At 34.1% G+C, this 144,179-nt stretch overlaps 1 long non-coding RNA gene across 1 annotated transcript; it reads left to right on the forward strand.

Annotated features, from left to right (window-relative positions):
* Window positions 1-132,446: 132,446 nt before the first annotated feature.
* Window positions 132,447-133,382, forward strand: LOC142238956 (uncharacterized). Its single transcript, XR_012722875.1, has 4 exons — window positions 132,447-132,512; window positions 132,920-132,985; window positions 133,115-133,190; window positions 133,285-133,382. It is a non-coding gene; the product is annotated as an uncharacterized LOC142238956 (long non-coding RNA).
* The last annotated feature ends 10,797 nt before the right edge of the window (window positions 133,383-144,179 follow it).

A 144,179-nucleotide genomic window follows, 5' to 3' on the forward strand; every position in this document is an offset into this window, starting at 1 on the left:
GGAGAAATTCTAAGACGATATAACGATGTCCGTCTGTCTGTCTGTCTGTTGTAATAACGCCACAGTCTTCAATAATGAAGCAATCGTGCTGAAATTTTGCACCAACTCGTCTTTTGTCTGCAGGCAGGTCAAGTTCGAAGATGGGCTATATCGGTCCAGGTTTTGATATAGTCCCCATATAAACTGACCTCCCGATTTGGGGTCTTGGACTTATAGAAATCGTAATTTTTATCCAATTTGCCTGAAATTTGAAGTCTAGATGTATTTTATGACCATAAAGAGGTGTGCCAAAAATGGTGAGTATCGGTCCATGTTTTGGTATAGCCCCCATATAGATCGATCTCCCGATTTTATTTCTTGGTCTTATAGAAACTGCAGTTTTTATTCAATTTACCTGAAATTGGAAATCTAGAGGTATTGTAGGACCTCAAATACTTGTGCCAAAAATTGTGAGTATCGGTCCATGTTTTGGTATGGTCCCCATATAAAACGGCCTCCCGATTTGGGGTCTTGGGCTTATAGAAACCGTAGTTTTTATCCAATTTGTCTGCAATTGGAAATCTAGAGGCATTTTAGGACCATAAAGAGGTGTGCCGAAAATGGTGAGTATCGGTCCATATTTTGGTATAGCCCTCATATAGACCGATTTCCCGATTTTACTTCTTGGACTTCTAGCATCCGAAGTTTTTATCCTATTTGCCTGAAATTGGAAATCTAGAGGTATTTTCGGGTCAAAAAGAGGTGTGCCGAAAACGGTGAGTATCGGTCCATATTTTAGTATAGCCCCCATAAGAACGATCTCCCGATTTAACTCCTTGGGTTTCTAGAAACCGTAGTTTTTATCTGATTTGCGTGAAATTGTAAATATTCTGGTATTTTAGGCTCACAAAAACGTGTATCGGATTAAGTTTTTATCGGTCCATTTGGTAATGCCTCCATATAGACCGACTTCACTTCTTGAGGGTGTAGAAGGCGCACTGATCATGAAAATTGCTTGAAACTCAATGTAAAATTTCCAGATTTTATTTCTACACAGAAAAAAATATCACCAAAATATTTCCAATTAAAAAGTTAATTGAAGTTGAACATTTTTTCAATTAATAAATTAATTGATACAATTAACTTTTTAATCATGATAGAAACATTGAGTTAATTAAGTCAATGATTGCAATTTTTAAAATGTTTAATTAAAAAATTAATTGATACAATTAACTTTTTAATCAAATTCGGAAGACTAATTCAGTTAAAAAAAGTGCTGATTTTTTTACTTTTTTAATTAAAAATGTATTTCAAACAATCATTTGTTAATCCAAATAAAAACTCTAAGCCAATCTAACTAAGTAATTAAAAATAGTTACCTTTTTTAATTAATAAATTAATTGCGTTTTGCAATGAACATCAATTAAATTTTTAATTGAATCAATTAAAAAATTAATTGAATTTTGCTGAAAAAATCAATTAATTTTTTAATCAAGAATTTTTTCTATGCCCAATTAAAACTGTGATTGATACTATCATTTTCGCGATTGAAGACATTTCAATTAAAAAATTAATTGGATCAATTAATTTGGTGATTGAATCAGAGAAAAAATTTTTTGTGTATACAGATTAAGATTTCAAATCAAGACGTTATTTTATAATTTTCTTGCACACTTACAAGAGATGTTAATGATTCCTCTAAAATTCAAACAAAAATGGTTCTTATAAATCCAGTCCTTATAGTCCTCATAGGTGAAATCTTTAAATTTATATTCGGGAAGTGTCCTCTAGACCTCAAGCCCTCCTCAAATTTCAAAAGAAACCCTAATATTTGGTTCATGGTGGTGGATATTTAAGATTCGGCCCGGTCGAACTTAGTGCTGTATATACTTGTTATAAATAAAACAGTATTAAATCAGTATATTTGTATATTATGTTTGAATATTATTCATTGGTTTATACAAAATTCATTGGTTTATACAAAACTGAGATCAAATCAACACGGGGGCTATATTTAACCATAGGCCGATACGGACCAATTTTGTCGTGGTTGTTAGCGTCGATACACTAACATAACGTAATAAATTGCTCCTCCTTCACTTCACCTGCGAATCGGAAGAAATTCGCTCCTCTAAGAGACTCCGAAAGCCAAATCTGCGAACGGTTTATATGGCAATACCATATGACCTACATTAATAACAACTACTTGTACCCAGTTTCAAGTCGATAGCTTGTTTCGTTCGGAAGTTACCGTGATGTCAACAGACGGACATCGTAACATGGACTCAAAATTTCACCACGACCCAGAATATATATATATTTTATGGGGTCTTAGACCAATATTTCAATGTGTTACAAACTAAATGACAAAGTTAATATACCGCCCATCCTATGGGAAAGCTTATTAATATAAAATCATAGTTTCGGTCGATCGAATTTAACTCCGTTAATATGTTAACTTTGGCCGAAATTTATTTCCGTTGTAATCCATCCATCATATTTCAAAATACAAGAAAATATTTAAACTAACTGTGTTAAAAGTCTCCATTCATAAATATTAGCTGCAAAATGTATCAAGTTTCCACTAAGATTCCCATGATGATGATGCTGATGTGGGGTGACATGGGGAATCGCTACGTAGCAGCTATTCCTTACCGCTACTCTATTCCGCTGATTTTTTACTATAATGTTATTATAAGATTGCTGTATATGAAGACATTTTGTTTATAATACAATGTTTAAAATAAAAATCAAAAGAAAACAAAATCTAACAATAACCAGTAAACGCTTAACTTCACCTAGACAACCACTTCATCAGGCGAATATGATATTCGAACAAAACAGTGGTTCGCATATTTGCCATGAATCTATATTTCCACGCGGCCAAATATATATTATCATAAATTCGTAAGAAACAAAACGTTCCCAAATAAGGTGTGGAAACGTTCATTTGTATCTGGATGTGGTGCAAAATTGGCGCAGAAGCGATGAATTTAACATGTGACGGATGTTCACCATTTCATAGGACGGATTTCTACGGATTTCCACCATTTCAACAGCAGTTGCACTAAATTTGCATCACTTTTTAAGTTGTGTTCCGAATTCAGTGTTTTTGATTTGTGATAAAAATAACTTTTATTATACCCACCACCATAGGATGGGGGTGTAATAACTTTGTCATTCCGTTTGTAACACATCGAAATATTGCTCTAAGACCCCATAAAGTATATATTCTGGGTCGTGGTGAAATTCTGAGTCGATCTAAGCATGTCCGTCCGTCCGTCCGTCAGTTGAAATCACGCTAACTACCGAACGAAACAAGCTATCGACTTGAAACTTGGTACAAGTAGTTGTTATTGATGTAGGTCAGATTGCAAATGGGCCATATCGGTCCACTTTTACGTATAGCCCCCATATAAACGGACCCCCAAATTTTGCTTGCGGAACCTCTAAGAGTAGCATATTTCATCCGATCTGGCTGGTGTAATTATATGGTTTCTAGCAACCACGCAAAAATTGGTCCATATCGATCCATAATTATATATAGCCCCCATATAAACCGATCCCCAGATTTGTCCTCCGGAGGCTCTTGGAGGAGCAAAATTCATCCGATCCGGTTGAAATTTGGAACGTGGCGTTAGTATGTGGTCTCTAACAAACACGCAAGAATTGGTCCATATAGGTCCATAATTATATAGCCCCCATACAAACCGATCCCCAGATTTGGTTTGCAGATCCTCTAAAAGAAGCAAATTTCGTCCGATCCGGCTGAAATTTGTACATGGTATTAGTATATGGTCTCTAACAACCATGCAAAAATTGGTCCATATCGGTCCATAATTATATATAGCGCCCATATAAACCGATCCCCAGATTTGTCCTCCGGAGCCTCTTGGAGAAGCAAAATTCATCCGATCATGTTGAAATTTGGAACGTGGTGTTAATATATGGCCGCTAATAACCATGCCAAAATTGGTCCATAACGGTCTCTAGTTACATCCCCAATCACACAAAAATTGGTCCATATCGGTTCATAATCATGGTTGCTACTCGCGCCAAAAATAAGCTACCAAATTTTTTTTTCTATAGAAAATTTTGTCAAAATTTTATTTCTATAGAAAATTTTGTCAAAATTTTATTTCTATAGAAAATTTTGGCACAATTTTATTTCTATAGAACATGTTAACAAAATTTTAATTCTATAGAGAATGTTGTCAAAATTTCAATTCTATTGAAAAATTTGTCAAAATTTTATTTCTGAAGAAATATTTGTCAAAATTTTATTTCTATAGAAAATTTTGTCAAAAATTTATTTCTATTGAAAATTTTGTCAAAAGTTTATTTCTATTGAAAATGTTTTCAAAATTGTATTTCTATAGCAAATTTTGTCAAGATTCTATTTCTACAGAAAATTTTGTCAAAATTTTATTTCTATAGAAAATTTTGTGAAAATTTTATTCCTATAGAAAATTTTGTCAACATTTTATTTCTATAGAAATTTTTGTCAAAATTTTATTTCTGCAGAAAATTTTGTCAAGGTTTTATTTCTATAGAAAATTTTGTCAAAATTTTATTTCTATAGAAATTTTTTTCAAAATTTTACTTCTATAGAAAATGTCAAAATTTTATTTTGTAAAAATTTTGTAGAAAATTTTGTCAAACGTAATTGTATATGTATTTAATCGGCCTTTTTATACCCACCACCATAGAATGGTGACGGGGGTATAATAAGTTTGTCATTCCGTTTGTAACACATCGAAATATCGATTTCCGACTATATAAAGTATATATATTCTTGATCAGGGAGAAATTCTAAGACGATATAACGATGTCCGTCTGTCCGTCTGTCTGTCTGTCTGTCTGTTGTAATCACGCTACAACCTTCAATAATGAAGCAATCGTGCTGCAATTTTGCACATACTCGTCTTTTGTCTGCAGGCAGGTCAAGTTCGAAGATGGGCTATATCGGTCCAGGTTTTGATATAGTCCCCATATAAACCGATCTCCCGATTTGGGGTCTTGGACTTATAGAAATCGTAGTTTTTATCAAATTTGCCTGAAATTTTAATTCTAGAGGTATTTTATGACCACAAATACGTGTGCCAAAAATGGTGAGTATCGGTCCATGTTTTGCTACAGCCCCCATATAGACCGATCTCCCGATTTTACTTCTTGGTCTTATAGAAACCGCAGTTTTTATTCAATTTACCTGAAAGTGGAAATCTAGAGGTATTGTAGGACCACAAATACGTGTGCCAAAAATTGTGAGTATCGGTCCATGTTTTGGTATGGTCCCCATATAAAACGACCTCCCGATTTGGGGTCTTGGGCTTATAGAAACCGAAGTTTTTATCCAATTTGTCTGAAATTGGAAATCTAGAGGTATTTTAGGACCATAAAGAGGTCTTCTGAAAATGGTGAGTATCGGTCCATATTTTGGTATAGCCCCATATAGATCCATTTCCCGATTTTACTTCTTGGGCTTCTATAATCCGAAGTTTTTATCCTATTTGTCTGAAATTGGAAATCTAGAGGTATTTTCGGGTCATAAAGAGGTGTGCCGAAAACGGTGATGGTAAGAACGATCTCCCGATTTAACTCCTTGGGTTTCTAGAAACCGAGTTTTTATCTGATTTGTCTGAAATTGTAAATATTCTGGTATTTTAGGCTCACAAAAACGTGTATCGGATTAAGTTTTTATCGGTCCATTTGGTAATGCCTCCATATAGACCGACTTCACTTCTTGAGGGTGTAGAAGGCGCACTGATCATGAAAATTGTTTGAAACTCAATGTAACATTTCCAGATTTTACTTCTACAGATTTAAGATTTCAAATCAAGACGTTATTTTATAATTTTCTTGCACACCTACAAGAGATGTTATTGATTCCTCTAAAACTCAAACAAAAATGGTTCTTATAAATATAGAATCTGATATAGTCCTCATAGGTGAAATCGTTAAATTTATCTTCGGGAAGTGTCCTCAAGCCCTCCTGAAATTTCAAAGGAAACCCTAATATTTGGTTCATGGTGGTGGGTATTTAAGAGTCGGCCCGGCCGAACTTAGTGCTGTATATACTTGTTTAGTTTAATATATACCACGTATGGACCTTGCAATTTAGAAGACCGTACTAGAAAGATACCTTGCCACCGGCAAGTGTTACCGCAACCCAAGTAACTTGATTTTGGATGACAGTGTTCAGTAGAAGATTCTACGCAATGCATGGTGGAGGGTACATAAGCTTCGGCCTGGCCGAACTTACGGCCGTATATACTTGTTATTTATATGATTTTTAATCAATTCTTACGCTTTCCTGAAACGTTTGACCTCAAATATTTGCAAAAATTCGGAATAGATTTGCCATTTTTCTTTGTGCTAACGAATTACTTGGGTTGTCTTAACCCATATGGAGGCAGATTATTATCTACATAAAACAATTAAGTTCCTGATCGGTTTATATAGCGGGAAAAAAATGACCTCTGTAACATATACTGCCAAACATATTCTGCTTCAAGCATATATATTTTCAGAATTTGTTCAAATAAACCCCGGTTTTCGTGGATAACCGAGAATGCAAGTTTTGTTTTCACTATTAGGTTTTGGTTTATGTAATTGAATTCGGTTAACTTTCGTCCGTATTTACTTGTTAACTAGTCTGACCGTATTATTAGTTCATGATTTTACAAATTTTGATGTTTCTTTTAAAGCATAACTTAACAAAAATATTATCCGGTGAATTTTTTCCAGACAAACAAATCACTGTGTCATGACGTTAGACACTAAGATAGTATTTCTTGGACATTGCTGATTATAAAATAAAATCCATAAGTCAGTCACATATTGTACAGATGCATATACACCAATCAAATGAATTAATGGAAGTATTACTATTACTACTCAAACGTTGACAAACAAATATGCCTCCAAAAATGGTTTGAAGTGTGTGAATGTAGGAAATTGTATCACAAATATTCATAAAAAACTCGGTGCATGTAGTGCGCTGGCACAGTAGGAACTTGAGTAAATAAACAAAAAATGACCGATTTAGTTGAAGACACACCATTGTTATACTTCGTGATATGATTTGTGTTCGAATTAGATCGCATGCGCAACAAATTCATATATGGGGGTATCAATGACCAACCGTAGATAAGTTGTTGTGATGGTAGGTGGGTCTTTGATTGTCAGTGTAGAGGTAAATGGAATACAATTTGAAACTTAACACCTTCTTTCACAAGCCCAGACAGGCTATTTTGTTTGAAGTTGTCGGAGAGTCTTTTGTTGCTGCTGCTGCTGCTGTTGAGTTTGGTAGTGTTGTATATTCCACATTGAAGACATAACAGCGCCTTGTGGATGTAGAGTCATGCACTTATGTTTCATTAAATATTTCATTCATACATATGAGCTAGTGTGACTTTTGTTCTGTTGTCTACACACATGATAGTCGGAGTTGTGATTTTTATACTTATTCGTGGGGTTTCTTTAAAAACTCTGAGAAAAGAAAAATAAACTCATTTTCCAACAGTTATGATATATTGAGCTTACAATTTAAATTCTCGAAATCATCAATTCTACACTCAGAGAAAAATGATCTCCACCTACATATCTCAATAGCATAATGTTATTTTTGGACGGGGAACATGTAACATGTTTGTAGCAACTATGTTATTTTCGAGAAAATCATGTTTATGTTTGGTGAGAAAAAAAGATGTTTGGTGCTGAAGGCATATACGGGACAGGAATCCTATTTTCAATTATAAGAAGGGTTACTCTCAAAAAGGAAAGTGATATAAGCCCCACTGAAATAAATTCACACATCTAAAATTTGTGATATATATGTGAAAAATAGAGATAATTTATTATTATTATACACAATTTCAATATTATCGAGCACGTTTGGCACGTGTCATCTATTTTGGAAGCATGGATCAATATAAATCCTCAAAAATCGTGTGTCTACAATACCAAAGAGGCTAGAAGCTGTAATATCTGCTAAATGATATGATACCTTTATTTTGGTGTATCATTTTACCCATAAATCTATATTTTTCACAGAGATTTGATAAAATTAAACCTAACGTTGATAGCGTCCGGTTAGACATGTGAGTCTCTGTATGTCTCTAAATTGATCTACCGAGAACTATAACTACGAGTGTTTGAGAGCTTTTTTCTTATTTAGGGAATTACTCTATTCTTTAATTATTAAGTAACTTTTCAATTCATCATAATCGGTTTACTAAGTACGCTTCTCGAAGCTATATTCAAAGTTTCCACATATAGAGACTACAACAGATTTGGGATTTATAAGAACTATATTTGTTTGAGTTTTAGAAGAGTCTTATAATTCTTGTCTAAGCGCGCAAGAAAAATCTAAATTCCATTGATTTTTACCCGCATTAGTCGAATGTGTATGACAGCTGTGAAAAATAATTTCGATTTGTAGAAGCTCAAGAAGTCAAATCCGAAGATCGGTCTATAAGGGGATAATAAGAAAATATGAACCGATAAACAACCTATTTCACAAATCTACAAAGCTATCCACGTAGAAACAAATGGCGCATTACTCGAATGTGTATGACAGCTGTGAAAAATAATTTCGATTTGTAGAAGCTCAAGAAGTCAAATCCGAAGATAGGTCTATAAGGGGATAATAAGAAAATATGAACCGATACACAACCTATTTGACAAATCTATTTGTATTTATTGCATTCTATTTACGCGGTACAAAGCTATCCACGGAGAAAGAAATGCCGGTATAAAAATTCAAATAATAACGGATATTTCAATGTAAACAAGTATATGCGGCCGTAAGTTCGGCCAGGCCGAAGCTTATGTACCCTCCATCATGGATTGCGTAGAAACTTCATCTAAACACTGCCATCCACAATCGAATTACTTAAGGTGTGGTAACGCTTGCCGATGGCAAGATAGTCCATACGTGGTATATATTAAATCAAAAAAGATCGATCCAATACGTATATAATTCAGTTTGACAAAGTAGACATACAATTTTGACAAAATTTTCTACAGAAATAAAATTTTAACAAAATTTTCTATAGAAATAAAATTTTCACAAAATTTTCCATAGAAATAAAAATTTTGACAAAATTTTCTATAGAAAGAACATTTTGACAAAAATTTCTACAGAAATATAATTTTAACAAAATTTTCTATAGAAATAAACTTTTGACAAAATTTTCTATAGAAATAAAATCTTGGTAGATTATTTTTGCTCGAGTGGCAACCATGGATTTGAACCGAATAAAATTTGAACAAAATTTTCTTTAGAAATAAAATTTTGACAAAATTTTCTATAGAAATAAAATTTTGACAATGATGAAAATTTTATTATGAACCGAATAAAATTTTAACAAAATTTTCTCTAGAAATAAAATTTTGACAAAATTTTCTATAGAAATAAAATTTTGACAAAATTTTCTATAGAAATAAAATTTTGGTAGATTATTTTTGGCTCTAGTGGCAACCATGATTATGAACCGATATGGACCAATTTTTGTGTGATTGGACCAATTTTGGTATGGTTGTTAGCGACCATATACTAACACCACGTTCCTAATTTGAACAGGATCGGATGAATTTTGCTCCTCTTTTAGGCTTCGCAAGCCAAATCTGGAGATCGGTTTATATGGGGTCTATATATAATTATGGACCGATGTGGACCAATTCTTGCATGGTTGTTAGAGACCATATACCAACATCATGTACCAAATTTCAGCCGAATCGGATGAAATTTGCTTCTCTTTGAGGCTCCGCAAGCCAAACCTGGGGATCGGTTTATATGGGGGCTATATATAATTATGGACCGATGTGGACCAATTTGTGCGTGATTGTTAGAGACCATATACCAACACCATGTACCAAATTTCAGCCGGATCGGATGAAATATGCTTCTCTTAGAGGCTCCACAAGCCAAATCTGGGGATCGGTTTATATAGGGGCTATATATAAATATGGACCGATATGGACCAATTCTTGCATGGTTGTTAGAGACCATATACCAACATCATGTACCAAATTTCAGACGGATCGGATGCAATTTTCTTCTCTTTGAGGCTCCGCAAGCCAAATCTGGGGATCGGTTTATATAGGGGCTATATATAATTATGGACCGATGTGAACCAATTTTTGCATGGTTGTTAGAGACCATTTACCAACATCATGTACCAAATTTCAGCCGGATCGGATGCAATTTGCTTCTCTTTGAGGCTTCGCAAGCCAAATCTGGGGATCGGTTTATATGGGGACTATATATAATTATGGACCGATGTGGACCAATTTTCGCATGATTGTTAGAGATCATATATCAACACCATGTACCAAATTTCAGCCGGATCGGATGAAATGTGCTTCTCTTTTAGGCTCCGCAAGCCAAATCTGGGGATCGGTTTATATGGGGGCTATATATAATTAAGGACCGATGTGAACCAATTTTTGCATGGTTGTTAGAGACCATATACCAACACCATGTACCAAATTTCAGCCGGATCGGATGAAATATGCTTCCGTTAGAGGCTCCACAAACCAAATCTGAGGGTCCCTTTATATGGGGGCTATACGTAAAAGTGGACCGATATGGCCCATTTGCAATACCATCCGACCTACATCAATAACAACTTCTTGTGCCAAGTTTCAAGTCGATAGCTTGTTTCGTTCGGAAGTTAGCGTGATTTCAACAGACGGACGGACGGACGGACGGACATGCTTAGATCGACTCAGAATTTCACCACGACCCAGAATATATATACTTGATGGGGTCTTAGAGCAATATTTCGATGTGTTACAAACGGAATGACAAAGTTAATATACCCCCATCCTATGATGGAGGGTATAAAAATGTTTCCTTAATACAAAAAAAACTGTAAACCAAATATGCTAAATCCTCAAAATAAATCTTAGCCTATATTTGAAGTGTTTTATCTTAAATTTAAAGATCCAATATTTCAGTGAATTTAAAGACGATTTCTTTAGCGGGGGACGCAAATTTCCAAAAATGGTGTCTTAAATTTAATAAAAAAAATTTTAAAGCAAAAATGATAAACTTCAGCTTAATAAAAATTTAATTATTTTAAAGATATTTGTCCTTAATATTTTGTAAAGTGCGCATCCTAAAGTGTATTTATTGACTAACTTCAATTTGGAAGTCAATGCACAATTCATGGTGGAGGGTACATTAGATTTGACCTGGCCGAACTTTCGGTCGTATTTATTTGTTTCTGTAATAATATCAGAATAGCTGACATGTGGCCCATTTGTAATCAGAACTCTTGAACACTACACTCAAAAAAAGTTAACTCTCTATTTCACTAAAGCCAATTTAACTTTATTTTAGTTCATGGAATTATTATGTATGGAGAAAGTTTCCTTCACTCTAATAATTTTTTGCGTACATTAGTTATTTTAACTAAAAAAGGGGGAAAATTATAGACAAATTAGACATAAAGATTTACTAAATTCGTATTTCTCACAAAATAGTTTATTATTTCTTTAAATTTGTAACTTTTACCACAAATGCATCCATCATGAACTTTCTATCTCACTAAAGACATTCTTGCAATTTTGAACTCCAATTCTTTCTTTCAAACTACAAAATTTTCTTTAACAAGTGAAAAAAAATAATTATGTCTAATAAATTTTCTTGAATTTGTCGAAAAATATTTACATATTTTTGTGATATCGGCATGATGCCAGCGTTTGTAATACTGTTTAGTTAAAATTTTCTAAAAATGTTCAAAATTTTCTAAAATTAACCAAAAGTTTTCTTCCTGATGGGTTCACTGTTTTTTCAGTGTAGATAAATTAAACACAATACTTTCAATAATAAATTAAATTAATAGCTATATTTCTTTGAGTGTTAACCATCATACAACCAGAAAAATCCTAATGCAGCTCTATGTTGGTTAATATTGCCGCATTTACACTCTTTGTGTGTGTGTGGTGTATTTATGTATAATGAAGAATTTGTAATTCATTTCATGCCAATCACTCAATCAAAACGTCACTCTTTCACAAACACTCGCACACTGCTATTCCATATCACACTGTAAGACTCTCGTGTAAATGCTCTTTGCTGTAAGCTGAAATGTAATCAACGACTTGTTGTGAGGCTTTTCTTTGTTGGCACTCATGCGCCTGCGTGTAAGCAGCGAACAGAAGACAGGTGGTGGAAATTGAAATAGAAACATCAGAATTTCTGCTCTAATTATAAAGTGGTATGCCACAAGTAGTCCGTCTGTCCATCTATATTTCTGTATTACTTGTATTTGCTGGTAATATTAAATGAGTTTTTTGCTCTTTCGCATTTTTTCTTTCCTCATCCAGTGTAGACATAGACATCATAGTTTATTTTCTTTTGTTAAATATTGTAATAAAAACCATGTGTTTTCACAGTTATTGTTGTGCTGTTATCATATTCGTATTTATTATTTAGTTACATGTTTTATGTTTAAAGAATAGTTTAGTATTGCATTTTGATGATCTTTTCACGGTAGGGAAATACACCATTTGAAATGCAAGGAAATATTGGTATATAAATTGATTATCGCTGTGATATTCAGAATTAAAATAACGAATCCCAGAGCGTGAAGCCTATTACGAAATTATAAAAAATTTGTTCATCGGGGAGCTATTGTGAGCTTCACTCACGCAGTAATTCCATTGGATACAAAAAGAAAAACTAAATTAGTAGTTTTGAATAAATTGTCAAAAATATTATATGAAAGGAAAAAACATTAATTAGTTGTAATTGTCAGAGATATTATATAAAATAATTGGATTGCAAAACAAATTTGGTACATACAAGAACAACAATTTTATTAATAAACGATGACAAAAAGAAATATTTCGATATACAAATCATTGTAAATTTATCAGGATTTTGTGGTTTTTCCATTTGGACACTATGCTTTTGGGAGGTAACGTTATTAAGTCTTCTTCCTCCCAAAGAAAGATTATTACATTTCGATAATTACTGGAAAAATAGAAGAAAATTCTTCATTAAATCAATTGTTATCAAGTTTAAACTCAATCATACTCACTGTTAAGAAGTTTTAAAAGAAGTAAAAAAAATCGGTTCACGGTTATTTTTATGCCCTCCACCATAGGATGGGGGTATATTAACTTTGTCATTCCGTTTGTAACACATCGAAATATTGCTCTAAGACCCCATAAAGTATATATATTGTGGGTCGTGGTGAAATTCTGAGTCGATCTGAGCATGTCCGTCCATCCGTCTGTTGAAATCACGCTAACATCCGAACGAAACAAGCTATTGACTTGAAACTTGGCACAAGTAGTTGTTACTGATGTACATAAGTCGGATGATATTGCAAATGGGCCATATCGGTCCACTTTTACGTATAGCCCCCATATAAACGGACCCCCAAATTTGGCTTGCGATTGCTCTAAGAGAAGCAACTTTCATCCGATCCGGCTGAAAGTTGGTACATGGTGTTAGTATATGATCTCCAAGAATCATGCAAAAATTGGTTCACATCGGTCCATAATTATATATAGCCACCATATAAACCGATCCCCCGATTTGGCTTGCTGAGCCCCTAAGAGAAGCAAATTTCATCCGATCCGGCTGAAATTTGGTACATAGTGTTAGCATATGGTTTCTAACAACCATGCAAAAATTGGTTCACATCGGTCCATAATTATATATAGCCACCATATAAACCGATCCCCCGATTTGGCTTGCTGAGCCCCTAAGAGAAGCAAATTTCATCCGATCCGGCTGAAATTTGGTACATGGTATTGGTATATGTTCTCTAATGACCATGCAAAAATTGGTCCACATCGGTCCATAATTATATATAGCCCCCATATAAACCGATCCCCCGATTTGGCTTGCGGAGCCTCTTAGAAACGAAAATTTCATCCGATCCGGCTGAAATTTGGTACATGGTGTTGGTATATGTTCTCTAATAACCATGCAAGAATTGGTCCATATCGGTCCATAATTATATATAGCCCCCATATAAACCGTTCCCCAGATTTGATCTACGGAGCCTCTTGGAGGAGCAAAATTCATCCGATCCCATTGAAATTGCAACGTGGTGTTAGTATAGCGCCGCTAATAACCATGCCAAAATTGTCTATATCGGTCTATAGTTATATATAGCCGATCCCCAATCACACAAAAATTGGTCCATATCGGTTCATAATCATGGTTGCCACTCGAGCCAAAAATAATCTACCAAAATTTTATTTTTATAGAAAAGATTGTCAAAATATTATTTCTATAGAAAATTTTGTCAAAATGTTATTTCTATAGAATATTTTGTCAAAATTTTATTTCTATAGAAAATTTTGTCAACATTTTATTTCTATAGAAATTTTTTTTCAAAATTTTATTTCTATAGAACATTTTTTCCAAATTTTATTTCTATAGAATTTTTTTCCAAATTTTATTTCTATAGAAAATTTTTTCCAAATTTTACTTCTATAGAAAATGTTGTCAAAATTTTATTTTGCCAAAATTTTATTTCTATAGAAACTTTAATTATATACGTATTTAATCGGCCTTTTCTAGTTTAATATATACCACGTATGGACTATGTGGTTATATTACGGTGTTAGGAAGTTTTAAGATACCTTGCCATCGACAAGTGTTACCGCAACCCAAGTAATTCCCAAGTAATTACGGCCGTATATACTTGTTTTTATTATTTTCACATTATTTTATAACAACGTCATTTCACTTAGATTTTTTTGTATCGAGTTCCATTGATACAAATCATTATCGTAATAAAATGTAAATGATACTTTGAATTTAAAGATGTTCTAAATTATATATTTACAATTCCATGAAAACTTAGATTGAAGTTAGCGCAAAAACAGTGGGGTAATCAATTTTTTCACACAACTTAGGCTAGGGGAGTAAAGAAAGAAAGGAGAAATAACAATACCTCGTCGATATGCAAATTCTTCGAATAGTTTTTCTTTAAGAACTTCGTTTATTTTATTTCTTCCTATCTCCTTGTTTCCATTCATTTCCTCTTTCTGTTTCATTTATTGTTTTCTAAAGTCAGTATTTAGGGTTATTTCTATCTAATTTTGTTACAGGTAATGCGCTCTAATCCATCTCTGAAATTTTGCACAAACTCGTGTTTTGTCTGTAAGCAGGTCAATTTTGAAGATGGATTATATCGATCTATCGGTTCTCCATACAAACCGAACCCCAATTTGACAGCTTTCAAAGGAAACAATAATATTATTTGATTCATGGTGGTGTGTATTTAAGATTTGGCCAGGCTGAGCTTAAGTCCGTTTTGTTTTAAATTAATACATGTTTGCATATTTTGGAAAATCTAATTTCCCAAATATTATATGTTCTAACATATTATTATATGTGCCCCAAACATGTTATATTAGTTTATGAACACTATATACTTTCACTTAAAAATAAAGTGCTAAAAATTTGAAACACGAAAAAACGACACATTTCGTCCGTGTACTTTCTTTCAGCGTGATGCAAATTCCAAATGATGGTTCCTTGTCTAATATTTCATTTGGAAGGAAAGAAATATTTTTTTGTCTGTGTATACGAGCTTCATATGAGCCAAAACAAACTTATTATACACCAATTGGAATGGTGGAGATTATAAAACTCTGATAATATCCAAAAATTGCAATTAACTTGAATGAAATTACCCCCAAAAGTACAATCATGTGCGAGAATAAGCTCCCTGATTTTGATTACATGTGAATTCATTTCTTCTCCAACTGTGCATGTAATGATGCTAGGAAAATTACTAGAATAAAAAGAATAGAGATTGCGCAATAACAAAGGAGAAGCAAAATTGATTATGGCAATTACAACAGAGAATCACAATAGCACGTGTGTCTATTTGTGCCATTTGATTTTAATGAATTCTCATTTTGTTTAGCCATAGTTTAATTTAATACGAATTCACTTAGAGTTCATTCGATTAGCTTTTCATTAGCTTTTAGTTTTTGTTGACTGTCTTAAATTCCCTCAACCTGTGAACGAACAATTGAACAGCACCGTCCTTCTTTCCCTTCGTGTACTCATTCTCGCATTCAATGGTGGTTCTATAATTAATTCAAAAATAGATAATAGCGTGTTTATGTAACTTAAATGCAATTAATTAATTTCTTATGTTTTAGCCATTTTTGTAATAATGCAGCAGCAGCTGCCGGCTATGATTTCTGGCTGTTGTTGCGGCGCCGCTACTAAAGAATGGCGAATATTAATAACAAATCCGATTACATGCAGTTTATCGGAACATGCAATGCTCGAGTATATGCAAATCGTTGCACACATTATCCTCAATGGGTGTGACCCATTATATTGAGTTTAGGTACGAATGCCCATTAGAACTCAAAAGAATATTTGTTGGTAAATATTCATGCAATTATATTCACATGGCATTTAATATTCACGTGAGATTCTTATTTTGATGTTTAGTCTATTGTATATATTTGTTGTTTTCAAAATGAATAACACACACACACATATACACCGGCATCAGCACTTGGCTTCGTGATATTGCTTAGTGGTCGCAGCACTTATCTTTTCCTACGACAACATGGACCATTTGTGCAGAATGTACCCACATATTTTCTGAGAACAATTTGTATTTACATCAAACAAACAAGCAGTACTTATACCTAATTTGGTTATGCTGTTTTTTTGTTTTTAATAAATGAAATACCATACTCGGATATTTAAGCAAATGTATTCCACTGCATATAGATAACTGTTAATCCAGAAGTTTAAGATAATGTAACGGTCAAATCTCATATATATTTCAGATGCTTGCTGAAATAATACCTTGCCATCGGCAACTGCTACCACAATCCAAATAAATCGATTGTTGATGACAGTCTTTAGGAGAATGTATGTTACATTGACTTGTCCGGATCCAAAGATTTCGTCTTTACACTAATGGCTTTGGTATTTAATGGGACTAAAACAAATATGTCGTGCGTGATCGTGCGTGAGAAATAAACTCGGTTCGTGAATGTGCGTGAATAAAATATCTGCCAAATCACGCTCACAAAAAAAACTAAGATTTAATTCTTACTCGTATGTTAACTGAAATAAATTTATCTGTCGAACTATACTCAAAAAAAAGTGAACTCTCTATTTCACTAAAGCCAATTTAACTTTATCTTAGTTCATGGAATTATTATGTTTGGAGAAAGTTTCCTTTACTCTAATAATTTTTTGCGTACAATAATTAAATTAACTAAAACCGAGGAAGAAAATATACACAAAGGAAGTATAAAGATTATCTAAATTCGTGTCTTCCACAACATAGTTTATTATTTCTTTAAATTTGTAAATTTTACCACAAATGCGTTCATCATGAACTTCGTATATCACTAAAGACATTCTTGCAATTTTGAACTCCAATATTTTCCTTCAAACTACAAAATTTTCTTTAGCAAGTGAAAAAATTAATTATGTCCAATAAATTTTCTTGAATTTGTCGAAAAATATTTACTTATTTTTATGATATCGGCGTTATGGCAAAGTTTGTTATACTGTTTAGTTAAATTTTTCAAAAACTATTCAAAATTTTATAAAATTAACTGAAAGATTTATTCCTGTTTTTTCAGTTTCTATTCTGTGTATGAAATTTGTTACCTTTGTTCATTCCCTGTTGGAAAATGTCGTGAGTCTCGTGAATTTATCGTGAGTCACGTAAATTTTCGTAAATCGTGCGTGAGCGTGAGTCTTTAAAAGTACACTGAAAAAATAGTGAATCCACCAGGAAGAAAAAATTTGGTTAATTTTAGAAAATTTCAATTATTTGGAGAAAATTTTAAGTAAACAGTATTACAAACTCTGACAACACGCCGATATCACAAAAATAAGTAACTATTTTTCGACAAATTCTAGAAAATTTATTACACATAAGAGGAAAATTTTCGTTTTGGATGGGGAACATGGGTGACATGGAGTAATCCTTTGAACCTGCTTTTGTGTGCACTACAACCTGGACGATCATACAATTGAAGCGTTTCTTGTGTGTTAATGGGTTTAGTGATGAGTAGATAACTAAACAAACTACATGACCCAGTGATTTGTGTGTCAGTCAAAATATTGATGGGCTATATCAGTAATAATACTAGACGCATAAAAATAATAAAAAATAAAAAAATAATAAATTTTAGACAAAAAAAACTTCCGACTAACACGTACACAATTTTCTATAGAAACAAAATGTTGATAAAATTTTCTATAGAAAAAAATTCAAAAGATTTTCCATAAAAATAAAATTTTGCAAAAATTTTCTATAGAAATACAATTTTGACAAAATTTTCTTTAGAAATAAAATTTTGACAACATTTTCTTTAGAAATAAAATGTTGACAAAATTTTCTATAGAAATAAAATTTTGACTATAGAAATAAAATTTTGCAAAAAAATTTATAGAAATACAATTTTGCAAAAATTTTCTATAGAAATAAAATTTTGCAAACATTTTTTATAGAAAAACAATTTTGCAAAAATTTTATTTAGAAATAAAATTTTGACAAAATTTTCGTTAGAAATAAAATGTTGACAAAATTTTCTATATAAATAAAATTTTTACAAAATTTTCAATAGAAATACAATTTTGACAGAATTTTTTATTGAAATAAAATTTTGTAGTTTGGTAGTTTTTTGTTAAGATTTTTCTCCAAATTTTAGTAGATTCCTTTTGGTTTGAGTGGCAAGTCGAAAATGTGTACAAATGACTCAAATTTGCCTATACCTCGAACAAAAATTTTGGAGGATCTCAGATTGTAACGAAAAGAAGAAAAGCTTGCCCGGTTCTAAAGATGTTGCCTTACACTAACGATTTTTGTATTGAACCCAAGCCATAGAAGCGGAAAAGTAAAGACGCCTTTAAGACGAAATTCTCTTTGAGTTTTGCGTTCTTGATACTGCACCCTAAAAAAAGTCGCTTATGTAACATATACCCAAACACATTTTGCTTCAAGCATATATATTTTCAGGATTTGTCCAAAAAAATATTGTTTGTATTGTTCAAACATATTATGTTTCACCTTAAGCATACACTGATAGAAAAAAATTTTAATGAAATTTTCTTTGTGTATATATGTTTTCATATATATGTCGCAAACATGTTATGTTAGTTTATGAAGATTATATGCTTGGACTTAAAAATAATATGTCAAAAAATTTGAGTTCCAAAAATCTAATTTTTACACCCAAACATACACACAAAAAATTTTTTTTCATATTCAATCACGAAATTAATTGATCCAATTAATTTTTTAATTGTAATGTCTTCAATCACAGAAATGATAGTATCAATTAAAAAATTAATTGAAGGTCAATTAAAATGTTAATTGATCCAATTAAAAAATTAATTGATACTATCAATTTTTGTGTATGATCTTTGTTTCAATTAAAAAATTTGTTGAATCAATTAAATTTTTAATTGAATATTTTTCAAAACGCAATTAAGATTTTAATTGGAAAAATTTTCGTGAATTTTTTTTCTGTGTATGAAAAACAGTCTGTTTTGTCCGTGTAGGAAACAAATTCGAATATATTAGGCTTTTTCCGTTTTTCATTCAAAGTCCTTTAAAAACGGCGTCTGCAAGTAGAAATTATACCGTGTTTCAAGTGAAAAACGTCTTTTTATTTGAACGTTTTTTGTTTTGTAGTCAAGGTATTAATTTTGAAGAATTTTTCGGTAAATTATAGCCAAGTTGATCTTTACATCAGAAAAATGAGTCTACTGTGTTCAGCCAAATTCACATTCGTATTTTAAGGATATGATATCTTTGACTTCACGATAATATTTTTTCAGTGTAGATGTGAAGAATGGTGCAAAATATAATATTGTCGGCCCGCCCGCCTTAGACTTTCATTGCTAATTTATATTGGTTTTGTTTCTTGCTTTTATGACAAAAACTCCGAAAGCATTTCTTAAATTCCTTAATTTCTGTAAGAAATTGACCCTTAGATAGGGACGAGTTGCCTTTGAAACTTTAACCAGCAATTTTTGCTATAAACAATTTTACTCACATACTAAGTGTCCGATTTATTGTAGATGTAGCCAAGAATATTGGAATCCCAGCAAAAAAAAGCGTAGAAAAAAGTAATATAAAAGTAAATATTTTTTGATTAATGCTTGTCAATATTTTATCTCAAATTCTAAATCTGCCGAGTCGGTAGACTTTGCAATTTTTTTTTAGAAATTTCTATAATATTAGGGTTTATGCACAGTAAAATTCAGAAAATTTGAATTTATTTGTAAAACTGCGTAAAACAAAGGATGTTTATATACCACTTCTTGTGAAGTTTCTAAAATAGCATTTTTGGATGTACTTTAAAAGCAATGAGAAATTTCCAATTTTTTCTGGGAATAGCGTCTCCATGTACATAAATATTCTTTACGATAAACGCCTTAATTATACATATAAAAGGCTTTCAAACTATAAAAAAATGTAATATATAAAATGTGTTATTTTTAATCCTCATTTAACATCAACGGCTTAGTGTCTTTACTGAAAGACTTAATCCAAATTGCTTTCTTTTTATGCTCTAATTTGCTTTCTGAATCTTTCTGTGGTAATCTTTCTTATTATAGTAAAAGCCTCCAGCCAATCTATCAGTTAGCCCGTCAGTCACTCAGTCAGTCAATCTATCCTTCAGTCAGTCACTAAGGCAAGCAGTCAACAACCCACATAATTTTGATTGATATTTCGAGCAATTAACAACATTGCTGACTATTGCTTCATTGGGAAAATATTGTTGGTGTTGGTATTGCTGTTGTCGTCTATACTGTTCACATTTAATTGAGTTTACCATTTGCAAAAGTAATTGACATATGCGTGACATTTGTTAAATATTTTTCCTCAATATGCTACAAAAATTTTAAGGCAACAGCAATTTTAAGATGTCAAGAAAGAGTCCCAAAACATTTTTGGATAACCGTTGTTTTTTTGTGTGTGTATGTGTTTGAGTTTGCTATTACCCTATGTTTGTGTGTCACATTTCGATTTCTTTTTCTTTTTTTAAGTTTATTGTTTTGACAGATTTTATTTAAGATTTTGACATTTTGATATGATGAGTTCATTAAAATTTTTATTTAACAATTTTATGAGAGTTGTTAATGTCATAGTTATTGCTGTTTTTCGATATTGGTTTTTCTTTTCTGTTCCAACTGCTCTTTTGATCGATTTCTTTTGATTTCTTAATGACAAAGTCATAAAATTCATATTTGGTAATATGGGTGATACTTTGTCATATCTCAAAATTATGAACATAGCTGACATGCCAATGGACCTTATTTGAAGACAAGTTTGCTGCTTAAGTCTTTTGTTTAAGGACTGCTACAATTTGGTATATTAATAACTTTAAGAGAAGGGGAGAGAATTCCTAGTGTGTATGGAACATTCCTAGTTCCGGTCAAAACTGGGTTTGTCATTGACGAGTAAAATTTATACTATAGCACACGAATGGGTCCAATTCCAAACGACTTGTTCTGGGATAATTTAGTAGTACTACCAGTCCATTCGAAAATTATAAATTATAATTATAAATCCATAATTATATATAATTTGGAAGGAGCCCGTGATTTAAATAATTGATTTTTATATTTTTTTGAGTACGTTAATTAAATGAACTAAAAAGGGGAAAATTAGTAAAAAATTTCCTAATATGTGTAAATTTTACCAATGATGCGACCATCATGAACTTCATGTCCAATTTTTTTTCCAAACAACGAAATTTTCTTTAACAGGTAAAAAAATAATTATGTTTAAACATTTTCTTGAATTTATTTTTATACCCTGCGCCACACTATTTATTTTTATACCTTTGCCACCTAATTTGCCTAAAATTTTGCACAAGAAGAAAACAAAGCTTGCCTGGTTCCTGGATTTTGTCGTTACACTAATGATTTTGATATTAATTCCGAGCCAAGAAGGCAGAGAATTCAAGTAAGAATATCTTTAATGCACAACTCCACTTTAAATTTGTTATTTGCCGCGTACTTTATATTAGGAGACAAATTTGAATTAAGGCGCATTCAGTAAGAAAGGAAGAGATTCCCTTAATGCCATAATCATATATTAGCCAAGCATTCAGCAGCAACAACGGCTGTACGGTTGCGTGAGCTATCACTGTGGTCGGAAAAAACACACGGTCGCAGCTTGGTCCTCAAAATAATGCCAGATGTGCCAAACGTAGTAGATTACTTTCTGGTGAAACCGCTTTTCGACAAAAAGTTTGAAACTCGAATTCCCAACAGTGCGACATGGAACACACAAACCCCTGGGAATAAACGTTATATAGATTTCTACACCGACGGCTCCAAATTGGATGAACAAGGGGATTTCGGAGTACATTCTAAAGACTGGAACTTAAAATAGCGAAATGATTACCTAATCGTTGTAGTGTTTTTCACACTGAAATATTAGCAATACGAGAGGTGGCGAATTGGCTGAGAAGTAATGTTCCAAAAATGTTGCCATTAATATGTACTCAGACAGCCAACCTGCAATAAAATCCTTGGACTCTTTGTTCCTTAACTCGAAAACGACCATGGACTGCCGCAAATCTTTAAAGGAGATGGCTGATCAGTACAATGCCTGGCCATAGGAACATACCGGGGAATTGCGAAGCGGTTGAGTTAGTAAGGCTAGGAACTACCTTACATACTCCAGGGGAATTAGAATCTGTTGGTACGCCTCTGGCTACCTGCGTGAGACGGCTGTTATGATGGCAAATGTTCGATGGGAGAATTGCAAGGGCTGTAACAATACAAAGCAAATATGGCCCATTTAAATTTAAACCGCAAACTAGATATGCTAGTGTTCTCAAGACATCAGATATCACTCTTGATATCTGCTATAAAATGTCGCTGCCTGATAGGATAGTTTGCAAAAGCTATTAACACGAAGAATAATGACTATTGCATACGCTGAGGAGGAAAATGTATCAATTAAACACTTCTTGTTTTTAAGGCGTAAGCGAATTTTAGGGGCATACAGCTTTTTATTTTAACTAAACTGTATTACAAAAGCAGATGTCACGCCGATTTCACATATAACAAGTAAGGAGAGCCTAAAGTCGGGCGGAGCCGACTATATTACACCCTGCACCACTTTGTAGATCTCAATTTTCGATACCATATCACATCCGTCAAATGTGTTGGGGGCTATATATAAAGGTTTGTCCCAAATACATACATTTAAATATCACTCGATCTGGACAGAATTTGATAGACTTCTACAAAATCTATAGACTCAAAATTCATGTCGGCTAATGCACTAGGGTGGAACACAATGTTAGTAAAAAATATGGGAAACATTTAAATCTGATGCAATTTTAAGAAAACTTCGCAAAAGTTTATTTATGATTTATTGCACGATATATATGTATTAGAAGTTTAGGAAAATTAGAGTCATTTTTAAAACTTTTCGACTAAGCAGTGGCGATTTTACAGGGAGATAAAGAAATCTGAACCCATTTCTACCAAATTTGGCACGCATAGCTACAATGCTAATTCTACTCCCTGTGCAAAATTTCAATTAAATCGTAGTAAAAGATTGGCCACTGTGGTCATATGAGTGTAAATCGGGTGAACGACATATATGGGAGCTATATCTAAATCTGAACCGATTTCAACCAAATTTGTCACGGATAGCTACAATGCTAATTCTACTCCCTGTGCAAAATGTCAACTAAATCGGAGTTAAAAATTGGCCTCTGTGGTCATATGAGTGTAAATCGGGCGAAAGTTATATATGGGAGATATATCTAAATCTGAACCGATTTCAACCAAATTTGGCACGCATAGCTACAATGCTAATTCTACTCCCTGTGCGAAATTTCAATTAAATCGGAGCAAAAAATTGGCATCTGTGGTCATATGAGTGTAAATCGGGCGAAAGCAATATATGGGAGATATATCTAAATCTGAACCGATTTCAACCAAATTTGGCACGCATAGCTACAATGCTAATTCTACTCCCTGTGCAAAATTTCAACTAAACTTCAACGAAAGCTATATATGGGAGCTATATCTAAATCTGAACCGATTTCAACCAAATTTGTCACGCATAGCTACAGTGCTAATTCTACTCCCTGTGCAAAATTTCAACTAAACTTCAACGAAAGCTTTATATGGGAGCTATATCTAAATCTGAACCGATTTCAATCAAATTTGGCACGCATAACTACAATGCTAATTCTACTCCCTGTGCAAAATTTCAATTAAATCGGAGTAAAAGATTGGCCAATGTGGTCATATGAGTGTAAATCAGGCGAACGATATATATGGGACCTATATCTAAATCTGAACCGATTTCAATAAAATTTGGCACACTTGACTACACTATTAATTGTACAAAATTTCAACCAAATTGGGGTAAAACTCTGGTTTCTGGGTCATAAAAGTCCATATCGGCCGAAATATATATATATATATATATATATATATATATATATATATATATATATATATATATATATATATATATATATATATATATATATATATATATATATATATATATATATATATATATATATATATATATATATATATATATATATATATATATATATATATATATATATATATATATATATATATATATATATATATATATATATATATATATATATATATATATATATATATATATATATATATATATATATATATATATATATATATATATATATTTCGGCCGATATGGACTTTGATGACCCAGAAACCAGAGTTTTACCTCAATTTGGTTGAAATTTTGTACAATTAATAGTGTAGTCAAGTGTGCCAAATTTTATTGAAATCGGTTCAGATTTAGATATAGGTCCCATATATATCGTTCGCCTGATTTACACTCATATGACCACATTGGCCAATCTTTTACTCCGATTTAATTGAAATTTTGCACAGGGAGTAGAATTAGCATTGTAGTTATGCGTGCCAAATTTGATTGAAATCGGTTCAGATTTAGATATAGCTCCCATATAAAGCTTTCGTTGAAGTTTAGTTGAAATTTTGCACAGGGAGTAGAATTAGCACTGTAGCTATGCGTGACAAATTTGGTTGAAATCGGTTCAGATTTAGATATAGCTCCCATATATAGCTTTCGTTGAAGTTTAGTTGAAATTTTGCACAGGGAGTAGAATTAGCATTGTAGCTATGCGTGCCAAATTTGGTTGAAATCGGTTCAGATTTAGATATATCTCCCATATATTGCTTTCGCCCGATTTACACTCATATGACCACAGATGCCAATTTTTTGCTCCGATTTAATTGAAATTTCGCACAGGGAGTAGAATTAGCATTGTAGCTATGCGAGCCAAATTTGGTTGAAATCGGTTCAGATTTAGATATATCTCCCATATATAACTTTCGCCCGATTTACACTCATATGACCACAGAGGCCAATTTTTAACTCCGATTTAGTTGACATTTTGCACAGGGAGTAGAATTAGCACTGTAGCTATCCGTGACAAATTTGGTTGAAATCGGTTCAGATTTAGATATAGCTCCCATATATGTCGTTCACCGGATTTACACTCATATGACCACAGTGGCCAATCTTTTACTCCGATTTAATTGAAATTTTGCACAGGGAGTAGAATTAGCATTGTAGCTATGCGTGCTAAATTTGGTAGAAATGGGTTCAGATTTCTTTATCTCCCTGTAAAATCGCCACTGCTTAGTCGAAAAGTTGTAAAAATGACTCTAATTTTCCTAAACTTCTAATACATATATATCGTGCAATAAATCATAAATAAACTTTTGCGAAGTTTTCTTAAAATTGCATCAGATTTAAATGTTTCCCATATTTTTTACTAACATTGTGTTCCACCCTAGTGCATTAGCCGACATGAATTTTGAGTCTATAGATTTTGTAGAAGTCTATCAAATTCTGTCCAGATCGAGTGATATTTAAATGTATGTATTTGGGACAAACCTTTATATATAGCCCCCAACACATTTGACGGATGTGATATGGTATCGAAAATTGAGATCTACAAAGTGGTGCAGGGTGTAATATAGTCGGCTCCGCCCGACTTTAGGCTCTCCTTACTTGTTATATGTGAAATCGGCGTGACATCATCTATTTTAAGTTCCAGTCTTAAGAATATACTCCGAAACCCACTTGTCCATCCAATTTGGAGCCATCGCTGTAGAAATCTATATAACGTTTATTCCCAGGGGTTTGTGTGTTCCATGTCGCACTGTTGGGAATTCGAGTTTCAAACTTTTTGTCGAAAAGCGGTTTCACCAGAAAGTAATCTACTACGTTTGGCACATCTGGCATTATTTTGAGGACCAAGCTGCGACCGTGTGTTTTTTCCGACCACAGTGATAGCTCACGCAACCGTACAGCCGTTGTTGCTGCTGAATGCTTGGCTAATATATGAGTATGGCATTAAGGGAATCTCTTCCTTTCTTACTGAATGCGCCTTAATTCAAATTTGTCTCCTAATATAAAGTACGCGGCAAATAACAAATTTAAAGTGGAGTTGTGCATTAAAGATATTCTTACTTGAATTCTCTGCTTTCTTGGCTCGGAATTAATATCAAAATCATTAGTGTAACGACAAAATCTTTGGAACCAGGCAAGCTTTGTTTTCAATGAAGAATATTGCAGGACATCCATTGAATTGCGCATGATAAAATCAAATATATATCGATGGCAAAACCTTTGCACTAATTACTAATCAAAACCCATTGAGATAAAGAAAATTTCCCATGACTCTGAGTAAAGTGAATGGATTCTCATACCTGTATGAATTAATTTTTATGGCAGAGTTATAGTTTTATTTAATTTCCGCTAATATTTCATTGAGTTAAAATCTAATAAATCCTACTTAAGCTCACAATTATCCATAAAATCTAACGTTTTTCTCATATTCAAGTTCTTTGTTTAAGTCTTTTGTTTTTCAATCCAATATTTACCATTGATTAAAGAAATACACAACTATGCCCTCCATTAGATGATACTGTTACTTACCATATCGAAATCTCTCATCGTAGATGTGTCATAAAATTTCCAAAACAAAAGAATCAATCAATAGATGGTATTCCACTAGCACTTGGTTGCTGCTCAATATCAGCCCTGGCACCACTATCATCATCTTAATTTGAAACATTCATTCACATAATTTCCACCTTTTAAAACAATACCTTTTTGTGGCTACACCACCATCATAAATTTTTTTATTTGATTTAATTTTTATGAATTTCTTATGAAGCGACCAAAATCAATGGGGTGAAGAGAGAAAAATTATTATTGTGATAGCCCACTTAAAATCACATTCATATCATTACGAAGAGCTTCGAATAAATTTATGTTTTAATCGCAACAATCCATTCGCATATTTAATGTTCAAACATCACCAAAAAATTAAACTCAAGTTTTCAAATTGACTTTATTGATGCTATTGTATATCAATTTATTAATATATTTTCGTCATTTTGATTGACAAACGTGAGAAACGGTGATCGCTGAGAAAAAATACAACGGCATGCGAAAATGGACAGGTGAAGAAGCAACAAAGGCAAATGTTTAGTAGAAAAATCACATACACATATCTGCGAAGTTATAAAAACAGTTACCAAAAAATATGGCGGTTGTCTGCTCTACGGCGATCGACAACCCATCAATGAACGATCGATCGATTGATCGTTTGAGGTTGGAAATTGAGATGTATTGAATTTAGGTGTTAAAAGCTATTAAGAGATTATGATTAGTATAAGCTTATCGAGAAATGTATGAGACATTTTACAACACATTAAGCTGGTCCTCTAGGAAAGGAACCAAGCTAAAGATTGCTTTTTGGATTGATTATTGTGTAAATGAATAATTCGTCTGACAACCATTGTATGGAATGTTTGGGTAGTAAGTTTTTTTTCTACTGAACAAATCTGATATCATGGCTACTGAAAAAATCTGATATCATGAATATTATAAGATTTTCTTTGATTTTCGTCGACCGTTTTCAATCTCGAGGCCTTTTTTTTATACCCTCCACCATAGGATGGGGGGTATATTAACTTTGTCATTCCGTTTGTAACACATCGAAATATTGCTCTAAGACCCCATAAAGTATATATATTCTTGGTCGTGGTGAAATTCTGAGTCGATCTAAGCATGTCTGTCCGTCTGTTGAAATCACGCTAACTTCCGAACAAAACAAGCTATCGAACTGAAACTTGGCACAATTAGTTGTTATTGATGTAGGTCGGATGATATTGCAAATGGGCCATATCGGACCACTTTTACGTATAGCCCCAATATAAAACGACGCTCAAATTTGGCTTGCGGAACCTCTTGGAGGAGCAAAATTCATCCAATCCGGTTGAAATTTGGTAAGTGGTTTTAGTATATGGTCTCTAACAACCATGCAAACTTTGGTTCACATCGGTCCATAATTGTATTTAGCCCTCATATCCCCAGATTTGACCTCCGGAGCCTCATGGATGAGCAAAATTAATCAGATTCGGTTGAAATTTGGTACATGGTGTTAGTATATGGTCTCCAACAACCATGCAGGAATTGGTCCATAATTATATGTAACCCTCATATAAACCGATCCCCGGATTTGAACTCCGGAGCTATTGGAGGAGCAAAATTCATCCGACCCGGTTGAAATTTGGTACGTGGTAAAATTTGGTACATTGCGCTAGTATATGGCCGCTAACAATCATGCCAAAATTGGTCCATATCGGTCTGTAGTTATATATTCCCCAAAAATAATCTACCAAAATGTTATTTCTGTAGAAAATTTTGTCAAAATGTTATTGCTATACAAAATTTTGTCAAGATTTTATTTCTATAGAAAATTTTGTCAAAATTTTAGTTCTATAGAAAATTTTGTAAAATTTTATTGCTATAGAAAATGTTGTCAAAATTTTATTTCTATAGAAAGTTTTGTCAAAATTTTACTTCTATTAAAAATTTTGTCAAACAAATTATTTACGTATCTAACTTACAAATGAGAACATGGTGTTAAGAAGTTTTAAGATACATTGCCATCGGCAAGTCTTACCTCAACCCAAGTAATTCGATTGTGGATGACAGTCTTTAGTACAAGTTCCTATGCAATCCATGGTGGAGGGTACATAAGATTCGGCCTGGCCGAACTTACGGCCGTATATACTTGTTTTTAAATATTTTATTTATTTTTCCCAAAATTTAGCGATTACCGTATGGAATGCCTTCCTCAGGCGGATGTTTAGTATCGGAAACACAATGCTATAGTTCGATTCCTGCTTCGACCGAACACCAAAAAGTTTTTCAGCGGTAGATTATCCCACCTCAGTAATGCTGGTGACATTGCTGAGGGTTTCAAAGCTTCTCTAAGTGGTTTCATTGCAATGTGGAACACCGTTCGGACTCGGCTATAAAAAGGAGATCCCTTGTCATTGAGCTTAACATGGAATCGGGCAGCACTCAGTGACAAGAGAGAAGTTCACCAATGTGGTATCACAATGGACTGAATAGTCTAAGTGAGCCTGATACATCGGGCTGCCATTTAACCTAAACCTGAAACTATATTCGTCCGGCTGGTTCTGACTAGTTTTATCTTCTTAAATATTAAGACCCAGGCGCCTGGATGTTAACCCGGAGGAGACAGAATTATGCATATTTACTAGAAGGACTAATATATCGAGCTGAGTTTTTTGGGCCAGACTATACCCATGTCTGATAAAATAAAGTACTTAGGAGTAAACCTAGTCGTAAAACGGACTGAGAATGCCTACAGATATTACGCAGTGTGCAGAATAACGGTAGGTTCTAAATTAAGTCTGAATCCAAAGAAGACGCACTTCATATAAGAGAATGCAATAAGCCCAATCCTGACATACATGTCGATAGTCTGGTGGACCACAATGGAAAGGAAGTGAAGCATAGAAATTTTTACAACGGTACAGATATATTGTCTTGCAATAACTGGGACAATGAAGACCACATCAACTAAAGCCTTGGAGACGATACTGAAATTAAGACATATACAGGTTCCTAGCAAAAATTGGCTCAGAGACATTAAATTTTATATGGGTGTGTCATAGGGCGGAAGTCATGTTTTTAAGCATCCACAGTATTGATTTCGCATTAGTCCTTCAGATATGATGCTGTTTCAGTATTTCGGGTTTCTTAAACAAAAAAAATAAATAAATAAAAGTTTTCCTAAATTTTTCTACTTTTAACTCTACGTAAAGATTTTTTGAATATTACTAGCCAATATTTTATCGTAATTTCTAAGTCTATCGAGAAATGGATCGGTACACTTTTTGAAAATTTTTATTATTTTATTTGTACTTGCTGTATTTTATGCACAGTTAAATTCAGAAAACCTGATTCTGATCCTGAGATGTCTAGTGCCCTGATTGAATGAACTGCTAAACCGATGGATCGAAAATAGGTTAGATCACGGGTAAAATAACATGTCCTATTCCGATTACCGGACCACAGCAAGATCCTGCAGGAAAAAGTGCCTGACATAATGGAATGTCTTAAATTGATCAGAAATCAAGGGTGATACGGTCAAAATTTGGTCAAGGGAAAACGCGTGTAAATCCGTGAAATCGCTTATTTAAAAAAATCAAATTAAATTTCTTTTTCAAGTTCAATTTGTATCAAATTCAGGAAAAATATTCAGTTAGGCTTTCGCTTTTCCAAATCCGAATTGCCGGGCCTCACGCTTGACACCTGCCATCAGATTTTTTACAGCCACCTTGTCCACCTTCTTCGCCGCAGAAAGCCAGTTTGCCTTGAACTGCTGCTCGTCCTTAGCAGTTCTTTTGGTCTTCTTTAGGTTCCGCTTGACAATAGCCCAGTATTTCTCAATTGGGCGGAGCTCTGGCGTGTTGGCGGGTTCTTGTCCTTGGGAACCACCTGCACGTTGTTGGCGGCGTACCACTCTATGGCCTTTTTATCGTAATGGCAAGATGCCAAATCCGGCCAAAACAGTACGGAACAACCTCGTTTCTTCAGGAAAGGCAGCAGACGTGTATTCAAACACTCTTTCACGTAAATTTCTTGGTTGACAGTCCCGGAAGCTATTAAAATGCTGCTTTTCAAGCCACAGATACAGATGGCTTGCCAAACCAGATATTTCTTTGCGAACTTTGACAGTTTTATGTGCTTGAAAATATCTGCTACCTTTCCCCTTCCTTTTGCCGTATAAAACTCCTGTCCCGGAAGCTGCTTGTAGTCGGCTTTGACGTAGGTTTCGTCGTCCATTACCACGCAGTCAAACTTCGTCAGCATCGTCGTGTACAGCCTCCGGGATCGCGCTTTGGCCGTCGTATTTTGTTTATCATCACGATTTGGAGTCACTACCTTCTTGTAAGTCGATAATCCGGCTCGATGCACGGTTGCAGACGATACACCCAGCTTATTTGCGGCATCTCGGAGAGAGAGGTTAGGGTTTCGCTTGAAACTACCGGCAACTCTCTTTGTCGTCTCAGCGGCTTCCGGTTTTCGATTTTGCCCCGATCCAGACTTCCTGGCTGTCGACAAACGTTCCCCAAACACTTTAATTACATTTGTAACGGTTGATTTGGCAACTTTTAGCGATTTTGCCAGCTTTGCGTGCGAGTAGCTCGGATTTTCGCCATGCGCGATCAAAATTTTGATACGCTGCTCTTCTTGCTTGGACGGCATTTTGACAACTGAAGAGTGAATTCCAAAATCAAAATAGGAGCAACATTCTACACACACACCTTCAAAATGAGGGCTGTTCAGGTTTTTTAAATGCAAAATTGAAAGAAATACGTCAAGTTTATATTGACCAAATTTTGACCGTATCACCCTTTAACACAAGACACAAAAGAGAACATTTTCATAGATTTCGAGAGGGCAATGAAGGCAATAGCAGACAGCACATGTGTCCCGGGACATGCCAGAATAATAAGAAACGTAAAGACAAATTAACTGGCGGTATGAGCTAGAACATATAGGGAACATACATTCAACCAAAAGTTTTATGGGATCCAAGGATTTTGATTTTCCTTTAAGGATTTTAGTATTGTTTCCGAGCCAAAGATGCGGCTTCTTTAAAATAAAGATATTTTTTTAGCGATCTATTGGGCTTTAAATCTATGATCAATAAAATTAAAATTACTCTCAAAGAATAGTGAACTCTATATTTCACTAAAGTCCATTAATTATATTTAGTTCATTATTACGTTTTAAGAAAGTTTCCATAACGTTAATAAAACGGAGGAAAAAATTATACACAAATAAAGCATAAAGTTTAAATAAATTCGTGTCTCTCCCAAAATAGTTCAAAATTTCTTAAAATTTGTAAATTTTATTAATAATGAGCCCATCTTGAACATCGTGTGATACTAAAGACAGTTTTGCAATTTTGAACTCCAATTTTTTCTTTCAAACTACGAAATTTCTTTAATAAATGAGAATTAATAATTTCGACTAATAAATTTTCTTGAATTTGTCGAAAATTATTCACTTATTTTTGTGAAATCGGTGTGTCATCTCCATTTCTAATACAGTTTAGTTAAAATTTGCAATTAGCAAAAAATGCAATTAGGCAGAAATGAAAAGATTTTTTTTATTAGTAAGAATCAACATTTATCACAAAAAGTATATACTTTTCATCCAAACAAACTTCCTTACAGTAGAAAGCAAATGAGAAACGATATTTGTTTGTCCAAAATTTTGTTTAGAAGGAAAGAATTATTTGCGAAACTCCCCTGGGTAAATAACGATGGAATGTCTCTTAAGCATTTGACATTTTTCATTCATATTTCTGAACTAATTCACATCATCATCGAATCCATTGACAGAGTAAAATCAAATGTCAGTCTACAAAACAAATTATTTTAAAATATTTATGCGAGACAAAAGAAACATAAAACTAAATTTTATGTTAATGTGTTAAGCTAAATACAATTATAAAACCGTTTTTACGTTTTTTGGGCTTTTTCCATTGATGTCTAGTTTCGTTTAAGCGTGTCGAGCTTCTTCATAAGGCCAGGGTGAAAGACGCGGTTAACACACCATCACAATCGACACGAATCAGACATAAAATGTAAAGTGTAACACCTGACGAACGCACTGTGTGCATATCAATAATTCATGTTCATCGCCATGGGAGACGATGATCAACGACAACAAAATGCCACAAACTATATATGGGAGAAGTTTGGGACTTCTTAAGTTGGTCGCCCAAGACAGACAAATACTATGGGTGGGTATACAAAACGGTTAAATGCACCCCTTTATAAATATTTCTAGATGAGGATCCTAATGTTTTTATTATGGAATTTGATGTTAAATTAGTGAAATGGTCGTCCCAACGTTCATAAATTCGTTGCGCATGCGCGTTTCTCACATAGATTGGTCTACAATTTTCAATTCAATTTGATACCATTTAGTTTCCCCCCTCACACCAAAAGATATTCGAAAATAAAAAAGGTGTATTAAAATCGAAACAATTGTCTTTGACTATTGTTGGCTATCATTGGCTTTTGAGCCATTGTGTGTCCGTCTGTGCGTTTTGTAATGCAAATTCGAATAAATTGATTATAATGCAAAACACATGTAGAACACAATGCGTGTTTGCCGTTCCACAACTACGTGGTATTTGCTATAAAATTTTTAGATCGATATGTTAAGGACACAGTGGTAGAAATAGTGTATTCGTACAGTATGTGACAAATTTCAAAGAAATCGGAAAATATTGGAAAAATATTTTATTACTACCTACACTCAAAAAAAAAGTGAATCCTATATTTCACTAGAGCCAATTTAACTTTATTTTAGTTCATGGAATTATTAAGTTTGGAAAAAGTTTCCTTTTTACTCTAATAATTTTTTGCGTACGTTAGTTAAATGACCCAAAAACGGGTAAAATTTATACCCAAATGAAGCATAAAGATTTACTAATTTCGTACTTCTTACAAAATAGTTCATTATTTCTATAAATTTTTAAATTTTGCAACAAATGCACCCATCTTGAACTTCGTATGGCACTAAGAACATTCTTGTATTTTTGAACTCCAATTTTTTCCTTCAAACTACAAAATTTTCTTTAACAAGTGAAACAAATTTATCATGCCTGATAAGTTTTCTTGAATTTGTCGAAAAATATTTACTTATTTGTGTGATATTGGCGTGATGTTAGCGTTTGTAATACTGTTTAGTTAAAATTTTCTAAAAAGAAACTAAATTTTCTAAAATTAACCAAAAATTTTCTTCCTGGTGGGTTCCTGGTGGACTTTTAGCCTCACAGAGTTGTGTTGATGTCTTTAGTTCTTTAGTTTAGATCTTCAGTTTTTTATACCCTGCGCCACACTGTGGAACAGGGTATTATAAGTTAGTGCATATGTTTGTAACACCCAGAAGGAGACGAGATAGACACATAGTGTGTTTGGCGATAATGCTCAGGGTGGGTCCCTGAGTCGATATAACCATGTCCGTCTGTCCGTCCGTCCGTCTTCAGATTTAGATATAGCTCCCATATATATGTTTTTCTGATTTCGACAAAAATGGTCAAAATACCAAAATTGTCCTTGTTAAATCGCCGCTGCTTAGTCGAAAAGTTTTAAAAATGACTCTAATTTTCCTAAACTTCTAATACATACATATATATCGAGCGACAAATCATAAATAAACTGTTACGAAGTTTCCTTAAAATTGCTTCAGATTTAAATGTTTCCCATATTTTTTACTAAAATTGTGTTCCACCCTAGTGCATTAGCCAACATAAATTTTGAGTCTATAGATTTTGTAAAAATTCTGTCCAAATCGAGTGATATTTATATGTATGGGACAAACCTTTATATATAGCACCCAACACATTTGACGGATGTGATATGGTATCGAAAATTTAGATCTACAAAGTGGTGCAGGGTATAATATAGTCGGCCCCGCCCGACTTCAGACTTTCCTTACTTGTTTCATACTGTCTCCGTCTTTCTTTCTGAACATATATATATGTTTATAAGCAATTTCTAAATTTATATTTACAAAAATGTTATGTCCCAAATAATATGTTCTAATATGTTCTAACATAGCCGATAGCTTGTGGATTATCCCACCTCAGTAATGCTGGTGACATTTCTGAGAGTTTCAAAGCTTCTCTAAGTATTTTCACTGCAATGTGGAACACCGTTCGGACTCGGCTATAAAAAGGAGGACCCTTGTCATTGAGCTTAACATGGAATCGGTCAGCACTCTGTGATAAGAGAGAAGTTCACCAATTTGATATCACAATGGCTTCTCTAAGTGGTTTCACTGCAATGTGGAACGCCGTGGGACTCGGCTATAAAAAGGAGGACCCTTGTCATTGAGCTTAACATAGAATCGGGCAGCACTCTGTGATAAGAGAGAAAAGTCTAAGTGAGCCTGATACATCGGGCTGCCACCTAATCTAACCTATCCTAAGGTCGTGGGATCGATTCCTGTTTCGACCGAACAGCGGTGGATTATCCCACCTCAGTAATGCTGGTGACATTTCTGAGAGTTTCAAAGCTTCTCCAAGTGGTTTCACTGCAATGTGGAACGCCGTTCGGACTCGGCTATAAAAAGGTGGTCCCTTGTCATTGAGCTTAACATGGAATCGGGCAGCACTCAGTGATAAGAGACAAGTTCACCACTGTGGTATCACAATGGACTGAATAGTCTAAGTGAGCCTGATACATCGGGTTTGCACCTAAACTAAGCTATCCTAAGGGAAAGACGGACGAACATAGCTAGACTCAAAAATTCACCACAAATAAGAATATATACAAGGACGAAAGAAACTGTTTTTCTGCAAAAAACAAATTGGTTTGGAATTAAAATCTTTAGCACATTATTTCTAGGTGCAAGCAGTTCTGGAGCACATTATGAACTCCCAAATCTCTATATTATTAGAGAAAGAAAAACTTATTACAGAGAGACAATCTGGCTTCAGGAAAAATATGAGTTGTATCACCACTATTATCGATGTTGCTGACGAAATTCGTCAAAACTTAGATGAAATTATGGTTTCTTTTCTAATACTACTGGATCACAGCAAAGCTTTTGATACTGTTGTTCACAAAATATTAACGATAAAATTACAAAAACTATATTACTTTACCAACACTGCATGTAAGTTAATTAAGTCATATCTCTCCTCCCGTACGCAAATGGTAGTTGTCAATGGAAAACAATTTGACTTATTGCACGTGTCAAGAGGGGTTCCCCAAGGATCAGTTCTTGGACCTACACTATTCACCATTTACATAAATGATTTGCTTGATGTTATTAACACATGTAGTCCTCAAATGTACGCTGATGACGACAATTGCTTGCAAGTTCGTCTCTACAGGGATTACCAACACTAATAAATGATATAAATGTAGACCTCGAAAGCATTCAAAAGTGGGCAAATAACAATGGTCTGGTTCTAAATTCATCGAAAACCAAATTTATGTTAATCTCAAGATCACATGCCAATGAAATTGTATTAAGCGATCACATCCGAATCGACAACTCAGCGATTGAACGGGTGCTGTCATCAAGCAACGTGGGAATAACTTTTAACTCAAAACTGACATGGTCTAATCATATCTATGGTTCAATTGGTAAAATGCATGCTATGTTAAGGAACCTATGGTCAGTAAGACAATCTACACCATTTCACATCAGAATGTTACTTGCAAAAGCATACTTGGCCCCGGCTTTAATATACGGATGTGAAGTATTTGCAAACTGCGATTTCAATGACCGCTCAAAACTTAATGTTGCATATAACAATATCGCCAGATATGTTTACAATAAAAACCGTCGCGATAGTATATCAGCGTTTTCTTACCAAATATTCAATATATCCTTCGATAACTTACTTAAAGCCAAATGCCTGACAATGCTTCATAAGATTATTTACACGAAAGTGCCGCAATACCTCTTCACCCGCTTACGTTTTTCTAGGTCAAATCGAGGAAAGAAATTAATCTTACCACGCTTCAAATCTCTAGTATCGGAGCGACAATTCTTCATTTTTACCATTCGTCTTTGGAACTCTTTACCCCCTGAACTACAAATATTAAGCAATGCCAGTCACTTCAAGAGAGAAATTTATAAGTTTTATGCATAAGTTAATCCGTCTTGTTAAAAAAATGTTTATAAACTTGTTAAAAAATGTCTTAAACTTAATATCATTATAAAGTTGGTACTGTCATTTATAAGAATAAATTCTTGTTGTACCAGCCTGACATTTCATTCAAATAAATAAATAAATAAATAAAATAAAAAATAAATAAATATAATGTTCATAAATCAGCATAATATGTTTAATATAACAATATTAATTTAGAAATTGCCTATATATGTATGTATGTGTTTAGAAAGAGAAACTGAGAGAGCATGCTGCAAGTAAATGGAAGTAACAAATAAACACACAATGAACATTTTATTAAAAATTGTTGCTACCAGTATATGCCTAAGGTGAAACATAATATGTATGAACAATACAAACAATATTTTTGTGGACCAATCGTGGAAATATATAGCTTGAAGCAGAATGTGTTTGGGAGTATATGTTACAGAAGCGATTTTTTGAAGGTGTACTAAATATATGGGGTCTCAGACCATTATTTTGATGCGCTTCAAAAGGACTGACTGACAAAGGCCAGTCCTTAACCCCCCATCATATTGTAACAGCCAAGTTATTATTACAATTTATTTATTACGTTTAAAAATATATGGGACCTGCTGCTCCCTTGGGGTAATAAAATTTGCTCCTCTCATGATTAAAACCAAAAATATTTTTTTCTGTGTAGATATGTCAAATCTTGTGAACACTAATCCCTTGTATTCATGTCATTTATAGGATCCATACTAAGAAAGTGTCGTCTATGTTTCAATCTCTTCAATGCTAAACGATAATCATCCTACAACATTTTCATCACTCCGAGGATTACATTGTGGCAGTAACATACTTCACAGCTACTACTGTAATGTAGCGATCATCTGATCTATCATGAACGTGAGTGTGTGGACTAGTGGAACACTATTAGGCGTTGTTGTGTTATTATTAGTGACAACATTAGCATAATGGATTTGACACTCTGTGAATTAAATTGTAAGTAAAAAAGTTTTTGAGGTGTTTGATACCACACAGCAGAGCCTCTGTGTCTGCGTGGAAAAAATGTATCTGGGTCCGTGTGTCCGTCCCGAGTGGCCTATGTGATTGTTATGGATTGTGTACGTAAGCATTGGCTGTTAGTACCTCCAATAGGGTTTTCCTCCTACTTAACCTGGGATACATGAGAAATTTCTGTTTATGTTTGACTTTTTCTGATTTGTTATGGCAGCAGAATGTGATATGGAAATGTTATGAGCTATGAAGGAGGCTTGTGTGAATTGTTGCGACCATTAATGCTAGTGATTTATGATGTGAATGAAAATTTCTGACATGATATGTGATTTTCGTTTTTATGCGAGCAACTCATCTATGCATAGGAATAACTGATGAGAAAAGGCTATTCAGGTTGATTTAAGACTGATTTAAGATTTGGAACTTAGACATAATTGAATGATGATAAAGGTATATACCAGCCATACTACCTGTTTCCAAATTGTGATAGGATTAATTTGGAAACAATAGGATTAACGTTTGTAAAGCAAACATCAGAGATGACTCGTTGTATGTTAAGCCGTGGCGCCTTTTTGTAGGCTTTTATGATTCCCAACTCTTATGTCATAAACATCGTATTTGTCTATGCCCAATTCGATCGATTTGTAATTATTTTTTCAGTTTTGAAGATTATGCACCATTCACCACTATTGCACCATTTTGCACTATAGGATTATAACGCATCGAATTTTGGTCTCAGACCCCATAAAGTTTATTCTTCTGAGTCGATCCAGCGATATCACATTCGTATGTCTGTTGAAATAACGATATCGAATGATATTGCAAATCGGACCACTTTTACCCAGCAAAAAAAAACGCGTCGCCAAAAAAGTAGTGAAAATCTTATTTTTGGATCTGGAAGTGGTGCCAATATGCCGCAGAAGCGATGAATTTAACATTGGCTTGTCATAGGACGGGTGTCCACCATTTCAAATTCTCTATTCAACCGTCGGACGGAACGGACGTGTTTTTCAATAGCGGATAAACTCATCGTAATAGGTACCTACTACGAATTTCAAGTGTGGTGGGATATTAAGCCACCATGCAGCGAAATTCCAAGTCATCCACTGGGTTGCTAACTTCAGGGCCCAGTGGACGGGTATCGACTGGAGTTATAAATCTGGGCAATGACCAAGAGTTAGGCCCAATTAGTCGACCTGTAGACGGGTCGACAGCTGTCGACACTCTGACAAGTCGAACTTTTTCTAAGGTAACGACATCAAAAGGAGGTAATCCCTCACGAAAGAGATTCAAGGAACGCAGAAATGCTTTGTTTATCCTAAAGAAGTTAGGATCAGTCGACCCAAGCACGCTGTCGGCTAAACAAAGCGATTCCTTAAAATGGGCTCAAGGAATTCTTGAGACTGGAAAAAGGGAACGATCGCCGGATGAGCTGCCATCCCCCAAAAGGGATCAAAGATCGTTTGCCTCAGTTGCTAAAGATAGCCTTGTGATGGCTATCATTAATAAAGGATCATTGGACGGTATGGTTCCAAAGCAAAAATGGGGGGAAATTGAGAATGCTCTGTCTGTCTCACAGGTGCTGGAAAAGTTTCCCGGCCCAGATCCTCGACACCAAGAGGCTGGTTGGTATCAAGGACGATTTAAGCTAGTCGCATTTGAGGACCAGAGGTCTATAGAATGTTTTAAAGCTGCTCTGATACTAATTGGTGAAGTTTGGGAAGGAGCTGCTCTAGAGTTAGTCGAGAAGAAAGACATACCGGCTAGACCTAGAGCACATGCCTGGATACCTGCAAACCCTTCTGACCCTGAATCTATTTTAAATAGACTGAAACGATGCAATCCAGATCTTCCAACAGCTGATTGGAAGGTTGGCCGTTTGGATGAAGTGGATGGACCAAGACGGCATGCAGTGTTTATATTGAACACTCAGTCTTTGCCACATCTGGCAAAGTCCCAGGGCCGTGTATGTTATGGCTTTCATTATATCCAAATGAAGGTGTATAAAAACGATCAGCTAAAGTATTCAGAAATGGATAAGCCTCTGTCTGAATCAGAAGTAAGCGGATCCTCTTGCGAAGTCGAGGGAGATACCAAAGTTGAAGACATGGATAGATACCGTATGCGTGAGGAGGCTTCTATTGCCTCAGAACTCACCAAAGTCGAACCTATGGTTATTGCGAGAGTCAACGATATCTCTGAAGAGGACATTCTTGATGACTCGATTGAAGCGGCTGATGTGACGGTTGTTGAAAATCTCGATGGTCCTACGGATCCTCCAGATAAATCTTCATCATTGTAAGGCTGCATGTGCTGCCTTAAAAGTTCTCCTGATGAAAGGGGACATAGACATAGTTCTTATTCAAGAACCATATGTTTATAGAAACAAAATATGTGAATTAAGTACTCCGGGGTTCAAACTATTGCAGTATACTGGTAATGATGTAATTCGAGCCTGTATAATTGCTAAAAACGAGCTTAACTTGTTTCTGCTTCCTTCAATGTGCAATGCAGACACTGTCGTTGCCAATTTAGAAATAGCCAAATGCAAATATTGGGTATCTTCGGTCTATATGGGACATGACAGGGAGATGCCTCCATGTGCCGTTAAGACCTTAGTTGAGGAGTCCCTGAAAACAAAGACGAAACTCATTATGGGATGCGATGCGAATGCGCATCATAGTATATGGGGAAGCAGTGATACTAATGCAAGGGGAGAGTCGCTAATAGAGTTTATTTTGCGTACTAATCTGGTAGTTTGCAACAAGGGAGATGCCCCAACCTTTGTCACTAAAAACAGGCAAGAGGTTTTGGACATCACCTTGGCCTCGCAAGAACTGAATGAAATGATATCTGAGTGGCATGTTTTAAGTGAACACAGCTTCTCAGATCATCGCTACATCAGTTTCAAATTTGATGTTCATATCACCAAGACCATATTTTCGCCAAATGTTAGGAAAGCTGACTGGAATAGGTATAGGGAATCGTTCAATATGATGATACCGGAAATAACAGAGACAAATATGAGAAATGTGCAAGATATCGAACACGCAGTGGAGCGGATTACTAAGGCCTTCAACATCTCACTGAAAGCTGCATGCCCTAGAGGAAAGCCAAGGGGAAAACATCGACCACCATGGTGGTCTACGGAATTAAGTAATATGAGGAAATCCTGCAGGAAGCTCTTTAACAAGGCAAAGTCCACCAGAGCCCCTGAGGACTGGGACGCTTACAAGAGGAATCTGAGAGGATACAAGCGAGAACTGAGAAAGGCTCAGCATAACTCTTGGAATGACTACTGCAGCAGTATTGAGAATACGTCCGAGGCTTCCAGACTACGGAAGGTTCTAGCATCCACCAACTCCGCTCCAGGTTTCATTAAAACATCGGAGGGAAATTGGACAACGTCCAGTGAGGAGACGCTGGAGGTGCTATTGGACACACATTTTCCTGGGAATCAGACGGTTGAACCATGTACTGGCGGTGCCACAGTTGCTCAGCGGTCGTTTCCTGTCGAGGAAATTGTATCGGAAACTAGAATAAGATGGGCGCTAAATAGCTTTGGACCATTCAAATCCCCCGGACCTGATGGAATTACTCCGGCGGAGTTACAAGCTGTAACTGACAAAATTATCCCCTGGTTGTCAGTGATATATAAAGGATGTATCAACTTATCATATATCCCAGGAAAGTGGAGGGAAACAAAAGTCGTTTTCATACCTAAAGCGGGAAAAGCCTCTCACTCGAGGGCGAAGGATTTCCGACCAATCAGCTTATCCTCATTCCTACTTAAGACTCTGGAGAGGATGATAGATATTTATCTTAGAACTAGAATCGATTCAAGGTTGTTCTCGAAAGGACAGCATGCATACTCGAAGGGCAGGTCTACTGAGACCGCACTACATGAACTAGTCAGCTTTATTGAAAGCTCACTATCTGTCAAAGAATACACAATCGTGGCGTTTCTAGACATCGAAGGGGCGTTCAATAATGTCCATCCGAGCTCGATATTAAATGGACTGACAACTCTGAATGTTGATCCATGTATACTCAGGCTGTTAGACGAACTGCTAATGAAGAGACGTATTTCAGCCACACTAGGACAAGCAAACATACAAAGGTATGTGAACAGAGGCACTCCCCAAGGAGGAGTTCTATCACCTCTTCTTTGGAATGTTGCTATAAATAGCCTTCTGGTTACTCTAGAAAAAGAAAGGATAAAAGTGGTGGCATACGCAGATGATGTGGCTCTGGCAGTCAGGGGAAAATTCCCATCCACAATCAGAGATATTATTCAGAGGGCCCTCCAGATGACTGAGAAATGGGCGAAAGACAATGGTCTTGGGGTAAATCCTGCAAAGACAGAATTAGTCATGTACTGCAACGATCGCAAAACTCCCACGGTTAGGCCTATTTCCTTAGGGGGTATTGAAATTCCCTTTGGTGAATGTGCAAAATACCTTGGCGTTATTTTGGACAGGAAGCTGAACTTTAAGCTTAATATTGAAGAAAGGGCGAGAAAGGCAACTGTAGCTTTGTACTCGTGCAAAAAGGCAATAGGAAAAAAGTGGGGACTGAAACCAAAAATTGTGCATTGGCTATACACGGCAGTGGTTAGACCTATAATGCTATATGGTGTTGTAGTCTGGTGGCCGGCACTTCAGAAACCGACTTGTTTAGATAAAGTTCAGCGTATGGCGTGTTTGTGTATTTCAGGCGCATTCAGCAAGACAGGAACAAATTCCCTTAATGTCGTGCTGCATCTATTGCCTTTAGACATTTTGGCCAAACAGTCAGCTGCAACAACGGCTGTGCGGTTGCGCGAACTATCGCTGTGGTCGGAAAAAGGTTACGGTCACAGTTCTGTCCTCAAAATAATGCCAGATGTGCCTAACGTAGTGGATTACACTTTGGCGAGTCCACTTTTCGACAAAAAGTTTGAGACTCTAATCCCCAACAGTGAGGCGTGGTGCACACAGACCCCGGGGAATAAAGAATATATAGATTTCTACACTGATGGCTCCAAATTGGATGGACAAGTGGGGTTCGGAGTATATTCTAATGATCTGGAACTTCGAATAGCGAAAAGATTACCTAATCACTGTAGTGTTTTTCAGGCTGAAATATTAGCAATAAGAGAGGTGGCGAATTGGCTGAGAAGTAATGTTCCAAAAAATGTGGGCATTAATATATACTCAGACAGTCAACCTGCAATAAAATCCTTGGACTCTGTGTTCCTCAACTCGAAAACTGCCATCGACTGCCGCAAATCTCTCAATGAGATGGCTGAGCAGTACAATATTCACCTAATATGGGTGCCTGGCCATAGGAACATACCGGGGAACTGCGAAGCGGATGAGTTGGCAAGGCTAGGGACTACCTTACATATTCCAGGGGAACTAGAATTTGTTGGTATGCCCCTAGCTACCTGCAAGCTCATGCTGCGTGAGAAGGCTGTTATGATGGCAAATGTTCGATGGGAGAATTGCAAGGGTTGTAACGACACCAAGCAAATATGGCCCCATTTCAACTTAAACCGCACACTAGATATGCTAATGTTCTCGAGACGTCAGATATCACTCCTGATATCTGCTATAACGGGTCGCTGCCTGATAGGCGATTTTGCAAAAACTATTGGCGCGAAGTATAATGACTATTGTATGAGCTGTCATGATGCGGAGGAAAAAGAATCAATTAAACACCTCTTGTGTGAGTGTCCTGCATTTTGTGTAAAGCGCAAGCAACTTTTAGGAGCATATAGCTTCAGATTACTGGCGGATCTGGAAAACGTTAACTTAAGCAGTCTGCTACTGTTTTTGGAACAATCTGGTTGGTTCAACAAAGAAAAATAATCAAGAAGGTTCAGCGGTTAAAACTAGAAGTGCCCATATGTAATAGGTACTTTTAGTTAATGTGGTATCACAATGGACTGAATAGTCTAAGTGAGCCTGAATCTTAATCGGGCTGCCACCTTAACCTAACCTAACCTAACAGCCGTTGCACTATATTTGCATCACTTCTTAAGTTGTGATCCGAATTCAGTGTTTTTGATGTGAATTAAACAAGCGAGTAAAGTAGAAAGTCGGGCTTGCCGACTATACATTCCCTAAACCACCCCTACTGAATTAGTAAACATAAGCGTTTGTGGGGTATCATTGAAATAGGTTTTGGGAGATATCTCAATCTGAACAGAATTGCCCCATCTTAGGATCTGAAGTTAGTATGCTACTAATAGTATGTCAATTATTAAAACAAGTAAGTAAAGTAGAAAGTCGGGCGGGGCCGACTATATCATACCCTAAACCACCATTACAGAATTAGTAATCATAAGCATTTGTGGGGTAACATATAGGTCTGGAGATAAACCGCAGTTGCATATTTAAGAAAATTAATGGGTACATGTCTATGGGTGCTTTGTGTCAATCTGACTATTGCTCATAGTCAATGTTGTCAGGGAAAATGTTCGGTTTACCCTACAAGGACAAAAAAAGTTCCCTACTATCCCATACATTCACAAACAATTTTCCCTACTATATTTTTCGTTAAATTTAAAAAAATTAAATTTAAATAAATTTAAAAAACAAAAATGGTTCTAAGTACTTTATTATCTTAAAACATGAATATGCAACGTATATAAGAATATAAATTTGTATTACCACCACGTTTGCCACAGTTGGTAGAATTCTACCCAAATTAGTAATCTTTTTTGTTAAATTTCTATAAAAATAAAATCTTGGAAAAAGTTTCTATAAACAAATTTTTGTGAGAAATTTTTCTATAGAAATAAAATTTTGACAATAAATTCTATAGAAATAAAATTTTGAGAAAAAATTCCACAGAAATAAAATTTTGCGAAAATTTTTTATAGAAATAATATTTTGAAAAAAATTTCTATAGAAATACAATTTTGACAAAACGTTCTATAGAAATAAAATGTTGACAGAATTTTCTACAGGAAAAATTTACCACACATTGTTAAAGATTAAGCCTTATCGGCTTCTAATTTCCTCCTCTAGAGCCACCAAAATGTAAAAATTATTACAAATTGTGTTGAGTGAAAATGTCCTACATTGTGGCCCTACGTCCCTACAAGACGCTAAATATTAGAAAAACCCTACATATAGCGAATTTCCCCTACTTCTAGCAACACTGGCTGTGTTGATATTGCACCTACGGAGTTAGTATGCCACTAATATTGAGACCATTATTAGAAAAGAGAAAATCGTTAAAATAGTGTGGGTAATAAAAACAAATTTGTAAAAATCGAGCAATATTCTTATGTAAGAGCTACAAGTACGTATAAGTACGATCGGCTAGTACATCAAAATTTGAAATTTGAGTAACATTGGTTAATAAATAAGAGTACTATGGCCAAATTTGGGAAAATCGAGCGATACATATATATGGAAGCTATATCTAAATCTGAACCAATTTGCATAATATTTTGCGGGTTTGATTAATACCACAAAAGGTTACCTTGTGCAAGATTTGAGTAAGATCAGTTACGAAATGAGGCCTGTATGGTCAAACATAAGGTTATTAGGGGCGAATCGGGTGATACATATATGGGAGCTATATCTACATCTGAACCGATTTCGATGAAATTTTGCACATATAGTTAATACTATAGAGGACTGAATCTAGCCAACTTTTAGTAAGATCGGTTAATAAATAAGGGTTCTATGGCCAAATTTAGAAAAATCGGGTGGTACATATATATGGGAGCTATAGCTAAATCTTAACCGATTTCGATGAAATTTTGCACATATAGTTAGTACTATAGAGGACTGAATCTAGCCAACTTTTAGTAAGATCGGTTAATAAATAAGGGTTCTATGGCCAAATTTAGAAAAATCGGGCGGTACATATATATGGGAGCTATATCTACATCTGAACCGATTTCGATGAAATTTTTCACATCTAGTAAGTACCATAGAGGACTGGATCTAGCCAACTTTGAGTCAGATCCGTTAATAAATAAGGGTTCTATGGCCAAATTTGGGAAAATCGGGCTATACATATATATGGGAACTATATCTAAATCTAAACCGATTTCGATGATTTTTTGCACACATAGTTAGTGCTATAGAAGACTACATTTAGCCAAATTTGGGTAAGATCGGTTGATAAATAAGGGTTTTATGGCCAAATTTAGAAAAATCGTGCGGTACATATATATGGGAGCTATAGCTAAATCTGAACCGATTTCGATGATTTTTTGCACATATAGTTAGTGCTATAGAAGATTATATTTAGCCAACTTTGAGTAAGATCGGTTGATAAATAAAGATTTTGTGGCCAAATTTGGGAAAATCGGGCGATACATATATATGAGAGCTATATCTAAATCTGAACCGATTTGAATGAAATTTTGCAGACTTGAAGGGCGATGGAAAAGATTACCTTTTGCCAAATTTGGTGACGATCCGTTTGAAAAAACGCGCAACGTGACCCTATTTGTCGAAATCGGGCGATAAATATATATGGGAGCTATATCTAAATTTGATCCGATTTCTTCCAAATTCAATAGTGTTCGTCCTTGTGCCCAAAAAACTCCCTGTACCAAATTTCATCAAAATCGGTTAATAATTGCGACCGGAATCCTGTGAACAACAAATACATGGACAGACGGACGGACGGACGGACGGACACCAAGCGCTAGATCGACTCAGGAGGTGCTTCTGAGTCGATCGGTATATATTTTATGGGGTCTAAAATCAATATTTCTGGTAGGCACATTTTTTGGCCGATCAAACTTATTATACCCTGACCACTATGTGGTTTAAGGTATAAAAAGTAGAAATGGTTCAATTAGCCATGTAGCTAAATTTGTAAATACACTGAAAAAAAAATATTGTCGTGAGGTCAAAAATTTCATGTCTTTAAAATACGAATGCAAATTTTGCTAGTATAGAAGACGCATTTCTCTAATATAAAGTTTTTTTCATAGTTCAAAAGTCAATAAACTTTTCAATGAAGTCGTATTATCCTCATAATTAAGTGATTTCACTTAAAAATGGGTATCATAACGTGAAAGAAAAAATGTTTGGGCTAAGGTCAACTTGACTTTAATAATACAGAAAAATTCTTTAAATTTCATGATTTTGTCTTTAAATTTGTTGCCTTTTTGCATCTTGACTACAAAGCAAAAAATCGTTCAAATATAGGACATGTTTTTCAACACTTTATTTTAAAGAGGTTTTTTACTTGAAACATAGTATAATTTCTACTGGAAGTCGAGTCTTAATTTGGATAATAAAGTTGTCGTTAACTCGTTTTAAAGCGACTTTGATGGCATATGAAGAAAAAAGCTGAAAAAACGAAAAATTTAAATTTGCATCCTACAAACAAGTACACAAAAACCAAATTTAAAAGAGAATTGTGTCTTAAAAGTATCCTAACTTGTATTCTCCGCTTCTTTGGCTGGGAATAAATACCAAAATTGTTAAAGTAAAGAAAAATGCCCGTATTCATAATAATTTATTGAAAGTTTATGGAAGGAATTTGTATGGTAATAGTAGGTTTAAAGTTTACGTTAACTTTTATGAATATGGGGGGACATCTTTGGAACCGGGCGTGCTTTTTTTTGCATTGTAAGTGGCTCAGGGTTTTACGTTAGCATAAAAAGGGAATATTAACTTAGTTATTCCGTTTGTATCAGATCGAAATACTGATCGCAGAACCTATAATGTATATATACTGGGTCGTGGTGAAATACTGTTTCGATCTAGTGATGCCCGTCAGTCTATTGAAATGCCGTTATTTTCTAGGATATTATGTACCTAATTTCGACAACCATTTTATGCTTGGCGAAAAAACAACATTTTTGTGGCAAAAATATTCCATGTTTACCATTCAAAAATAAAGTCTTGACCTATGAGCTGATCATATTCCTTCTCTCCTCAACAGATTTGCTTCGTGGAGGAGCAAATTTCTTCCGACCCCGTTGAAATTTGTAACGTGCTGTTAGTGGTCTTCCAACAATGCAAAAATTAATATCGGTGCATAAATATATATAGACCCCATATAAACCGATACCCAGGTTATACCTCGTAAGCCTCCTGGAAAAGCAAATTTAATACGCTCCGATTGAAATGGTGTATGTGATGCCAGTATATACACATTTGCAGAATTATTAAAGCCAAGTTGACCTTAGTCAAAGAAAAATTTCTTTTAAGTAAAGATACTCAGTTTTAAGTCGAATCACTTAACTATAATGCCAAAAATAGAAATATACTTTATATCAGAGAAATGCGTCTTCAATTTTAAAGAAAATTAGCAAGGACATGAAATCATTGGCCTCACAAAAATATTTTTTTTTTGTGAAATAAGGATGTACTTCTAACGATTCTGAGGACTCGGACTAGGACTTACTTTAGAATTTGTATTAGGTTATCTTTATATACCGATTTTTTAAATCGATAAATAATTAAGTTCACTGCTATCCCAGACACCATGTTAAATAACTTCTGATATAAGTATGACAAAAGGATCGTACCAGATGGCTATCATATCTCAAATATACAAGAAAAATACTTTCTCCAGAAACGAAACCTGATGATAATTCATTATATGTGTGTGTTTGTCACTCTTCATCATCTAGTTAAATGATTGCTAGTTCTAATCTTTGATTAACACAAACTAATTTTAATTTAATACTGATATTAGCGGCACCTTTATCTAATCTGCAATTTTCTTTTAGTCTATATTCAATCTAAATTTATGATGATTTTTAGGTAGCCGATAATTTTTCAACTTGTTGTTAGTATTTATTTCAAACTTTTCATTGTCGTATCTATTTTTGTGAGACCAACATGTATACACGTGCTATACATGGTCCACATTTAGTAAATTTACTAATATATTTTTAAATAAAAATTATAATTTAATTATCTAAATGTTAATTGTGGCAATTTGCGATTGTGGTTCACTGAATTTGCCTGATTGTACACTGGTACAACCACAAATTAGCGAAACAATGAAAAAACCTAAATGGTTTATTAGTCACATTCGTGCACTTGTAAGTAAGTTGGAATTAAAAAAAAAATAAAATACATATGTGCCCGTGGTTAAATTTGTTCAACAATATTAAAGACAATGTTAAGTGCAGTATATTAGGTTGATATGATTTCCACGATTAACGTAAATTTACAGCTTTTTAATGTTTCAAACAAAGATTCAATATTTCATATTTCATTAAAGATAATTTATTTAAATCAAAAAATATTTTTATTTACAATAAATAAAATAAGCCTTACTTAAGGGCATACGTCTTTAAATAAAGTCCGACCGTTATTAATTTCATTATTATCATTATTATTAATTTCATATTAAGAAATTCTAATTCAAATAAATTTTATAGCCTTCGTTTTAAATGCATTCCTTACATTAAGGATACTCATATAAAAATCATACAAGAATTGGTCGGCTAGTACTGACGTTAGAAGAGAATCGTTTGGAATATTATTACTTCATACACTGAAAAAAAGCTTGTCCGGTTCCAAAGATTTTGTCTTTACTTTAAATATTTTGGTATTGATTCCGAGCCAAAGAAGCGGAGAATACAAATAAGGATACTTTTAAGACACAATTCTCCTTTAAATTTGGGTTTTGTGTACTTTTTCACCTTTTTTTCTTCATATGCATTCAAAGTCCTTTAAAAACGAGTAAACGACAACTTTATTTCCCAAATTAAAAATCGACTTCCAGTAGAAATTATGCCATGTTTCAAGTAAAAAACGTCTTTAAAATAACGTGTTGGAAAACATGTCCTATATTTGAACGATTTTTTGCTTTGTAGTCAAGATGCAAAAAGACAACAACAAATTTAAAGTCAATTTCATTAAGATTAAAGAATTTTTCTGAATTATTAAAGTCAAGTTGACCTTAGCCCAAACATTTTTTCTTTCATGTTATGATACCCATTTTTAAGTGAAATCACTTAATTATAAGGACAATACGACTTCATAGAAAAGTTGATTGACTTTTGGACAAGGAAAAAAACTTTATATTAGAGAAATGCGTCTTCTATGCTAAGCAAAATTTGCATTCGTATTTTAAAGACATGAACTCTTTGACCTCACGACAATATTTATTTCAGTGTAGGACTGTCAAACTCCCTGGAGAAGGCTAGGCTGTCACAAAGCGGTGTAAAACGAGGTTTTAATTGAGTTGAGCAACAGATACATCAAGATAGTGGCGTACACGAATGACATCGAAATATTGGTATCGAGAAAATTACTGGATACGATCTTAGATGTGTTCAGTGAGTACAGTGCTAAGGTACCCGCAACAAAATAATTCTTTCCTCCCAAACGAAATTTTAGACAAACAAATATCGTTGCCCATTTGCTCGTCGCTGTAAGGAAGTTTGCTTGGAAGGAAAGTATATACTTTTTATGATGAATGTTGATTCTTTTACAGGATGTAGAAGCAATTTCATAAAGTTTAACTCAAAAGGTATTTTTGTAGTTTTCTAGCTAATCGCAAGATGTTAAGGAATCTCTCACTTCCACAAGTTTTTTTAGTTCTTAGAACATTTTTCTGTAGAAGAAAAATGAAAGGAAAATCGAACCGCGGACTAGTGGCAGCCCGATAATTCAAGCTCACTTAGACTATTCAGTCCATTGTGATACCACAGTGGCCTCTCTTATCACTGTGTGCTGCCCGATTCTATGTTAGGTTAGGTTAGGTTATGTGGCAGCCCGATGTATCAGGCTCTCTTAGACTATTCAGTCCATTGTGATACCACATTTGTGAACTTCTCCCTTTTTGTAGCCGAGTCCGAACGGCGTTCCACATTTCAGTAAAACCACTTAGAGAAGCTTTGAAACACACAGAAATGTCACCAGCATTGCTGAGATGGGATAATCTACCGCTGAAAAACTTCTTGGTGTTTAGTCGAAACTGGGTTTGAACCCACGACCCTGTGTATAATTAAAATTAAATTTTAATTAAAGGAAAATTCATAATTTTGGCTTTAGAATTGTTTACATGACACTTCCCAGCAAAAACTCCTCTTACCAGGTATGAGTACAAGTACGAAAAATTAGGTAATTGCATCTTTGTAGATATACCAGCTGTAATACTTTTACACGGGCATGACATTGGAGGAAAGTGCTTCGGAGCAAGCATGCCATCAGCAGGGTTGGCCTGTCACAAACTGTGACTTTTGCGACATACATTTGCGACGGTATAATACGTATGTCGCAAAAGTCGTAAACCTACTGTAGAAAACCAAATTTTGAGTAGAAGAAATCCTGAACATTTTTTAATTTAGTTTGACAGCATTTGCTGTGAGTTTCTGCAGAAATTTGTGAAAGTTTTCCCATGGCCAAGCCTATTTTCTTAGGTGGTATCGAAATTCCCGTTGGTGAGTGTGCAAAATACCTTGAGGTTATATTGGACAGGAGACTGAACTTAAAGCTAAGAAAGGACGAGAAAATCCACGGTTTCCCTGTACTCGTGCAAAAGGCAATAGGGAAAATGTGGGGACTAAAACCGAAAATTGTGAACATTCCTAAGAATTGAAACTTCTTCGCACATACCATCGTCTCGGATATCATCGAATTCGCTGCCTAGCTGACGCGACTAAAGTATTTTCAGTTTGCGACTTTTGTTACTTTTTCTACATTTACGACGCGTATGTGACGTTTACGACGTTTACGACGTTTACAACTTTGCGACAGTCGCAAACTTAAAAAAGTTTGATACAGACCATCTCTGGCCATCAGTCGATCATTCCAGCTCTCCAAAAATAATAACTTTACCACAAATATACTCAAAAAGAGCGAGTGATCTGATATTTATTTATAGATTTTATTCTCCCTTATAAATTAGTTTCGTATTCTTGGTATTTTTTCTACCTCTCTCTCCCTCTGTTTATATTTATGGTACAATTTGTACTTTAAAACTCTCTATAATGCCAGGAGGAATCGAATCCAGACCTGTAGTTTTGTTATCCAACATAATATACCCTACATGGATCTATTCAATGATGTAATTTGTAATTAATTTAACAAACATGATTCCTGAAGGATTCCAAAATATTTAATAAGAATAAAAAAGTATTCGAACCCGAACCTCAAAATATGATTTTAATTACTGGTATTAATAAAACCAAGTATATACGGCCGTAAGTTCGGCCAGGCCCAATTTTATGTACTCTCCACCATAGATTGCGAAGAAACTTCTGCGAAAGACTGTCATCCACAATCGAATTACTTGCAGGGTTGGCCTGTCACAAACTGTGACTTTTGCGACATACATTTGCGACGGTACAATACGTATGTCGCAAAAGTCGTAAACCTGCTGTAGAAAACCAAATTTTGAATAGAAGAAATCCTGAACATTTTTTAATTTAGAGTGACAGCATTCGCTGTGAGTTTCTGCCGAAATTTGTGAAAGTTTTCCCATGATCAAGCCTATTTTCTTAGGTGGTATCGAAATTCCCGTTGGTGAGTGTGGAGACTGAACTTAAAGCTAAGAAAGGACGAGAAAATCCACGGTTACCCTGAACTCCTGCAAAAGGCAATAGGGAAAATGTGGGGACTAAAACCGAAAATTTTGAACATTCCTAAGAATTGAAACTTTTTCGCACATACCATCGTCTTGGATATCATCGAATTCGCTGCCTAGCTGACGCGACTAAAGTATTTTCAGTTTGCGACTTTTGTTACTTTTTCTACATTTACGACGCGTATGTGACGTTTACGACGTTTACAACTTTGCGACAGTCGCAAACCTAAAAAAGTTTGATACAGACCATCTCTGATTACTTGCGTTGTGCTAATACTTACCGTTGGCAAGGTATCTTAAAACTTTAACATCGTTTTCTAAACTGTGAGTTAGTCCATACGTGGTATATATTAGACAAAAAAGTTATTTATAGGTAAGTCTACAAATAATTATGAATCGATATGAACTTTTGCAAGGTACGTGGAGAGACAGAATTGAAATATGGGAGACGCTTATATGGGGGCTACAATTATGAACTTGATATGGACCAATTTTTGTGTGATTGGGGATCGATTTATCTGAGGGCTATATATAACTATAGACCGATATGGACCTAGTTAGGCCATATACTAGCACAATGTACCAACGGCCATATACTAGCACAATGTACCAAATTTCAACCGAATCGGATGACTTTTGCTTCTCCAAGAGGCTCCAAAACCAAATCTCGGGAGGGATTTATATGGGGCTAGATATAATTATGGACTGATATGAACCAGGGATTTATATGGGGCTAGATATAATTATGGACTGATATGAACCAATTCCTGCATGGTTGTTGGATACCATATACTAACATCACGTACCAAATTTCAACCGATTCGGATGAATTTTGCTCTTCCAAGGGGCTCCGGAGGTCAAATATGGGGATCGGTTTATATGGGGGCTATATATAATTATGGACCGATTTCGACCAATTTTTGCATGGGTGTTTGAGGCCATATATTAACACCACGTACAAAATTTCAACTTAATCAGATGAATTTGGTCTTCCAAGAGGCTCCGGGGGTCAAATCCGGGGATCGTTTTATATGGGGGCTATATATACTTATTGACCGATGTGAACCAATTTTTGAATGGTTATTAGAGACCATATACTAACACCATGTACCAAATTTCAAACGGATCGGATAAAATTTGCTTCTCTTAGAGGCTCCACAAGCCAAATCGGGGGATCGGTTTATATGGGGGCTATATATAATTATGGACCGATGTGAACCAATTTTTGCACGGTTATTAGAGACCATATACTAACACCATGTACCAAATTTCAAACGGATCCGACCTACATCAATAACAACTACTTGTGCCAAGTTTCAAGTCGGACATGCTCAGATCGACTCAGAATTTCACCACGACCCAGAATATATATACTTTATGGGGTGTTAGAGCAAGATTTCGATGTGTTACAAACGGAATGACAAAGTTAATATACCCCATCCTATGGTGGAAGTTATAAAAATCACATTTGGTCTACACAGGTAAGTTATTATTTTTAAATCGCCGGTAAAAAGCAAGCAAGGGCAATTCTAATTAACTCATTTTTGATTTAAAGAAGCAATAATTAAATGAGCAGAGTTATGAGATCTTTGGATTAAATATAAAAAAAAAAAATATATTGCCTCATATTTATTTTGGTAATTTCACATCTTTGGTTTCCTGAAGTGCACTGCATTCGGCTCAATGTTTCAAAGATCCTAATGGTGGATTATAAAGTAAATAAATAAATTCGTACCATCCTATTATCTAGTTGCGTAGTAATACACACCCATGTCTCAGTCAACCTAATTATATAATAATTATAACCACTGTGCTAATGTTTAGACAGCGACAAATTATAAAGAATTACTAAGAGATTTAGCCAGAAAAATGCCAACAAATACAGAGCGAGCTAGAGAAATCGCAAAAAGTACGTTTCAAATGAAAATAAAACGCAGATTTATCATTGTTGTTTATTGAGAAGACTTGGTTCAGGCCAAGTGCAAAAGAAGGAAATTACCTGCAAGTGGATGCCATGAATGAACTATGTGATATACTGCAGTATATAATTAGTCAGAATCACTATACAATTATGAATTTAAAATAATTTACAAATTACAGTCCAAGTAACTATATATGAAGCAGTTGTGGGTTAGTTTTATTGTTATTTAATGAAACAGTAAATCGCATACATATAATTCGATGCCATGGGTTACAACTATGGATTACGCTTATTCCATTCCAGAGCATTTACGTTTTACTCATGGAAAAGTCATGACCATGTCGGGGTTATCAAATGTAATAGACATGACATAAAATATTTTTAAAAGACATTAGCACTTGATAACTTTTTAGTTTGTATTCAGACAAGACTTCAAGTAGATATTATGCTATGTTTCTAGTAAAAAACGACTTTAAAAAAATGTGAAAAACGTATTTTAAGGACATGAAATCTTTGGCCTCACCACAATATTTTTATACTCTCTACCATAGAATGGGGGGGTATATTAACTTTTTCATCCCCTTCACTCAAAAAAAAGTGAACTCTCTATTTCACTAAAGCCAATTTAACTTTATTTTAGTTCATGGAATTATTATGTTTGGAGAAAGTTTCCTTTGCTCAAATAATTTTTTGCGTACATTAGTTAAATTAACTAAAAACGGGGAAAAATGTATACAAATTAAGCATAAAGATTTACCAAATTCGTATTTGTCACAAAATAGTTCGGCATTTCTTTAAATTTGCAAATTTTACTACAAATACGTCCATCATGAACTACGTATGTCACTAAAGACATTCTTGCACTTTTGAACTCCAATTTTTTCCTTCCAACTACAAAATTTTCTTTAACAAGTGAAAAAAAAAATAATTATGCCTTATAATTTTTCTTGAATTTGTCGAAAAATATTTACTTATTTTTATGATATCGGCATAATACCAGCGTTTGTAATACTATTTGATTAAAATTTTCTAAAAATATTCAAAATTTTCTAAAATTAACCATAAATTTTCTTCCTGGTAGGTTCACTGTTTTTTAGTGTTTGTACCACACATTTGTTTGCAACACGGTCCTTTCTGGGCCGTGGTGAAATTCTGAGTCGATCTTGGCATAAGCAGTTGGTATTGATGTAGGTCGCATGGTATTGCAAATGGGCCATATCGGACCACTATTACGTAAATAAATACGTTAAATACGTATATAATTCAGGTTGACAAAATTTTCTATAGAAATAAAATTTTGAAAAAAATTTCTATATAAATAAAATTTTGACAAAATTTTGTATATAAAATAAAATTTTGACAACATTTTCTATAGAAATAAAATTTTGACACAATTTTCTATAGAAATAAAATTTTGACAAAATTTTCTATAGCAATAAAATTTTGACAAAATTTTCTATAGAAATAAAATTTTGACAAAATTGTCTATAGCAATAAAATTTTGAAAAAATTTTCTATATAAATAAAATTTTGACAAAATTTTGTATAGAAATAAAATTTTGACATCATTTTCTATAGTAATAAAATTTTGACAAAATTTTCTAGAATTATAATTTTGACAAAATTTTCTATAGAAATAAAATTTTGACTACATTTTCTATAGAAATAAAATTTTAGTAGATTATTTTTGGGGATCGGCTATATATAACTATAGACCTATATGGACCAATTTTGGCATGGTTGTTAGCGGCCATATACTAACACCACGTTGCAAATTTCAACTGTACCAAATTTCACCACGTACCAAATTTCAACCGGATCGGATGAATTTTGCTCCTCCAACAGTTCCGGCGGTCAAATCTGGGGATATCCTTAAATGGAGGTTATATATATTAAGACCGGTATGGACCAATAATTGCATTGTTCTTAGAGACCATATACTAACACCACGTACCAAATTACCAAATCGGATGAATTTTGCTCATCCACGAGGCTCCGGAGGTCACATCTGAGGATCGGTTTATATGGGGGCTATATATAATTATGGACCGATTTGGACCAATTCCTGCATGGTTGTTAGATACCATATATTAACACCACGTACCAAATTTCAACCAAATCGGATGAATTTTGCTCATCCACGAGGCTCCGGAGGTCACATCTGAGGATCGGTTTATATGGGGGCTATATATAATTATGGACTGACGTGGACCAATTTTTGTATGATTATTAGAGACCATGTACTAACACCATGTACCAAATTCCAGCCTGATCTTAGAAGCTCCGCAAGCCAAATCGGGGGATCGGCTTATGTGGGGGCTATATATAATTATTGACCGATGTAGACCAATTTTTGCGTAGTTGTTAGAGACCATATACTAACACCATGTACTAAATTTCAGCCAGATCTAATGATATTAGCTTTTCTTAGAGGCTCCACAAGCCAAATCTGCGGATCGGTTTATATGGGGGCTATATATAATTGTGGACCGAAGTGAACCAAATTTTGCATGACTGTTAGAGACCATATACTAACACCACGTACCAAATTTCAACCGAATCGGATAAATTTTGCTCATGCACGAGGCTCCGCAAGTTTATAGTAAAAGTGGTCCGATATGGCCCATTTGCAATACCATCCGACTTACATCAATAACAACTACTAGTGCCAAGTTTCAAGTAGATAGCTTGTTTCGTTCGGAAGTTAGCGTGATTTCAACAGACGTACGGACGGACATGCTTAGATCGACTCAGAATTTCACCACGATCCAGAATATATATACTTTATGGGGTCTTAAAGCAATATTTCGATGTGTCGGAAGTTAGCGTGATTTCAACAGACGGACGGACGGACATGCTTAGATCGACTCAGAATTTCACCACGACCCAGAATATATATACTTTATAGGGTCTTAAAGCAATATTTCGATGTGTTACAAACGGAATGACAAAGTTTATATACCCCCATCCTATGGTGGAGGGTATAATAAATAATTTTTGTGCAATAAAAATAAGTTAAATTTAACGTTAGTTAAATTATGTAGCGTTAGTTAAATTTAACGTTAGTTAAATTATGTAGCGATGTGCGTCCGTTGAAATCACACTAACTTCGACCTAAATCTTGGCAAAAGTAACTTATTGACGGGTGGTATTGCAAGTCGGCCATATCGGACCACTTTAAGGTATAGTCTCCATATAAACCGACCCTTAGATTTGAGTTGCAGCCACTCTAAAAAGTTTAAAATGTCTGATCTGCACCGAATTTAAAGATCTATAATATAGTTTTAATGAAAGCCCATTGTATTTTTCCCAAAATAACTCAATTGGCGGAGAAATGGCTTTGCTACAAAATAATTGTTAAAAGGCTTAAAACATATATTGCACCAACGTGGTGCAATGGTTAGCATGCCCGCCTTGCATACACAGGGTCGTGGGTTCAAACCCAGTTTCGACCAAACACGAAAATATTTTTCAGCGGTGGATTATCCCACCTCAGTAATGCTGGTGACATTTCTGAGTGTTTCGAAGCATCTCTAAGTGGTTTCACAGCAATGTGGAACGCCGTTCGGACTCGGCTATAAAAAGGAGGGCCCTTGTTATTGAGCTTAACACAGAATCAGGCAGCACTCAGTGATGAGAGAGAAGTTCACCAATGTGGTATCACAATGGACTGAATAGTCTAAGTGAGCCTGATACATCGGGCTGCCACCTAACCTAACCTAACCTAACCTAAAGTATATTAATTGAACGGATTAAAGCACATACTTTTACAATAACAACAAATATAACCCCCACAATCGTAAGCGCAACGGAAATCCAGAATCCAGCATTTATAAATATTTTATATTATATTAACAATAAAATATCAAAGTAAATTATTTTCTCACGTAAAGTCAGCAAGAAATGTTAAAATGTTACAAATTCCCGTTTCGTATAAATTATTCATGGAGCCAGCTGTTTTATTGATAAACGTTTTTCTTTTTTTATATAATCATCAGTCTTGTATTAGATTAAGTAAGTAAGGCATATCATAGAAACTTTTTCATGTTTAGATCGAAAACGTCAAGATTTGATTATCATTTATCCAACCCACAATGGCAATGTAATCGATCAAAACCGATTGTTTGTTTGTTTTTGTTTTTCTTCAGGTGATACGAAAATAGCAGCAAGTTTCTTTCTTAAGTCTTACGTTTTTGTAGTGGCTTTGTGACGATTGCACTCTTTTTTTAATTAGATAGACAAGAATAAGAAGCAGCGCTTGCAGCGCAATAAAAATGTTATTGGTACTCGTGCCTCTAACTGGAATTGCAACATTATTGCTTATTATTTTGATTCCCATAATTCACATTACATTGTTACAAGTTATCTAAATGCCTCCGATTGCCCAATGGTGTAGAGTACTCCTTTGTGATATTTATTGGATTATATCATTCTAACTGGGAAGGGAAAGATTAACAGCACCAATGATAGATAAACGTAATTGTGGGTTTGGTACATTGCTGGAATTTCAAAAGAATAACTAAAGGCATAAACATCTTGGAGCAATGCCTGCAATGAGGGTGTTGTCCCAGGCTGTCGGTGATAGCGACGATAAGTAAATAAATAATGATAGCAATTGACTTTGTTAAAGTGAATAAACATGTTTAGTTTAGTAGCTTGACATTGTCAGTCAGTTGTGCGAGAGATGATAAGAAAGTAGTGCACTCATTAGATAAAAGGGTGCTGCTGGAGTGGCGTGAATAATTTTATAGCAATATGCTTTCACTGTATCAAAAATGCACATGCTCCCAAAAAAAATTCTGCGTGATATTAAAGATTACCCACCCTAAATTTTAGGACACGCAATTTACACAATATTAAGGAAAAATTTCTTTAAAACTTAGAACACAAATTTCGCCAATTTGCGTCCCTCCGCTAAAATTGTATGTCTTTCAAATAAGGAAACATTTTCCATAAAGTAATAAAAGCATTTTTTGTGTTAAAGAAAACATAACTGAAATATTAAATCTTTAGATTTATGAAAAAAAAACGCGTCAAAAATAGGCTAATACCTATGTTGAGGATTTTATTCTTTTTTTAATTTTTTTTTTTAAATTAAATTTAACTTTAAAGTATCAGAAAAAAATTGTTTTTTTAAACTGGAATTTGTTTGTTAGTGTATAGCTTTATTTATGTATCTGAAACTGTGAATGAAAATTTGATAAATTAGATTTGTATCCTAATTTAGATTGTAATCCTAAGTTTACTTGGATCCAAGGTTTTTGACCTTCACTTAAGCATTTTGATATTGATTGCGAGCCAAAGATGCGACTTCTTTAAAATAAAGAAATTTTTTAGCGACCTGTCTGGCTTTAAATCTAGGACCAATAAAATTAAAATTAGGATACATATCGCATTTATCAAATTTTCATTATTAATGGTACTCACGTACAAACAAATGCCATTTTAAAAATCCAAAATATAATGGCTATTTCAAAGTAAAAGAAAGCTTTCTTAATTCCAAAAAACTTTAAACCAAAGACGCTAAATCCTCAAAATAAGTCTTAGCCTATATTTGAAGCGTTTTTATCTTAAATCTAAAATTTCAATATCTCAGTTAATTTAAGGACAATTTCTTTAAATCAAAAATTTGTTTCTTTACTTTAAGGAAAATTAGCCTTAGTTCAATGACATGCGACTTTAACGGAGGGACGCAAATTTAAAAAAAATTGTGTCCTAAATTTAATGAAAATTCTCAAAATAAGTCTTAGCCTATATTTGAAGCGTTTTTATCTTAAATCTAAAATTTCAATATCTCAGTTAATTTAAGGACAATTTCTTTAAATCAAAAATTTGTTTCTTTACTTTAAGGAAAATTAGCCTTAGTTCAATGACATGCGACTTTAACGGAGGGACGCAAATTTAAAAAAAATTGTGTCCTAAATTTAATGAAAAAATGTTTGAAGCTAAGGTTATAAACTTTATTTTAATTAAAATTTCATTATTTTAAAAAAATTTGTGCTTAATAAATTTTGTAAATTTTTCACCCAAAAATTTACGTTGCGTAATCTTTAATATCACGTAGATATTTTTTCAGTGTAGATTGAAAGCTAAATATGTCCTTAAAAATGTCTTTAATTTAAAGAAACCCCATCTTTGGCTGGGAATCAGTACCAAAAACCTTTAAGGAAGGTCAATATCTTTGCTCCAAGTTTGGATCCAACTCCAAAAAAACACGTTAAACCAAATTAAATTTTTAATCGAATCAATTAAACAATTAATTGAACTTTGTTAATGAAATCAATTAATTTTTTGCAATGTCAATGCCCTATTAAACTGTGATTGATACTATCATTTTCGTAATTGAAGACATTTCAATTCCAAATTAATTGGATCAATTAATTTCGTGATTGAATCAGAATTTTTTTTTGTGTACTATACCAAATTTGATAAAGATCTTTACGAACCTTGAATACATTTAGATTGCCAATTTCATGAAAATTGAATAAATGTAACGTACTTTATAGGTTCAAGATATCATATTGGTGGACCGGTTTATATGGGGGCTATATGGAAAATGGATCGATATAGCCCATCTTAGAATTTGACCTGCCTGCTGACAAAAGTTTATACAAAATTTCAGCGAGAATGTTTCATTTTTGAAGGCTGCTGCGTGATTACAACAGACAGATGGAATTTAGTCGTCTTAAAATTGCTCCCTTATCAATATGAGACATACTTTATATAGTTGGAAATGAATATTCCCACGTGTGACAAATGGAATGGCAAACTTATTATGTCCCCATCACCATCCTATCTTAAAACTAAGATTAAGAGATTGTAGTTATATATTAAACAAGAAGCATATTTCAATTTTCACCAACACGAAAATTGTTCAAGTTGGGACGAAAAATAACAAAATAAGCATATAAAGCTTAAAATAAATCATCTCCCCCACAAGAGTTATACTGAAGATTAAGGGAATTCGCTTTAGCCTGCGATGAAACGTATAGCTAGGCTTGTATCTGGTGTTTTTTTTTAATAACTTAATAGTATCTATTCCCATAATTTTCTTGTTCATTAAGCTCACATAAAAAATTGTAATAATATGTAAAAAAAGTTTGTAACTACACAATAAGTGATCCGAAAAGTGAAGACCACATGTGATCGAAATACTCATCGCAGTGGTTGATGAGCTAAAAGTGCAAGAGCTGATTTGACATCAACTGGATAGGATGAATTTTTTTCCTCCAAGGGGCTCCGGAAGTCAAACCTGGGTATCAGTTTATTTGAGGGATTAAATGTGATAACCGATATGGATAATTTTTTGCATGATTATTAAAAAGCATATGCCGACATCATATATGAAATTTCAATCGGATTCGATGCTCCTCCAGGAGCCATAAGAAATAATATGGGTATCGGTTTATTTGGCGGTAATACCTAAATATTAGCCATATCAGGCACAATTTGCAATACCATCTCACCTATGGCACTTACAACTACGTGTACCAAGTTTCAAGTTGATAACTTGTTTCTTTCGGAAGTTAGCGTGATTTCCACAGACGGACAGACATTGCTAGACCGACTCACAATTTTATCACGCCTCAGAATATGTGTATGGTATACAAATTGTAAATTATTTGAATAGTACATCAAAAAAAAAAAAAAGTCATATTCGATAATGTTTGCATACTAGAGAGCATATACTGACATCTGCTATAAAATTTCAACCGCTTCGGATAAAATATGCTCCTCCCCGAAACTTCGGCATTAAAATCTGGGGATCGGTTTATATGGGGACTACATATAATTGTGGAAAAATATATTGTAGTGAGGCCAAAGATGTTTTCTCCTTAAATTTCGAATGCTAATTTTGCTTGGCATAGATGACGCGTTTCTCTAATATAAAGTTTTTTATACCCACCACCATAGAATGGTGACGGGGGTATAATAAGTTTGTCATTCCGTTTGTAACGCATCGAAATATCGATTTCCGACTATATAAAGTATATATATTCTTGATCAGGGAGAAATTCTAAGACGATATAACGATGTCCGTCTGTCCGTCTGTCTGTCTGTCTGTCTGTTGTAATCACGCTACAGTCTTCAATAATGAAGCAATCGTGCTGAAATTTTGCACAAACTCGTCTTTTGTCTGCAGGAAGGTCAAGTTCGAAGAAGGGCTATATCGGTCCAGGTTTTGATATAGTCCCCATATAAACCTACCTCCCGATTTGGGGTCTTGGGCTTATAGAAATCGTAGTTTTTATCCAATTTGCCTGAAATTTGAAATCTTGAGGTATTTTATGACTATAAAGAGGTGTGCCAAAAATGGTGAGTATCGGTCCATATAGACCGATCTCCCGATTTTACTTCTTGGGCTTATAGAAACCGCAGTTTTTATTCAATTTACTTGAAATTGGAAATCTAGAGGTATTGTAGGACCACAAATACGTGTGCCAAAAATTGTGAGTATCGGTCCATGTTTTGGTATGGTCCCCATATAAAACGACTTCCCGATTTTGGGTCTTGGGCTTATAGAAATCGTAGTTTTTATCCAATTTGCCTGAAATTTGAAATCTAGAGTTATTTTATGACCATAAAGAGGTGTGCCAAAAATTGTGAGTATCGGTCCATATTTTGGTATAGCCCCCATATAGACCGATCTCCCGATTTTACTTCTTGGGCTTATAGAAAACGCAGTTTTTATTCAATTTACCTGAAATTGGAAATCTAGAGGTATTGTAGGACCGCAAATACGTGTGCCAAAAATTGTGTGTATCGGTCCATGTTTTGGTATGGTCCCCATATAAAACGACCTCCCTATTTTACTTCTTGGGTTTATAGAAACCGTAGTTTTTATCCAATTTGCCTGAAACTTGAAATCTAGAGGTATTTTTTGACCATAAAGAGGTGTGCCGAAAATGGTGAGTATCGGTCCATATTTTGGTATAGACCGATTTCCCGATTTTACTTCTTGGGCTTCTAGAATCCGAAGTTTTTATCCTATTTGCCTGAAATTGGAAATCTAGAGGTATTTTCGGGTCATAAAGAGGTGTGCCGAAAAAGGTGAGTATCGGTCCATATTTTAGTATAGCCCCCATAAGAACGATCTCCCGATTTAACTCCTTGGGTTTCTAGAAACCGTAGTTTTTATCTGATTTGCCTGAAATTGTAAATATTCTGGTATTTTAGGCTCACAAAAACGTGTATCGGATTAAGTTTTTATCGGTCCATTTGGTAATGCCTCCGTATAGACCGACTTCACTTCTTGAGGGTGTAGAAGGCGCACTGATCATGAAAATTGCTTGAAACTCAAGGTAAAATTTCAAGATTTTACTTCTACAGATTTAAAATTTCAAATCAAGACGTTATTTTATAATTTTCTTGCACACTTACAAGAGATGTTAATGATTCCTCTAAAACTCAAACAAAAATGGTTCTTATAAATCCAGGATCCGATATAGTCCTCATAGGTGAAATCTTTAAATTTATCTTGGGGAAGTGTCCTCAAGCCCTCCTGAAATTACAAAGGAAACCCTAATATTTGGTTCATGGTGGTGGGTATTTAAGATTCGGCCCGGCCGAACTTAGTGCTGTATATACTTGTTTCTTGTCCAAAAGTCAATAAACTTTTCAATAAAGTCGTTTGGTCCTTATGATTCAATATCTTTATATGAAAGTAAATTTTGTTTGACTAAGGTAAACTTGGTTTTAATAATTATGAAACATCTTCAAAATTAACGAAATCTTTGTTAACTTTCAAAAACTAAATAGTTTTCAAACAAAGGAGATGTCTCTCATCACTTTATTACAAATACATGTTTTATTTGAAACATAACATAATTTCTACTTGAAGTCCAGTTTGAATTTGGAAATTAAGTTTACGTTAACACGTTTTTAAAGGATTAAGAAAAACAAAACAGGGAAAACGTTTAAATTAAAATTTGTTTCCTATTATAAAGAATACAAAACTCAAAATTTAAAATAGAATTTTGTCTATGCTGATTTCGGAGCCCGAAGAATTTTTCTCAAATCGGAGATAAAAGTAAAATTTTTTTGTGTCGGCATTTTGAATCTACAGATTCCAATTGTTTAGGTCAAAAATCAATGCAAATATGTTTATTTATTATAAAATAAAAACTAAAATGAATTCGACAGATATTTTCTTTAACCTTACATGCTTTGGTTCTCCATTCGGATAGTAGATGGGACCAACTAATTCGGTTGGCACAACAAATTTGTTTTCTGTGCGTATCTTTAGTTAATTACAAGCAAGCTTTTTTTTTAATGTAACATAAAGTCGTTTGTATTTGTTTTTGATTTCGATCTTCTGAAGACACATCTCTTTAACATCTTAATCAAGATCATTGTCATTCCAAAAAAAAAAAACATCGGTTACGCCCTCTCCCATTTGATCCGATATAAAAACAATTATCTTTTGATATAAATAATTTATGAGATCACTTGTTTGTTTTTTATCAATTTTCGCAAGGAATTTATTAAGTGTTTCCTGGCCGTATGGCCATACCAACGAACATAAAATATGTGTATGTGTGCATACAGATGTACAAATCTAAAATACTACGTTATTGATAAATATGCATAATTAAATATTTATTAAAGACGCATAAATTAAAAGAACACTTTACCAAATGGAAAACTTAGCAACCAACCAACTAACCCCGTTCCGAAACATTTTCGATATCATTGAATATTGGGGGGCGAGCTGTGCTTCATGCGGCGCATTTCCTCACCATGTCGTCTCGACTTATTTTAGTCATTTGCTATAGGTGACGATAGATGAAAATGACTGGAAGATATAGCGAAATGCTATTATAAAACCCATGTTCGATCGATCAAATTGGCTGTGTCCATATCTACTTAGATGGCTTATTGCTCTGCATTTTAGCTCTATTAATAGCTGCTACAGCTAAATGTTGAGATGCATATCTCTTGCATCCTGGGTGGAGACCTGTGAGATTCTCTAAACGATGAATACGCACATTTACGCACCTCATAATATAGCCATTCTAAATGGTTGCCATCATCGTTGTTGTCGATAATGCTTGCAGCATTCACAAGTGACAGCTTCAACTTAAACAATTTTAGCCAATATGTCCAAGCCATCCAAAGGATTGGTGGTCAAACCACATTAAAGCCCACAACATGCGAACAGAATGCGTTAACTAAACACTTAACGAGTGGATGTTTTCCCTCTCAACGATAGTAGGCCGTTTTTTTTTTTCTTCTACAAAATCAGAGTAGATGTTTGGAGTGGCAAGTAACAACATCATCATCATCAGGAGCAGCAGCAGCAACATTGCTAATATTGACAACAAATGCGTAAAATACCCTATAGATTGATAGCAAAAACAAGAGCTAAAAATGTCTGCTTGTGACTACCGGTGCTGTTGGCCAATGATCTACTTGAACTGGGAGAACTTAAATTGAAGTGCTAACTGTAGAGCTATTCGTGTACTTGCGTAATTCCATTTCGAAATCAAGTTCCTCAATGAAAATCGTTTAGATTCAATTTTTTTTGCTTGGGGGGGAAAATACTCTCCTTTTTCATGGTATTTTGAAGTTGCTGTAATGGCAACTATGATGTCTCTCATCGTTTGAAGCGGGAAGGTTAACTAAGTTTTTTGACATAGTTTAGATTAAAGAAAGGATCAAGGATTGTTGCCTTGTGCTTCCTCTTTACTCTCTCTCTCTCTCTCTCTGAATAAAATATCGCAGCCAGGGTTGCCAATAAAATTTCAAGAAAAATCTTCACTTTTTTCGATAAAAATCGTCATAATCGGCACTTGCATTTTAAAAATCGGCAATATAAATAATATTAAAATTAAACATATTTTTGGGTAAAAACAAAACAAGAGTATTTATTTCACATACAAAATAAAAAATTAATGTATACAACTATGTATTGCAATAAAATAAAATATATAGAAATCAGTTTTGTATGCAAATAATATTGACATAAAAATCATTTTCTAGTTAAACAAGTAAGTAAAGTAGAAAGTCGGGCGGGGCCGACTATATCATACCCTAAACCACCATTACAGAATTAGTAATCATAAGCATTTGTGGGGTAACATATAGGTCTGGGAGATAAACCGCAGTTACATATTTAAGAAAATTAAGGGGTACATTTCTATGGGTGCTTTGTGTCAATCTGACTATAGCTCATAGTCAATGTTGCCAGGGAAAATGTTCGGTTTACCCTACAAGGACAAAAAAAGTTCCCTACTTTCCCATACATTCCCAAACAATTTTCCCTACTATATTTTTCGTTAAATTTAAAAAAAAAATACAAAACAAAAATGGTTCTAGGTACTTTATTATCTTAAAACATGAATATGCAACGTATATAACTTAGAATATAAATTTGTATTACCACCACGGTTGCCACAGTTGGTAGAATTCTACCCAAATTAGTAACCTTTTTTGTTAAATCTCTATAAAAAAAAATTTGGAAGAAGTTTCTATAAACAAATTTTTGTGAGAAATTTTTCTATAGAAATAAAATTTTGACAATAAATTCTATAGAAATAAAATTTTGAGAAAAAATTCCACAGAAATAAAATTTTGAGAAAATATTTTATAGAAATAATATTTTGAAAAAATGTCTATAGAAATACAATTTTGACAAATTGTTCTATACAAATAAAATGTTGACAAAATTTTCTACAGGAATAAAGTTTACCACACATTGTTAAAGATCAAGCCTTGCCGGCTTCTAATTTCCTCCTCTAGAGCCACCAAAATGTAAAAATTATTACAAATTGTGTTGAGTGAAAATGTCCTACATTGTGGCCCTACGTCCCTACAAGACGCTAAATATTAGAAAAACCCTACATATAGGGAATTTCCCCTACTTCTAGCAACACTGGCTGTGTTGATATTGCGCCTACAGAGTTAGTATGCCACTAATATTGAGCCCATTATTAAAAAAGAGAAAATCGTTAAATTAGTGTGGGTAATAAATCAAAATTTGTAAAAATCGAGCAATATTCTTACGTAAAAGCTATAAGTACGATCGGCTAGTACATCAAAATTTGAAATTTAAAAAAAAATTGGGAAAATGAGCGATGCATATATATGGAAGCTATATCTAAATCTGAACCAAATTGCATAATATTTTGCGGGTTTGATTAATACCACAAAAGGTTACCTTGTGCAAGATTTGAGTAAGATAAATTAAGAAATGAGGCTTGTATGATCAAACATAAGGTTATTAGCGGCAAATTTTTCAAAATCGGGTGATACATATATGGGAGCTATATCTACATCTGAACCGATTTCGATGAAATTTTGCACATACAGTTAGTACTATAGAGGACTGAATCTAGCAAACTTTTAGTAAGATCGGTTAATAAATAAGGGTTCTATGGCCAAATTTGGGAAAATCGGGCTATACATATATATGGGAGCTATATCTAAATCTGAACCGATTTCGATGATTTTTTGCACATATAGTAAGTGCTATAGAAGACTACATTTAGCCAAATTTGGGTCAGATCGGTTGATAAATAAGGGTTTTATGGGCAAATTTAGAAAAATCGGGCGGTACATATATATGGGAGCTATATCTAAATCTGAACCGATTTCGATGATGTTTTGCACATATAGTAAGTGCTGTAGAAGACTACATTAAGCCAAATTTGGGTCAGATCGGTTGATAAATAAGGGTTTTGTGGCCAAATTTGGGAAAATCGGGCGATACATATATATGGGAGCTATGACTAAATCTGAACCGATTTGCATGAAATTTTGCAGACTTGAAGGGCGATGGAAAAGATTACCTTTTGCCAAATTTGGTGACGATGCTTTTGCAAAAACGCGCAACATGACCCCATTTGTCGAAATCGGGCGATACATATATATGGGAGCTATATCTAAGTTTGATCCGATTTCTTCCAAATTCAATAGCGTTCGTCCTTGTGCCAAAAAAACTCCCTGTACCAAATTTCATCAAAATCGGTTAATAATTGCGACCGGAATCCTGTGAACAACAAATACATGGACAGACGGACGGACGGACGGACACCAAGCGCTAGATCGACTCAGGAGGTGATTCTGAGTCGATCGGTATATATTTTATGGGGTCTAAAATCAATATTTCTGGTAGGCACATTTTTTGGCCGATTAAAACTTATTATACCCAAACCACTATGTGGTTTAGGGTATAACAAAAATACTTCATAATTTTTGTATAAAAAATCTATTTTTCTAAAATATTGTTATTAATTGTGTAACATTTTTATTCAAAAAATAAATATTTTGAAACTCAAGAAAAAGTCCCGCGTTTTCAAAAACAGGTGAATTTTAATGGTGTTTCCGATAGATATGGCTATATGTGGCTATTTGTATATACTGTACTAGAATGTTATCATAATTAGTAAAAGTTTCTTTTGCACATTCTGAGTAAATCATTATCAATTTTGGTATTAAAACAACTTGAGTTATTTAATTTTAGGCTATTTTTGGAACAGATGAATCATTCTCCAACTAACATATCATCTAATTTTAGCTGTGGAGTGTGGAAGAATCATGATTATTTGTACGAATTTTGACAAAACTCGAAAAGCCAAAGTACTCCATGTTTTGCTTCCAAAAATTTTCCCAAAATTTTTCAAATTTATTTTAATATTTCGAAAAATTTCTTCAAAATGTAAAAACTTTAACTCCCTTAACTATGTGTCTAATGAACGGTGTTAGTATCGTTAAAATCGGAAAAAATCGGAATTGTCCATTTTCTGAATAAAAACTAGTCAAAAAGCCGATAAATCGGCAAAATTGGCAGCCCTGATCGCAGCATATATACTCGAAATATTACTCGAAATTTCTCAATTAATATATATTATATTTAACTTTTTGGAGTTCGGTCGAAGGAGGGATTGAACCCACGACCCTTTGTATGCAAGGCAGGCATGCTAACCATTGCTTCACGGTGACCCACCAAATATATGATTCTGTTAAATAAAGCTTATTTACATCGGCTCGTGGGCGGCCAAAACTATGCTAAATAAATATAATTGACTGTTTGCGTTGCTTGTGCGTTGATGGCTATATCAAACTGTATGGTCCCCGGTTCGATTCCCCGTCCAGACAAAAGGTAAAATTTAAACAATTTATAATATCGAATAATTTCTTCTACATTGTTTGTATTTCAGAAAAAGGTGCTAAGAACTAAACACATTGGAACTTTGTGCGCAATCCATGGTGGAATGATTGCGACCAAAGTTCTTGGCCTGGCCTAAATTTATGCTATATTTATTTGATTCAAACTCAATTACAAAATTTCGTAATCTTCTTTGTCCATAAATATTATGAATTATTTTTAAACCCTCCCCCATAGGATGGGGGTATATTAACTTTGTCATTCCGTTTGTAACACATCGAAATATTGCTGTAAGACCCCATAAAGTATATATGTATATGTTATTCTGGGTCGTGGTGAAATTCTGAGTCGACCTAATCATGTCCGCCCGTCCATATGTTGACATCACGCCAACTTCCGAACGAAACAAGCTATCGACTTGAAACTTGGCATAAGTAGTTGTTATTGATGTAGGTCGGATGGTATTTCAAATGGGCCATATTGGACCACTTTTACGTATAGTCCACATATAAACCGATCCCCAGATTTGGTTTGCGAGCCACTTGGAGGAGCAAAATTCATTCGATCCGGTTAAAATTTGGTACGTGGTGTAAGTATATGGTTTCTAACAACCATGTAAAAATTGGTCCATATGGCTGCATAATTATATATAACACCCATATAAACCGATCCCAAGATTTGACCTCCGGAGCCTCTTGGAAGAGAAAAATTCATCGGATCCGGTTGAAATTTGTTACGTGATGTTAGTTTATGGTATCGGTCCATAATTAAATACTCGTATATACCCTATATATGTTAAACCGATCGGTCGATAATCATTAAAGCCCCCATATTTGGTTTTGGAGCCTCTTGGAAATTTCATCCCATTCAGTTGAAATTTTGTATTTTATGTAAGTATATGGACACTAACTACACTGAAAAATTTTGGTATTGATTCCGAGCCAAAGAAGCGGAGAATACAAGTAAGGATACTTTGAAGACACAATTCTCTTTTAAATTTGGCTTTTGTGCACTTGCTTCTAGGAAGCAAATTTTAATTTTTCGCTTTTTCAACTATTTATCTTCATATGCTATCAAAGTCCTTTAAAATCGAGTTAACGACAACTTTATTTTCCAAATTAAGACTTGACTTCCAGTAGTAATTATGCTATGTTTCAAGTAAAAAACGTCTTTAAAATAAAGTGTTGAAAAACATGTCCTATATTTGAACGATTTTTTGCTTTGTAGTCAAGATGCAAAAAGACAACAAATTTAAAGACAATTTCATTAAATTTAAAGAATTTTTCTGAATTATTAAAGTCAAGTTGACCTTAGTCCAAACATTTTTTCTTTCATGTTATGATACCCATTTTTAAGTCAAATCACTTAATTATAAGGACAATACGACTTCATTGAAAAGTTTTTCGACTTTTGGACAAGGAATAAAACTTTATATTAGAGAAATGCGTCTTCTATGCTAAGAAAAATTTGCATTCGTATTTTAAAGAGATTAAATCTTTGACCTCACGACAATATTTTTTTCAGTGTATGCAAAAATTAGTCCATATCGGCCCAATATTATATGTAGCACCCATACAAACCGGTTTCCAGATTTGACCTCCGGAGCCTTTTGGATCCGATTCGATATAGCCCCCATATAAACCGATCCCTTGATTTGGTTTTGGAGTCTCTTGGAGGAGCAAATTTCATCCATATTGGTCCATAATCATATATAGCCCCCATATAAACCGATCCCCAGTTCCCACAAGTTTCATCCGATTCAGTTGAAAGTTGGTGCATTATGCTAGTATATGGCCGCTAACAACCATGCCAAACTAGGTCTATATCGGTCTATAGTTTTATATCGCCAATCACAAAAAAATTGGTCCATCTCGGATCATAATTGTATATAGCTCCTATCAAAAGCGACCCCCATATTTCAATTCTGGCTCTCTGGCGCAAAAGTCCATATCGGCTCCTAATCATTTGTAGACTTACATAAATACCCAGCAAAAAAGGCGTCACCAAAAAAGTAATAAAAATGTTCTTTTTGGATCCGGAAGTGGTGCAAAATTGGCGCAGAAGCGATGCATTTAACATGGGATTGTCATACGACGAAAGTCCTCCATTTCAACAGCCGTTGCACTGAATTTGCATTACTTATTTAATGTTTTGGATGTAAATTATATTTTGTCAAATAAATATTTTTTATAATTTTTAATGGATTTTAACGCTTGTCGGAAACGTTTGACCTCAAATATTTTCAAAAATTCACAATTTTTTCATATTGGATTTAGCATTTTTTTCGACAAAATTTAAAATTGTTGTACCATTTTATGAATTCGTACTCTGTTTGCAAACTACTTGAAACAAAAAAAGTTAAAATTACCTATTAAAGGTATGGAATAAAACTTGTTATAAAAAAATTGAACTAAAAGAACTTCCTTGGAAGTTGAAATAAAGAACATCATTGGGAGTGCATCTTCTGGAAGTGCTTTAAAAGTTGGTCTTTGGTCCAATTTTTTTTTGCTGGATATATACACATTTTTTGTCGAATATATACCACGTATGGACGAACTTACAATTTAGAAGACGATGTTAAGAAGTTTTAACATACCTTGTCATCAGTGAGTATTACCACAACCCAAGTAATACGATTATGGATAACAGTTTTTGGTAGAAGTTTCTAAGCAATCCATGGTGGAGCGTACATAAGATTCGGCCTGACCGAACTTACGGCCGTATATACTTGTTTTCTTTACTTTATGGATAATTTACCTTACTTCATAGAAATACGAATTTTTGTGTGAGATGCAAATTTCGAAGATTCGTTTTCCAAATTTGAAGGATACATTTGTAAAAATAATTCAAAAATATTTCAAACAATATGGCAATATATTGCAAATATTAAAGAAATTTGTCGTTAGTATTGATTGTGTGTCTTCAAATTTAGGATGTATAATCTTCCATATTAGGTCAATATGTTTTTCACTGTGAAATCTCAGTCTAATATTTGTGGAACACACGTTTTCAAGTAGATCAAACTTCAGACCAGGTGTAAAACTCCATACCTTTATTTCTTATCATGGCAATAGGCTATCTTTCCCATCATTGAGTACAAAACCTAGATAAAAACATGTGCACAAAAAAAAAATAGAAACACAAAACTTACTAAAAGGCGTTGTCTCTCAAATCGCAACGAATCGTATTGAACCGGCAAACATGGAATGAAGTTGAGCTCAGCTGAAAATCTGGCATGTGCCTTAAATTCTTATTTAATAATGTTGTTGCTACACGAATATCCGTGTGTGTCAATGTGCGTGTGTTGCAGCAAATTGTTGTTTGCAGCAATGTTTTGTTGCCGCACCGATCGATGACAGCTTCACTTAAGTCTTTAAATCAGCAAGGAGACTGACTGAATGTCTTGCACAAATGGATGCAGCCGCTGCTGCATTTAGAGCTGCCTGCAACAGAATGAGGTAAATCGTATGTTTGGATATTGCATTACCTAACTTAACATGACATAAATTACCCCTTTAGCAGTATATGGTAATTTTAGCATCTCATGACACACATCAAACGCTTAATTGTATAGTATGCTAAATCGACTTACACTACTTTATGGTTAATGTATAATGTCATTGATATAACAAATAACATTAGCCTAAGCATAGCCATTGAGCCACTGTAATGCATATCCGAATGACTCGGTCAAAAGTTTTTCAGAGTATGTTTATATCCTCTCAATGAATTTGGAGTCATTTGTAAGGTATTCTAAATGAGCCTGTTCTCATATAGTGGACGGGTGTGGGGCATCATCAACTAAAATACTATCCCTTAGTATCCGTTCCATGTGTCAGTCACCAGTAATGCGTCCACCTTGCAGGTAGCCTTGAGATTATGATAACAGATATGGGTTACCAGCGATTTGTGGTGAAGGAAGTGCTACTGTAGGTGTGGGTAACTTGACACCGATATTCGAGGGTAATACTATGAGATTGAGAGAAAATTTTCAGCAGTTAAGTTCCAAACTGGCATATGAAATATATAGGCAAGATGACAGATATGTCCATAAAATTGGGGTTAGATGTAAATTACAAATTTAACTTCCCACTCCAAGAAAACTAAGGGCACCACAAGGCAAACGTGCTATCAAGGAAGTTAGCATAAGAAGATTGACGAAGTACAAAGAGCTGATAGTTTGGCCAGACAGAATTATGTTCTGGTAAAAATTTGTTGGGTTGTGATAATATTTGCATATGGCAAGATTATATACATAATTATGAATCGATATGGGCGAATTTTTGTTTGATACACTGAAAAACAGTGAACCCACCAGGAAAGAAAATTTTATTTAATGTTAAACAAAAAATAGATTAATTTTAGAAAATTTTTACTAAACTCTATTAGAAACGCAGATGTCACGACGATTTCAAAAAATAAATAAATAATTTTCAACATATTCAAGAAAATTTATTAGACACAATTATTATTTTTCCATTGTTAAAGAAAATTTCGTAGATTGATGGAAAAAATTGGAGTTCAAAATCAGGGCTGTGGAGTCGGAGTCTGAAGATTTTGCTGGAGTTGGTGTCGTAAAAATTTTGCTCCACTCCGGCTAAACTACATTTTTTAAAACACTTCACATATTTGTAACTAAACAAGTTTCGATTGTGTTATTCATTCGATCAATGTACCGTATGGCTAAAATACCGTATGAATAAAAAAACAACTTCCAATTACAGATATCATTTTATGTTTCCTAAAATGTTAGACTAGCAGATGGGCTGAATCGATGGATTTTATGTTAATGCCCACCACCATAACCATTTATTTGAAATATTTCGTACAATCGATTTTATTGTTTTAATTTTATTTTAAGACCATATACGAGTAGGGAGCCACCGTGGTGCAATGATTAGCATGCCCCCCTTGCATACACAAGGTCGTTGGTTTGATTCCTGCTTGCATACACAAGGTCGTTGGTTCGATTCCAGCTTCGACCGAACACCAAAAAGTTTTTCAGCGGTGGATTATCCCACCTCAGTAATGCTGGTGACATTTCTGAGGGTTTCAAAGCTTCTCTAAGTGGTTTCACTGCAATGTGGAACGCCGTTCGGACTCGGCTATTAAAAGGAGGTCCCTTGTCATTGAGCTTAACATGGAATCGGGCAGCACTCAGTGATAAGAGAGAAGTTCACCAATGTGGTATCACAATGGACTGAATAGTCTATGTGAGCCTGATACATCGGGCTGCCACCTAACCTAACCTAACCATATACGAGTACCTTTATACATATGTCGAATATTGGCAGAAAATTATTTCAAAAATTTATTTCTACAGAAAATTTTGTCAAAATTTTATTTCTATAGAAAATTTTGTCAAAATTTTATTTCTATAGAAAATTTTGTCAAAATTTTATTTCTATAGAAAATTTTGTCAAAATTTTATTTCTACAAAAAATTTTGTCAAAATTTTATTTCTACAAAAAATTTTGTCAAAATTTTATTTCTACAAAAAATTTTGTCAAAATGTTATTTCTGTAGAAAATTTTGTCAAAATTTTATTTCTATAGAAAATTTTGTCAAAATTTTATTTCTACAAAAAAATTTACCAAAATTTTATTTCTATAGAAAATTTTGTCAATTTTTTTTCCTATAAAAAATTTAGTCAATATTTTATTTCTATAGAAAATTTTGTCAAAATTTTATTTTTATAGAAAATTTTGTCAACATTTTATTTCTATAGAAAATCGTGTAAAAAAATTTATTTCTATAGAAAATTTTGTAAAATTTTATTTACTGTATATATTTTTTTTATATTTTATTTCTATTGGTAACACTAGTTTACAAAAAAATCATGTACGCTATCTCAAAAACTGTTCCATTGAAAATTTTTTTCGAATTCAGCAGATCAAAATACATAAGAAAAGTCGACTCTCATCAAGTGTACATTTTCAGTGTAAACTAGTGTAATTTATTCAAAAATGTATTTATACAGAAAAGTTTGTCAACATTTTATTTGTATAGATATTTTGGCCAAAATTTTATTTCTATAGCAAATTTTCGGCAAAATGTTATTTCTTACTGTTGCTCACTGATACTCACTGTTAAGACAAATCATAAATGCATTTCTGCGAAAGTGCCTAAAAACGTATAAATATTTCCCATATTTATACCGTGCGCCACACTGTGCCCAAGGCATTAGCTCTGACCAAGATTTTGTAGAAGTCTGACAAAATATTTTCCAAATCGGGTTAATGGGACATAAACCTTTATATAAAGCACTCAATAAATTTGAAGGATTTGAGATTTTATCGAAATGTAGATTTAAATACAAAGTTTTGCAGGGTATATTATAGTCGGCCCCAACCGACTGCAGACTTTCCTTATTTGGTTTTTACTAAAATTTTGTTTCGTCCCATAATGCTAGATTTAAATTTTAAGTACACTGAAAAAACGCATGCCCGGTTCCAAAGATTTTGTCTTTACTTTAAAAATTTTGGTATTGATTCCGAGCCAAAGAAGCGCAGAATACAAGTAAGGATATTTTAAGACACAATGCTCTTTTAAATTTGGGTTTTGTGTACTTGCTTCTTGGAAACAAATTTTAATTTTTCACTTAGGGTAGGTTAGGTTAGGTGGCAGCCCGATGTATCAGGCTCACTTGGACTATTCAGTCCATTGTGATACCACATTGGTGAACTTCTCTCTTATCACTGAGTGCTGCCCGATTCCATGTTAAGCTCAATGACAAGGGACCTCCTTTTTATAGCCGAGTCCGAACGGCGTTCCACATTGCAGTGAAACCACTTAGAGAAGCTTTGAAACCCTCAGAAATGTCACCAGCATTACTGAGGTGGGATAATCAACCGCTGAAAAACTTTTTGGTGTTCGGTCGAAGCAGGAATCGAACCCACGACCTTGTGTATGCAAGACGGGCATGCTAAACATTGCACCACGGTGGCCTCCTAATTTTTCACTTTTTCAGCTTTTTTTCTTCATATGCTATTAAAGTGTTTTAAAAACGAGTTAACGACAACTTTATTTTCCAAATTCAGACTCGACTTCCAGTAGAAATTATGCTAAAGGATGATACGGTCAAAATTTGGTCAATATAAACTTGACGTATTTCTTTCAATTTTGCATTTAAAAAACCTGAACATCCCTCATTTTGAAGGTGTGTGTGTGTAGAATGTTGCTCCTATTTTGATTTTGGAATTCACTCTTCAGTTGTCAAAATGCCGTCCAAGCAAGAAGAGCAGCGTATCAAAATTTTGCTCGCGCATAGCGAAAATCCGAGCTACTCGCACGCAAAGCTGGCAAAATCACTAAAAGTTGCCAAATCAACCGTTACAAATGTAATTAAAGTGTTTGGGGAACGTTTGTCGACAGCCGGAAGTCTGGATCGGGGGGAAATCGAAAACCGGAACCCGCTGAGACGACAAAGAGAGTTGCCGGTAGTTTCAAGCGAAACCCTAACCTCTCTCTCCGAGATGCCGCAAATAAGCTGGGTGTATCGTCTGCAACCGTGCATCGAGCCGGATTATCGACTTACAAGAAGGTAGTGACTCCAAATCGCGATGATAAACAAAATACGACGGCCAAAGCGCGATCCCGGAGGCTGTACACGACGATGCTGACGAAGTTTGACTGCGTGGTAATGGACGACGAAACCTACGTCAAAGCCGACTACAAGCAGCTTCCGGAACAGGAGTTTTATACGGCAAAAGGAAGGGGAAAGGTAGCAGATATTTTCAAGCACATAAAACTGTCAAAGTTCGCAAAGAAGTATCTGGTTTGGCAAGCCATCTGTACCTGTGGCTTGAAAAGCAGCATTTTCATAGCTTCCGCGACTGTCAACCAAGAAATTTACGTGAAAGAGTGTTTGAATAAACGTCTGCTGCCTTTCCTGAATAAACACGGTTGTTCCGTACTGTTTTGGCCGGATTTGGCATCTTGCCATTACGGTAAAAAGGCCATGGAGTGGTACGCCGCCAACAACGTGCAGGTGGTTCCCAAGGACAAGAATCCTCCCAACACGCCAGAGCTCCATCCAATTGAGAAATACTGGGCTATTGTCAAGCGGAACCTAAAGAAGACCAAAAAAACTGCTAAGGACGAACAGCAGTTCAAGGCAAACTGGCTTTCTGCGGCGAAGAAGGTGGACAAGGTGGCTGTACAAAATCTGATGGCAGGTGTCAAGCGTGAGGCCCGGCAATTCGGATTTGGAAAAGCGAAAACCTAACTGAATATTTTTCCTGAATTTTATACTAATTGAACTTGAAAAAGAAATTTAATTTGATTTTTTAAATAAACGATTTCACCGATTTACACGCGTTTTCCCTTGACCAAGTTTTGACGGTATCACCCTTTATGTTTCAAGTAAAAAATGTCTCTATAATAAAGTGTTGAAAAACATATCCTATATTTGAACGATTTTTTGCTTTGTAGTCAAGGTGCAAAAAGACAACAAATTTAAAGACAATTTCATGAAATTTAAAGAACTTTTCTGAATTATTAAAGTCAAGTTGGCCTTAGCCCAAACATTTTTTCTTTCATGTTATGATACTCATTTTTAAGTGAAATCACTTAATTATAAGGACAATACGACTTCATTGAAAAGTTTATCGACTTTTGGACAAGGAAAAAACTTTATATTACAGAAATGCGTCTTCTATGCTAAGCAAATTTTGCATTCCTTTTTTAAAGACATGATATCTTTGGCCTCACGACAATTTTTTTTTTTTTTTGTGTACATCGATTTTGTAGAAGTGTCTCGATAGGTTCAGATTCATGCATATGGAAATATAAACCTTTATATAGCTCGCAACAAGTTTAAAGGATTTGGGATGGTACCAATAATTTTGGTTCACAATGTGTTGAAGGGTATAATACAATGAGCCCCGTCCGACTTTGAATTTTCTTTACTTGTCTATAAATACATATACTGAAGACAGTTGGTATCTGTTCATATTGTGATTTATATTTATATCATTATTTTATTTATTAAACATAGGAGCGACATTGCCTTAAATTTAAAATATAGAATTCAATTGACAACAAATGTGAAATTAGGTTTTTTTTTGCACACATAAATAAATACGATAATTTATATCGATCTATTTACAAATTAGTGGTATTAAAATCAGATTTAGTTATATTACCTGGTGTCGACTCCGGAGTCGGAATCGAGACTGATGAAACATGCTGGGGTCGGAGTCGAGCAAAATTGGCTCGACTCCACAGCCCTGTTCAATATGGGCGCATTATTGGTAAAATTTACAAATTTTTAGAAATTCTGAACTGTTTTGCGGGATACACGATTTTAGTTGATCTTTATGGTTAATTTGTGTATTAGTTTTTCCTCTGTTTTAGATGATTTATCTAAAGTACGCAAAAAATTATCAAAGTTATTATTTATTTTTAGTATTTTTTATTATTTTTTATATTTTTTTTTTAACAAAATGTATTTTGCACTTGAATAAATTACGGATATTATAAATATATGTAACTACTTATTCACCTATTTTACGTCATTTTCTTTTCATTTAAAATGTATGTTTTGATACAAACATATAATAATAATAAATATTTGAAAAAATTTTTCTGTTATGGGTACATGATTGGTACAAATCTTAACAAAATTCTTGGTTTGTGGGGAATATGGAAAATCCTTCCAGACTTAAGTTCTTTCTACCTTGTTTGTAATAGGTTTACCTCACAGTTGAGTTGAGGCATTCACACTTTTAGTCTACTTTGAAGAATGATGTAATGGAACACCCCACGATTATGTCAATTCCATTGAAATTGGCCGGATAATACTAGCTATCAGCAAAGGAATTAAACAAATAAATAATTAACAGCAAATATTACATCGCAGAAAAAAAATTCGGAAGTTCTTCCAAAGGCACAACTTTAAAAGCACTTACAGAAGATGCACTCCCAATGATGTTCTTTATTTTAACTACCTAAGAAGTTATTTTAATTCAATTTTTATATCCTGTTTTTTTTTTCATACTTTTAATGGGTAATTTTATTTTTATACCCCACACCATAGGATGGGGGTATATTAACTTTGTCATTCCGTTTGTAACACATCGATATATTGCTCTAAGACCCCATAAAGTATATATGTTCTGGATCGTGGTGAAATTCTGAGTCGATCTGAGCATGTCCGTCCGTCTGTTGAAATCAAGCTAACTTCCGAACGAAACAAGCTATCGACTTGAAACTTGACACAAGTAGTTGTTATTGATGTAGGTCAGATGGTATTGCAAATGGGCCATATCGGTCCACTTTTACGTATAGCCCCCATATAAATGGACCCCCAAATTTGGCTTTCGATTGCTCTAAGAGAAGCAAATTTCATCCGATCTGGCTGAAATTTGGTACATGATGTAAGTCTATGGTCTCTAACAACCATGCAAAAATTGGTCCATATTGGTCCACTTTTACGTATCGCCCCCATGTAAACGGACCCCCAAATTTGGCTTGCGATTGCTCTAAGAGAAGCAAATTTCATCCGCTCCGGCTGAAATTTGGTACATAGTGTTAGTCTATTGTCTCTAACAACCATGCAAAAATTGGTCCATATCGGTCCACTTTTACGTATAGCCCCCATATAAACGGACCCCCAAATTTGGCTTGGGATTGCTCTAAGAGAAGCAAATTTCATCCGATCCGGCTGAAATTTGGTACATCGTGTTAGTATATGGTCTCTAACAACCATGCGAAAATTGGTCCATATCGTTCTATAATTACATATAGCCCCCATATAAACCGATCCCCCGATTTGGCTTGCGGAGCCTCTAAGAGAACCAAATTTCTTCCGATCCGGCTGAAATTTGGTACAGGATGTTAGTATATGGACTCTAACAACCATGCAAAATTTGGTCCACATCGGTCCATAATTAATATAGCCCCCATATAAATTCAGAAAATTTTGTCAAAATGCATGCAAAAATTGGTCCATATCGGTCCACTTTTACGTATAGCCCCCATATAAACGGACCCCCAAATTTGGCTTGGGATTGCTCTAAGAGAAGCAAATTTCATCCGATCCGGCTGAAATTTGGTACATCGTGTTAGTATATGGTCTCTCACAACCATGCGAAAATTGGTCCATATCGATCTATAATTACATATAGCCCCCATATAAACCGATCCCCCGATTTGGCTTGCGGAGCCTCTAAGAGAACCAAATTTCTTCCGATCCGGCTGAAATTTGGTACAGGATGTTAGTATATGGACTCTAACAACCATGCAAAATTTGGTCCACATCGGTCCATAATTAATATAGCCCCCATATAAATTCAGAAAATTTTGTCAAAATTTTATTTCTATAGAAAATTTTGTCAAAATTTTATTTCTATAGAAAATGTTGTCAAAATTTTATTTCTATAGAAACTTTAAACTTAATTATATACGTATTTAATCGGCCTTTTTTAGTTTAATATATACCACGTATGGACTATGTGGTATGTATTACGGTGTTAGGAAGGTTTAGGATACCTTGCCATCGGCAAGTGGTACCGCAACCCAAGTAATTCGATTGTGGATGACAGTCTTCAGTAGAAGTTTCTACGCAATCCATGGTGGAGGGTACATAAGCTTCGGCCTGGCCGAACTTACGGCCGTATATACTTGTTTTTTTTTTTTTAATAGGTTAAAAACAGGGTGAGAATTCATAAAATGGTACAAATCTTTTAAATTTTGTCGAAAAAAATGCTAAATCCAATCGGAAAAAATTGTGAATTTTTGAAAATATTTGAGGTCAAACGTTTCCCACAAGCGTTAGAATCCATTAAAAATTATAAAAATAATTTTTTGACAAAAAACAAACATTGAATTCGGATCACACTTAAAGAAGTGATGCAAATTCAGTGCCACCGCTGTTGAAATGGAGGACTTCCATCCTATGACAAGCCTATGTTAAATTCATCGCTTCTGCGTCAATTTTGCACCACTTCCGGATCCAAAAAGAACATTTTCATTATTTTTTTGGTGACGCTTTTTTTTGCACTTGCCTAGTATATGACTTCTCGTCATTTGGACAGCGTGTTAAGAAAGATGTATTCAAGAAGAGATGGCTCATCAGCATCGCTGATTTTATCAATAATTGACATGGGTTGGCCACTTAAGAAAAATATTTCTTCCAGCAGAAATATCTTTTGTCCTTAAATGACTAATGCGATTTCTGCTTGGCATACAAGACGCAATTCTCCGATAGAAAGTTTTTCTCCTTGACATAAAAGAGAGTTATATTGAAAGTGAATTTGTCCTAAAATGTTTGGAGGATATCTTCAATATTATTGAAATCGTCCTTTAAAATCGTCTTTAAAATCCTTAAAAATGTTTGTGTATCTTGATTATAAAGCTAAAAATCACTATAGGTCTATAAATCGAAAATAATAAGTGTCTTTCACAACTTTATTTTAAAGACGCTTCTGTCTTGAAGAATGCCATAATTTATATTTGACTTCGAATCTGAATTGGTAAATTGTGGCTAACACGTTTTTAAAGGACTTTAATACCACGCGATGGAAAAAAGGATCAAATTCCAACACGTTTTTTTTTTCATTATAACAATAAGTACGCAAACTTCAAGTTCAGAAGATAATTGCGTCATAACGACATTTTTAAGACAATAATCTGCTTTTATGGATCTGAATCAATGCCAAATTCAATAGTGTAAAGAGAAAATCTAAGGGAAATCATTCTCAGCACTGAAAAAAATATTGTCGTTAGGCAAAGATTTCATGTCCTTGAAACACGAATGCAAAATTTGTGCGTAGCATAAAAGACACATGTCTCTGATATAACATTTTTTCCTTGTCCAAAAGTCTATAATATTTTCAATGAAGTCGGTATGTCCTTGTAGTTAAGTGATTCGACTCGAAAATGGGTATCTTTACAGGGAAGAAAATTTATTTAGTCAAAGGTCACTTGGCTTCTATAATCCTGAAAAATTTTTGCAAAATTAATGAAAACGTCTTTTTATATCTTGGCTACAAAGCAAAAACATGTTAAAAAATATGAGATGTTTTCAATACTTTATTTCATAGACGTTTTGTACTTGAAACATAGTATAATTTCTTGAAGTCGAGTCTGAATTTGGAAATTTAAGTTTTCGTTGACACGGTTTGAAAGGACTTTGATATCACATGAAGAAAAAACCTGAAGAAACGAATAAATTAAAATTTGTTTCCTACCCTATGGGAAATTGGTGCAAATTGCCACTGACGGACCTATCACAGAACTGGTATCTGTGCTCCAGTTAGTTGCAATTTTTAAATAGTCTAATTTATTTATTTACGTACTCGTTTGATATTAAAATCTTAAATCCATTAAATTTTAATATCGAGCATTTTCACATTTAGTGAAATAAAATTATCAGAATAACCTATTGTTCGACATATTTCAAAAGTTTTTTTTTCTCATTTCGGGTTCGATTGGGATGCCCAAATTGACACAGTTTTCTAAGAGTTTGTCCGAGATTGGTTCCTAAGGACCTGTATATGGTCCCAGACGTGTCCTTTGGGATGAGTCAAAGACGCGTCCTAAAATGTAAATTTACCCCGTCAATGACAAATCCATGTTAAAGTGACCGGTCCCTTCCAGAACTGGGACTGGTCCATACACACTAAGGACTAGTCCTGTACCGCTTCTGTGGTTGATCCATTTCCTGTAGGGTAGAATCCAGTACGCAAAACTCAAATTTAAAAGAGGTTTATTTCCTAAATGTATATTTCAATTCTCCGCATGTTTGGCTCGGTTTCAATACCAAAATCAATACCGATCATTCTCTTTTTTCAGTGTGAATATTGCAAACACTTTTTTATGTATTTGCAATCACAATTTTTATATATTCCTTTTTTGTTTTTTTTTATGTGGCATTTTGGTTTGTATATGCCTCCTATTTGGGTGTTTAAACGTCTATATGCAATATTTTTTGTATTGAATGTCCAATTAAATCTGATACTTATTATATTTTTTTATGGTCATTGAACAATCAATCAGGTTTCATGTTGGCATAAGTGTAAAGAAAAATTTTTCTAATAATGTTTTTGGTGTACTTCTTGTACCAACTTAGAGATTATTAATAATTGTCCATAAAAGAAATGAATATTAACAAATTACTTTGATCACAAATGCATATATGTACTCGTATATATAAAATTCAAAGTATGTTTGTTTGTTCCGTACAAGCTCGAGAACGGTTGAACCGATTTACTTTAAATTTTCGGAGAACGTAGAAGGCGATCATGTGGTGAAAATAGGGTACCTCATTTTTATACCCTCCACCAAAGGATGGGAGACATATTAACTTTGTTATTCCGTTTGTAACACATTGAAATATTGCTCTAAGACCCCATAAAGTATACATATTTTGGGTCGTGGAGAAATTCGGAGTCGATCTAAGCATGTCCGTCTGTTGAAATCACGCTAACGTCCGAACGAAACAACCTATCGACTTGAATCTTGGCATAAGTAGTTGTTATTGATGTAGGTCGGATGGTATTGGAAATGGACCATATCGGACCTCTTTTACGTATATATAAACCGGGGCCCAGATTTGGCTTGAGGAGCCTCTTGGAGAAGCAAAATTCATCCCATCCAGTTGAAATTTGGTACGTGGTGTTAGTATATGGTCTAGAGGTGTGGGCGAGACACGAAATTCCTGTGACACGCGTGAATCACGTGAGTATTGAAAAAATCTGAAGCAACTCTCGTGAATGTGCGTGGATGGGACTAAAATAAATATGTCGTGCGTGAGCGTGCGTGAGAAATAAAATCGGTTCGTGAATGTGCGTTACTAAAATTTCTACAAAATCACGCTCACAAAAATAATCAAGATTTAATTCACGCTCGTATGCTAACTGAACTGAAATTTAGCTCTCGAACTGTATTCTATTTTTGAATTTTGTTACCTTTGTTGATTTCCGTTTGGAAAATATCGTGATTCTCGTGAATCATGTGAATTATCGTGAATCGTGAGTTTTTAAAAGTTGTTCGTGCGCGAGTACTGTTTTTCATTTCGTGAATGTGCGTGAGTGGGATTGGCTACCAGACGTATCGTGCGTGAATAAATACTTTGCTGCCCATAATCATATATATAGCCCCAATATAAACCAATCCCCAGATTTGACCTTCGGAGCCTCTTGAAGGAGCAAAATTTATCCGATCCAGTTGAAATTTGGTACGTAGTGTTAGTATATGGCCTCTAACGACCATGCAAAAATTGGTCCATACCGGCCCATAATTATATATAGCTCCCATTTAAACCGATCCCCAGATTTGACATCCGGAGCCTCTTGGAGGAGCAAAATTCATCCGATCCAGTTGAAATTTGGTACGTAGTGCTAGTATATGATATCTAATAACCATGCAAAAATTGGTCCATATCGGTCGATAATTATATATAGCTCCCATATAAACCGACTCCCAGATTTGACATCCGGAGCCTCTTGTAGGTCGATATCGCTTCATTATTATATATATATTTCCCCATATAAACAGATCTCCCGATTTGTCCTCCGGAACCTCTTGAAGGGGAAAATTTCATCTGATCCGATTGAAATTCGGTACGTGGTGTTAGTAGATGGTCTCTAACAACCATGCAAACATTGGTTGGCTAAATGTAATCTTCTATAGCACTACCTGTATGTGCAAAATTTCATCGAAATCGGTTCAAATTTAGATATAGCTCCCATATATATGTATCACCCGATTTTGAAAAATTTGCCTCTAATAACCTTATTTTTTACCATAGGGGCCTCATTTATTAAATGATCGTACTCAAATTTTAGACAAAGTGACCTTCTGTGGTATCAATCATACCTGCAAAATATTATACAAATTGTTTCAGATTTAGACATAGGTCCCATATATATGCATCGCTCGATTTTGTCATATTTGGCCATAATACTCTTATTTATTAAGCTATGTTATTCAACTTTCAAATTTTGATGTACTAGCTGATCGTATTTAGACTTACATGTAGCTCTTATATAAATCTATTGCCCTATTTGCAGAAATTTGGATTTATTACCCACAACTAATTGACCGATTTCCTCTTTTTTAATAATGGACTCAATATTAGTTGCATACTAACTCTTTTGGTGCAAAATAAACTATAGCTCCTAATATTAGACATTTCTGCTCAGATTGTGACAAGACACCCATAAACATGTACCCCCCTTTATGTTCTCCAAAACAATGCTTATATTTACTAATTCAATAGGGGTGGTTTAGGGTATGATATAGTCGGCCCCGCCCGACTTTCTACTTTACTCACTTGTTTTTATACCCACCACCATAGAATGGTGACGGGGGTATAATAAGTTTGTCATTCCGTTTGTAAAACATCGAAATATCGATTTCCGACTATATAAAGTATATATATTCTTGATCAGGGAGAGATTCTAAGACGATATAACGATGTCCGTCTGTCCGTCTGTCTGTCTGTCTGTCTGTCTGTCTGTTGTAATCACGCTACAGTCTTCAATAATGAAGCAATCGTGCTGAAATTTTGCACAAACTCGTCTTTTGTCTGCAGGCAGGTCAAGTTCGAAGATGGGCTATATCGGTCCAGGTTTTGATATAATCCCCATATAAACCGACCTCCCGACTTGGGGTCTTGGGCTTATAGAAATCGTAGTTTTTATCCAATTTGCCTGAAATTTGAAATATAGAGGTATTTTATGACCATAAAGAGGTGTGCCGAAAATGGTGAGTATCGGTCCATGTTTTGGTATAGCCCCCATATAGACCGATCTCCCGATTTTATTTCTTGGGCTTATAGAAACCGCAGTTTTTATTCAATTTACCTGAAATTGGAAATCTAAAGGTATTGTAGGACCACAAATACGTGTGGCAAAAATTGTGAGTATCGGTTCATGTTTTGGTATAGCCCCCATATAGACCGATCTCCCGATTTTACTTCTTGGGCTTACAGAGACCGTAGTTTTTATCCAATTTGTCTGAAATTGGAAATCTAGAGGTATTTTAGGACCATAAAGAGGTGTGCCGAAAACGGTGAGTATCGGTCCATATTTTGGTATTGCCCCCATATAGACCGATTTCCCGATTTTACTTCTTGGGCTTCAAGAATCCGCAGTTTTTATTCAATTTACCTGAAATTGGAAATCTAGAGGTATTGTAGGACCACAAATACGTGTGCCAAAAATTGCGAGTATCGGTCCATGTTTTGGTATGGTCCCCATATAAAACGACCTCCCGATTTGGGGTCTTGGGCTTATAGAAACCGTAGTTTTTATCCAATTTGTCTGAAATTGGAAACGTGTGCCAAAAATTGTGAGTATCGGTCAATGTTTTGGTATGGTCCTCATATAAAACGACCTCCCGATTTGGGGTCTTGGGCTTATAGAAACCGTAGTTTTTATCCAATTTATCTGAAATTGGAAATCTAGAGGTATTTTAGGACCATAAAGAGGTGTGACGAAAATGGTGTGTATCGGTCCATGTTTTGGTATAACCCCCATATAGTCCGATTTCCCGATTTTACTTCTTGGGCTTCTAGAATCCGCAGTTTTTATCCTATTTGCCTGAAATTGGAAATCTAGACGTATTTTCGGGTCATAAAGAGGTTTGCCGAAAACGGTGAGTATCGGTCCATATTTTAGTATAGCCCCGATAAGAACGATCTCCCAATTTAACTCCTTGGGTTTCTAAAAACCGTAGTTTTTATCTGATTTGCCTGAAATTGTAAATATTTTGGTATTTTAGGCTCACAAAAACGTGTATCGGATTAAGTCTTTATCGGTCCATTTGGTAATGCCTACATATGGACCGACTTCACTTCTTGAGGGTGTAGAAGGCGCACTGATCATGAAAATTGCTTGAAACTCAATGCAAAATTTCCAGATTTTACTTCTACAGATTTAAGATTTCAAATCAAGACGTTATTTTATAATTTTCTTGCACACTTACAAGAGATGTTAATAATTCCTCTAAAACTCAAACAAAAATGGTTCTTATAAATCCAGAATCTGATATAGTCCTCATAGGTGAAATCTTTAAATTTATCTTCTGGAAGTGTCCTCAAGCCCTCAAAGGAAACCCTAATATTTGGTTCATGGTGGTGGGTATTTAAGATTCGGCCCGGCCGAACTTAGTGCTGTATATACTTGTTTTGTAATTACCACGCAACAGTTCATATCGGTTCGTAATTTTTTATAGACTCCTCTATATATCTATACCGATCAAGAACTGAATTATATAATTATTTAATCGGCTTTTTATACCCTCCACCATAGGATGGGCGATATATTAACTTTGTCATTCCGTTTGTAACACATCGAAATATTGCTCTAAGACCCCATAAAGTATATATATTCTGGGTCGTGGTGAAATTCTGAGTCGATCTAAGCATGTCCGTCCGTCCGATTTCATCCGCCAAATTTCATCCGATCTTTCTGAAATTTTGTACATGGTGTTGGTATATGGTCTCTAACAACCACGCAAAAACTGGTCCACATCGGTTTATAATTATATATAGCCCCCATATAAACCGATCCACAGATTTGCCTTGCGGAGCCTCAAAGAGAAGCAAATTTCATCCGATACGGCTGAAATTTGGTACATGGTGTTGGTATATGGTCTCTAACAACCATGCAAAAATTGGTCCATATCGGTCCATAATTATATATAGCCCCCATATAAACCTTCTCCAGATTTGATATCCGGAGCCTCTAGGAGAAACAAAATTCATCCGATCCGGTTCAATTCGATTGTGGATGGCAGTGATTAGAAGAAGTTTCTACGCAATCCATGGTGGAGGGTACATAAGCTTCGGGCTGGCCGACCTTACGGCCGTATATACTTGTTTTTTCTAATATATGCGTCGTGTGGACTAACTTACAATTTAGAAGAGTTTTAAGATACCTTGTCATCGACAAGTGTTACCACAGCCCCAGTAATTCGATTGTGGATGACAGTCTTCAGTAGTAGTTTCTACGCAATCCATGGAGGGAACATAAGATTCGGGTAAAATTTTCAAGGAAGGTTAGGGGTGATGTCAAGACAAAGACCCGCTACTTTATTTTTCGATATTTGGTCACGGAGGGGGTCTCCCCTTTATACGACTTCCTTTAGGTATACTCAAAAAAAAAGTACATGGATCCAAAGATTTTGACCTTCCCTTAAAGATGTTGGTATTGATTCCGTGACAAAGAGGCGGCTTCTTTAAAATAAAGACATTTTTAGCGACCTATGTTGCTTTAAATCTAGGATCAGTAAAATTAAAATTGAGATAGTGATACCATTTATAGAATTTTCATTCTTTTTCGCGGTATATTCATAAAGATATTAACGTACAAATAACACTTTGAAATCTAAATTATAACGATACATCAAAGTACAAAAGGTTTTCTTAATTCCAAAAAAAAAACTTTAAACCAAAGATGCTAAATCCTCAAAATAAGTCTTAGCCTATATCTGAAGCGCTTGTATCTTAAATTTAAAGATGCAATATTCCAGTTAATTTAAAGACGAGTTCTTTAAATAAAAAATGTGTTTCTTTACTTTAAGGAAAATTGGCCTTAGTTCAAAGATATACGACTTTAACCGAGGGACGCAAATCTCCAAAGTTTGTGTCCTAAATTTAATACATTTTTTGAAGCAAACATTATAAACTTTATTTTAATTAATTAAATTTTCATAAGAAATTTATCCTTAGTAATTTGTAAATTGCGCATCCTAAAATTTAGGTTGCGTTACGTAAATATTTTTACGTAAATATTTTTCAGTGTACAGTAAAAAACAAGCATTATCTGATTTACTTCAGATTTGCAGAGAACAGATTTTTAAATATTTGTTCGTGCACACAGGGAGACATCCGCTTCTCCTTAATCATATACAATGAAACAATTTACTAGAAATTTACAGAGGACGTGGGGAGAGGCTATGAAATTAATATTAGATACGTGATTTTGTGATATTTGGAGAGGAGCCTCCCCTTTCCCTGCATTTTGAAAATTGGGCTTATAATTTGCTTCGTATTTTCTGCGACGTCTACATCATTTTTCCATATTAGGTCGGGGAAGGGGACCTCCTCTGAAACTGAAAAAAAAAAATTAAATTCTCAAGTTTTCTTGAAATTTACAAAGGTCGTAGGGGAAGGTTATGAAATCAATATGGTGTATCTTTTTTGGTTATTTGGACGGTGGTACAACCTTATCCCTGCCCCGCACTTTGAAACTTGAAGGAAAGTTTCTAGATTTCCATGAAATTTTCAGGGGAGGTACATGATAGTATTCACTTCTGCATTTGTCGATATTTTATCTGGAAAAGTAACGTCCCTTAAAAAATAGAGCAATATTTAACCTTCTCCGATTTACATGAAATTTACAGGGAACATGAAAGAAGGTGATTAAATTAGTACAGGGTACATGATTTTTCGATATCTGGTTGGGGAAGGGGAATAGTGAAATAAACTTTGTCGATATAGTTGGAGTTTATAGGGACCGTTGAGTAGTTTGTGTAATGAATATACGCTGATCGGGGTGGAGCGAAGTTGGGGAGTTCCCCTTTGCCAGGCTTCTGCCAGACTTGTTATTGGACGGAAAACATAGATTCTTTGTATGTTGTTGAAGTATGATGCTTAATTTTCCAGTATGTTGAGGAGAACGATACCTCTCTTTAAAAAACGCACTTATTCCTGTGAGAAGATTGCACAACGACTTGAGTACAGAACATAATTAAAACAAGTGTATACGGCCGTAAGTTCGGCCAGGCCGAATCTTATGTACCCTCCACCATGGATTGCATAGGAACCTCTACTAAAGGCTTCATCCACAATCGAATTACTTGGGTTGCGATAACACTTGCCGATGGCAAGGTATCGTAAAACTTTTTAACACTGTCTTCTAAATTGTAAGTTAGCCCATACGGGGTATATATTAAACAAAAAAAGGCCGATTAAATACGTATATAATATAGTTTGACAAAATTTTCTATAGAAATGAAAACTTGACAAAATTTTCTATAGAAATGAAAACTTGACAACATTTTCTATAGAAATAAAATTTTGACAAAATTTTCTATAGAAATAAAAACTTGACAAAATTTTCTATAGAAATAAAATGTTGACAAAATTTTCTATGGAAGTAAAATGTTGACAAAATTTTGTATAGAAATAAAATGTTGACAAAATTTTCTACAGAAATACATTTTTTACAAAATTTTCTATAAAAATAAAATTTTGACAAAACTTTCTATGGAAATAAAATTTTGACAAACATTTCTATAGAAATAAACGTTTGACAAAACTTTCTATAGAAATGAAATTTAGACACAACTTTCCCTAGTAATAAAATTTGACAAAATTTTCTATGGAAATAAAGTTTTGGTAGAATATTTTTGGCGATATGGACCAATTTTTGTGTAATAAGTCATCGGCTATATATAACTAAAGACCGATATTGACCAATTTTTACATGGCTGTTAGAGGCCATATATTGACAAAATGTACCAAATTTCAACCGCATCGGATGACTTTTGCTATATATAATTATTGACCGATATGGACCAGTTTTTGCATGGTTGTTAGATACCATATACTAACACCATGTACCAAATTTCAACAGGATCGGATGAATTTCGCTCCTCCAAGAGGCGCCTGAGGTCAAATCTGGGGATCGGTTTATATGGGAGCTATATATAATTATGAACCGATATGGACCAATTTTTGCATGGTTGTTAGAGACTATATACTAACACCACGTACTAAATTTCAATTGGATCGGATGAATTTTGCTCCTCCAAGAGGCTCCGGAGTTCAAATCTGGGGATCGGTTTATATGGGAGCTATATATAATTATGAACCGATATGGACCAATTTTTGCATGGTTGTTAGAGACCGTATAATGACATCATGTACCACATTTCAACCGGATCGGATGAATTTTTCCCCTCCAAGAGGCTCCGGAGGTCAAATCTGGGGATCGGTTTATATGGGGGCTATATATAAGTATGGACCGACATGGACCAATTTTTGCATGAATGTTAGAGACCGTATACTAAGACCACGTACTAAATTTCAACCGGATCGGATGAATTTTGCTCCTCCAAGAGGCTCCGGAGGTCAAATCTGGGCATCGGTTTATATGGGAGCTATATATAAATATGGACCGATATGGACCAATTTTTGCATGGTTGTTAGAGGGCGTATACTAACATCAGGTACCAAATTTCAACCGGATCGGATGAATTTTGCTGCTCCGGGAGGCTTCTCAAGCCAAATTTGGGGATCGGTTTATATGGGGGCTATACGTAAATGTGGTCCGATATGGCCGATTTTCAATACCATCTGACCTACATCAATAGCAACTACTTGTGCCAAGTTTCAAGTCGTTAGCTTGTTTCGTTCGGAAGTTAGCGTGATTTCCACAGACGGACGGACAGCCGGACAGACGGACGGACGGACGGACATGCTTAGATCGACTCAGAATTTCACCACGACCCAGAATATATATACTTTATGGGGTCTTAGAGCAATATTTCGATGTGTTACAAACGGAATGACAAAGTTAATATACCCCCATCCTATGGTGGAGGGTATAAAAACAACAAGTAAGTAAAGTAGAAAGTCGTGCGGGGCTTTGTATCAATCTGACTATAGCTCATAGTCAGTGTTGCCAGGGAAAATGTTCGGTTTACCGTACAAGGTCAAAAAAAGTTCCCTACTTTCCCAAACAATTTTTCCTAGTATATTTTTCGTTAAATTTAAACAAATTTTACAAAACAAATATGGTTCTAAGTACTTTATTATCTTAAAACATGAATATGCAACGTATTCTACCCAAAATAGTAACTTTTTTGTTAAATCTCTATAAAAATAAAATTTTGGAAAAGTTTCTATAAACAAATTTTTGTGAGAAATTTTCTATAGAAATAAAATTTTGACAATAAATTCTATAGAAATAATATTTTGAGAAAAAATTCCATAGAAATAAAATTTTGGGAAAATTTTTTATAGAAATAATATTTTGAAAAAAAAATCTATAGAAATATAATTTTGACAAAATTGCTGTAGAAATATTTGTTTGGTAGATTTGTGGTAATCTTCAACTTTTGTTATATTTTTTTGGCACGAGTGGTAACTGTTGTTACCACACATTGTTAAAGATCAAGCCTTTCCGGCTTCTAATTTCTTCCTCTAGAGCCACCAAAATATAGAAATTATTACAAAATGTGTAGAGTGAAAATGTCCCTATATTGTGGCCCTACGTCACTACAAGACGCTAAATATTAGAAAAACCCTACATATAGGGAATTTATCCTACTTCTAACAACACTGGCTGTAGTTGGTATTGCACCTACGGAGCTAGTATGCCACTAATATAGAGCCCATTATTAAACAAATGCATGGACAGACGGACGGGCGGACACCAAGCGCTAGATCGACTCAGGAGGTGATTCTGAGTCGATCGGTATATATTTTATGGTGTCTAAAATCAATATTTCTGGTAGGCAAAGATCAAACTTATTATACCCTGACCACTATGTGGTTTAGGGTATAAAAATTATTTATGCAATGATTATAAACTTTATTTCAATTAAAATGTCATTATTTTAAAGAAATTTGTCTTTAATATTCTGTAAATGACGCATTCTAAAATTTAAGTTGCGTAATCTTAAATATCAAGGGAATACTTTTTTCGCTGTTAGCTCCCATATAAACCGACATTCACCTTTGACTTCCGGATTGGTACATATCGGTCAATAATTATAAATACCCCCATATTAACCAGAGCCTATTGGAGCAGTAAATTTCATCCGATCCCGTTGAAATTCGGTACGTCATATAAGTATACGTTCTCTAATAACCATCAAAAAATTGGTTAATATCAACTCATAGCTATATACAGCCACCATATGAACCGAGCCAAAAGGCTCCGTAGGTCAATAATTCCATGAACTATAATAAAGTTAAATCTGCTTTAGTGAAATAGAGGGTTCACTTATTTTGAGTGGACTCAATAATTAAAACGTAATTGACTTGGAGAAAAATTTACAACTTTTTGACCACATTACAATAATTTGTAAAAAAAATAATCTGAATTATGTATTTTCACACAAAATGCTATCGAGGTATAACATTTATTAACCTCATTTTTCGACAACCTTTAATTAGACCATAAATAACCAATAAATAACGCGACACACACACGCACGATATTAAAATGCATCGCGTTCGCTCGTTGTAAGTACAGCATATAAATGAAAATTTTGAAAAATGGCAGTAACCATCCAGATCGTATTTCATAAAGCACTTTGTATTTAAAAGCAATTTTCCGTTTCAGTTTTCATGGGGTTGTAATCCAAATCTACGCACGAATTTCACAACTTAGATTGCTACTAGCGATAATGGACATGGACGATGACGAAAGGCCAAAAAAAAAATTAACTAAAACAAGTAAAGTAAGCCTAAAAGTTTGGTCAAGCCGAATCATATGTACTATTCACTAAGGATGGTATGGAAGCAATATCCTTGAAGAATACAGCTCACAAACACATTAATTGAATTGTGACTAGTCATAGAGAGCAATATAATTTAAATTTCTACACTCTAAAAAAACTAAACCCTATGTGGCCTAAATTGGCTTTAATTTAATTCTATTTTAGTTCATGGAATTATTACGTTTTGTGAATGTTTCCTTGACTTTAAAATTTTTTTAGTATGTTAGTTAAATTAACTAAAAACTGGTGAAAAAAAGACTGGAAAACTATACACAAATGAAGCATAAAAATTTACTAAATGCGTGTCTCCCACAAAATAGTTCGGAATATCTTAATATTTGTAAATTTTTCAATAAAGAAATTCTTGCAATTTTGAACTCCAATATTTTCCTTTACGCTACGAAAAATAATACCTATGTCTCATGAATTTTCTTGAATTTGTCGAAAAATGTTTACTTATTTATGTGATATCGACATGACTTCTGCGTTTGTAATACAGTTTAGTTAAAATTTTCTCAAATTAACCTAATTTTTCTAAAATGAACAAAAATCCTCAAGTGTTCCCGGTATCATAAGAAGCTATCCTTTGGATGACAATATCAAAAAACCGAATACAGCCACATAACAATCTGTGTGGATATACACGAAGAAGATAGTAATAGTCTGCTTGTCTGTTGAAATCACGCTAACTTCCGATCGAAATCAGCTATCGTATTCAGCATAAGTAGATTTTATGGATATATGTCTTTCTATATTAGGCCATATCGGACTGCTTGTTGGTATAGCTGCATATAAACCGATTCCCAGATTTGATTTCTGAAACTTCCTGGAAGAGCAAATTTAATCAGAAGCTGTGGAAGTTTGGTGCGTTATGTGAATATATGTTTAAAAGGTATAGCCACCCCCCCCCCCCCCCTTCCACTTGTAGGTTTAGCCCCCATATAAACCGATTCCAAGATATAACTTCTGGAGATTCTTGAAAGAGCAAAAAAGAACGATAAATTTCGTTAAAAGTACGAAATTTGTCATTGTTTTACAACCAAAGAAACTTTTCATTAAAAGTACGAAATATTTCGTACTTTTTACGAAGAAAAGTTCTTCCAAAATTTTCGTAGTTTGTAAGAAAAAACTTCGTACTTTTTATGAAGATTTTTTTATGAATAATCTTCGTACTTTTTATGAAACAATTTCGTTCTTTTTATGAAAATGTTTCGTACTTTTTATGAAAAATGTTCGTACTTTTTATGAAAAAATGTCGTACTTTTTTCTGAAAAATGTTCGAACTTTTAGAAAAAAAATTTATAGTCGAAAGTGCATTTGGTTGTAATAGCAAGTGTGAAAAATGACATCACTACTTTGCATCTTAAGTTTTTGAATAATTTTTAGTTTTATTGCTTCACTTTTATTCATAGCGCGTTATCACCCAAATGAGAAGTAGCATAGACTTGCATAAAAAAATAGAATAAAGGAATACACTCAAGCACATTATAAAAAACAATTTAATGCCGCGAACGGAAATTTTACAACTTTAATGAAACTTCTTCGTTATTTCAAAGAAAATGTTTCGTACTTTTTATGAAGAAATTTTAACGCAGAATGTTTCGTAAAATATTCGTAAAAACTTCTTCACAAAATTCATGAAATGTGAAGAAAGTTTCGTTAAAAGTACGAACTTTTTACGAAGAAAAGTTAATGTAGAATGTTTCGTAGAAGTTTCGTATATTCGTAAAATGTTCTTCGTAAAATTTAGGAAAAGAATGAAAATTTCGTTATTTTAATGAAGAATTCAGGAAGAATAGTTAATGAAGAATTCTACGTAAAATTAACGAAGAGAATTCTTTCGGTGTACCGCTTCATAATTATATATAGCCACATATAAACCGATCCCCATATATCATTTGTCGAATCTCTTGGGGGTACAAACTTGGATATAAAGTTCAATGACCGTACACATAAGTGCAATATTAACTGAAGCAAAAGGAATTTTTCGTACGATTCCCAAAAATAGCAAGAACGAAATACAGTGTGGTTAAAATGGTCATGATTTGGCGCCAATGATTTTTTCTTTACTTTCAGTTCATTCTTGCTTCTATGAGAGGGTGTAATTTCGTGAGTTGTAGTTAAAAGGTTCACCAGGGCATAACATTTTCCTGTTTTAAACAACGCTTTGTGGAAATCTCAAAATGTGGAGTATAATTTAGTTTAACTATCGCACGACGTAGTTCATTCTTACTATAAAACAGTATACTTTTTTCTGTGTAATATAATTTTCCATTTTGATACCCTCCACCATACACCGAAAAAAATATTTACGTGATATTAAAGATTACGCAACCTAAATTTTAGGATGCGAAATTTATAAACTTTGCTTCAAACATTTTTTTCATTAAATTTAGGACACAAATTTTGTAAATTTGCGTCCCTCCGTCAAAGTCCTATGTCTTTGAACTAAGCCTAATTTTCCTCAAGTAAAGAAAAACATTTTTGATTTAAAGAAATTGTCCTTAAATTAATTGAAATATTGAAACTTTAGATTTAAGATGATAACGCTTCAAATATAGTATAAGACTTATTTTGAGGATTTACCATCTTTTGTTTAAAGTTTATTTGGAATTAAGAAAACATTTTTATACCCTCCATCATAGGATGGGGGTATATTAACTTTGTCATTCCGTTTGTAACACATCGAAATATTGCTCTAAGACCCCATAAAGTATATATATTCTGCGTTGTGGTGAAATTCTGAGTCGATCTAAGCATGTCCGTCCGTCCGTCTGTTGAAATCACGCTAACTTCCGAACGAAACAAGCTATCGACTTGAAACTTGGCACAAGTAGTTGTTATCGATGTAGGTCAGATGGTATTGAAAATGGGCCATATCGGTCCACTTTTACGTATAGCCCCCATATAAAGGGACCCTCAGATTTGGCTTGTGGAGCCTCTAACAGAAGCATATTTCATCCGAACCGGCTGAAATTTTGTACATGGTGTTGGTATATGGTCTCTAACAATCATGAAACAATTGGTCCATATCGGTCCATAATTAAATATAGCCCCCATATAAACCGATCCCCAGATTTGGCTTGCGGAGCCTCAAAGAGAAGCAAATTTCATCCGATCCGGCTGAAATTCGGTACATGATGTTGGCATATGTTCTCTAACAACCATGCAGAAATTGGTCCACATCGGTTCATAATTATATATGGACCCCATATAAACCGATCTCCAGATTTGGCTTGCGAAGCCTCAAAGAGAAGCAAATTTCATCCGATCCGGTTGTAATTTGGAACATGGTGTTAGTATATGATCTTTAACAAGCGTGCCAGAATTGGTCCATATCGGTCCATAATTATATATAGCCCCCATATAAAACGTTCTCCAGATTTGACCTCCGGATCCTCTTGGAGGAGCAAAATTCATCCGATCCGGTTCAAATTAGGAACGTGGTGTTAGTAAATGGTCGCTAACAACCATACCAAAATTGGTCCAATCACACAAAAATTGGTCCATATCGGTTCATAATCATGGTTGCCACTAGAGCCAAAAATAGTCTACCAAAATTTTATTTCTATAGAAAATTTTGTCAAAATTAAAATTTTATTTCTAGAGAAAATTTTGTTAAAATTTTATTCGGTTCATAATAAAATTTTCATCATTATCAAAATTTTATTTCTATAGAAAATTTTGTTCAAATTTTATTCGGTTCATAATCATGGTTGTCACTCGAGCCAAAAATAATGTACCAAGATTTTATTTCTATAGAAAATTTTGTCAAAAGTTTATTTCTATAGAAAATTTTGTGAAAATTGTATATCTATAGAAAATTTTGTTAAAATTTTATTTCTGTAGAAAATTTTGTCAAAATTTTATGTCTACTTTGTCAAACTGAATTATATACGTATTGGATCTTTCTTTTTTTATTTAATATATACCACGTATGGACTTACATACAATTTAGAAGATGGTGTTAGGAGGTTTTAAGATACCTTGCCATCGGCAAGCGTTACCGCAACTTAAGTAATTCGATTGTGGATGGCAGTGTTTAGAAGAAGTTTCTACGCAATCCATGATGGAGGGTACATAAGCTTCGGCCTGGCCGAACTTACGGCCGTATATACTTGTTTACTTTGAAGTATCCGTTGTAATTTGGATTTTAAAACTGGCATTTGTTTGTACGTCAGTACCTTTATTAATAAACCACGAGAAGAGAATGAAAATTTGATAAATGAGATCTATATCCTAATTTTAATTTCATCATCGGTCCATAATTATACATAGCCCCCATATAAACCGATCCCCAGATTTAGCTTGTGGAGCCATACATGGTGTTAGTATGGCTTCGAACAATCATGCAAAAATTTCGCAGCCTCTTGGAGGAGCAAATTTCATCCTTGATCATTTCTGACACTCTAATTACCGTACAAAAATTGGTTCATATCGGATCGTAATTATTTATAGACTGCCCTGCATATGCCGGTCAAGAACTTAATTACATAGGTATTTAATCTGCCATGTTTGTCTAACTATGGACTAACTTACAATTTAGAAGACGATGCTAAGTATTTTTTAGATTTATTTTTTACCACAACCCAAGTAATTCGATTCTGGATTACAGCCGTTAGTAGAAGTTTTTACGCAATCCATGGTGGAGGGGAGAGAAAACTTTGTTTTTCTAAAATTTCGTTCCTTGGTAAAGAAAAACTTCTTTCAGAGTAACTGCCATACAAATCGATCCCCCAAGTTTTGTAGCCGCATGGAAAAACAAATTTTATCTGGATACCATGTTAGAATATGTCCTCTGACTACCATGTTAGAATATGTCCACGAGTGGTATCAAATGCACAGAATAGACTAAGCGGACTTAAAATAACGGGCTATACTTAACATAACCTATAACATACAAAATTCGGCCATATATTGAATCAACGTTGGTGGTATTTTTTCTGCGTAGGTTAGTTCAAAATATTTGCTTGTATGAAACAGGTACCTCGATGTGTTGCAAACGACATGACGACACTTTTGATGTCCTCATTCTGTGGTATAGGGCATTACAACACATTGAAATATGAAAATGGAGAAAAAAGATGCCAGCTATTGCGAATATCACTGATCACAACAGCTGTGAAATGAATATCTTGCATACGCGCTCCTGGGAGTAGATACTTAGATTGCATTTTAAATTGCTACTACAAACTCCATTTGCTTGTAAATGGCCTATGAATGTATCGTAAATTGAAGACCAAACCCAAAAAAGGAATAAACGAGAAGAAAATAAAAAAAAATCGTCTATGTTTTTTTCTCTTTTTCCGATGCTTTAATTATATGTAGAGATACGTTGCAACTATAATGTTGCGGTTATGGAAAACTAGAGCACTTCAAGCCAGAAATCCTTAAAAATTTAAAAACACTTTTTTTAATGGATGAGGGTGTATTTTATTTATTTTCTCATTGCTAATGCTTAAAGATCTCAATGTGATGATGAAATAATCTCAAAAGTGATGAAATTCTAAGTCGATCTAGCGATGTTCCTCCGTCTATTGAAGTCACACTAATTTCCGAATGAAACCATCTCTCTACACGGACGAAAAAGACTGTTTTTCATATGTTTGGGTATAAAAATTATATGTTTGGAACTCAAATTTTTTAACACAATATTTTTAAACTAGCATAAAATGATTGGGACCTATATGTTAATATGTTAGAAAATATTATGTTTGGGACATAAACTGTTTATAAATATAATATACTTAGATGCACACATATATTAATTTAGAAATGGCCTATAAACATACACAGTCTCACACAAGTTTACATACCCCTGAGTTTTTTACCTATTAACTACAACTGATTCTTGTTGTTGTTTATAACCCACAACAAAAAAATCTTCTTGAAAATTAACAAATACTTTGTTTTTCAAATTAATTTACTAAAACTAAAGGATATATATGCATATTTTTTTAAATTTTATTATTTAAAGAAAATATAAATTTTTTAACCGAATGTAAAGTTGTGTGAGACTGTGTATATGTGTTTAGAAAGAGAGGCCTAGAGAGTATGCAAGTAAAATAATGGATGTAACCAATTGGCGCCTTAAAAGTATATCCACACGAAAATTTCATTAAAATTTTTTACTGCCAGTGTATGGCCTAAGGTGAACATAATATGTTTGAATAATACAAACAATATTTTGTTTGGACCAATCCTGAAAATATATATGCTTGAAGCAAAATGTGTTTGGGGTATATGTTAGAGAAGCGATTTTGTTTTTGTGGGTGTACTTGAAACTTAGCACAATTAGTTGGATTTGATATTGGTCGGATGGCATTGCGAATGAGCTAAATCGGACTATATTTAGAATTAGGAATAGAAGAAAAGTGAATTGTTTCATGGGAAGAACGAAGTACCTCGTGCGAAAAATGAACTAAATTGTATTCCATTTTGTGAGATTTTGTAGATAACTTTTAAAAAATTCTTCCTGAAATAGTTTCGGTTTTATCTACGTATGTATGTATGTATGTTTTCTTTATTTACAAAAATATAGTATACATCATTCAAAGTTCATATTTTTCTTAATTGTATTTCTACAGTGTAAAAAAAGAAATGAGAAATCGAGTGATGACAGTGGTTTGCTATACAAACGTTTGTCATAATAAGTTCATATATATAAGGATACTCTAATTGTATTCGTTTATAAGGAATTGTCGGTATTTTAAGGCTGGTTCCAAAAAAGCAATTAATTTATACCAATAACCTTCAGCTACGCCATCCAAAATATCTATAATTTCTCTTTGTGATAAGTACTGCCTTTGGAAGCAACGAATCCTAAACTCTCGTAGTGCAGGGCAAGATCCAAGGAAGTGAAATAATGTTTCGTTCTCATTCTGGTTACACAGCGTGCACAATTTCTCATTTTCCTCGGCATTAAATTTGCATGAATTCAGATTTAGTAAGTCACATCGTGCCTTAAATATTAAGCCTATTTGATTTATGTTGGAGAAATCAGTAAAGTAATATTTTCCTCTTGCACTATTTAAATATTTGTAAGCCCTGGAAATACTTTGCGATTTTCGATCAAGATAATATTGGAGAACTTCTATTTTTTTGCATCTTAAAACTTCTGCATTAAACAGCTCCCATTCATTTCTATTTGTTGCCGGCCAGGATAAACTTAGATTTTGGGTAATTGTTTTGAGATTCGAAACCCAAAATACCTCCTCCTGCAACACGAGCGTAGTTAACATTTTTGGCATACGTTGATCGTTATATTCGAACATGATTTTTTTAATGTATTCCAAGTGAAGACCTAAAGTATAAAGGTGACTGTTTTCTAGACCAGTTTCTAGCATCAAAACATAATTTGGTGTAAAGCTTGGTAATTTAAGGATTTTTTTTAAGAAATAACGCTCCAGATTGTCAACTTCTTCAAAAGAGGAAAATCCCCAAACCTGGGCTGCGTAAGACTGTATTGCCCGACAAACTGCTTGATACACATTCCATTTTTTGTGAAGACTAATTTCCTTATTGCCGACTAGGTTAGCCCACGTACTGTTTAGCGCCGTTTTCGATTGAATAGTCCTTTTTACTACATGTTTTCCAAATGACATTTTGGGGGTGATGGTAACGCCAAGATATTTGTATTCATTTGTAATTTTGATCGTTTTCCCTTTATAATGCCAGACATCCTCCCTACTCAGTCGTCCTCCATTACGGAATATCATTATTTCTGACTTTTCCATGTTAACTTGTAAATTCCACATATCGCAATAACTTTCTAGTCTTGATATCATAAACCGCATTGTAACAGGGTCTTCTGCCAGTATTACAATATCATCGGCATAGAGAAGTAGTCGAATATTTTTTTATCTACGTTATTGGTCGTTATAGTTTTGTTGGAATGCATTCTTCGTCTTTTTCAAAAAAAAGTACACTTCTAAGCATTAAATGGTACACCCAAAGAAAAAATGCTTTCCTCCGTAAAGAAATTTTATCTACGTTATTGGTCGTTATAGTTTTGTTGGAATGCATTCTTCGTCTTTTTCAAAAAAAAGTACACTTCTAAGCATTAAATGGTACACCCAAAGAAAAAATGCTTTCCTCCGTAAAGAAATTTTAGACAAACGAAAGTAATGTTAAGTATTTTCTGCAAGATCAAACAAACCCGAATTCTTGATCAGGGAGAAACGCTAACTCTAAACTCTAATCATGTCCGTCTGTCTGTCTATATGTAGTAATCTCGCTACAGTCTTCAATAATGAAGCTATCGTGCTTATAGCTTTTCTCTGCAAACAGGTCAAGTTCGAAGATGGGCTATATCCCATTTTGATATACCCCCCATACAAACCGACCCCCCGATTTGGGGCCTTGAGCGTCTAGACATCCCCATTTTTATCCGATTTGGCTGAATTTAAATATCTAGAGGTATTTTAAATACATAAATAGATGTGCCGAATATGGTGTGATTCGGTCCACATAGAGGATATAACCAGGGTTGCCATTTTTGTCCGATCGGACCAAAATTGGTCCATAAAATTATTAATTTTTAAATTTGGTCCGATGGTCGGACCAAATGGATTTTAATTAATTTTGGTCCATTTTCATAAAATCGGTAATTTTACAAAATTTTCGAATGAAGTAAAATTTTAACAAAGTTTTATATAGAAATAAAAATTTGACAAATTTCCTATAGAAATAAAAATTTGACAAATTTCCTATAGAAATAAAATTATGACGACATTTTCTAAGAAGTAAATTTTCTAATGAACTAAAGTTTTAACAAAGTTTTCTATAGAAACCAAATTTTGACAAAATGTTCTACAGAAATAAAATTTTGTCAAAAATTTCTATAGAAATAAAATGTTAACAACATTTTCTATATAAAAAAATTTTTGACAAAATTTTCTATAGAAATAAAATTGTGACAAATTTTTTTTAAAGAGATAACATTTTCATAAAATTTTCTATAAAAATAAAACTTTGACGAAATTTTCAATAGAAATAAAATTTTGACAAAATTTTCTATAGAAATAAAAATTATGAATAGAAATACAAATTTTGCAAACTTTCTATCGAAGTAACATTTTGGAAAATTTTAACTTAAAAATTATGAATAGAAATAAAAATTTTGCAAAGCTTTCTATCGAAGTAAAATTTTGGAAAATTTTCAACTTTTAAACGATATTCATTTAATTTTGATAAAGGGTCCGATGGTACGAATTTTAATCCAATTTTGGAAAAATGTTGGTCCAAAATAAAAATTTATTGTGACAACGCTGGATGTAACCCGATCTTTTGATTTGACTTCTTGGGTTTCTAGACACAGCAATTGTCATCCGCACTGAAAAAAAGCATGCCCGGTTCCAAAGATTTTGTCTATACTTTAAAAAATTTGGTATTGATTCCGAGCCAAAGAAGCGGAGAATACAAGTAAGGATACTTTTAAGACACAATTCTCTTTTAAATTTTGGTTTTGTGTACTTGCTTCTAGGAAGTAAATTTTAATTTTTCACTTTTTCAGCTTTTTTCCTTCATATGCTATCAAAGTCCTTTAAAAACGAGTTAACGACAACTTTATTTTACAAATTAAGACTTGACTTCCAGTAGAAATTATGATATGTTTCAAGTAATAAACGTCTTTAAAATGAAGTGTTGAAAAATATGCCCTATATTTGAACGAATTTTTTCTTTGTAGTCAAGATGCAAAAAGACAACAAATTTAAAGATAATTTCTCTATTTTTCTAAGGTCAAGTTGACCTTAGGCCAAACATTTTTTCTTTCATGTTATGATACCCATTTTTAAGTGAAATCGTTTAATTATAAGGATAATATGACTTCATTGAAAAGTTTATCGACTTTTGGGCAAGGAAAAAAAACTTTATATTAGAGAAATGCGTCTTCTATGCTAAGCAAAATTTGCATTCGTAGTTTAAAGACATGAAATCTTTGACCTCACGACAATATTTTTTTCAGTGCGATGTGCCTGAAACTCAAAATATAAAGGTATTTTTAGTTCATAAATAGATTTGTTGGATGTAGCCCCCATATATACAGATCTCCCGAGTTGACTTCTTGAGCGTGTAGATATCCGAATTTTTATCCGATTTGCCTGAAATTCAAAATCTGGCAGTATTTTATCTCCACACATAAGTCCATGTTTTGATATATCCCCCATATACGCCTATCTCCCGACTTGACTTCTTGGGCCCTAGATATCCGCATTTTTATCAGATTTGCTTGAAATTCAAAATCTAGAGGTGCTGAGTATGGTGTGTACCGATCCATATTTTGATATGTGGGGATCGACCTCTCTATTTGACTTCTTGGGCTTCTAGACACCGCAATTTTTATCCGATTTGTCTGAAATTCAAAGTGGCAGCCAGATTGATTTTCAGGCCCACTTAGACTGTCCAGTCCATTGTGATACCACATTAACTAAAAGTATCTATTACATATGGGCACTTCTCGTTTAAACCACTGAACCTACGCGATTATTGTCTACTTTTGAATCAACCAGATTGTTCTGTTGAACCAGCAAGAGGTGTTTTAGGTCCGTAAATAGGTCCAGCGAATATGGTGTGGATCGGCTCATGTTTTGGTATAGCCCCAATGTGTTAAGTCTTCTTATTTCTATGCGTCGGTATATATGTTTACTTTACAGAGTATCTGCCATAGAATCCACCTGAGATTCTACTCGTATATATTTTCAAGTAACCCGACGAAAAGTTTTCAATGGGACAAATTTTATTTATAGATTTATGATGATGGCTATTTAAGATTCGGCCCGGGCGTATATACATGTTTTACAATTCACAAGCTCTATAAGTACCCAATAATTTGTGATAATTATCAGAAATTCTTACTGGAAATCGCGTACATCTCTGCTAATTTCAGCAAAGAGAGTAAAAGTCATTTTTTTTTGCACGAGTTAGTGGATAAGTTTTACTGGAAAAGCGCGCAAACATACCTAGAATTACCCTACGGGAAATGGATCAATGGAAAATGTTAAATCAATGACTATTAACTTTCTTTTAATTTTCTTTAATCTTTATTTTAATGAAATATGTTTTTAATTTTGTATTGTATACATTTTGGTTCATAGAAATTATGTCAATATTTTATCAATATGAGCATATTTGTTATGCCTTTTGGAGTTCAACAACATTTATCCGCTGTTCATCACAGTGTTTACATTAATTTTAATGAATACTAGCTATCCGCTCTAGTATACACTCGGAAAAACTAACTCAAATGCTATGACATAATGGTTAGCAAACATTTTTACTAAATTTTCGCCATCTAATCCATACTATGATCATTTTTCATCACACTATCCGATCCTTAATGTTTTTTCCAAAAAAAAATCTTTCTTCAAATTATGCAAAACTCAATGACTTAACAAAAAATTTTTCGATACATTTGTTTTGGTCATTTGGACCAGATTGTAAATGAGTCTCCCTTAACAAACGACTAAGATGGTTGTTAAAAAAAGTTACACTAACCTGCCCATAGATCAACATCTATGATCGGTCAGCCATATTTACACAAATCCAGAAGAAGAAAATAAACCGCAATTCACCATACATCTAGCAAAGATCAACACGCAGCTGATAGCCAAGAAACATTTGTTGGCTCAAACGCAAAAATGCTAACGAGTCTTGTATGCCATAGACTCTAGGTGCCAGTCTGCTGCACTGATGATGACCAGTAAAAAAGTGGGCGTGTTGTTGGCATCCAAACAAACTGCAGACGTTGGGAAGCACTGAAAAAAAATTAAATATATTGAGACGAGTAAGGAGTGAAAAAGCAACAAGAAAACTACAACGCAGAAAAACCTCTCAGTAACCAGTCATCGTTATATTTATCTGTTATTTTGGCATTAATATGCGGCGTTCACAACTGACAATTGTCATCAATAATGATTTTAGGGGAAGTGGTTGCGTTTGTCAATGTGGTTTAATAATCTCATGCAGGCACACGATCCAATATGCCAGTGAGGGAAAAAAGAGCTAAAACAATCAATGCAAGTGTGTATTAGATACGATGAAAGGGTTATGGTGTGGGAAGCAGCTTTGCCACAACGAAATTTTATTTTTGACCAAATTTTTTCAAAAATCGGACCAAAATTCTGTCCAACAGACCAAATTTCCAATTTCGAAGAAAATTGCCTTAAAAAGTAATTTATTGTTGTACATAGTGATTTTATTAAAAAATTAAGTAAACCAGAAAGGAATGAAATGATTTAGCGGTTAACAACGAATTCAAAACGTCGACTTTTCAACTTTTTGGAAAAATGTACTTTTTCTAAAGGTCGAATTTTAAAGTAAATTTAAAGCTGACTTGCACCCAACTTTGATGCGTCAAGTGTTGTTCATATCGCTTCATATTCTTGCATAGCTCAATCCTATATTTCATATTCTTGCATAGCACAATCCTATATTTCTACTTCTGGCGTATTTTGAGTATATAGATTAAAATTGTCCAAAGAGATATAAAACCTGACCCAAGATACTAATAAATACAAATTTGACAAAATTTTTGAAAATTGACCACAATTGACCATCGGAGCAAAAACACTTAAAAATATTTTGGACCACTTTTGGTCAGATCGAACCAAAATGGCAACGCTGGTAGGAAGGTTATTTCTTTGTAAATTGGTAAGAAGACAACGTTTTTGTAGGGATTTGGATCCTACTGTTACCTAGACAATGTTAACAATTTTCTACAGACGACGGATCATAAAAGGCTCTGCAGTAATGCAGAGCTAAACAAGTATATACGGCCCTAAGTTTGGCCAGGCCGAATCTTATGTACCCTCCACCATGGATTGCGTAGAAACTTCTACTAAAGACTTGGGTTGTGGTAATACTTACCGATGGCAAGGTATCTTAAAACTTCTTAACATCATCTTCTAAATTGTTAATTAGTACAAACGGGGTAAAAATTAGACAAAAATAAATATATAAATAAGGCCGATTAAATACGTATATAATTCAGTCTATAAATAATTACGAACCACTATGAACTGTTGCCTGGTAATTAGATAGCCAGGGGCTATATACAATTACATATGAACTGATATGGACCAGTTTTTATGTGATTGGGGATCGGTTTATCTGGGGGCTATATACTACTATAGACCGATATGGAACACATGGTTGTTAAGGACAATATACTAATAATCGTATGAAATGTGCTCCTCCAAGAGGCTCCGACAAATCTGGGGGTCGGTTTATATGAGGGATATATATAATTATCGACCGATATCGATCAATTTTGGCATGGGTTTCACAAACATATACTTACACCACGTACAAAATCAAATGAAATTTGCTCATTCATGAAGCTTTGAAGGTCAAATATGGAGATCAGTTTATATCAGGGCTATATATAATTATGGAGCAAAGATCGATTCAGAATTTCACCACGACCCAGAATATATACTCTATGGGGTTTTAGACCAATATGTCGATGCGATGCATTGAACCGACGAACCTTTGTATGCCAGGCGAGCGTGCTAACTATTGCTCCACGGTGCCCAACTAAATATATGTTTCTGTTAAATAACGTTCCTTTAATCTTTATTTAAATAAAGTTTCTTTGCCTAAAATTTCGTTTGGGAGGAAAGATATTTCTGCGGGTATAACATATAGCCCCCATATAAACCAATCACCCGATTTGGTTTCCGGAGCCTCTTGGAGGAGCAAATTTCATCCGATGTGGTTATATAATGGCACGCGTGTTCAGTACATGCTTTTTAACAACCATTAAAAAATTAGTCGATATAGGTCCATGATTATATATAGCTCCCCATATAGACCGATTCCCAGATTTGACTTGCGAACACACTTGGAGGAGCAAATTGCATTCGATCCGGTTGAAATTTGATACGTGGTTTTAGAATACGCCTTCTAAAAACCGGGCACGAATTCTCCATATCGGCCCATAAGTATATACACGGTTTATATGGGGGCTATATATAATTATGGACCGATGTGAAGCAATTTTTGCATAGTTGTTAGAGACCATATACTTACACCATGTTCCCAATTTCAACCGGATCGGACGAAATTTGCTTCTCTTAGAGGCTCCGCAAGCCAACTCGGGGGATCGGTTTATATGGGGGCTATATATAATCATGGACCGATGTGGACCAAATTTTGCATGGTTGATAGAGATCATATACTAACACCATGTTCCAAATTTCAGCGGGATCAGATAAAATTGGCTTCTCTTAGAGGATCTGCAAGCTAAATTTGGGGGTCCGTTTATATGGGGGCTATATATAATTATGGACCGATGTGGACCAATTTTTGCGTGGTGGATAGAGATCATATACTAACACCATGTTCCAAATTTCAGCGGGATCGGATGCAATTCGCTTCTCTTGGAGGATCTGCAAGCTAAATTTGGGAGTCCGTTTATATGGGGGCTATACGTAAAAGTGGACCGATATGGCCCAGTTGCAATACCATCCGACCAAGATCAATAAAAACTACTTGTGCCAAGCTTTAAGTCGATAGCTTGTTTCGTTCGGAAGTTAGCGTGATTTCAACAGACGGACGGACATGCTCAGATCGACTCAGAATTTCACCACGACTCAGAATATATATACTTTATGGGGTCTTAGAGCAATTTTTTCAATGTGTTACAAACGGAATGACGAAGTTAATATACCCCCATCCTATGGTGGAGGGTATAAAAAAAATATAGTGTTCGGTCGAAGTAGGGATCGAACCCAGGCCCTTGGTATGCAAGGCGGACGTACCAACCACTGCCCAAATAAATGTATATTTCGGTTAAATAAAATTTGTTTAATCGTCTCGTGGGCGCCGCAAGCTATGCTATATAAATATTACTTATAACGATAATTGTCTATTGATGACAATAACAGATACGTAGTCCAGTGGATAGTGTGTTGGCTTACAAAATGCATGGCCCGCGATTCTATTCTCCGTCCAGCCGAAAGGTAAAATTAAAAAAAAAAAACAAATATATATATATATATATATATATATATATATATATATATATATATATATATATATATATATATATATATATATATATATATATATATATATATATATATATATATATATATATATATATATATATATATATATATATATATATATATATATATATATATATAATATCGAATAATTTCTTCTACATTGTTTGTATTACAGAAAAAGGTGCCAAGAACTAAAAAACCTCGTGGAAGTGAGAAAGATGTGAGGGAAAATGCAATAAGTCAGAAAAGATTGTTTTTTCGAGTTAGTCTTTATGAATTTTTTTTTACATCCTGGAAAAGAATAAACGTTTATCACAAAAAGAATAAACTTTCCATCCAAATAAACTTTCGTACAGCGAAAAGCAAATGAGACACGAACTTTTTTTGTCTAAAATTTCGTTTGGGAGGAAAGAATTATTTTTTTGCGTGTACAACGACCATATAAACCGACCGCCATGATTTGACTTCTGAAGCGTTTTATTTTGAGTATTCGAATAGCCCCAATAAGAAAATCTTTTGAAACATGTTGAAGAACAGATTATTTTGATAGTTTTATTTCAGTAAATGTGTACACCCTCAAAAAAAATCGCTTCTTTAACATATGTTCCAAACATATTTTGCAGGAAGCATATATATTATTGGATACTGCCGAAACATTAATGTGTTTGTCTTATGTGAACATATTGTATGTTTGGAAGCATTTTGAGCCCAAAAATATTATATGCTTGGAAGAATTCTCCCCAAAGAAGATTGTGCTCATTCCCTCACATAATTTTCATTTCCACGAAATTTTTTAGTTCTTGGCACCTTTTTCTGTAATACAAATAATGTTGAAGAAATTATTCAATTTTATAAATTTTTAATTTTTACCATTCTCCAGAAACATACATTTGTTTGGCACGTGGAGCAATAGTTAGCATGTCCGCCTTTCATGCAAAGGGTCGTGGGTTCAATCCCTGCTCCGACCGTACACCAATTTTTTTTTTTAATTTACACATTTATATTTATACTATATTAAATTTTTATAATGAAACTTCGAAATGTGGGTTATTAACAGTCAGAAACAGTGCTTGATATAAACGAAATGGACTGAGCTTTTGGATAAAATATTATTTTTTTTATTGGAAAAATAACAATTTTGTAATAAAAAACTGTTTTTGGTACAAAAGTTTGAAATTTTGGAAGGAATTCAAAAACTCTAACAAAAGAAGAACGTGGAGTCGAGTATAAACATACATAAATAATTTTATAATATACACATAAATTTATTTAGGGGTGTACAGTTTTTTACATGCTGTTTTTTTTTCAAATGTCTATTCTCTTTACTCCGAATACTCATTCTAATATTCAAATTAAATAATATTTAGACTTAAGCATATCAAATTTTTGGCCTTGTCATAAAACAGTTTTCCGAAACAACATACAAGCAATTTCACACAAGTTGCTCTCTTTTGATTCTCTCGCTGTGTTATGTTGATTTCTTTCGTCAACCCTCCCGGTTTCCATCTCTATTTCTTTCTCTATACTATCTCTCTCTCTCTCTGTCGCTCTCTGAATAAAATATCACAACATATATATGTTTACTCGAAATTTGTAAATGTATATATGTTTACATTAACACATATTATTTTTATGAAACATTCATGCCCCAAACATAATATATTCTAACATACCAACATATGTGTCCCAAACATTTAGAGTTAATTTAGGAACATTACATGTTTGAACTTAAATATATTGTGTTTAAAAATTGTGCCCGAAACACATTTTTTTATATCGGAACATATGAAAAACATATTTTTCTAACAGTGTAGATCCAATAAGATGTGTAGATCCAATAAGAATAATACCAAGAGAATATAGAAATAAAAAACTTTTACTGGCAATTTTCTACAGTTTCCCGTAGGGATGCTAATATAATAACCCTATAGTTTTCAACAAAGTTGTAAGCGCATTTAAAAATAGCACCAAATGTGGGTTGGTTTCACTGAAACATAAGTAGAAGTGTGTATTTGATAATATAGACTAAACAGCGCCATTAGGAATTTTCAGAAGAAACCAATGGACTACACCCCTTTGCAGGGGGCCTATTGGACGACAGACGATTGGAGTGCGTGTTTTTGTGGACTTTTCTGTTTTTTTTTTCGGTCCTCAACATAAGTTTTTCATCGTTTTCACTGTTCACAATTGTCTCCCTCCGTTTAACGAGTTGACCACCTTTTAGACTATGGCTCAGTGGAAATTGAGCAATTGTTGAGACAAATTTTTCCACTTTTTTCACTTTGCTTCATTTTTAAATGGATTTCGGCTTAGATGGATGTAGTCTTTGCTCTGTTTGTGTTTTTTTTTTTTCTATCGTTGGGTTTAGGAGGAATTTTGGGTTGATCGTCGACATCGCTGATCAGTTTCCTTTGCTTGTGGTTGTTTTTTTTTTCTCTACCTTAAAAATCTTGTTTTAAATGATTTATAGCTTTATTCTGTATAAATTTATATGTTGATTTTAATCATTTGTAATCGAAAATCTTTGTATTTCAAACTCGCCAAGATATATGCGAAATTTTGTCTGACCATTTGACTTGTGTTACAAATCAGATCTATCTCGCATAGAAGGAGATTCGTAACAAAAAAGTCCCCAAAATTGTTGCACTGGTAGTGCATGGTAGTATCAGAGTTGCATAAGGACCAGGCAGTTAAGGCTATGGTGTGGTATGGGGAGATTTTGTTTTTGTTATGGAAATTGATCCTACAAAAATTGCTCAAAGAGTCCGGCTGTAATAGAAGCCGTAACAGCTAGCTACTGATCTCTAACGCAACAACAGCAAAAACAACAACAACGAAAACCGATTAATGTCACATTCCTGCTGACATGTTAAAATATCATTAAAATGGCATTAATTTAGTGTTTAATCTATTGGAAAAATTTGACATTTTACATAAATGCAATCGTGTTGTAGTTTTTTGTTTAACACATTTTTGGCTTCTTTTATTTTTTTTTCTATCGGGGGGGATTTAATTGAATGCCTTAGATTACAAGATGAATTGGGCGATTCGAACAGGAGGATTGTGAATAGGATATTTGTATGTGAACCAGTATTGCATTTTTGATTTATTCCATATGGTCGAGTATTAATGAAACAAATCTCATAAATTTCGTTTAGAAGCAATGACAAGTTGTTTTTATTAAAGATTTTTTATGTATACACTGTAATCCCACTAAGTTTTCAATATATTTGGCCAAATTATATGCTTAAGAGTAAAATTTTGATTTTAATTGCGTAACTTATGAAGCTGCAAGTGTTCAATAAACATAGGGTATCTACACGCAAAGAAAAAAAACGTTTGGAAAACGTGTACCGAAAACGTTTTTCTTTTGTTAGAGTTTTTTGAATTGCTTCCAAAATTTTAAACTTTTATCACCAAAAAAATTCGTTTGTTACAAAATTTTTATTTTTTCAATAAAAAAAGTTATTTTTGAAACAACAACACAGTCCATTTCGTTTATATCAAACACTGTTATTTTCTCACTTTAGGCCTTTAATAAGACACATTTTACAGTTCAAAATTTAATATACTACAATGGAATGTTGAACATTTTTTCGGAATCTTCCGAACATATCTGGAATATATGTAAAAAAAAAAAAACAAAAAAAAAAAACTTTGGTCGAAGCAGGGATCGAACCCACGACCCTTGGCATGCAAGTCGGACGTAGCAACCACTGCACCACGGTGACAAACTAAATGTTTGTTTCTGTTAAATAAACTTTGTTTATTCGGTTCGTGGGCACCGCAAGCTATGCTATATAAATATAACTTATATGGATATTTATCTATTGATGACCATAACAGGTACATAGGCCAGTGGTTAGTGTGTTGGCTTACAAAGTGCATGGTCCGCGGTTCGATTCTCCGTCCAGGCGAAAGGTAAAAAAATTTTAAAAATTTATAAAATCGTATAATTTCTTCTACATTGTTGGTATTACAGGAAAAGGTGTTAAGAACTAAAAAACATCGTGGATATGAGAAAGATGTGAGGGAAAATGCAATTAGCAAGAAAACAATGTTTTTTTTTTTTTTGAGTTTGTCCTTATGAAATTGTTTTTACATCCTGGAAAAGAATAAACGTTTATCACAAAAAGTATATACTTTTCTCCCAAATACACTTTCTTACAGCGTAAAGCAAATGAGAAACGAACTTTGTTTGTCTAAAATTTCGTTTGGGAGGAAAGAATTATTTTTTTGCGTGTAAAACCTGTAGTGATGAACAATATGATCAACTCAACCGAATATGAACTAAAGCAAGTATACACAGGAAAGAAGTCAGTTGTAAAACTGATGCTAAAATTTATATTATATATTGCAAAAAATGTATATTTATAGCAAAAATTTTATTTTGTCTTAGTTAGCAGCAGTGAAATCGGCCGGGCCGAATCTTAAATACCCACCACCATGAATCAAATATTATAGTTTCCTTTGAAAACTCTTTGTCGTAGCGGATTACTTGGAATATAAAGAATTTCAGGAGAGTTCAACCAGTACGCTTCCCGAAGATAAATTTAAAGATTCCACCTGTGAAGACAAGATCAGATTCTGGATTTAAAAGAACCATTTTTGTTTGAGTTTTACAGGAATCATAAAAATCGCATGTACGCGTGCAGGGAAATTATGAATTAGCACCTTGATTTGAAATCTAAAATCTGTAGATTTTTACCCCATGAATCAAATATTATAGTTTCCTTTGAAAACTCTTTGTCGTAGCGGATTACTTGGAATATAAAGAATTTCAGGAGAGTTCAACCAGTACGCTTCCCGAAGATAAATTTAAAGATTCCACCTGTGAAGACTAGATCAGATTCTGGATTTTAAAGAACCATTTTTGTTTGAGTTATAAAGGAATCATAAAAAATCGCATGTAAGTGTGCAGGGAAATTATGAAATAACGCCTTGATTTGAAATCTAATATCTGTAGATTTTTACCCCCGTTGTTCAAATTTGGATAGGAGAAGTAAAATCTGGAAATTTTACTTTCAGTTTCAAGCAATTTTCACGATCTGTGTCATCTAAAATACCAGTATATTTACAATTTCATCCAAATCGGGCAAAAATTACGGTTTCAAGATGTGCAAGCAGTTAAATCAGAAGATCGGTCTGTTGAAATCACGCTAACTTCCGAACGAAACAAGCTATCGACTTGAAGCTTGGCACAATAATAATAAAGAACATCTCAATAATAAAGAACATCTCAAGGAGTAGTTAGAATGTCATACCGTGGTGTCATATTATGTTCATATCACAAACATTTGAATAGACGTTTTAATGCATCATGTTCAATGGCATTTGTGGCTGAGTGTGCTAAGGCGTTCTGGTATGGTGCCAACAGGCCCAGGTTCAACCCCAGGTGGAAGCGAAGAATTTTGTAAAAACTAGATAATAAAACAAGTAAGTAAAATCTAAAGTCGGGCGGGGCCGACTATATTATACCCTTCACCCCTATGTAGACCAAAATTTGTGTTACCATCTCAACTACTTCACATATGCTGGAAGCTATATAAAGGAGACAATTTTTTTTTACTTCTACAAAATCTCTAGAATTAAAAATTAAATCGGCTAACGCTATCCAGTTAATTGGAGGAAACTTCCATTGAAAATGGGTCTAAACTGTGTAACAGTCTACTATATTTCCCCAACTCTGGTGTACGTATATATGGGAGCTATATATAATCTGAACCGATTTTGAATAAATTTGACATGTATAGTTAGAATAATAATTCTGCTATCTATGCGAATTTTCACGTAAATGGGAGTATAACTTTGGCCCCCCTGGTCATATGAGTGCAAATTGGACGGAAGATATATATGGGAGCCATATCTAAATCTGAACCGATTTCAACCAATTTTGGTACACTTGCCGATACTATTAAACGTACTCCTTGTGCAAAAATTGAACCAAATCACGGCAAAACTCTGGCTTTTGAGGCCATATAAGTTCAAATCGGACGAAAGATATATATGGGAGCTATATCTAAATCTGAATGGATTTTGACCATATTTGGCACATAAAATAGTATCGTTAAAAGTACGGCTTGTGCAAAATTTGAAGTAAGCCAGGGCAAACCTCTGGCTTTTGAGACCATATAAGTCCAAATCGGGCGAAAGCTATATATGGGAGATATATCCAAATCTGAACCGATTTCACCCAAATTTGGCACGCATAGTTACAATGCTAATTCTACTCCCTGTGCAAAATTTCAACTAAATCGGAGTTAAAAATTTGCCTCTGTGGTCATATGAGTGTAAATCGGGCGAAAGCTATATATGGGAGATATATCCAAATCTGAACCGATTTCAATCAAATTTGGCACGCATAGTTACAATGTTAATTCTACTCCCTGTGCAAAATTTCAACTAAATGGGAGTTAAAAATTGGCCTCTGTGGTCATATGAGTGTAAATCGGGAGAAAGCTATATATGGGAGATATATCCAAATCTGAACCGATTTCAACCAAATTTGGCACGCACAGTAACAATGCTAATTCTACTCTCTGTGCAAAATTTCAACTAAATCGGAGTTAAAAATTGGCCTCTGTGGGCAAATAAGTGTAAATCGGGCGAAAGCTATATATGGGAGCTATATCTAAATCTGAACCGATTTGGCTGATATTTTTCAAGTTTTTCGAGACCCATAAAATATTCGGATGTACGGAATTTAAGGAAGATCGGTTGATATACACGCCAATTATGACCAGATCGGTGAAAAATATATATGGCAGCTATATCTAAATCTGAACCGATTTTTTCCAAAATCAATAGGAATCGTCTTTGAGTCGAAACAGGACCCTATACCAAATTTTAGGACAATCGGACTAAAACTGCGAGCTGTACTTTGCACACAAAAATACATCAACAGACAGACAGACGGACAGACAGACAGACAGACGGACATCGCTAAATCGACTCAGAATTTAATTCTAGGCCGATCCGTATACTAAAAGGTTGGTCTATGATTACTCCTTCTTGGCGTTACATACAAATACACAAACTTATTATACCCTGTACCACAGTAGTGGTGAAGGGTATAAATATGGGAAACATTTAAATCTGACGCAATTTTAAGGAAACTTTGCAAAAGTTTATTTATGATTTATCGCTCGATATATATGTATTAGAAGTTTAGGAAAATTAGAGTCACTTTTACAACTTTTCGACTAAGCAGTGGCGATTTTACAAGGAAATTGTTTGTATTTTGACCATTTTTGTCGAAATCAGAAAAACATATATATGGGAGCTATATCTAAATCTGAACCGATTTCAACCAAATTTGGCACGCATAGCAACAATGCTAATTCTACTCTCTGTGCAAAATTTCAACTAAATCGGAGTTAAAAATTGGCCTCTGTAGTCATATGAGTGTAAATCGGGCGAAAGCTACATATGGGAGATATATCTAAATCTGGGCCGATTTCAACCAAATTTGACACGCATAGCTACAATGCTGATTATACTCCCTGTGCAAAATTTCAACTAAATCGGAGCAAAAAATTGGCCTCTGTGGTCATATGAGTGTAAATCGGGCGAAAGCTATATATGGGAGATATATCCAAATCTGAACCGATTTCACCCAAATTTGGCACGCATAGTTACAATGCTAATTCTACTCCCTGTGCAAAATTTCAACTAAATCGGAATTAAAAATTTGCCTCTGTGGTCATATGAGTGTAAATCGGGCGAAAGCTATATATGGGAGATATATCCAAATCTGAACCGATTTCAACCAAATTTGGCACGCACAGTTACAATGCTAATTCTACTCTCTGTGCAAAATTTCAACTAAATCGGAGTTAAAAATTGGCCTCTGTGGGCAAATAAGTGTAAATCGGGCGAAAGCTATATATGGGAGCTATATTTATCTGAACCGATTTGGCTGATATTTTGCAAGTTTTTCGAGACCCATAAAATATTCGGATGTACGGAATTTAAGGAAGATCGGTTGATATACACGCCAATTATGACCAGATCGGTGAAAAATATATATGGCAGCTATATCTAAATCTGAACCGAATCAATAGGGATCGTCTTTGAGACGAAACAGGACCCTATACCAAATTTTAGAACAATCGGATTAAAACTGCGAGCTGTACTTTGCACACAAAAATACATCAACAGACAGACGGACAGACAGACAGACAGACAGACAGACGGACATCGCTAAATCGACTCAGAATTTAATTCTAGGCCGATCCGTATACTAAAAGGTTGGTCTATGATTACTCCTTCTTGGCGTTACATACAAATGCACAAACTTATTATACCCTGTACCACAGTAGTGGTGAAGGGTATAAATACTGATAAAAATAACATAGTAAAATTGAAATTTTTTTTGTTTTTTTTTTTTTTTTTTTTAATTTCTTCAACCAAATGAATTTCCAAGGCACAACTTCTAAAGCAATGCATAGGTTCCAAAAATGGAGTACTTCCGTCCTATTACAAGCCCATGTAAAATTCATTGGAGATAATCCTAGTTTACACTATTTCCGGATCACAAATTAGGGATCCAAACTACTGTTTCGAAAGCTCCTTTTTTACTGGGTGACAAATACTCGTTCATCGAATATCCCTTCGTTGTTATAACCGAGTGGTTTTCACCATAAATATACTCCAAAGCAAAAATATTTTAAGATTATTTCTAATCAAAAATAGCAGCATTTTATTTTTTGATTCAATATTATACTTTATGATCAACCCACAAAATGGTTGAGAGATATAATTTTTTTTGGTGTCCTGTGTAAGATATCCTTTATGAATAGAAAAACATCCCAAAAGTTAAAAAAATTTAAAAACTTTAATTTGCTCAAATTTAGTTTTTTGTTTCAATTCAAAAACCACCACAAATACATACAACAAAAAAAAATAACTTGGCTCAAATCGGACCATTCGTTCTTATACACCACACAGAAAAAAATTTCGCGAAAAATTTTCCAATTAAAATTTTAGTAGATTCAACAAAAAACAAAAAAAACAAAAATCAATCACAAAAATTAATAGTATCAATTAATTTTTTAATGGGATCAATTAATTTTTAATTTACCTTCAATTAATTGTTTAATTGATACTATCATTTCTGTGATTGAAGACATTTCAATTTCAAAAGTTCTAGTTCAAATATAGGAAAATTTTATTTTTTTTTATTTGAAGCTCGATATCTATTAAAAACAGGAATTAGAATAAAAATCGGAGCACCTTTTTTTTGCCGCTTTCGAAGCAAACGAAATTATTTTCCGAGTTTTTTTATTTTCTTTTGTCAAGTAGGTCCAAATTTGTTATCGATGTAGACACAAAAGACTTCTGCTTCTAGTCAAGAAAACTGGTGGTAATACTGTTTGAAGATCCTCCCATACAGAATTTGACCGGAAAAGATTTTTGATAAACTATTTCCCTCATGACTGTCTGGCAGCATCCAATTTTGCACAAATATCTTTCAAAAATTAATTTATTCTTCAATACGTTGAGAAATCCTGTGGGTTAGATACCTACTCCAACAAGTATCAAGTTCATGTCATTTCTAAGACAAATGCTACACAAATTAAACGATCAAATGTTAGCGATTACTGGCGTAGAAACATTTGTATGCGCCCATGTTATTTCATATCAGCTCATATGATTTCAGCTCATATGATTTCGCACATAATTAGTTAATGTTCACTGCGATGGAAAACAACGCCTGTCAGTAATTGCGGAACAAAATTCGCCATCGAAACAAAGAAATCGTAAAAATTACGCGCTTTATTGCCTTGCTCCGTGTATTTCATCTGTGAACATGGGAGCAGCAGTGCAGAAATAAAAAAGCGCGCAAGTTGGAGTTTTTTTTTTTCATCGCCAATTGTTTTGTTGAATTACCGAGGTAGCTGTTTTTTTGAATGCATTTGTTTTTCTTCATGTCAAAATAGTGTTGGTTTTATGACTGACAAACAGACAGATGGACGGACGGACGGACAGACAGATAAATGGACATAGCAGTTGAGTGATTATTTCTTGGGATTTCAGTTGGTCTCTTTTTTTTTGTGGATTATTAGTAGTGCTCGTATTCATTTTGTTGTTGCTAAGGTGGTGTTCAGTGGATGCCCGACTGGGTGGCTGTAATTTTGCTATTGTTATGACTGTGAATCTGTACGTCTGTCTGTGTGTTGGTTTGTCGGTTTGTTGTTGTTGTTAACCAACAATTAAGCAATTATAATAATTATGAACAATTGACCACTTTTTGACACGCTGCAAATGCATTTTATATGCGCCACACCACCTGAACCACCAGCCAGATATTCGTTATGGAGCATTTTGGACATATGTAACGATTTGCCACACCACCACCATTTTTATGCATAAAATTGTTTGGTGCCCATTAAACATTCACTAGTTTTCAACTTCAACTTTTATTTAAAATGAATTTTCAATTATGTGATTTATAAAAATTATACATACAAAATGAATATATATTTTTTAAGAAATATCTTTTCTAAATTAAGAGCGAATTTATTGCCACATTTTTGAGCAATAAAAAGTTGTTTTTGTTATTACGGTTTCAAAAAGCATGCTAGTATTCGAATTCCTCTCACCAAAACAAAAAGGCTTGCTTTATATACTGAAAAATATATTATCGTGAGACTAAAGATTTCAAGTCCTTGAAATACGAATGCGAATTTTGCTTATCATAGAAGACTCATTTCTCTGATATAATGTTTGTTTTCCTTGCCCAAATGTCAATAAACGTTTGTCCTTATAGTTAAATGATTTGACTTAAAACTGGACATATTTGCAAGTAAGAAACATTTGTTTGACTAAAGCCAACTTAGCAGGTCGAAAACCTGTGTTGTTAGCACCTATATTTTCTGTTTATTTTCATAATTTATTATGATTGTAAATATATAAATAAATATATAAGTAAATAAAGTCAAATTGGCTTTAACAATTCTTTAAAATTAATATCAACCAATAACTGGTAACGGCTAGCTTAGACTGCAGCGGCATCCTGTTACTTCAGGCTTAATTGCATATGGTTCAAGGATACCAACATTAAAGAAATTTTAAAGATTTCGACTTCAATTGATCTTGAGCGCAATTAAACCAAAGGCGCATCTGTCTTTAAAATAAAGATAATCTGAGAAAACAAAAAACATCGCCATAGGAAGGCGATGGGCGTATATTAAGCTTTCCATTCCTTTTGCTTCGCTTATACGAAAGTGACCAACTAGGTTAGGTTAAAGTGGCAGCCCGATTAAGTTTCAGGCTCACTTAGACTATTCAGTCCATTGTGATACCACGTTTAACTAAAAGTACCTACTACATATGGGCACTTCTAGTTTTAACCACTGCACTATGGGCGGAAATCGCAAACCAGCGGCAAAAAGTCAAATTTTCCAAATGAAAAATTATTGGATATTCCAATTGAAATTATTATAGAACATCTTGGAAAGTACAAATCGAAAGTTCATTTAAAACTTGGCAACGCTGTTCAGGAGAAAAAGGTTGCCAATGTTTACCAAAATTTATGCAATTTTTTCGCAATAAAAGTGAATAAAGAAAACTTTTAAATGTAGATTCTAAGAGAAGGTTTAGTAGTTCAAAATGTTGTTAACACTTTAAATAATGTTTTTGTTTTTGAACTTGAATTTGTGGATTCAAAAGTGCTGTTTATATGTGAAAATTTTAGTACATACGTATATTTACGAAGAATAGAACTAAAAATGTTAACGATCGTTAATGAAAATTGTTGCTTATAATTGTTCGTGAGAAAGTATACTTTTAAGTACTGTAAGGTTTGTCTGCCCAAACTTGCCCATATTAAAATAAATGTAAGGGTTTTGTAGTCAAATTTGGGAAAATCGGGCGATACATATATATGGGAGCTATATCTAAATCTGAACCAAATTTGATGAAATTTTGCACACTTTAAGGGTACTGTAAAATATTACTTTGTGTTAAATTTGAAGACAATGGAGTAGTAAATAAGTGCAGTATGGTCTCATTTGTCGAAATCGGGCGATACATGTATATGGGGGCTATATCTAACTTTGATCCAATTTTTTCCAAATTCAACAGTGTTTGTTTTTTGACCAAGAAAACACGTTGTACCAAATTTTCTCAAAATCGGTTAATTAATGCGACCGGAATCCTGCGAACAGCAAACACAGACAGACAGAATTAGAGTTAGATACCGAAGAAAGTGATTTTGATGGTTAATATTTGTTTAATCTTAATTAATAAAATTAATTTAATAAAATGACAACTGGTTTATACTATTTACATCAAGTTCTGGGGAAAAGGCGCCTTTTTAATAAGGAAAATAAGCAAGTATAAATTAAACTCCGCCTATGAGTATATTCTATAGTACTCCAAGTGGGCTTACAATTTCGACCCCTCTAAAGTAACGCACCTGGAATAGGGGGGATTGACTCCCTTTTTGTTGGTAACATTTGATTTTGACAAGATATATCGATATACCAAGTTTGGCGATAATAGATTGTAAATAATTTTTGTCGCAAATTTAATTAATTTCCGCCCATAGTGCACTGATATTATTACACTTATTTTATTTTGTTGAACCAACCAGATTGTTCCAAAAACATTAACAGACTGCTTAAGATAACGTTTTCAGGTCCGCCAGTAATCTAAAGCTATATGCCCCTAAAACTCGCTTACGCCTTACACAAAATGCAGGACACTCACACAAGAGGTGTTTAATTCCTTTTCCTCCGCATCATGACAGCTCATACAGTAGGTTAGGTTAGGTTAGGTTAAAGTGGCAGCCCGATTAAGATTCAGGCTCACTTAGACTATTCAGTCCATTGTGATACCACATTAACTAAAAGTACCTATTACATATGGGCACTTCTAGTTTTAACCGCTGAACCTTCTTGATTATTTTTCTTTGTTGAACCAACCAGATTGTTCCAAAAACATTAGCAGACTGCTTAAGTTAACGTTTTCCAGATCCGCCAGTAATCTGAAGCTATATGCTCCTAAAAGTTGCTTGCGCTTTACACAAAATGCAGGACACTCACACAAGAAGTGTTTAATTGATTCTTTTTCCTCCGCATCATGACAGCTCATACAATAGTCATTATACTTCGCGCCAATAGTTTTTGCAAAATCGCCTATCAGGCAGCGACCCGTTATAGCAGATATCAGGAGTGATATCTGACGTCTCGAGAACATTAGCATATCTAGTGTGCGGTTTAAGTTGAAATGGGGCCATATTTGCTTGATGTCGTTACAACCCTTGCAATTCTCCCATCGAACATTTGCCATCCTAACAGCCTTCTCACGCAGCTCATACAGTAGTCATTATACTTCGCACCAATAGTTATAGCAAATTCGCCTATCAGGCAGCGACCCGTTATAGAAGATATCAGAAGTGATATCTGACGTCTTGAGAACACTAGCATATCTAGTGTGCGGTTCAGGTTTAAATGGGGCTATATTTGCTTGGTGTCGTTACAACCCTTGCAATTCTCCCATCGAACATTTGCCACCATGACAGCCTTCTCACGCAGCAAGAGCTTGCAGGTAGCCAGAGACAGAGCTAACACATCTGCTTGACAGTTCCCCGTTATGTTCCTATGGCTTCACGCTTCACTATTGGGAATTAGAGTTTCAAACTTTTTGTCGAAAAGTGGTTTCGCCAGAGTGTAATCCACTACGTTTGGCACATCGGGCATTATTTTGAGGACCGAACTGTGGCCGTACATTTTTTCCGACCACAGCGATAGCTCGCGCAACCGCACAGCCGTTGTTGCAGCTGACTGTTGGGCCAAAATTTCTAAAGGCAACAGATGCAGCATGACATTAAGGGAATCTGTTCCTGTCTTACTAAATACGCCTGAGATACACAAGCACGCCATACGCTGAACTTTATCTAAACTTGTCGGTTGCTGAAGTGCCGGCCACCAGACTAGAACACCATACAGCATTATACGTCTAACCACTCCCGTATATAGCCAATGCACAATTTTCGGTTTTAGTCCCCACTTTTTTCCTATTGCCTTTTTGCACGAGTACAAAGCTACCGTGGCTTTCCTCGCCCTTTCTTCAATATTAAGCCTAAAGTTCAGCTTCCTGTCCAGAATAACGCAAAGGTATTTTGCACACTCACCAAAGGGAATTTCAATACCCCCTAAGGATATGGGATTAACCGTGGGAATTTTGCGGTCTTTGCTGTACATGACTAATTCTGTCTTGGCAGGATTTACTCCAAGACCATTCTCTTTCGCCAATTTCTCAGTCATCCGGAGGGCTCTTTGTATAACATCTCTGATTGTGGATGGGAATTTTCCCCTGACTGCTAGAGGCACATCAAATGTGTATGCCACCACTTTTATCCTTTCTTTTTCTAGGGAAACCAGAAGGTTGTTTGTAGCAACATTCCAAAGAAGAGGTGATAGAACTTCTCCTTGGGGAGTGCCTCTGTTCACATACCTTTGCATGTTTGCTTGTGTGGTTGAAATACGTCTCCTCATTAGCAGTTCGTCTAGCAGCTTAAGTATACCTGAATCAACATTCAGAGTTGCCAGTCCATTTAATATCGAGCTCGGATGGACGTTTCGATGTCTAGAAACCGCCACGATTGTGTATTCTTTGACAGATAATGAGCTTTCAATAAAGCTGACTAGTTCATGCAAAGCCATCTCAATAGACCTGTCCTTCGAATATACATGCTGTCGTTTCGAGAGCAAACTGGAATCGACGATAGTTCCCCAGAGTCTTAAGTAGGAATGAGGATAAGCTGCTTGGTGGGAAATCCTTCGCACTCGAGTGAGAGGCTTTTCCTCCTTTAGGTATGAAAACGACTTTTGTTTCCCTCCACTTTTCTGGAATATAGGTATGCTAAGTTTATACATCCTTTATATATCACCGTCAACAAATGGATAATTCTGCCAGTCACTGCTTGTAACTCCGCCGGAGTAATTCCATCAGGTCTGGGCGATTTGAATGACCCAAAGCTATTTAACGCCCATTTTATTCTAAATTCCGACACAATTTCCTCGATAGGAAATGACCGCTGAGCCACTGTAGCACCAACCGTCTGATTTCCAGGAAAATGTGTATCCAATAGTACCTCCAGCGTCTCCTCACTGGAGCGGAGTTAGTGGATGCTAGTACCTTCCATAGTCTGGAAGCCTCGGACGTATTCTCAATACTGCTGCAGTAATCATTCCAAGAGTTATGCTGAGCCTTTCTCAGTTCTCGTTGTATCCTTTCAGATTCTTCCTGTAAGCGTCCCAATTCTCTGGAGCTCTGGTGGACTTTGCTTTGTTAAAGTACTTCCTGCAGGATTTCCTTATATTACTTAACTCCGTAGACCACCATGGTGGTCGATTTTTCCCCTTGGCTTCCCTCTAGGGCATATTGAAGGCCTTAGTAATCCACTACGTGTTCGATATCTTGCACAGTGCTCTGTCTCTGGTATTTCCGGTATCATCATCATCAATCAAGTGAACAACTAACGCATTTTTTATCCGATTTACCCGCATTTTGAAATATAGTGTTGTTTTTAGCACACAAATAAATGCGGCAGATATGGTAACCCAGCAAAAAAATTTGGAAGTATTTCTTAAGTCACAAATTTAAAAGCACTTCCAAAAATATTCTTTATTTTAACTACTCAGGAAGTTCTTTTAATTCAAGTTTTTATAACAGGTTGGCTGATAAGTCCCCGGTCTAATAAAGAAAAGCACATTTTTTGTCAAAATTCGTTTTTATTATTCAACATAGTTCCCTTCAAGAACGATACAACGATTATAACGACCTTCCAATTTTTTGATACCATTTTGGTAGTACTCCTTCGGTTTTGCTTCAATATAGGCCTCACCTCTTCATTGCAGCCAAATTTTTTCCCTGCGAGCATCCTTTTGAGGTCTGAGAACAAGAAACCGTCGCTGGGGGGCCAGATCTGGAGAATACGGTGGGTGGGGAAGCAATTCGAAGCCCAATTCATTAATTTTTGCCATCGTTCTCAATGACTTGTGGCACGGTGCGTTGTCTTGGTGGAACAACACTTTTTTCTTCTTCATATGAGGCCGTTTTGCCGCGATTTCGACCTTCAAACGCTCCAATAACGCCATATAATAGTCACTGTTGATGGGTTTTCCCTTCTCAAGATAATCGATAAAAATTATTCCATGCGCATCCCAAAAAACAGAGTCCATTACTTTTGAGTCTTTCCACGCTTCGGAGACGGTTCACCGGTCGCTGTCCACTTAGCCGATAGTCGATTGGACTCAGGAGTGTAGCGATGGAGCCATGTTTCATCCATTGTCACATATCGACGGAAAAACTCGGGTGTATTACGAGTTAACAGCTGCAAACACCGCTCAGAATCATCAAAGAAAATGAACTGTGTTGTTGGTTCAAAAATAATGTTATGTTGAAAAAATAAAAATTTTGTAACAAACGAATTTTTTTGGCGATAAAAGTTTAAAATTTTCGATGCAATTCAAAAAAACTCTAACAAAAGAAAAACGTTTTCGGTACACGTTTTCCAAACTTTTTGTACCCTCCACCATAGGATGGGGGTATATTAACTTTGTCATTCCGTTTGTAACACATCGAAATATTGCTCTAAGACCCCATAAAGTATATATATTCTGGGTCGTGGTGAAATTCTGAGTCGATCTAAGCATGTCCGTCCGTCTGTTGAAATCACGCTAACTTCCGAACGAAACAAGCTATCGACTTGAAACTTGGCACAAGTAGTTGTTATTGATGTAGGTCGGATGGTATTGCAAATGGGCCATATCGGTCCACTTTTACGGATAGCCCCCATATAAACGGACCCCCAAATTTGGCTTGTGATTGCTCTAAAAGAAGCAAATTTCATCCGATCCGGCTGAAATTTGGTACATGGTGTTAGTATATGGTCTCTAACAACCATGCAAAAATTGGTCCACATCGGTCCATAATTATATATAGCCCCCATATAAACCGATCCCCAGATTTGAACTCCGGAGCCTCTTAGAGGAGCAAAATTCATCCGATCCGGTTGAAATTTGGTACGTGGTGTTAGTATATGGTCTCTAACAACCATGCAAGAATTGGTCCATATCGGTCCATAATTATATATAGCCCCCATATAAATCGATCCCCAGATTTGTCCTCCGGAGCCTCTTGGAGGAGCAAAATTCATCCGATCCGGTTGAATTTTGGAACATGGTGTAAGAATGTGGTCTCTAACAAACACGCAAGAATTGGTCCATATCGGTCCATAATGATATATAGCCCACATATAAACCGTTCCCCAGATTTGATCTCCGGAGCCTCTTGGAGGAGCAAAATTTATCCGATCCGGTTGAAATTTGCAGCGTGGTGTTAGTATAAGTCAGCTAATAACCATGCTAAAATTGGTCCATATCGGTCTGTAGTTATATATAGCCGATCCCCAATCACACAAAAATTGGTCCATATCGGTTCATAATCATGGTTGCCACTCGAGCCAACAATAATCTACCAAAATTTTATTTTTATAGAAAACATTGTCAAAATGTTATTTCTATAAAAAATGTTGTCAAAATTTTGTTTCTATAGAAAATTTTGTCAAAATTTTATTTCTATAGAAAATTTTGTCAAAATTTTATTTCTATAGAAAATTTTGTCAAAATTTTATTTCTATAGAAATTTTTTCCAAATTTTATTTCTATAGAAAATTTTGTCAAAATTTTACTTCTATAGAAAATGTTGTCAAAATTTTATTTTGTTGAAATTTTTTTTCTATAGAAACTTTAAACTTAATAATATACGTATTTAATCGGCCTTTTTTAGTTTAATGTATACCACGTAAGGACTATGTGGTATATATTACGGTGTTAGGAAGTTTTAAGATACCTTGCCGTCGGCTTCAGTAGAAGCTTCTACGCAATCCATGGTGGAGGGTACATAAGCTTCGGCCTGGCCGAACTTACGGCCGTATATACTTGTTTTTCTTTGTGTGTAGTATCAAAGTCTCATGGTGTGGAAGTTCAAATTTTTTTTGGAGAAATGGTAACTTTCCCTTTTTGGCGCAAGCTTAAATCGTTAAAACATTTAAAATTCTACGCATTTGCAATCCAATGGATATTTATATATATTTTTTTTGAAGATTTCTGGTAAATTTTTCTTGATATTTTGGTATATTAGTTTTGGCATGAGTGGCAACCGTGGTCTTGAGGTTTAGCAAGTCTGGTAGGGTATAGAAATCTATTAAATTAACATGTTAGAAATCAAAGTATATTATGTCAAATGACATGCAGAATAAAGCGTTAAAGCAGTTTCGTTGTTGTCTTACAAACCATAACCAATTATATCACCTGTAATTTTTTATTTTGTGCTTTGACGACAATACGATTAGTAATGCATGATAGGCAACCATATCACAAGTCTAAAACAGTATAATGATCTACTCCTAAACGAGATTGATAAAAACCGAGACCGAACCCATAAGCCAATGTATTAATAACCTCTCATTGTGAAGCCAACCAATATGTATGTTTAATCTAAGCCAAGTAATTTAAAAGATCATATGCTTGCATTGAATTGATTCCATCACGTGCCACTCTGATGATTGGTTAGGAAATTGTCTTGTGCTACCATCACCACTTATCCAATGGCCTCTCATAAAAAACTATGTTCTTTTCCAAATAAATAATAAGAGCAAATGAAAAAAAAATGCAGTAATTAACCATATATTATTTACTACATAATGGATTCATGAAAAAAAAAACACACACACACACAACGTAATCCATTCTTTGCATACACTTTCGTCGTTTTCTTGTCACAATGGGAGAGTACATTGAATCTATGAGCTAAATTTTATGGCCACCTTGATCAACGGGTTTATTACCCGAGTGTTTAACTATCAAGCAATTACTTTTATAAAACTCTGCACTATGCAGATTTTAAAAGAAGTTTTTATTTAATTAAACTTCAAATATTTAATTTCCTGTTTATTAAGTGGAATATATGGAATTTTTCTTAATTTTTTTTCTCTCTGTTGTTAAGCGTCAAAAAATAATCGTTAATTGCTTTCAAATGTGAGTTTATATGAAATGTTGAGCACGAAAAAAAGTTGTTCATATTTTTAAAATGATTGACACCTGTAGCCACTAACCAGGGCAAAAGGAAACTATTAGCAACTTTAAATGCTGGTATTTGTTTAGGTAAATTTGGATTTATTAATACATATAGCAAAAAAAAAAAAAGAATTGCTTCATATTAGGGAGGAACTAAAATTCAAGTGTGGCATGGTAAAGTTTCTAGGTAAACTTAATTTTTGGTTATTTTCTAAATCAACACAAGTTCCCGCTTCACATCAGGAAAATAATTTGTTGGTCGCTCGAAAAAAACATTCGGCCCGCTTTTGTAAAGCTTACTTGAAAAACAAATCCTGAATTACACTGGACATAATTCGGAAGGTGGGTTGCCCACTACTGAAGAATACTGCGAGACTTGCCTTTTATATTTCTAGCCTACTGTTTCAATCTACACTGAAAAAAAATATTGTCGTGAGGTCAAAGATTTCATGTCTTTAAATACGAATGCAAATTTTTCTTATCATAGAAGACGCATTTCTCTAATATAAAGCTTTTTCCTTGCCCAAAAGCCGATAAACTTTTCAATGAAGTCGTCTTGTCCTTATAATTAAGTGATTTCACTTAAAAATGGGTATCGTAACATGAAAGCAAAAATGTTTGGGCTAAGGTCAACTTGACTTTAATAATTAAGAAAAGTTCTTTACATTTAATGAAATTGTATTTAAACTGGTTGTCTTTTTGCATCTTGACTACAAAGCAAAAAATCGTTCAAATATAGGACATGTTTTCCAACACTTTATTCCAAAGACGTTTTTACTTGAAACATAGCATAATTTCTACTGGAAGTCGAATCTTAATTTGGAAAATAAAGTTGTCGTTAACTCGTTTTTAGGGAGCTACCGTGGTGCAATGGTTAGCATGCCCGCCTTGCATACACAAGGTCGTGGGTTCGATTCCTGCTTCGATCGAACACCAAAAAGTTTTTCAGCGGTGGATTATCCCACCTCAGTAATGCTGGTGACATTTCTGAGGGTTTCAAAGCTTCACTAAGTGGTTTCACTGCAATGTGAAACGCCGTTCGGAATCGGCTATAATAAGCAGGTCCCTTGTCATTGACCTTAACATGGAATCGGGCAGCACTCAGTGATAAGAGAGAAGTTCACCAATGTGGTATCACAATGGACTGAATAGTCTAAGTGAGCCTGATACATCGGGCTGCCATTTTTAGCTAGGGGGGCTAAAATTTATAGACTGAACTTATAGGTTCAATTAATGTTTTATTTTATAAAATTGAATAAAAAATTAGACATCAAAATAACTTGACAATTAATATATAATAAAGCAACTAAAAGTAGTTCCACACTTTTCCCCTCAAAAAAAATTGTGAGTTGTTCTAAAGGCACAACTTTACAAGTACTTCCAGAAATGTCCTCAATTATTTTAACTACACAGGAAGTTTTTTTACTTCATTTTTTTCATATTTTAATGTGTAATTTTTTGTTTTCTTTTTTTTTCAAATAGTTTAAAAAAAGAGCAAGAATAAATAAATTGGTACAAATTATTCAAATTTTGCCACAAAACTGCTAAATCCATTATAGAAAAATCGATGATTTTGGAAATTATTCAAGGAAAACTGTTTCAAACAAGCGTCAGAATGCATTAAAAATCATAAAAATTATTTATTTGGGAAAATAACAAAATTTTTTAATTCACATTCAAAACACTGAATTCGGATCTCACCTTAAGAAGTGATGCAAATTCATTGCAACGGCTGTTGAAACGGTGGACATTTGTCCTATGACAAGCTCATATTACATTCATTGCTTCTCCGCAAATTTGCACCACTTCCAGACCCAAAAAGAACATTTTCACTACTTTTTTGGCAACGCTTTTTCGCAGCATTATTAGATATTAATTTATGAAAGAATAGTTTTAATATCTATTTTTTTAAATTAAATTGACTAAACTAAATCAATCATAAGTTCAACCACAGCTTTATTTCATAAATATCTGACATCAAACATTGCCATCGGCAACTGCTACCACCAAAGATAATAAAAGAGGTATGACGTAAGCCAATCTCCCATCTTCCTCAAATCTATAATCTTTGGCTACCACAACCCAAGTAATTCGATTATTCATGAAAGTCTTTAGTTTAATTTTTATAAAAATTAAAAAACTATTGACATTTATTGAAAAATGGAAAATCATAAATAGAGTTTCAAATTCTGGGGGGGGCTAAAATTTTTCTGGGGGGGTCTAAGCCCCCTCCCCAGAGGCCTTCCTACGCTTATGAACAGGACATGTTTTTTTCGGTATAGGAAGGCGAGTTGTACGTCTCCAAAGGATTATAGGTACATAAGTCTAATATCAATTCCGCAGAAAATCATGTATCATACACTTAAAAGTGTAAAGTGTGTGGAATCATTAATGTAAAAGCGGATTGCAGATCATTCCTGTAATAAGCACACATTTTACTCGAAACTCTCAGTCTATGATCCACCTTAATATAACGAATATGTCATAGGCAGTAATTGGCTGTTATTAAAAAAATTTCTTTTAAAATAACTCATGCCAACGCATATAATGCAAATATTTTCTGTGCGTGTCAATATTAACTCACTTTTAATTGCATATAATTATTAATAAATACTTAAACTAAAACAAGCTTTATTGCGTGTTATCCTCATTCACGCAAACCCAAGAATTTTTTAGCGGTTAACATGTGTAATAAAATAAATACTAAAAGAGATCGGCACAATGTAAGTCCAGGCGAAATTAGGGCGGGACCAACTACGTAAGATCATTTACCATAGACGACATGTACTACACAGAAAAAAAAGTGTCTCGTAAATTTAAGAAAATTTTTACAATAATTTATTACAAGAATTTTCCAGAATTTTAGTTCATTTTTCGCATCTTCAACGAAAATTAACTACTCGGAAGGAAATTTTACAAATTCTAAGTAGCAATCGTTTAGTTCATGGCCTACAAAATACGATGGAAATTTCCTTAAAAAATTTCTTAACTGGTAGTTAAAAATTCGTTTGTCATGCTATAAAACTACTTGTGAAATGTAAAGTATTTTGTAAATAATAAGTGCAATTTACTATAAGATTTTTTTGTATGAGAAAATATTTTTTTACGAAAAATGAACTTGAAAGTGGATAGCAATTTCTTACTGACAATTCCTATAGTTAATAACTGTTGGTAAAAAATTACCCAATGAAATATTTTTAGTTCACATGTAATTAAATTTATAGACATTTTCGTCAAAAATGGTAGATAACATTTCTTGAAAATTTTGCAAATTTTAAGTTAAACGTTTCATTGTTCGTAAACTGGTGTGCCTTTACGAATAGTATTCTTAGAGTAAATTGTCAGCAGATGCGACGAACTAATGAATAGTACAGAGATTTTTATCGGCATAGTGGAATGTGATTAATGTAAAGATGATGTTACTTTTGTTGTGTATCCATGAGCGTGGGGTTGTTTTTATTTTTGTTCATTTAGTGGTTTGTGTGTGTGTGTGTGTGTTTGTTATTCGCGGATGGTTTATTTGGCTGGATGAGGTGTTGTTTTCAATAAAGGCACATGTGTTTTTGTTGTTGTAGGAATGTTGTGGCTTTGCTTGGTTTTGTTTGGCATGCTTCAGTTGTATAGTTGGCGTTGGCGTGGGCTGTTGCATCTTTTAAGTAGGTATGCAACAAGGGAGTATAAAGGCATGGAATATTTTGGATTTTTGAGACATATGTATATTGGTGTTTGTTTATTAAACCTTTTAAATGAAAGTTATTAATATTTTATCGGTAGTTTAGAAAAAAGTTATTACGAATATTTAGGAAAATATGTTGAAATTGAAAGTGTATTGAAATTTTTATTATTCTATGTAAAAAATTAATATTCAATTCCAGATGAATATGGAAAATTTTGGTTATATCTCAGCGTATAGTTTATTCATAAATTGGTAAGTATTTTTTTAATATGACTTTCTTTTAAAAATAATATTTTTTATGTATATTATTATTTGTTAATTAATTTTTTTGGAAACCAGTTTAATGTTTTTCTTTGTTGTAAAAACAATATTTAATTTCAGAGCAACTCCAGATGGATTCGAACAAATAAAAAATAGAGAATTGGTAAGTTTTCTTTTAAAAATTGGCTTTATTTTAACTAGAATATTTACGTTTTTGTGACCTTTTTATCATCAAAATTACAGGTTTTTAATGCCTTATTTCTATTTCTTTAATCAAATTTTTTGGAAACCAATGTAATATTTTTAATGTAAAAACAAATATTTAATTTCAGAATAACCCCTTAAACATTTGGACAAATTTTTAGTACTCCTTTGCCTGTAATTTAATAGTGAATTGGTAAGGATTCTTTAACTTTCTTTTAGCCCTGGACAGTCATCCTTATTTTTTGTACATTAACGTCAGCCTTCGTCATTTTGACTACGGCTCATTTCAAGACGCTAAAATTTTAATCGTGAGCGAAAAAGTGAACCAAACTTGAGTTTATTTTCTTATTCAATTTGGTTTTAAGTAGTATAAAACAAAAATTCATAAAACGGTCGAATTAGTATAACTTAAATTCTTCATTTCCCAATAGACTAAAATGCATTTTAAATCGAAAATGAAATTACGTGTCGTCATTTTGACGAATGATGACTGTCTAGGGTTATCAAGAATATTTGGTTTTTAATGCATATTATTATTATTTTTTTTCAATAGATTTTTTGAAAACTTATTTAATAATTTTATTTAATATTTAATTTCAGAGTAACCCAAATAAATTTGGACAACTTTTTATATTTCCCCTCAGCGTACAATTTAATAGAGAATTGGTAAGTTCTATATTAAAACTTTGGCTTTCTTTCAACTAGAATATTTATTTTTTTATATCCTTCACATCGATAACAACACAGTTTTATGAGTTTATTTAGAATACTTCATTATTTCTCTAATTGTTTCAGGTACAAATTTTATGAGATACGTTTTCCAAAGAAAAGTTGAATTCTTTACACCATTTGATAAAATGCCCCAAATATGGTAAGTTACAAGCTAAAATGAAGAATTAAAAATTATATTTCATTACATGGTGTTAATTTTTAACAATTTTCATTTTTGTTTCCATTTTTTCCAGCAAGATATGTGAAAAAACTACCTACGATGAATAAAAAAAGGATAAGTCAAAATGTCCAAACAGCGGGTTCAAATGAACTACTCTCTGTTCCACGTGGTCATAATTTTTATTCACAAAAAACATTGTATTAAGAATTTTCATCATAAGTTTTTATAATAAAGTACTTTTGCTTAAAGAAAGTTTAATTTTAATGTATGAAAATTTTCATAATAGTAAAACAGTTTGTTGTTCCTTTAATTATTTAATTTATCTGTACTGTGGAATGATTGATTTAAAAATAGTTTAGTCGTCGACATTTTAAAGAGACTGTTAACCAATTTTTATTATCGGGTTTCCCACAAAATAAGCAAGTAAACCAAAATAATACTGACTTTTTAACTTGGTCCCTTGGTATATAATTCTTATGATGTTGTAAAAATGAACTAAACTACAATGTTATAGATGAACTAAAATTTAAGAAAATTATAAACTAGACAAGTTGAAAAAAATCTTAAGGGCTAAATCATGGTCAATATTACTACAGTTTAGTTCATTTTGCAATGGAAAAGGGTTCACTGTTTTTTCAGTGTATGTATCCCGAATTATTTTATTTAAATTAATTAGTACTCAAATTCTTACACATTTACTCCACCTTATTAAAGTTGTATTAAAAAAGCTTACCGGGTTTCAAAGATTTTGTCTTTATACTAATGATTTTGGTATTGATTCCGAGGCAAAGAAGAGGAGACTTGGTGTAAGGATACATTTAAGGCACAACTCGCTTTTAAATTTGAGTTTTGCGTGCTTGATTCCTACAAATAAATTTTTCAATTTATTCGTTTTTTCATATTGTTTCTTCATGTGCTCAAAGTCCTTTAAAAACGTGTTAACGACAAATTCAATTCCCAAATTCAGGCTCGACTTCAAATAGAAATTATGCTATATTTCAAGTAAAAAGGTTTTTTAAAATAAAATATTGAAAACCATCCCCTATTTTTGAATACTTTTTATACCCTCCACCATATTACTCTAAGACCCCATAAAGTATATACATTCTGGGTCGTGGTGAAATTCTGAGTCGATCTAAGCATGTCCATCCGTCCGTCCGTCCAAATGTTGAAATCACGCTAACAACCGAACGAAACAAGCTATCGACTTCAAAATTGGCACAAGTAGTTGTTATTGATGTAGGTCGGATGGTATTGCAAATGGGCCATATCTGTCCACTTTTACGTATAGCCCCCATATAAACGGACCCCCATATTTGGCTTGCGAAGCCTATAAGAGTAGCATATTTCATCCGATCTGGCTGAAATTTGGTACATGGTGTAAGAATATGGTCTCTAACAACCATGCAAAAATTGGTCCATATCGGTCCATAATTATATATAGCCCCCATATAAATCGATCCCCATATTTGACCTCCGGAACCTCTTGCAGGAGCAAAATTCATCAGATTCGGTTGAAATTTGGTACGTGGTGTTATATGTTCTCTAACAACCATGCAAAAATTGGTCCATATCGTCTCTAACAAACACGCAAGAATTGGTCTATATCGGCCCATAATTATATATAGCCCCCATATAAACCGTTGCCCAGATTTGATCTCCGGAGCCTCTTGGAGAAGCAAAATACATCCGATCCAGTTGAAATTTGCAACGTGGTGTTAGTATATGGCCGCTAATAACCATGCCAAAATTGGTCCATATAGGTCTATAGTTATATATAGCCGATTCCCAATCACACAAATATTGGTTCATATCGGTTCATAATCATGGTTGCCAATCGAGCCAAAAAGAATCTACCAAAATTGTATTTTTCTAGAAAATTCTGTCAAAATTTTATTCCTATAGAAAATTTTGTCCAATTTTATTTCTATAGAAAATTTTGGCAAAATTTTATTTCTATAGAAAATGTTGTCAACATTTTAATTCTCTTGAGCATTTTGTGAAAATTTTATTTCTATAGAAATTTTTGTCAAAATGTTATTTCAATAGAAAATGTTGTCAAAATTTTATTTCTATAGAAAATTTTGTCAAAAATTTATTTCTATAGAAAATTTTGACAAAATTTTATTTTTATAGAAAATTTTGACAAAATTTTATTTTTATAGGAAATTTTGTTAAAATTTTATTTCTATAGAAAATTTTGTCAAAATTTTACTTCTATAGAAAATGTTGTCAACATTTTATTTTGTCAAAATTTTATTTCTATTATTTCTATAGAAAATTCTGTCAAACTTAATTATATACGTATTTAATCGGCCTTTTTTTGTTCAATATATACCACACTAGCGTAACCCGGCCCGCTTCGCTGCGCCTTCCAAAGCGTATTTGTAGGAATATTTTGCGTTAAGTTAGTCAACCATATCCTTCGTGTTGAAAACAAATTCGAAAAGATTTGAATTCTTTCAAACTAATCCGACTACGTGCTTTTTCGTTTATAGGTACAAATACGACGGATATGCATATGTAAAACGGTTCGTCTTAAAAAATGTCGGGGAGAGGGTGTACCCTTTCCTCAAACATTAATATTTGCTAAAATGTTGGAAAATGATGCACCCTCTACGTTGGCTGCCAATTTCATGTAAATTTAAGTTCTTTACTAAAAAAAGTCAGGCAGAAGCCCGTGCATAAAATATGTCATAAAATTATGTATCGAGTTCCCATTTACAGAAAACCCTCTACTTTCAATTTAAGAAAAAAAACGGACAAAAGGGAACCCTCTCCCCACCTTCGCTCTACTCCGACCTGATATCGAACTTTCACGTACCCTATATTAATTTCACAAACTATTCAATGGTCCCTATAAATTCTATCGAAGTAAATCGACAAAGTTTCTTTCAATTTTCCCCTTCCCCAACCAGATATCGAAAAATCATATACCTACTAATCATCAATCATGTATACATTTAATCACCTCCTCCCACGTTCTCTGTAAATTTCAAGTAGATCGGAGATGTTTAAATTTGGCTCTATTGTTTTAAAGGGACGTCACTTTTCCCGATACAGTATCGACAAACACCGTAGTGAATGGCATCCCTAACTTTCCCTGAAAATTCTTGAAACTTTCCTTCAAGTGTGGGGCAAGGAAGGTTGCCTGTTCGTTCATAACCTTCCCCCACTGCTTTTGTTAATTTCAAGAAAACTTAAGAATTTTTGTTTTTGTTTTTTTATAGCTTTAGAGGAGGACCTCCTCCCCGACCAAATATCGAAAAGTGATGTAGCGTATCTTTTGTAAACGTCCCAGAAAATGTAAAGCAAATTATAAGCCTAAAGGGGCGACCTCTCTTCCATTCAAATATCACAAAATCACGTATCAACTATTAATATCGTAACCTCTCCCCAGTCCTCTGTAAATTTCAAGTAACTCGGTAAAGTTTAATTGTTTCTCTGTATGTACTTAAGAGAAGCGGATGTCTCCCTATGCCCTTTTATTTTTATTAAAAAATCAGGAACCTGATATAAATTTCATAACCTCACCCATTTGTTCCGTAAAATTTCAGTCGGGGGAGTTTAGTTTTGTTTTCACTGTACTTTAAAAAAAAAGTCGGGCAAAGGGGTGGCGCCCCTCCCCGACCAAATATCGAAAAATAATGTAGCAGATATTTGTCTAGATGCCAACCCCAACATTCTATGAAAATTTCAAGTAGATCGCATAATTTTGTTCCAAGTTTCAAAAAGTAGGGCAAGGGGGGGGGACCTCCCCCGACCACATATGAAATCATCAGGTACCCCATATTAATTCCATAACCTCACCGCATGTTCTCTGTAAATCTCAGATAATTTAGAGAATTGTAGTTTTTTCACTGTACTTTAAAAAAAGTCGAACAAAGGGGAGGTCCCCCTCCGCCACCAAATATCGAAATATAAAGTAGCGGATCTTTGTCTAGATGCCAACCCAACTCTTCAATGAAAATTTCAAGCAAATCGGTCAACTTTGGTCCAATTTTCAAAAAGTCCGACGAAGGGGAGGTCCCCCTCCGCGACCAGCTGTCAAAAAATGAGGTACCCTATTTTCACCACATGAACGCCCCCTACGATCTCTGAAAGTTTCAAGTAAATCGGATCAGCCGTTTCGGAACCAACTCGGTACATACAAACAAACAATCAAACAAACAAACAAACAAACAAACAAATAAACAAACATAGATTGAATTATATATATATATATATATATATATATATATATATATATATATATATATATATATATATATATATATATATATATATATATATATATATATATATATATATATATATATATATATATATATATATATATATATATATATATATATATATATATATATATATATATATATATATATATATATATGGACTACCTTGGGTTGCGGTAACACTTGCCGATGTGGATGACAGTCTTCAGTAGAAGTTTCTACGCAATCCATGGTGGAGGGTACATAAGCTTCGGCCTGTCCGAACTTACGGCCATATATACTTGTTTATTTTGTAGTACAAAAAGTCAACAAATTTAAAGACGACAACGTTAACCCTATATGACACCAAACCCAGTTTATTTTAGTTCATGGAATTATTATGTTTTGAGAAAGTTTCCTTGGAATTAATAATTTTTTGTGCTCGTTTGTGAAATGAAATACAAAATGGGGAAAATTTTATATAATTGAAGCACAAAATGTTACTAAACTTGTGTCCCAAATTTGTTCATAATTTCATAAAATTTATAAATTTTACCAATAATGCGTCCATGTTGAACTTCGTGTGGTATTAAAAAAATTTTTTAACACCAATTTTTTTCTTTAAACTACGAAAGTTTCTTTAAGAAATGAAAAAAATTAATAATTATGTCTAATAGATTTTCTTAAGTTTGTAGTAAAATAGTTCTTTTTTTTGTGAAATCGGGGTGACATCTGCATTTGCTAATTATACCCTTCACCACTACTGTGGTACAGGGTATAATAAGTTTGTGCATTTGTATGTAACGCCAAGAAATAGTGGTCATAGACCCATCTTTTAGTATACCGATCGGCTTAGAATTAAATTCTGAGTCGATTTGGCGATGTCCGTCTGTCCGTCTGTCTGTATATGTAATTTTGTGCACAAAGTATCGCTCGCAATTTAAGTCCGATCGTCCTCAAATTTGGCATAGGACCGTTTCTTGGGACAGAGACAATCGCTATTGGTTGTGGAAAAAATCGGTTCAGATTTAGATATAGCTGCCATATATATTTATCCCCGATTTGGTCATAGTTAGCGTGTTTCACAACCGATTTTCTTGAAATACCGTACATCCAAATATTTTATGAATCTCGAAAATCTTGCAAAATATCAGCCAAATCGGTTCAGATTTAGATATAGCTCCCACATATATCTTTCGTCCGATTTAGACTCATATGACCACAGAGGCCAAAGTTTACTATCGATCTTCGTGAAATTTTGCACAGAGGGTAGAATTGACATTCTACCAATGCTTGGTAAATTTGATTGAAATCGGTTGAAATTTAGATATAGCTCCATATATATCTTTCGTCCGATTTGAGCTTATATGGCCACAAAAGCCAGAGTTTTCCCGTGATTTGCTTCAAATTTTGCACAAGGGCTACGTTTAATAGTATCGTTAAGTGTGTCAAATTTGGTTGAAATCGGTTCAGATTTAGATATGGCTCCCATATATATCTTCCGTCCGATTTGCACTCATATGACCAGGGGGCCAAAGTTTACGTGAAATTTCGCATAGATAGCAAAAAATCGGTTCAGATTATATATAGCTCCCATATATACGTACACCAGAGTTGGGGAAATATGGTAGACTGTTACACATTTTCGACCCATTTTCAATGATAGCATAAGCCGATTTAAATTTTAATTCTAGAGATTTTGTAGAAGTAAAAAAATTGTCTCATTTAGCTTCCAGCAAATGTGAAGTAGTTGAGATGGTAACACAAATGTTGGCCTACATTGGGGTGAAGGGTATAATATAGACTTTACTTACTTGTTTTTTTTTCCTAAACTTAACCTTATTTCTCTAAAGGTAAATAAAATTTTCCTTCCTGGTGGGTTGATTGTTTTCGAGTGCAATTTGTTTAATTTTTTTATATAGTAATAAGTTAAAAATAAATTGAATAAAATTGAATTAATTATAATATAAAAAAAATTAGGTTGAATTAAATTTAAAAATAAATGTATTGTAATTAATCTAAATAAATGTAAAATTAGCACGTTTTAACAGTCAACATACCTGCACTGAAAAAACAGTGAACCCACCAGGAAAGAAAATTTTGGTTCATTTTAGAAAAGTTTGTTTAATTTAGAAAATTTTAACTAAACTGAATACGAAACGCCGACGTCACGCCGATTTCACAAAATTCAAGAAAATTTATTTAGCATAATTAATATTTTTCTCTTATTTAAGAAAATTTCATAGTTTGAAGGAAAAACTCGGAGTTCAAAATTGAAAAAATGTCTTTGAAGCCATACGAAATTCAAGATTTACAAATTTTAATAAATTCTGAACTATTTATGCTTCATTTGTGTATAATTTGTTCCTCTGTTTTAGTTAACTTAGCAAACGTACGCAAAAAATTACTGAACACATGGGAACTTCTTTCAAACGTAATAAATTCATGAACTAAAATAGTGATTGCCAATTGCTATACCCAGAAAAAAAGTGACCCTTCTTTAAGTTAAAATGAACTCAATGTGAAGAAAGTTGAACTTCGTATAGCGCCAAAGACATTTTTTTTATTTGAACGATGTGATTTTCGTAGAAATTAGGTAGAATGCATTCCATATATTTTCCTATATTTATGTACCACTATACCACAGAAAATTTAACTGAATTGAATTCATATATGGAATGATTTTATTGAACTTTTTTCATTCATTTGGACAAATCTTACATATTTGTGGTAATAAAGTCCATCCGAGCTCTATATTAAATGGACTGGCAACTCTGAATGTTGATCCAGGTATATTTAGGCTGCTAGCAATTCGAAGCCCAATTCATGAATTTTTGCCATCGTTCTCAATGACTTGTGGCACGGTGCGTTGTCTTGGTGGAACAACACTTTTTTCTTCTTCATATGGGGCCGTTTTGTCGCGCTTTCGACCTTCAAACGCTCCAATAACGCCATATAATAGTCACTGTTGATGGTTTTTCCCTTCTCAAGATAATCGATAAAAATTATTCCATGCGCATCCCAAAAAGCAGAGGCCTTCATTTTGCCAGCGGACTTTTGAGTCTTTCAACGCTTCGGAGACGGTTCACCGGTCGCTGTCCACTCAGCCGACCGTCGATTGGACTCAGGAGTGTTGTGATGGAGCCATGTTTCATCCATTGTCACATATCGACGGAAAAACTCGGGTGTATTACGAGTTAACAGCTGCAAACACCGCTCAGAATCATCAACACGTTGTTGTTTTTGGTCAAATGTGATCTCGCGCGGCACCCATTTTGCACAGAGCTTCCGCATATCCAAATGTTGATGAATGATATAACCAACACATTCTTTTGATATCTTTAAGGCCTCTGCTATCTCGACCTACTTCATTTCACGGCCATTCAAAATCATTTTGTGGATTTTTTGATGTTGTCGTCGGTAACCACATCTTTCGGGCGTCCACTGCGTTCACCGTCCTCCGTGCTCATTTCAGAAAACAGTATTTTTATCAAAACACGAAATTCCTTTTATTCCATTTTTTTCACAATAACAAAAGTTGCTTCACAAAAGACGCTGTATCTCACAAACTAATTGGCTTACAGACGTCAAATTTTGACACGAATCATTTGAAGGTTGGTACTATATAAAAATAATATGCATTTAATACTAGCGACACCATCTATGTGTCAGACCGTGGACTTATCCGCCAACCTTACTCAGACAGTCAACCTGCAATAAAATCCTGTTCCTTAACTGTTCCTTAACTCCTTAACTCGAAAACGGCCATCGACAGCATCACTGAATGTTACCTGATAATTGAAGACTCCAAAATAAAGACGAATGAAGGAGTTGTTATTCTGTTGGTGTTTTCGTTCTTTATACACCATCATTAACATTGATAAAATTATTGTTTGTTACTTATGTTTAATAATTTTCAAAAAACGAAAATTGTCTCACTAATTTAAAATAACAAATATTCTATATATTTTATTTTTTTATTTATTATATTATTTTACTATATTACTTTTTAACTATCTCTCTGTATACCATAACAACATGATTCCAACTAAAAAAACAACCCACGCGCAAACATATCGATTACATCGATGACAGGTATCGATATCTAACAAGTGTGTGTTTCTTAAGTTTTGAAAGTATTGAATACTACTTAGTACGAATGAACTAAAATATTTTTCTATACCAAGTGTTGTTCGTATGTATGATAAGCTTTCTATAATAAAGGAAGTCAGAATTATTATATTAGTTTAACTAAATTTGAGGAAATTTGTGTTTAGTTCTGTTTTTGTTATCAGCGAATAAAATTTTCTTGTTTGGTGTACCATATGTACAATACAATCATATTGTCAAATACTATTTTCAACCTCCAGACTCTAGAACATTTTTAACATATTTCGACCACAAATATTTCGGAAGATATTCATTTTCAGTAGCGTAAAATTTCTTTCCCAAATAAAACGAAAATCCAATTTGTTTTTTCTCGCTCTCATCCATGCAATACTATGACCAAGTTTGTATCTTAAGTCTTTCGTTATGGCATATCAGTTTCAGCTGCAACTGATAATCCTCCACCACCATCAATGTTGATTCATTTTTTAGCTCGTCATATTTCTTTTCCCAATCTCGAAAAAATAGTAGCTTACGAATTTGGTGTAAGGAATGTGTGTCCAATAAATAAATAAAAAATCGCAAGCAAACAAAAAAACCACAATTATACTTCAGATCCCATATAAAGTAATACAAACGGATTAACCGCTCCTTTTCGGCTTCATTGCAAGAACTGTCATAGTTGGTTAGCTTTAGTCGCCATCTCTTATTATGGGAGAATCATTATGATGGAGGAGTTAAAACCCATCTAACTTCACATCAAACAAAAATCCCCGTCAGCAATGATAGAGTGAAGTGTAATGACTTAATATGAACGAAAGCAATTAGCTGAATTGCTAAAATGATCAAAGTTGGCCTAATAAAAAGCTATAAGTAAAACATATTTGTCATTTAACTGGGCAAAGGAGTAGTTAGTTAATAACTAATGGTGACTTCAAAGAATTTTTTGTGTTGTCAGTTAAAGGCCAGTGGAGATCTATTTTAGCATGACGGGGTTTGAATTTGTAGCTTGGGAAATTATAAGAGATTAAAATATAAATTGTGTCCCTACGTTAGGTTAAGGTTAGGTTGAAGTGACAGCCCGATTTTATTTGAAGGCCCACTTAGGCTATTCAGTCCATTGTGATACCACATGACCTAAAAGTGTATATTACATATAGGCACTTCAAGTTTGTTTTTTACCTTTTTTCACCGTTGAACCTACACGATTATTTTCTTCTGTTGAACCAAACTTATTGTTCCAAAAACATAGAAGAATCCATAGAAACACTTTGGTATTTATACAGGAAGCGGAAATGGGACATTCAAAAATACCCTCTACCTTAGGATGGGGGCTACACGGTTGAAAAAGACTGTTTTTCATATGTTTGGCTATAAACATTATATGTTTGGAACACAAATTTTTAAACACAATATTTTTGAGTGCAAGCATATAATGTTCATAAACTAGCATAACATGTTTGGGACATATATGTTAATATGTTAGAACATATTATGTTTGGGACATAAAATGTTTGTAAATATAATATGCTTGGATGCAAACATATATTAATTTAGAAATAGCCTATAAACATATATGTGTTTAGTAGCTTGGAGCGCTATTTAACAGGGAGCGATATTGAATTAAGTTGGTGGTTGTTGCTTGTTATTACAAAATTAACATTTTATTTTTCCTTGGGCAATTGATCAGCTACTTCTTTGATCCTTACAAACTGTGTGGTCCGCTGTTCGAATCCCCGTCCGGCAAAAGGTAAAATTAAAATAAAAAAATCATACAATTGAATAATTTCTTCTACAATGTTTGTATTACAGAAAAAGGTGCTAAGAACTAAAAAATGTCGTGGAAGTGAGAAAGATGTGGGGGAATATACAATTGGGCAGAAACAAAATTTTGAGCATTCAGGTCGAAAACCTATGTTGTCAGCACCTATATTACCTGTTTATTTTCATAATTCATTATGGTTGTAAATATATAAATAAATAAATAAAATTTTGAGAATTTTTTTTTAAGCATATAATAATTTTGGGTGCAAAATGCTTCCAAACATATTATATGTTCATATAATAACATATTGTTGTTTTGGAAGACAACATTATTGAATTTGGATGCAAAAATACAAAATGTTTGGAACTTAGACTACCCAAACATATATTGTTTAGACCAATATGCTTTCAAACATATTATATATGGGAAGAGATCAAACATATAAATGTTTGGGCAATACCCAAATATGTATATGCTTGAAGCAAAATATGTTTGGGAGTATATGTTACAGAAGCGATTTTTTGTGAGCGTGTATGACAACGTTTTTATTTCTTTTGTAACAAACCGAATTGTTGGTCTCAGACCCAATAAGGTGTATATATCCTGGGTAATCCGAACGAAACATGCTATCGCCTTGAAATTAGGCAAAAGTATAAACCGATTCCCAAAAGTGTTTTTCCTGTATTCCTCTATTCTATTCCGTCTCGAAGCTCGTTAAAATTCCTATCTTGCCGATGTGAAGCATCCTTTATAAGGCCACAAGATAAAGAAAAGAAAAATCCAGTTCATAAAAATGTGTTCGCAAATTATAGATTTTTCTTATTAAAAAATATTTACAAGAAAAATATGAAGTTACAACTACATATTTCAGTTTTTGTAGAG

This window comes from Haematobia irritans, chromosome 1, assembly GCF_050003625.1.
Source record: "Haematobia irritans isolate KBUSLIRL chromosome 1, ASM5000362v1, whole genome shotgun sequence".
Taxonomy (NCBI): Eukaryota; Metazoa; Arthropoda; class Insecta; order Diptera; family Muscidae; genus Haematobia; species Haematobia irritans.